This window comes from Pleurodeles waltl, chromosome 4_2, assembly GCF_031143425.1.
Source record: "Pleurodeles waltl isolate 20211129_DDA chromosome 4_2, aPleWal1.hap1.20221129, whole genome shotgun sequence".
Lineage (NCBI taxonomy): Eukaryota > Metazoa > Chordata > Amphibia > Caudata > Salamandridae > Pleurodeles > Pleurodeles waltl.
Window position 1 is genome coordinate 1,039,376,181 of NC_090443.1, and position 144,179 is coordinate 1,039,520,359.

Below are 144,179 nucleotides of genomic sequence, written 5' to 3' on the forward strand. Positions count from 1 at the left end.
GAGTTTGCTAGAGACAACCCCTCTCAAGAGACCCTTACAGAGGATGATGCTAGTAAAGTGGAGGACAATCTCCCCCCTCCACTCCTAGTTAGGGAGACCAGGGTTCCTCCAACCCTGACTCCACAAGTGATAGTCAGAGATGCTGCTTCTCCCACAGGGGAGTCCAGCAACTCTGGAAGCATTGAGGGCAGCCTCAATGAAGATGACCTCCTGTAAGGAAATGCCTCCTTGGCATGGTTGCCCCCTGACTTTTTGCCTTTGCTGATGCTATGTTTACAATTGAAAGTGTGCTGAGGCCTGCTAACCAGGCCCCAGCACCAGTGTTCTTTCCCTAACCTGTACTTTTGTATCCACAATTGGCAGACCCTGGCATCCAGATAAGTCCCTTGTAACTGGTACTTCTAGTACCAAGGGCCCTGATGCCAAGGAAGGTCTCTAAGGGCTGCAGCATGTCTTATGCCACCCTGGAGACCTCTCACTCAGCACAGACACACTGCTTACCAGCTTGTGTGTGCTAGTGAGGACAAAACGAGTAAGTCGACATGGCACTCCCCTCAGGGTGCCATGCCAGCCTCTCACTGCCTATGCAGTATAGGTAAGACACCCCTCTAGCAGGCCTTACAGCCCTAAGGCAGGGTGCACTATACCATAGGTGAGGGTACCAGTGCATGAGCATGGTACCCCTACAGTGTCTAAACAAAACCTTAGACATTGTAAGTGCAGGGTAACCATAAGAGTATATGGTCTGGGAGTCTGTCAAACACGAACTCCACAGCACCATAATGGCTACACTGAAAACTGGGAAGTTTGGTATCAAACTTCTCAGCACAATAAATGCACACTGATGCCAGTGTACATTTTATTGTAAAATACACCACAGAGGGCACCTTAGAGGTGCCCCCTGAAACTTAACCGACTGTCTGTGTAGGCTGACTAGTTCCAGCAGCCTGCCACACCAGAGACATGTTGCTGGCCCCATGGGGAGAGTGCCTTTGTCACTCTGAGGCCAGTAACAAAGCCTGCACTGGGTGGAGATGCTAACACCTCCCCCAGGCAGGAGCTGTAACACCTGGCGGTGAGCCTCAAAGGCTCACCCCTTTGTCACAGCCCAGCAGGGCACTCCAGCTTAGTGGAGTTGCCCGCCCCCTCCGGCCACGGCCCCCACTTTTGGCGGCAAGGCTGGAGGGAACAAAGAAAGCAACAAGGAGGAGTCACTGGCCAGTCAGGACAGCCCCTAAGGTGTCCTGAGCTGAGGTGACTCTGACTTTTAGAAATCCTCCATCTTGCAGATGGAGGATTCCCCCAATAGGGTTAGGATTGTGACCCCCTCCCCTTGGGAGGAGGCACAAAGAGGGTGTACCCACCCTCAGGGCTAGTAGCCATTGGCTACTAACCCCCCAGACCTAAACACGCCCTTAAATTTAGTATTTAAGGGCTACCCTGAACCCTAGAAAATTAGATTCCTGCAACTACAAGAAGAAGGACTGCCTAGCTGAAAACCCCTGCAGCGGAAGACCAGAAGACGACAACTGCCTTGGCTCCAGAAACTCACCGGCCTGTCTCCTGCCTTCCAAAGATCCTGCTCCAGCGACGCCTTCCAGAGGGACCAGCGACCTCGACATCCTCTGAGGACTGCCCCTGCTTCGAAAAGACAAGAAACTCCCGAGGACAGCGGACCTGCTCCAAGAAAGGCTGCAACTTTGTTTCCAGCAGCCTTGAAAGAACCCTGCAAGCTCCCCGCAAGAAGCGTGAGACTTGCAACACTGCACCCGGCGACCCCAACTCGGCTGGTGGAGATCCGATACCTCAGGAGGGACCCCAGGACTACTCTGATACTGTGAGTACCAAAACCTGTCCCCCCTGAGCCCCCACAGCGCCGCCTGCAGAGGGAATCCCGAGGCTTCCCCTGACCGCGATTCTTTGAACCTAAAGTCCCGACGCCTGGGAGAGACCCTGCACCCGCAGCCCCCAGGACCTGAAGGACCGGACTTTCACTGGAGAAGTGACCCCCAGGAGTCCCTCTCCCTTGCCCAAGTGGAGGTTTCCCCGAGGAATCCCCCCCTTGCCTGCCTGCAGCGCTGAAGAGATCCCGAGATCTCTCATAGACTAACATTGCGAACCCGACGCCTGTTTCTACACTGCACCCGGCCGCCCCCGCGCCGCTGGGGGTGAAATTTCTGTGTGTGCTTGTGTCCCCCCCGGTGCCCTACAAAACCCCCCTGGTCTGCCCTCCGAAGACGCGGGTACTTACCTGCAAGCAGACCGGAACCGGGGCACCCCCTTCTCTCCATTCTAGCCTATGTGTTTTGGGCACCACTTTGAACTCTGCACCTGACCGGCCCTGAGCTGCTGGTGTGGTGACTTTGGGGTTGCTCTGAACCCCCAACGGTGGGCTACCTTGGACCAAGAACTGAACCCTGTAAGTGTCTTACTTACCTGGTAAAACTAACAAAAACTTACCTCCCCTAGGAAATGTGAAAATTGCACTGTGTCCACTTTTAAAACAGCTATTTGTGAATAACTTGAAAAGTATACATGCAATTTTGATGATTTGAAGTTCCTAAAGTACTTACCTGCAATACCTTTCGAATGAGATATTACATGTAGAATTTGAACCTGTGGTTCTTAAATAAAATAAACTAAGAAAAGATATTTTTCTATATAAAAACCTATTGGCTGGATTTGTCTCTGAGTGTGTGTACCTCATTTATTGTCTATGGGTATGTACAACAAATGCTCAACACTACTCCTTGGATAAGCCTACTGCTCGACCACACTACCACAAAATAGAGCATTAGTATTATCTCTTTTTGCCACTATCTTACCTCTAAGGGGAACCCTTGGACTCTGTGCATACTATTCCTTACTTTGAAATAGTGCATACAGAGCCAACTTCCTACATTGGTGGCAGCGGTGGGATACAAGACTTTGCATTTGCTGGACTACTCAGCCAATACCTGATCACACGACAAATTCCAAAATTGTCATTAGAAATTGATTTTTGCAATTTGAAATTTTTCTAAATTCTTAAAAGTCCTGCTAGGGCCTTGTGTGTTAAGTCCCTGTTTAGCATTGTCTTTTAGAGTTTAAAAGTTTGTTAAAAGTTTGAAATTAGATTCTAGAAACAGTTTTAGATTCTTTAAAAAGTATTCCAACTCTTAGCAGAATAATGTCTGATACAGAGATGCAGGTGGTGGAACTCGACACCACACCTTACCTCCATCTTAAGATGAGGGAGCTAAGGTCTCTCTGTAATATAAAGAAAATAACCATTGGCTCCAGACCTACCAAAATTCAGCTCCAGGAGCTGTTGGCAGAGTTTGAAAAAGCCAACCCCTCTGATGATGACATCACAGAGGAAGAAATTAGTGACTTGGAGGCCAATGTCCCTCCTCCAGTCCTAAATAGGGAGAACAGGACCCCTCAAGTCCTGTCTCCAACTGTGTTAGTCAGAAATAGTGAGTCCCTCACAGGAGGGTCCCACATTTCTGAAATCACTGAGGATGCTCTCAGTGAAGATGACCTCCTGTTAGCCAGGATGGCCAAAAGATTGGCTTTAGAGAGACAGCTCCTAGCCATAGAAAGGGAAAGACAAGAGATGGGCCTAGGACCCATCAATGGTGGCAGCAATATAAATAGGGTCAGAGATTCTCCTGACATGTTAAAAATCCCCAAAGGGATTGTGACAAAATATGAAGATGGTGATGACATCACCAAATGGTTCACAGCTTTTGAGAGGGCTTGTGTAACCAGAAAAGTGAACAGATCTCACTGGGGTGCTCTCCTTTGGGAAATGTTCACTGGAAAGTGTAGGGATAGACTCCTCACACTCTCTGGAAAAGATGCAGAATCTTATGACCTCATGAAGGGTACCCTGATTGAGGGCCTTGGATTCTCCACTGAGGAGTACAGGATTAGGTTCAGGGGGGCTAAAAAATCCTCGAGCCAGACCTGGGTTGACTTTGTTGACTACTCAGTGAAAACACTAGATGGTTGGATTCAAGGCAGTGGTGTAAGTAATTATGATGGGCTGTACAATTTATTTGTGAAAGAACACCTATTGAGTAATTGTTTCAATGATAAACTGCATCAGCATCTGGTAGACCTAGGACCAATTTCTCCCCAAGAATTGGGAAAGAAGGCGGACCATTGGGTCAAGACAAGGGTGTCCAAGACTTCAACAGGGGGTGACCAAAAGAAAGGGGTCACAAAGACTCCCCAGGGGAAGGGTGATGAGACAACCAAAACTAAAAATAGTAAAGAGTCTTCTACAGGCCCCCAAAAACCTGCACAGGAGGGTGGGCCCAGAGCCTCTTCACAAAACAATGGGTACAAGGGTAAAAACTTTGATCCCAAAAAGGCCTGGTGTCATAGCTGTAAACAGCATGGACACCAAACTGGAGACAAGGCCTGTCCCAAGAAAGGTTCCACTCCAAACTCCCATCCAGGTAACACTGGTATGGCTAGTCTCCAAGTGGGATCAACAGTGTGCCCAGAGCAAATCAGGGTCCACACTGAAGCTACTCTAGTTTCTGAGGGTGGGGTGGATTTAGCCACACTAGCTGTCTGGCCGCCTAACATGCAAAAATACAGACAGCAACTCTTAATTAATGGGACTAGAATAGAGGGCCTGAGGGATACAGGTGCCAGTGTCACCATGGTGACAGAGAAACTGGTTTCCCCTGGCCAATACCTGACTGGAAAAACTTACACAGTCACCAACGCTGACAATCAGAGAAAAGTACATCCCATGGCAATGGTTACTTTAGAATGGGGAGGGGTCAATGGCCTGAAACAGGTGGTGGTCTCCTCAAATATCCCAGTGGACTGTCTGCTTGGAAATGACCTGGAGTCCTCAGCATGGGCTGAGGTAGAACTAAAAACCCATGCAGCAATGCTGGGTATCCCTGAACTGGTGTGTGTGAAAACAAGAGCACAGTGCAAGGCACAGGGTGAAAAAGTAGAGCTGGAGTCTGGAAAAATGGCCCAGCCTACCAAGAGAACAGGAAAGTCAGTTGGGAAACCAACTGCAACACAGCAAAAGAAAGGGAACCTCTCTTCTCAGGAAGAAGTTCTGCCCTCTGAGGGAACTGAGCCTTTGGAGCTTGAACCTTATCAGGTTGAGCTCTTGGGCCCAGGGGGACCCTCAAGGGAGGAGCTGTGTAAGGGACAAGAAACCTGTCCCTCTCTTGAAGGCCTTAGGCAGCAAGCTGCTGAAGAGTCCAAAGGCAAGAAAAATGGAACGCATAGGGTCTATTGGGAAGATGGACTCCTGTACACTGAGGCCAGAGACCCCAAACCTGGTGCCACTAGGAGAGTGGTAGTGCCTCAGCTGTTCAGGAAGTTCATCCTAACATTGGCCCATGACATTCCCCTTGCTGGACATTTGGGACAAACCAAGACGTGGGAGAGGTTAGTCAACCACTTCTACTGGCCCAATATGTCCAACATGGTTAAGGAGTTTTGCCTCTCCTGCCCCACCTGTCAAGCCAGTGGTAAGACAGGTGGGCATCCAAAGGCCCCCCTCATTCCACTTCCAGTGGTGGGGGTTCCCTTTGAAAGAGTGGGTGTGGACATAGTTGGTCCACTAGAACCTCCCACAGCCTCAGGAAATATGTATATCCTGGTAGTAGTGGATCATGCTACCAGATATCCTGAAGCTATTCCCCTTAGGTCGACTACTGCCCCTGCAGTAGCCAAGGCCCTCATTGGTATCTTTACCAGAGTGGGTTTCCCTAAGGAGGTGGTGTCTGACAGAGGTACCAACTTCATGTCAGCATACCTAAAGCACATGTGGAATGAGTGTGGAGTGACTTATAAATTCACTACACCATACCATCCCCAAACTAATGGCTTGGTTGAGAGATTCAACAAGACATTAAAAGGCATGATCATGGGGCTCCCAGAAAAACTCAAAAGGAGATGGGATGTCCTCTTGCCATGTCTGCTTTTCGCTTACAGAGAGGTGCCACAGAAGGGAGTAGGATTCTCACCCTTTGAACTTCTGTTTGGTCATCCTGTAAGGGGACCACTTGCCCTTGTTAAAGAAGGCTGGGAGAGACCTCTCCATGAGCCTAAACAGGACATAGTGGACTATGTACTTGGCCTTCGCTCTAGAATGGCAGAGTACATGGAAAAGGCAACCAAAAACCTTGAGGCCAGCCAACAGCTCCAGAAGTTTTGGTATGACCAAAAGGCTGCACTGGTTGAGTTCCAACCAGGGCAGAAAGTCTGGGTTCTGGAGCCTGTGGCTCCCAGGGCACTCCAGGACAAATGGAGTGGCCCTTACCCAGTGCTAGAAAGGAAGAGTCAGGTCACCTACCTGGTGGACCTAGGCACAAGCAGGAGCCCCAAGAGGGTGATCCATGTGAACCGCCTTAAGCTCTTCCATGACAGGGCTGATGTGAATCTGTTGATGGTAACAGATGAGGATCAGGAGGCAGAGAGTGAACCTCTCCCTGATCTTCTGTCATCAGACCCAAAAGATGGCACAGTAGATGGAGTGATCTACTCAGACACCCTCTCTGGCCAACAGCAAGCTGATTGTAGGAGAGTCCTACAACAGTTTCCTGAACTGTTCTCCTTAACCCCTGGTCAGACACACCTGTGTACCCATGATGTGGACACAGGAGACAGCATGCCTGTCAAAAACAAAATCTTTAGACAGTCTGACCATGTTAAGGAAAGCATCAAGGTGGAAGTCCACAAGATGCTGGAATTGGGAGTAATTGAGCGCTCTGACAGCCCCTGGGCTAGCCCAGTGGTCTTAGTCCCCAAACCTCACACCAAAGATGGAAAGAAAGAGATGAGGTTTTGTGTGGACTACAGAGGGCTCAATTCTGTCACCAAGACAGATGTTCATCCAATTCCAAGAGCTGATGAGCTCATAGATAAATTAGGTGCTGCCAAATTCTTAAGTACCTTTGACTTGACAGCAGGGTACTGGCAAATAAAAATGGCACCTGGAGCAAAAGAGAAAACAGCATTCTCCACACCTGATGGGCATTATCAGTTTACTGTTATGCCCTTTGGTTTAAAGAATGCCCCTGCCACCTTCCAAAGGTTGGTGAATCAAGTCCTTGCTGGCTTGGAGTCCTTTAGCACAGCTTATCTTGATGATATTGCTGTCTTCAGCTCCACCTGGCAGGATCACCTGGTCCACCTGAAGAAGGTTTTGAAGGCTCTGCAATCTGCAGGCCTCTCTATCAAGGCATCCAAATGCCAGATAGGGCAGGGAACTGTGGTTTACTTGGGCCACCTTGTAGGTGGAGGCCAAGTTCAGCCACTCCAACCCAAGATCCAGACTATTCTGGACTGGGTAGCTCCAAAAACCCAGACTCAAGTCAGGGCATTCCTTGGCTTGACTGGGTATTACAGGAGGTTTGTGAAGGGATATGGATCCATTGTGACAGCCCTCACTGAACTCACCTCCAAGAAAATGCCCAAGAAAGTGAACTGGACTGTGGAATGCCAACAGGCCTTTGACACCCTGAAACAAGCAATGTGCTCAGCACCAGTTCTAAAAGCTCCAGATTATTCTAAGCAGTTCATTGTGCAGACTGATGCCTCTGGACATGGGATAGGGGCAGTTTTGTCCCAAACAAATGATGATGGCCTTGACCAGCCTGTTGCTTTCATTAGCAGGAGGTTACTCCCCAGGGAGCAGCGTTGGAGTGCCATTGAGAGGGAGGCCTTTGCTGTGGTTTGGTCCCTGAAGAAGCTGAGACCATACCTCTTTGGGACTCACTTCCTAGTTCAAACTGACCACAGACCTCTCAAATGGCTGATGCAAATGAAAGGTGAAAATCCTAAACTGTTGAGGTGGTCCATCTCCCTACAGGGAATGGACTTTATAGTGGAACACAGACCTGGGACTGCCCATGCCAATGCAGATGGCCTTTCCAGGTTCTTCCACTTAGAAAATGAAGACTCTCTTGGGAAAGGTTAGTCTCATCCTCTTTCGTTTGGGGGGGGGTTGTGTAAGGAAATGCCTCCTTGGCATGGTTGCCCCCTGACTTTTTGCCTTTGCTGATGCTATGTTTACAATTGAAAGTGTGCTGAGGCCTGCTAACCAGGCCCCAGCACCAGTGTTCTTTCCCTAACCTGTACTTTTGTATCCACAATTGGCAGACCCTGGCATCCAGATAAGTCCCTTGTAACTGGTACTTCTAGTACCAAGGGCCCTGATGCCAAGGAAGGTCTCTAAGGGCTGCAGCATGTCTTATGCCACCCTGGAGACCTCTCACTCAGCACAGACACACTGCTTACCAGCTTGTGTGTGCTAGTGAGGACAAAACGAGTAAGTCGACATGGCACTCCCCTCAGGGTGCCATGCCAGCCTCTCACTGCCTATGCAGTATAGGTAAGACACCCCTCTAGCAGGCCTTACAGCCCTAAGGCAGGGTGCACTATACCATAGGTGAGGGTACCAGTGCATGAGCATGGTACCCCTACAGTGTCTAAACAAAACCTTAGACATTGTAAGTGCAGGGTAACCATAAGAGTATATGGTCTGGGAGTCTGTCAAACACGAACTCCACAGCACCATAATGGCTACACTGAAAACTGGGAAGTTTGGTATCAAACTTCTCAGCACAATAAATGCACACTGATGCCAGTGTACATTTTATTGTAAAATACACCACAGAGGGCACCTTAGAGGTGCCCCCTGAAACTTAACCGACTGTCTGTGTAGGCTGACTAGTTCCAGCAGCCTGCCACACCAGAGACATGTTGCTGGCCCCATGGGGAGAGTGCCTTTGTCACTCTGAGGCCAGTAACAAAGCCTGCACTGGGTGGAGATGCTAACACCTCCCCCAGGCAGGAGCTGTAACACCTGGCGGTGAGCCTCAAAGGCTCACCCCTTTGTCACAGCCCAGCAGGGCACTCCAGCTTAGTGGAGTTGCCCGCCCCCTCCGGCCACGGCCCCCACTTTTGGCGGCAAGGCTGGAGGGAACAAAGAAAGCAACAAGGAGGAGTCACTGGCCAGTCAGGACAGCCCCTAAGGTGTCCTGAGCTGAGGTGACTCTGACTTTTAGAAATCCTCCATCTTGCAGATGGAGGATTCCCCCAATAGGGTTAGGATTGTGACCCCCTCCCCTTGGGAGGAGGCACAAAGAGGGTGTACCCACCCTCAGGGCTAGTAGCCATTGGCTACTAACCCCCCAGACCTAAACACGCCCTTAAATTTAGTATTTAAGGGCTACCCTGAACCCTAGAAAATTAGATTCCTGCAACTACAAGAAGAAGGACTGCCTAGCTGAAAACCCCTGCAGCGGAAGACCAGAAGACGACAACTGCCTTGGCTCCAGAAACTCACCGGCCTGTCTCCTGCCTTCCAAAGATCCTGCTCCAGCGACGCCTTCCAGAGGGACCAGCGACCTCGACATCCTCTGAGGACTGCCCCTGCTTCGAAAAGACAAGAAACTCCCGAGGACAGCGGACCTGCTCCAAGAAAGGCTGCAACTTTGTTTCCAGCAGCCTTGAAAGAACCCTGCAAGCTCCCCGCAAGAAGCGTGAGACTTGCAACACTGCACCCGGCGACCCCGACTCGGCTGGTGGAGATCCGACACCTCAGGAGGGACCCCAGGACTACTCTGATACTGTGAGTACCAAAACCTGTCCCCCCTGAGCCCCCACAGCGCCGCCTGCAGAGGGAATCCCGAGGCTTCCCCTGACCGCGATTCTTTGAACCTAAAGTCCCGACGCCTGGGAGAGACCCTGCACCCGCAGCCCCCAGGACCTGAAGGACCGGACTTTCACTGGAGAAGTGACCCCCAGGAGTCCCTCTCCCTTGCCCAAGTGGAGGTTTCCCCGAGGAATCCCCCCCTTGCCTGCCTGCAGCGCTGAAGAGATCCCGAGATCTCTCATAGACTAACATTGCGAACCCGACGCCTGTTTCTACACTGCACCCGGCCGCCCCCGCGCCGCTGGGGGTGAAATTTCTGTGTGGGCTTGTGTCCCCCCCGGTGCCCTACAAAACCCCCCTGGTCTGCCCTCCGAAGACGCGGGTACTTACCTGCAAGCAGACCGGAACCGGGGCACCCCCTTCTCTCCATTCTAGCCTATGTGTTTTGGGCACCACTTTGAACTCTGCACCTGACCGGCCCTGAGCTGCTGGTGTGGTGACTTTGGGGTTGCTCTGAACCCCCAACGGTGGGCTACCTTGGACCAAGAACTGAACCCTGTAAGTGTCTTACTTACCTGGTAAAACTAACAAAAACTTACCTCCCCTAGGAACTGTGAAAATTGCACTAAGTGTCCACTTTTAAAACAGCTATTTGTGAATAACTTGAAAAGTATACATGCAATTTTGATGATTTGAAGTTCCTAAAGTACTTACCTGCAATACCTTTCGAATGAGATATTACATGTAGAATTTGAACCTGTGGTTCTTAAAATAAACTAAGAAAAGATATTTTTCTATATAAAAACCTATTGGCTGGATTTGTCTCTGAGTGTGTGTACCTCATTTATTGTCTATGGGTATGTACAACAAATGCTCAACACTACTCCTTGGATAAGCCTACTGCTCGACCACACTACCACAAAATAGAGCATTAGTATTATCTCTTTTTGCCACTATCTTACCTCTAAGGGGAACCCTTGGGCTCTGTGCATACTATTCCTTACTTTGAAATAGTGCATACAGAGCCAACTTCCTACACCTCCTGTTAGCCAGGATGGCCAAAAGATTGGCTTTGGATAGACAGCTCCTAGCCATAGAAAGGGAAAGACAAGTGGTGGGCTTAGCTCCCATCAATGGTGGCAGCAACTTAAATAGGGTCAGAGAAAGTACTGACATGCTAAAAATCCCCAAAGGGATTGTAACAAAATATGACGATGGTGATGACATCACCAAATGGTTCACAGCTTTTGAGAGGGCTTGTGCAACCAGGAAAGTAAACAAATCTCACTGGGGTGCTCTCCTTTGGGAAATGTTCACTGGAAAGTGTAGGGATAGACTCCTCACACTCTCTGGAAAAGATGCAGAATCCTATGACCTCATGAAAGCTGCCCTGATTGAGGGCTTTGGATTCTCAACTGAGGAGTACAGGATTAGGTTCAGGGGGGCTCAAAAATCCTCGAGCCAGACCTGGGTTGATTTTGTTGACTTCTAAGTCAAAACACTGGATGGTTGGATTAATGGCAGTGGTGTAAATGATTATGATGGGCTGTACAATCTTTTTATGAAAGAACACCTTTTAAGTAATTGTTTCAATGATAAACTGCATCAGCATCTGGTAGACCTAGGTCCAATTTCTCCCCAAGAATTGGGAAACAAGGCAGACCATTGGGTCAAGACTAGGGTGACCAAGACTTCCACAGGGGGTGACCAAAAGGAAGGGGTCACAAAGACTCCCCAGGGGAAGAGTGTTGAGACATCCAAGGGTAAAAGTAAAGAGTCTTCTACATGGCCCCAAAAACCTGATCAGGAGGGAGGGTCCAAAGCCTCTTCACAATCCAATTTTGGGTACAAGGGTAAACAATTTGATTCCAAAAAGGCCTGGTGTCGTAGCTGTAATCAGCAGGGACACCAAACTGGAGGCAAGGCCTGTCCCAAGAAAGGTTCCACTTCTACTACTACTCCAGTTAGCACTGGAATAGCCAGTCGCCAGGTGGGATCAACAGTGTTCCCAGAGCAAATCAGGGTCCACACTGAAGCTACATTAGTTTCTGAGGGTGGGGTGGACTTAGCCACACTAGCTGCCTGGCCCCCTAATATGCAAAAATACAGGCAGCAACTCTTAATTAATGGGACTAGTGTAGAAGCCCTGAGGGATACAGGTGTCAGTATCACAATGGTGACAGACAAACTGGTTTCCCCAGGACAATACCTGACTGGACAAACGTATCCAGTCACCAACGCTGACAATCAGACTAAAGTACATCCCATGGCTATGGTAACTTTAGAATGGGGAGGGGTCACTGGCCTGACACAGGTGGTAGCCTCCTCTGCTATCCCAGTAGACTGCTTGGAAATGATCTGGAGTCCTCAGCATGGGCTGAGGTAGAACTCAAAACCCATGCAGCCATGCTGAGTATCCCTGAACTGGTGTGTGTCAAGACAAGGCCACAGTGCAAGGCTCAGGGTGAAAAGAGGTTTTGGAGCCTGGAAGAATGGCCCAACCCTCCAAGAGAAAAAGAAAGAAGACGGGGGAACCAGCTTCAACACAGCAAAATAAAAAGAACCTCTCTTCCAGGAAGAAGTTCTGGCCTTTGAGGGAACTGAGCCCATGGAGTTGGAACCTTATCAGGTTGAACTCTTAGGCTCAGGGGGACCCACAAGGGAACAGCTGTGTAAGGGGCAAGAAACCTGTCCCTCTCTTGAAGGCCTTAGGCAGCAAGCTGCTGAGGAAACAAAAGGAAAAGTCAGTGGAACACACAGGCTCTATTGGGAAGATGGACTCCTTTACACTGAGGCAAGAGATCCCAAACCTAGTGTCACTAGGAGAGTGGTAGTGCCTCAGGAGTTTAGGGAGTTCATTCTGACCTTAGCCCATGACATTCCACTTGCTGGGCATTTGGGACAAACCAAGACATGGGAGAGGTTAGTCAACCATTTCTATTGGCCCAACAAGTCCCAGAAAGTCAAGGTGTTTTGTGCCTCCTGTGTCACCTGCCAAGCCAGTGGTAAGACAGGTGGCCATCCAAAGGCCCCCCTCATTCCACTTCCAATGTTGGGGGTCCCCTTTGAAAGAATGGGAGTGGACATAGTGGGTCCACTTGAACCTCCCACAGCCTCAGGGAATCAGTATATCCTAGTAGTAGTGGATCATGCTACTAGGTACCCTGAAGCAATTCCCCTTAGGTCCACTACTGCCCCTGCAGTAGCCAAAGCACTCATTGGTATCTTTACCCGAGTGGGATTTCCTAATGAGGTGGTTTCTGACAGAGGTACCAACTTCATGTCAGCATACCTTAAACACCTGTGGAATGAGTGTGGGGTGACTTACAGATTCACCACCCCATACCATCCACAAACCAATGGTCTTGTTGAAAGGTTTAACAAGACATTGAAGGGCATTATCATGGGGCTCCCTGAAAAGCTCAAAAGGAGATGGGATGTCCTCTTGCCATGTCTGCTTCTCGTCTACAGAGAGGTGCCTCAGAAGGGGGTAGGGTTTTCCCCCTTTGAACTTTTGTTTGGCCATCCTGTAAGGGGACCACTAGCTCTTGTGAAAGAAGGCTGGGAGAGACCTCTTCATGAGCCTAAGCAAGATATAGTGGACTATGTACTATGCCTACGTTCCAGGATGGCAGAGTACATGGAAAAGGCAAGTAAAAACCTTGAGGCCAGCCAACAACTCCAGAAGATGTGGTATGACCAAAAGGCTGCTATGGTTGAGTTTCAGCCATGGCAGAAAGTCTGGGTTCTGGAGCCTGTGGCTCCCAGGGCACTTCAGGACAGATGGAGTGGCCCTTACCCAGTGCTAGAGAGAAAGAGTCTGGTCAACTACCTGGTAGACCTAGGCACTAGCAGGACCCCCAAAAGGGTGATCCATGTGAATCGCCTCAAACTCTTTCATGACAGGGCAGATGTAAACATGTTAATGGTTACAGACAAGGACCAGGAAGCTGAGAGTGAACCTCTCCCTGATCTCCTCTCCACTGACCCTAAAGATGGCTCAGGAGATGGAGAGATCTATTCAGACACCCTCTCTGGCCAACAGCAAGCTGACTGTCGGAAAGTCCTACAACATTTTGCTGAGCTCTTTTCCCTAACCCCTGGTCAGACACACCACAGGGGACAGCATGCCTGTCAAAAACAAAATTTTTAGACAGTCTGAACAAGTTAAGGAAAGCATCAAAGTGGAAGTCCACAAGATGCTGGAATTGGGACTCATTGAGCACTCTGACAGTCCCTGGGCTAGCCCAGTGGTTTTAGTCCCCAAACCTCACACAAAAGATGGCAAGAGAGAGATGAGGTTTTGTGTGGACTACAGAGGACTTCATTCTGTCACCAAGACAGATGCCCATCCCATTCCAAGGGCAGATGAGTTAATTGATAAAGTGGGTGCTGCCAAATACTTGAGTACCTTTGACTTGACAGCAGGGTACTGGCAAATAAAAATGGCACCAGGAGCAAAGGAAAAGACAGCATTCTCTACCCCTGATGGGCACTATCAGTTTACCATGATGCCCTTTGGCTTAAAGAATGCCCCTGCCACCTTCCAAAGGTTGGTGAATCAAGTCCTTGCTGGCTTGAAGTCCTTTAGTGCAGCTTATCTTGATGATATTGCTGTCATTAGCTCCAGCTGGCAGGATCACCTCGTCCACCTGAAGAAGGTTTAGCAGCTCCTGCAAGCAGCAGGCCTCTCTATCAAGTCATCGAAAAAATCATAAACAGCCAACTATCCCGGTTCCTGGAAGACAGCAAGGTACTCAACACCTCCCAATCTGGACTCCGCAGAAACCACAGCACCGAGACTGCACTCATTGCTGCCACAGACGACATTAGGACCATGCTCGACAAAGGAGAAACAGCAGCAATCATCCTCATGGACCTCCCTGCAGCTTTCGACACGGTATGTCATCACACTCTCCGCACACGCCTCCACAAAGCTGGAATCCGCGACAAGGCACTCGACTGGATCTCGTCATTTCTCTCAGACAGAACCCAGAGAGTCCGCCTCCCACCGTTCCTGTCAGAAGCCTCCAGAATCATCTGTGGTGTTCCCCAAGGATCTTCGCTCAGCCCCATGCTCTTCAACGTTTACATGGCCCCCCTCGTCAACATCGCACAAACCCACCACATCAACATAGTTTCCTACGCAGACAACACTCAGCTCATCCTCTCCCTTACGAAAGACCCTACAACTGCAAAGAACAACCTCCACAACGGACTTCACGCCATCGCCAACTAGATGGAATCAAGCCACCTCAAGCTAAACACAGACAAGACAGAAATCCTCATCTTTGGCACCAACCCCTCAACTTGGAATGACTCCTGGTGGCCCACCTCCCTAGGAACCGCACCCTCACCCACCACCCACGCACGCAACCTAGGCTTCATCTTGGACTCCACACTCAGCATGACTGAGCAGGTCAATGCCATCTCCTCTTCCTGCTACAACACTCTCTGCATGCTCCACAAAATCTTCAAGTGGATTCCCATCGAAACCAGGAAAACTGTCACCGACGCCCTGGTCAGCAGCCTTTTGTACTACAGAAACACTCTATATGCAGGAATAACAACCAAACTCCTAACAAAGCTGCAAAGAATCAAGAACACATCCGCCCGCCTCATTCTGGACATCCCACACCGCGACCACATTTCCCCCCACCTCAGAGACCTTCACTGGCTACCAGTATCAAAGAGGATCACCTTCAAACTCCTCATCCACGCACACAAGGACCTCCACGACACAGGCCCAACCTACCTCAACGATAGACTCACCTTCCACACCCCCACCCGCAATCTTTGCTCCGTCAGCCTCGCCCTCGCCTCCATCCCCCGCATCCGCCGCACCACCACCGGAGGAAGATCCTTCTCTCACCTAGCCGCCAAGACCTGGAACTCCCTACCGCTCCACCTTCACCAGACCCAAGACCTCTTGACATTCAGGAAACGCCGCAAGACATGGCTCTACGACCAGTAGCTCCCCCCCCCCCAGCGCCTTGAGACCCTAACGGGTGATTAGTGCGCTCTATAAATCCTTGATTGATTGATTTATCCAAATGTCAGATAGGGCAGGGTACTGTGGTTTACTTGGTACACCTTGTAGGTGGAGGCCAAGTTCAGCCACTCCAACCCAAGATCCAGACTATTCTGGACTGGGTAGCTCCAAAAACCCAGACTCAAGTCAGGGCATTCCTTGGCTTGACTGGTTACTATAGGAGGTTTGTGAAGGGATATGGATCCATAGTGATACCCCTCACAGAACTTACCTCTAAGAAAATGCCCAAGAAGGTAAACTGGACTATAGAATGCCAACAGGCCTTTGACACCCTGAAACAAGATATGTGCACAGCACCAGTTCTCAAAGCTCCAGATTACTCCAAGCAGTTCATTGTGCAGACTGATGCCTCTGAACATGGGATAGGGGCAGTTCTGTCCCAAACAAATGATGATGGCCTTGACCAGCCTGTTGCTTTCATTAGCAGGAGGTTACTCCCCAGGGAGCAGCGTTGGAGTGCCATTGAGAGGGAGGCCTTTGCTGTGGTTTGGTCCCTGAAGAAGCTGAGACCATACCTCTTTGGGAACCACTTTGTAGTTTAAATTGACCACAGACCTCTCATATGGCTAATGCAAATGAAAGGTGAAAATCCTAAACTGTTGGGGTGGTCCATATCCCTACAGGGAATGGACTTTATAGTGGAACACAGACCTGGGACTGCCCATGCCAATGCAGATGGCCTTTCCAGGTTCTTCCACTTAGAAAATGAAGACTCTCTTGGGAAAGGTTAGTCTCATCCTCTTTCGTTTGGGGGGGGGGGGGGTGTGTGTAAGGAAATGCCTCCTTGGCATGGTTACCCCCTGACTTTTTGCCTTTGCTGATGCCAAGTTATGATTTCAGAGTGTGCTGGGACCCTGCTAACCAGGCCCCAGCACCAGTGTTATTTCCCTAAACTGTACCTTTGTCTCCAAAATTGGCACAACCCTGGCACCCAGGTAAGTCCCTTGTAACTGGTACCCCTGGTACCAAGGGCCCTGATGCCAGGGAAGGTCTCTAAGGGCTGCAGCATGTCTTATGCCACCCTAGGGACCCCTCACTCAGCACATATACACTTCTTGCCAGCTTGTGTGTGCTGGTGGGGAGAAAATGACTAAGTCGACACGGCACTCCTCTCAGAGTGCCATGCCAACCTCACACAGCCTGTTGCATAGGTAAGGTAATGGCTACACTGAAAACTGGGAAGTTTGGTATCAAACTTCTCAGCACAATAAATGCACACTAATGCCAGTGTGCACTTTATTGTAAAAATACCCCCAGAGGGCATCTTATAGATGCCCCCTGAAAACATACCCTACTTCCAGTGTGGGATGACTAGTTTTTGCCAGCCTGCCACACACCAGACATGTTGCTGGCCACATGGGGAGAGTGCCTTTGTCACTCTGGCCAGGAACAAAGCCTGTACTGGGTGGAGGTGCTTCTCACCTCCCCCTGCAGGAACTGTAACACCTGGCAGTGAGCCTCAAAGGCTCACCCCCTTTGTTACAACGCCACATGGCATCCCAGCTAGTGGAGATGCCCGCCCCTCCGGCCACTGCCCCCCGCTTTTGGCGACAAGGCTGGAGGAGATAATGAGAAAAACAAGGAGAAGTCACCCCCCAGTCAGGACAGCCCCTAAGGTGTCCTGAGCTGAGGTGACTCTTACTTTTAGAAATCCTCCATCTTGTAGGAGGATTCCCCCAATAGGATTAGGGATGTGCCCCCCTCCCCACAGGGAGGAGGCACAAATAGGGTGTAGCCACCCTCAAGGACAGTAGCCATTGGCTACTGCCTTCCCAGACCTAAACACACCCCTAAATTGAGTATTTAGGGGCTCCCAGAACTGAGGAAGATAGATTCCTGCAACCTAAAGAAGAAGAAGGACTGCTGACCTGAAGCCCTGCAGTGAAGACGGAGACGACAAATGATTTTGCCCCAGCCCCACCAGCCTGTCTCCCTACTTTTAAGAAAACTGCAACAGCGACGCATCTAACAGGGTCCAGCAACCTCTGAAGCCTCAGAGGACTACCCTGGATCTAAAGGACCAAGAAGCTCCCGAGAACAGCGGCCCTGTTCAAGAAACTGCAACTTTTTTAAACAAAGAAGCAACTTTTAAAGACTGCACGTTTCCCGCCGGAAGCGTGAGACTTTGCACTCTGCACCTGATGCCCCTGGCTCGACCTGTGGAAAACTAACACTACAGGGAGGACTCCCCGGTGACTGCGAGCCCGTGAGTAGCCAGAGTTGACCCCCCTGAACCCCCATAGCGACGCATGCAGAGGAAATCCAGAGGCTCCCCCTGACCGCGACTGCCTGCTTCAAAGAACCCGACGCCTGGAAACCACACTGCACCCGCAGCCCCCAGGACCTGAAGGAACCGAACTCCAGTGCAGGAGCGACCCCCAGGCGACCCTCTGCCTAGCCCAGGTGGTGGCTACCCCGAGGAGCCCCCCCTGTGCCTGCCTGCATCGTTGAAGAGACCCCCGGCTCTCCCCATTGATTCCTATTAGAAACCCGACGCCTGTTTGCACTCTGCACCCGCCTGCCCCTGTGCCGCTGAGGGTGTACTTTCTGTGCCTGCTTTTGTCCCCCCCGGTGCCCTACAAAACCCCCCTGGTCTGCCTTCCGAAGACGCAGGTACTTACCTGCTGGCAGACTGGAACCGGGGCACCCCTATTTCTATTGAAGCCTATGTGTTTTGGGCACCACTTTGACCTCTGCACCTGACCGGTCCTGAGCTGCTGGTGTGGTAACTTTGGGGTTGCCTTGAACCCCCAACGGTGGGCTACCGTGGACCCAACTTTGAACCCTGTAAGTGTTTTACTTATCTGTGAACTTAACATTTACTTACCTCCCCCAGGAACTGTTGATTTTTGCACTGTGTCCACTTTTAAAATAGCTTATTGCCATTTTTGTCAAAACTGTACATGCTATTGTGATTATTCAAAGTTCCTAGAATACCTGAGTGAAATAACTTTCATTTAAAGTATTGTTTGTAAATCTTGAACCTGTTGTTCTTAAAATAAGCTAAGAAAATATATTTTTCTGTATAAAAACCTATTGGCCTGGAATTTGTCTTTGAGTGTGTGTTCCTCATTTATTGCCTGTGTGTGTACAACAAATGCTTAACACTACCCTATGATAAGCCTACTGCTCGACCACACTACCACAAAATAGAGCATTAGAATTATCTCTTTTTGCCACTATCTTACCTCTAAGGGAAACCCTTGGACTCTGTGCACACTATTTCTTACTTTGAAATAGTACATACGAGCCAACTTCCTACATCTCGTATGGGGAAATACTGCCTGCAGCGCATTTATTTTTTGTGCTAATCAAAACGGAGTTTCCTCCTGTTTGGTGGGTACTTTACCCATGATTGAATGTACAATCGCAGGATTTATACCTGGCGTTGCTGCATGTGGATGTGCTGGAGCACACACCTGCTCTTTGATAGCCTTTGGCGTGGATTTTCCGGTTTTGTCATCTGCCGAAGTGGAGAATCTCCTTGTTTCCATGACCACTGTTTGAATTGAACTTATTTTAAATTGACATTGTCATTTGAATTCGGCATTTTGCCGCATGCTCATTTTTTAAATTGAGGATTAATATGCTTTGGTGTCCTCTTAACTTGTTGAAATTTGATAGGTTTTTAATTAGATTTTGGCTTAGGGCATTTTTAGCTTCGGCTTAAACCACTTTCTACCGACAAGGGGAGGGTGTAGTGTAGCCATTTTTAATGTAGCTTTATGCGCGTTAGCTTAACGTATTAGGCCTCTGTGCACTTTGCCCTAGATGCATTTTATTCAACCTTGCACTGTTATTTTACAATAACGAGTTTCACAGTCTTGTTTTTATTTCATTCTATCACACTGTTTAGCTTACTTCAGCACTGTGTTCTCAAACAATACATTCTTGCTCGCTCTGTGCTTCAGTCAAGGCTACAGTCTGGTACATTGCCAGTAAACGTGGTAGAAGTCTAGTCTCTAGTGTTCGTAGAAAACACGCATTCTTACGTAGGGACGTTTTCTTAGAACATCTGCGTGTTAGTTATAAAAACACTTTCTAGTCCCAGTACACATCAGAGGGAGATTCCGACCAGGAACCTACAACTAGATGCTGACTGCCCCGTTGCAGATGCTGATGCAGAATACAGGCCTTTGCTCAGGTATGAGGGTTGATGTCCTCCCGGGGGAACCTGAAAGGCAGGCTTAGAGCTTCACATGCTGTGCTCAGAATATAACTTAGAGAGAACCTAATCTCGTTGCACTATGATAGCCTTATTCTTGTGCTTCACTCTCATCGTTACTAATTTAATCCTACTGTGTTGTGTAGTTCTGGTTATTGCAGCTCACGCTTTGCTATCTAAAATGCAGTCGTTTTATTAAACCAATCTTTAAAACTTAAACTGCCTTTGTCATTTCTATATGAGACCGTACTGTGTATGAGAGAACCGGTTGTGACCTGAGTGACCACGACTTCCCTGGGAAGTACTAAGATGTCATGGGCTCGGCTGCCCAATTGTCTCTTCCCTTTGGGAGAGGTGAGGCACTGCTAGTTAGCCGGAGCAAAAACCGGATTTGGGGTGACAAGGGTCCTTCACCGTGGGTCAGACTTAGTCCCCCACACGGCGAACGATCTTGCCCCCCAAAAATCCAGTAGTCTCATTAGGATAATGAGAGCCTACGCGATACCATGTTGCGTAGGTTCTCATTATTCTAATGAGACTACTGGATTTTGAGCGGCAGAATCGCACGCAGTGTGGGAGACTAAGGCCCTCATTATGAACACAGCGTTCGAAACCGCCGTGTTCATGCTGGCGGTCTTACTAGTGACCGCCAGCTCCCCCGGAACCCTGCCGGCAGTATTAAGAACATTCCTCTGGTCTGGCGGGCCAGAGGAATGCCTGGCCGGTACATTGATGACGGCTCCAGATGGAGCCGCCTCCAATGCCTCTGTGCGTAAATCGGCCAGTAACCTGCGCGATGGGGCACTGCACAGGGGCCCCTGCACTTCCCATGCCAAGTGCATCGGCAGTGCAGGGACCCCCAGGGGTGCCCCAGTGCACCCCTTCGCCAGCCTTTCCCTGGTACGGAAACCCACCAGGGAAAGGCTGGTGACTGAGGGATCATTATCCGAGGGGCAGCACCGCGATGAGTGAGGGCTGCCTATGGCGGCCCTCAAAGGGTTCATTATGAGGCGGTGTGGGCCGCCATACCGGCTGGCGGGTTTTGCGGCCCACACCGCCAAGATCATAATGACCGCCTAAGTCTAACCCACTGAAGGCGACCTCTGTCGCTCCAATCCGGGTTCTGGTCCGGCTAACTAGCAGTGCCTCATCTCTACCCAAGGATAGTAATGACTGGGCAGCCGAGAGCATGACATACTTGGCTTCTCAGGAAAGTCGTGGTCACTCAGGTCTCTCATTTACAATTCAGTTTCATATATAAATGACAAACAGAAGCAGTATATGTTCCAATAATGAATTTAATCAAACAACTGCATCTTAGATAGCAAAGCGTGAGCTGCAATAACCAGGACGATACAACATGACAGAATTAAAATTGTGACGAGAAGAGTGAAGTATAAAAACAACGCTGTCATATTGTCACTATAATCAATGGACTAATCCCTACCTAGGTTATGATCGAGCACAGCATGTTAAGCTCTCAATCTGCCCTTCAGGTTCCCCTGGGAAGACATCAACCCGTATATCTGAGCAAAGGCCTGTGGTCTGCGTTGGCATCTGTAGTGAAGCATTCAGAAATCAGCGTACAGTGGTGGTTCCCTGGCTGGAATCTCCCTCTAACGTGTAAGGGACATGGAAAGTGTTTTTATAATAACTCAGCTGATGTTCTGAGAATATGTCCCTACGTAAGGATGTGTGTTTTCTACAAATGTTAGAGACTAAAGGCCATATGTACGAAAGCTTTTCCCCATAGACACAGAATGGGTCAAATCCTTTCGTACATCTGGCCCTAAACTTCTACCACGTTCACCGGCAATGTACCGTGCTGTAGCCTTGGAAGAAGCACAGAGTGATCAAGAATGTCTTGTTTGAGAATAGAGTGCTGGCCTAGGCAAAAATAGTTAGATAAACGGAAAATAAAACAAGACCGTAAAAATGGTTATTGTAACGATAATAAGATGAAGCTGAACAATATATATCTAGGTTAAAGTGCACAGCGGCCTAGTGTGTTAGAATAACGTGCATGGAGCTATAACTAAAATGGCTACACAACAAACCCAATCCTGGGAGGACTATTTCCTGGTCTCCCTGACCTTTATCCTGTATTGTTCAATAGTAAGACCAAACCATCCAAAAGAGCTTCAACACAGTGTAATTATCAGCATCTTCCTCTGACAGTAAGGAGTCTATCCCTTCCCTTGCCAGAGAGCTAAAGGATAGCAGCCCACTGTCTCTAGGGGACCCTCTGTACTTTACAGGCCCTCTCCAGAGCAGAGAACCACTTGGGAATATCATCCCCTACCTTGTAGGGGGGCACAACCGTACTTAGGTTTCTAGAACAAAAGAGTCCTCTCTAACCCTAGGTTCCCTGAAACCAAAGGTGCTGCTGAAACCATGAGGTGCTAACTCCAATCCCTGCCTCTCTCTCGCCACTGCCAAGGCCTCCCTGTCTAGGACTAGCTGTTGCTGCTGCTGCCTCGGCCTGGCCTCCTCCAGTCTCTGTTTCCTGAGTTCCCTGTCTAGAGAATCTTCCCCTGGAGTTGTGCAGTGTGTCCTCTCAGATACTGAGGTGACATTAGAGTGGGCAGAGGAGGATCTGTCCCTATTCTTAGTAACCATTTCCACTAACCCACTGGGCACAAAGGGGGCCCTACTATTGTGGCTTCCCTCCCCACTTCCTGAAGTGCTCCCACCTAGGCTACAGGGTTTAATGGGGACTCTGTGGTCCTCTGAGGGACCCTGCTGACTGTAGGAGGCTGGACTGGCTTGTAGTGAGTACCAAGGGGTACTTGCACCTTGCACCAGGCCCAGTTATCCCTTATTAGTGTATAGGGTGTCTAGCAGCTTAGGCTGATAGATAATGGTAGCTTAGCAGAGCAGCTTAGGCTGAACTAGGAGACGTGTGAAGCTACCACAGTACCACTTAGTGTCATATGCACAATATCATAAGAAAACACAATACACAGTAATACTAAAAATAAAGGTACTTTATTTTTATGACAATATGCCAAAGTATCTTAGAGTGTACCCTCAGTGAGAGGATAGGAAATATACACAAGATATATATACACAATAGCAAAAATATGGAGTATAGTCTTAGAAAACAGTGCAAACAATGTATAGTTACAATAGGATGCAATGGGGAAACATAGGGATAGGGGCAACACAAACCATATACTCCAAAAGTGGAATGCGAACCACGAATGGACCCCAAACCTATGTGACCTTGTAGAGGGTCGCTGGGACTATTAGAAAATAGTGAGAGTTAGAAAAATAACCCTCCCCAAGACCCTGAAAAGTGAGTGCAAAGTGCACTAAAGTTCCCCTAAGGACAAAGTAGTCGTGTTAGAGGAATAATGCATGAAAGACACAAACCAGCAATGCAACAACTGTGGATTTCCAATCTAGGGTACCTGTGGAACAAGGGGACCAAGTCCAAAAGTCACAAGCAAGTCGGAGATGGGCAGATGCCCAGGAAATGCCAGCTGCGGGTGCAAAGAAGCTTCTACTGGACAGAAGAAGCTGAGGTTTCGGCAGGAACTAAAAGGGCTAGAGACTTCCCCTTTGGTGGACGGATCCCTCTCGCCTTGGAGAGTCGTGCAGAAGTGTTTTCCCGCCGGAAGGACGCCAACAAGCCTTGCTAGTCGCAAATCGTGCGTTTGGCGTTTTTGGACGCTGCTGGGGCCCAGGAGGGACCAGGAGGTCGCAAATTGGACCTGAAGAGAGAGGGGACGTCGAGCAAGACAAAGAGCCCTCACTGAAGCAGGTAGCACCCGGAGAAGTGCCAGAAACAGGCACTACGAGGATGCGTGAAACGGTGCTCGCCGAAGTTGCACAAAGGAGTCCCACGTCGCCGGAGACCAACTTAGAAAGTCGTGCAATGCAGGTTAGAGTGCCGTGGACCCAGGCTTGGCTGTGCACAAAGGATTTCCGCCGGAAGTGCACAGGGGCCGGAGTAGCTGCAAAGTCGCGGTTCCCAGCAATGCAGCCCAGCGAGGTGAGGCAAGGACTTACCTCCACCAAACTTGGGCTGAAGAGTCACTGGACTGTGGGGGTCACTTGGACAGAGTCGCTGGATTCGAGGGACCTCGCTCGTCGTGCTGAGAGGAGACCCAAGGGACCGGTAATGCAGCTTTTTGGTGCCTGCGGTTGCAGGGGGAAGATTCCGTCGACCCACGGGAGATTTCTTCGGAGCTTCTGGTGCAGAGAGGAGGCAGGCTACCCCCACAGCATGCACAAGCAGGAAAACAGTCGAGAAGGCGGCAGGATCAGCGTTACAGAGTTGCAGTAGTCGTCTTTGCTACTATGTTGCAGGTTTGCAGGCTTCCAGCGCGGTCAGTGGTCGTTTCCTTATCAGAAGGTGAAGAGAGAGATGCAGAGGAACTCGGATGAGCTCTTGCATTCGTTATCTAAAATTTCCCCAGAGACAGAGACCCTAAATAGCCAGAAAAGAGGGTTTGGCTACCTAGGAGAGAGGATAGGCTACTAACACCTGAAGGAGCCTATCAGCAGGAGTCTCTGACGTCACCTGGTGGCACTGGCCACTCAGAGCAGTCCAATGTGCCAGCAGCACCTCTGTTTCCAAGATGGCAGAGGTCTGGAGCACACTGGAGGAGCTCTGGACACCTCCCAGGGGAGGTGCAGGTCAGGGGAGTGGTCACTCCCCTTTCCTTTGTCCAGTTTCGCGCCAGAGCAGGGGCTAAGGGGTCCCTGAACCGGTGTAGACTGGCTTATGCAGAATTGGGCACATCTGTGCCCAACAAAGCATTTCCAGAGGCTGGGGGAGGCTACTCCTCCCCTGCCTTCACACCATTTTCCAAAGGGAGAGGGTGTCACACCCTCTCTCAGAGGAAGTTCTTTGTTCTGCCATCCTGGGCCAGGCCTGGCTGGACCCCAGGAGGGCAGCTGCCTGTCTGAGGGGTTGGCAGCAGCAGCAGCTGCAGTGAAACCCCAGGAAGGGCAGTTTGGCAGTACCAGGGTCTGTGCTACAGACCACTGGGATCATGGGATTGTGCCAACTATGCCAGGATGGCATAGACGGGGCAATTCCATGATCATAGACATGTTACATGGCCATATTCGGAGTTACCATGGTGAAGCTACATATAGGTAGTGACCTATATGTAGTGCACGCGTGTAATGGTGTCCCCGCACTCACAAAGTTCAGGGAATTGGCTCTGAACAATGTGGGGGCACCTTGGCTAGTGCCAGGGTGCCCTCACACTAAGTAACTTTGCACCTAACCTTTACCAGGTAAAGGTTAGACATATAGGTGACTTATAAGTTACTTAAGTGCAGTGTAAAATGGCTGTGAAATAACGTGGACGTTATTTCACTCAGGCTGCAGTGGCAGGCCTGTGTAAGAATTGTCAGAGCTCCCTATGGGTGGCAAAAGAAATGCTGCAGCCCATAGGGATCTCCTGGAACCCCAATACCCTGGGTACCTCAGTACCATATACTAGGGAATTATAAGAGTGTTCCAGTAAGCCAATGTAAATTGGTAAAAATGGTCACTAGCCTGTTAGTGACAATTTGGAAAGAAATGAGAGAGCATAACCACTGAGGTTCTGATTAGCAGAGCCTCAGTGAGACAGTTAGTCACTACACAGGTAACACATTCAGGCACACTTATGAGCACTGGGGCCCTGGGTTACCAGGGTCCCAGTGACACATACAACTAAAACAACATATATACAGTGAAAAATGGGGGTAACATGCCAGGCAAGATGGTACTTTCCTACACTGACCCTCCTCAGTGTCTAGATCCTGTCTCTCTAACACTGGGGGTCTAGGGTCTAGGGTCTGCATCCTCCTCCTGGCTACCAGCATGGTCCTGGTCATCCTGGAGAAGCAGGCCCTGGAGCAGACTCTTATTAGGGTTCCTCCCTGCTTTCAGGTTCCTTTCTGAGCACATCTCCCTCAACTCTTGGAAGGTGAGGCCCACATAAGGTGAGTCCATAGCCTGAGATGTGTCCTGTTGTGAAGACATGTTAGCTAGAGTGGTGTAGGATCCCTAACTACTCTAAGTCACCAAAAGAAGTTTGGAGTAAGGGCTATGCCTTAACCCTTCTCTTACCCAAACCCAAGAGACTGTTTCCTGAAACTAGGTATAAGTGTAGACCCTTAGCTAGTAAGTGGTCGTTCCTATGGAAAGTACCAAGTGACAGAGTGGTAAGGCAATTGCAAGTGCTTATCCCACCGCTGCACCACCAATGTAGGAAGCTGGCCTGGTGTGACATCAAAGCCCGCTCCTGATAGGTGTCAATATTGTTTCCAAGGTTGGCAGGGAACTCTGGGAACATCTGAGTGGCAGGTGACATCAGAGTTCCCTCCTGATAGGTGCTTACCTGACTAGGTGACCAATCCCCCTTTCAGGATTATTTAGGGTCTCTCTCTTCGGTGGGTCCTCAGATTCGGCTTGCAAGATCCCAGCAGGATCCCTCTGCAACCTCCACTTCAGGTCTGGTCTCCAGTACTGAGACTGGAACCTCCAGGACCCAACAATCTGCCTCCAAGAAGAACTCTTCTGCAACATTGTTTCCAGGGCTCCTGCCACCAGCTGCAACATTTCCACCGGCTGTGCATCCACTGAGAATGGCGTGTCTTCAATCTGCACTAGAAGAAAGAAGGAATCTCCCTTGGAGTGAAGGAGTCACTCCCCTGCATCCGCAGGTAACTGCTGCCACGACGACCGGCTGTGTGGGTCTCCGCTCATCTTGGGCTGCATGGATCCATCCTGCATTACGGGTGGTGGTCCAGAGTAGTCCTCTTGGTCCTCTCTAACAGCTATCCAACTCTGGTGGAGGCAAAAATATGCAGTATATTAATAGAAAACAGTGCAAACAATGTATAGTTACAATAGGATGCAATGGGGACACATAGGGATAGGGGCAACACAACCCATATACTCCAAAAGTGGAATGCGAACCACGAAGGGACCCCAAACCTATGTGACCTTGTAGAGGGTCGCTGGGACTGTAAGAAAACAGTGAGGGTTAGAAAAATAGCCCACCACAAGACCCTGAAAAGTGAGTGCAAAGTGCACTAAAGTTCCCCAAAGAGCACAGAAGTCGTGATAGTGGAATTCTGCAGGAAAGACCCAAACCAGCAATGCAACAACAATGGATTTCCAGACGAGGGTACCTGTGGAACAAGGGGACCAAGTCCTAAAGTCACGATCAAGTCGAGAGTGGGCAGATGCCCAGGAAATGCCAGCTGTGGGTGCAAGGAAGCTGCTACTGGACAGTGGAAGCTGAGGATTCTGCACGAATGGCAAGGGCTAGAAACTTCCCCTTTGGAGGATGGATGTCCCACGTCGTGAAGAGTTGTGCAGAAGTGTTTTCCCGCAGAAAGACCGCAAACAAGCCTTGCTAGCTGCAAAGCTCGCGGTTAGGGTTTTTGGATGCTGCTGTGGCCCAGGAGGGACCAGGATGTCGCCAATTGCGTCAGGGGACAGAGGGGGCGCCCAGCAAGACAAGGAACCCTCTTAGAAGCAGGCAGCACCCGCAGAAGTGCCGGAACAGGCACTACGAAGTGGAGTGAAACGGTGCTCACCCGAAGTTGCACAAGAGAGTCCCACGCCGCCGGAGGACAACTCAGGAGGTCGTGCAATGCAGGTTAGAATGCCGTGGACCCAGGCTTGGCTGTGCACAAAGGAAATCTTCGTGGAGTGCACAGGAGCCGGAGTAGCTGCAAAACACACGGTTCCCAGCAATGCAGTCTGGCGTGGGGAGGCAAGGACTTACCTCCACCAAACTTGGACTGAAGAGTCACTGGACTGTGGGAGTCACTTGGACAGAGTTGCTGAGTTCAAGGGACCTCGCTCGTCGTACTGAGAGGAGACCCAGAGGACCGGTGATGCAGTTCTTTGGTGCCTGCGGTTGCAGGGGGAAGATTCCGTCGACCCACGGGAGATTTCTTCTGAGCTTCTAGTGCAGAGAAGAGGCAGACTACCCCCACAGCATGCACCACCAGGAAAATAGTCGAGAAGGCGGCTGGATCAGCGTTACAGTGTCGCAGTAGTCGTCGTTGCTACTTTGTTGCAGTTTTGCAGGCTTCCAGCGCGGTCAGCAGTCAATTCCTTGGCAGAAGGTGAAGAGAGAGATGCAGAGGATCTCTGGTGAGCTCTTGCATTCGTTATCTAAGGAATTCCCCAAAGCAGAGACCCTAAATAGCCAGAAAAGAGGGTTTGGCTACTTAGTAGAGAGGATAGGCTAGCAACACCTGAAGGAGCCTATCAGGAGTCTCTGATGTCACCTGCTGGCCCTGGACACTCAGAGCAGTCCAGTGTGCCAGCAGCACCTCTGTTTCCAAGATGGCAGAGGTCTGGAGCACACTGGAGGAGCTCTGGGCACCTCCCAGGGGAGGTGTAGGTCAGGGGAGTGGTCACTCCCCTTTCCTTTGTCCAGTTTCGCGCCAGAGCAGGGCTGAGGGGTCCCTGAACCGGTGTAGACTGGCTTATGCAGAAATGGGCACCATCTGTGCCCATGAAAGCATTTCCAGAGGCTGGGGGAGGCTACTCCTCCCCTGCCTTAACACCTTATTCCAAAGGGAGAGGGTGTAACACCCTCTCTCTGAGGAAGTCCTTTGTTCTGCCTTCCTGGGCCAAGCCTGGCTGGACCCCAGGAGGGCAGAAACCTGTCTGAGGGGTTGGCAGCAGCAGCAGCGAAACCCCTGAAAAGGCAGTTTGGCAGGACCCGGGTCTGTGCTAGAGACCCGTGGGATCATGGCATTGTGCCAATAATGCCAGGATGGCATAGAGGGGGCAATTCCATGATCATAGACATGTTACATGGCCATATTCGGAGTTACCATTGTGAAGCTACACATAGGTAGTGCACACGTGTAATGGTGTCCCCGGACTCACAAAGTCCGGGGAATTGGCCCTGAACAATGTGGGGGCACCTTGGCTAGTGCCAGGGTGCCCTCACACTAAGTAACTTAGCACCCAACCTTTAGCAGGTAAAGGTTAGACATATAGGTGACTTATAAGTTACTTAAGTGCAGTGTAAAATGGCTGTGAAATAACGTGGTCGTTATTTCACTCAGGCTGCAGTGGCAGGCCTGTGTAAGAATTGTCAGAGCTCCCTATGGGTGGCAAAAGAAATGCTGCAGCCCATAGGGATCTCCTGGAACCCCAACACCCTGGGTACCTCAGTACCATATACTAGGGAATTATAAGGGTGTTCCAGTATGCCAATGTAAATTGGTAAAATTGGTCACTAGCCTGTTAGTGACAATTTGGAAAGAAATGAGAGAGCATAACCACTGAGGTTCTGATTAGCAGAGCCTCAGTGAGACAGTTAGTCATAACACAGGTAACACATACAGGGCACACTTATGAGCACTGGGGCCCTGGCTGGCAGGGTCCCAGTGACACATACAACTAAAACAACATATAGACAGTGAAATATGGGGGTAACATGCCAGGCAAGATGGTATTTTCCTACAGTTTCTCTCATTGTTTGGCCTTTCCAGACCCTATTGGTCATCTTTTAAGTTTGTGGTTGTTCACGTTCCGTTGAATCAAGCAGTGGGTCCAGCTCTAAGGCCTATGCACCTATGTGTGAAGACTTAAGTTCAAGTCACGCCGTTAGGCAAAGAAAGAGGAAGAAAGTGACGCTGGGGGAAGTATATATATATATGGCGAGGACCGTCATTGCTGCAGGGGACATGATGTTATGATATTGGGAAATGTAGTTTTATTAAAAGTTTGTTTTGGTTGACTGACAAGTATTTTTCACACGAAACAGCAAAGAAGGAGAAGCATAATCCTCGCCTCCATGTCCTTAAGAAAATGAAAACATTCCTAACTATTGTGAAGGAAATTTTCAATTCTATTAAGGACACGTAGGCGAGGATTATGCAGTCCTTTCTTCACTTTATTAATTACAGCAAATTCAAAGTTCAAACTCAAAAAACATTACTAATACTCCAACTCTCATGATGTCCATAGTGTAGTCATAGAAGCCAGTAAACAAATCATCCACGTCTGAATGTCCATATAAATGTCAAATGGGAGCAGTCCTTCCTCTTCTTCACTGTAGGAAGTTACGTTCAAGAGGCCTCAATCCGTTTTCGAATCACCTCCTAGAAGATAAGGAAGATGTCAGAGTTCCAGACTTGAACCATGAGAGGTCTAATCATAAATATTGTTTATCCTTAAACCACATTAATAGAGAGAAATGTCATCATAATCACATACTGATATCAACAGTTCAATAACCATGAAGACCAAAAGCAACCAAAACATTTGTCAAAATAAATATCTGAGAGACTCTAAATAAGTCGAGAATAGCATAAGAAACAATCACTATTGCATAAGGAGAATGTATATAATACCTATAAATGTGGACTCCTCGAGTCACTGTGTATCCAATGAACACATCCTCTGTATCGGAACACAGGGAGGGAATACTGTCCCAGTATTAGGGAGGGATAATCCTCGCCTCCCTGTCCTTAACAGAATTTTAACTTTCCTTCACAACAGTTAGGAAATTTTTCATTTTATGTCAGGACCGGAGGCGAGGATTATGCAAGTTCAAAGCTTACTTACCACCAACGATGCGGCTTCATGTATAGGTTTGAAATAGAATTTCTTAAAAATGGATTCCAATGACCAATTAGCCGCATTCATAATATCTACCACCTACCTGTATGGTTTTAGAAGCCATCGCTCCCCTTGTAGAATGAGCTCCAAAATTATGGATATCTATGCCTCCTTCCATCATGATCTACCTCACCCACCTGGCAATAGTAGGAGCAGCAACTGCCCTGTATGGTTTTTTAATGGTGATCAGTAACTGTCTCTCTCCCGGAGGTCTAATCTCCTCCCTCATACATTTTAAGACATCTCACTACACACAGCGTAGGATGGTAATCAAAATTGGGGTATGATACCGACCTGGTATTCGTCTTAGTCCTCCTGGAACTAGTAAATGTAACCCATTCAGGAGTGAAAACCCTTGCCGAAATGTCCAGGGCTGGGACATCTGAAACCCTTTTGCAGGATATAAGATACAGCAAGATTGCCAGTTTCGCCAAAATGTCTTTCCTGGATAAGAATTTATTATTCTGCCACGATGAAATGAAGTTGAGTACCTTACTGATGTCCCATAACGCAGTGTATCTGGGTTCGGGAGGTCTAGACAGTCAAACCCCTTTGAGAAGTTTACTTACCCATGGGTGTTCAAGAACTGGTAAATTTTTTACTTGACTGGGTCCTGCTGAAATAGCTGATCAAAAAGAACTAATTATGTAGTATGCTAAGCCTGACATGTGAAGCTCTGCCAGGACGTTAACTATGAGAGTGACGGGTGCCCCCACCGGATCCACCTTCCTCTCCAATCACCAACGGGCCCATCAATTCCAGGCTGATTTAGATCTCGTAATTGTGCCCGGTGCTCAAGATTGTCTGATAAAGGTGTTAGCATCTTGTGAAAGTTGGATGTCTAGCCAATGTCTCCTGAATTCCTCTAGCCATGAGACTGAGGTGTCCCTGTGTCACCAGAGGGTGCGTGCCTCCTGCTGGGTCTAAAGTATCCCTATGAAGGCTGGTATCTTTACAAGAAACCTCCAGAAGAGTAGGGAACCACGCTTGAGCTCTCCAAACCGGCGTGATTAAGACCAGAGATGCTCTCTGTCTTCCGACCTGTGCCAATACCCTGGGAATCAAAAGGAAAGGAGGAAAACCATATCCCTGATCCGTCGACCAGTCCTGCAGGAATGCATCCACCGTTTCCGCTCCAAGATCCAGTCTCCAACTGAAATACCTGGGAAGCTGTGCGTTCAATCTGGATGCAAAGAGGTCCACCTTGCAGGGTCCCCATTGTTCCATCAGGGATTGGAAAATCAAAGGATCCAGTTGCCAAACGCTGAAGTCCCTGAGATAGCAGGAATTCCAATCCGCCACCTTGTTATGTGTTCCCGGGAGATACTCTGCTGTCACTGAGATCTGTTTCTGAAAGCAATAGTGCCAGTAGTCCTTAGCCAGTTCTGCCAAAGCTCTGGAATGGGTGCCCCCTATTCTGTTGATGTATTAGACCGCCGACGTGTTGTCCATTCTTAACTGGATGCAACAGGATACCTTGTCCTGCGTTAGAGATCGGATCGCAAATGAGACAGCTAGGGCCCGGGAAGACAGCCTAGATTGACAAAGATAGGAGCCCCACTATCCTGGCTATCTGCCGAAGGGAGATCCTGTCCCTCCTTATTACCCTTGAAAGTTCCTTCTTGATTTTGGAGACCTTGCCCTCCAGGAGTTTCAATGTAGCTGATACTGTCTCTACTAGGAATCCCAGGAAGATTGTGGATTGTGACGGAAGAAGCATTTACTTCTCTCTGTTGATGACGAAACTGAGATCCTGCAGCAAAGCGTCATGTTCACGTAATTCAGCAACTGTGTATGTGACTGGTCCATCAGGAGAATAGCGTTAAGATAAATTATCAACCTGATGGACTGTGTCGTTAGGGTTTCCACAACCAGTCTCAGCAACTTTATGAAGCACCACGGTGCTGACAGGCCAAATGGTAGGCACTGGAACTTGTGCACTTGGTCCTGCCACTGAAACTGCAAAAAAAAAAAAAAAAGGCAATGTGACAGGAAAATATGGACTGTTGAGTATGCGTCCTTGAGGTCCAGTCGGACCAGACAATCTCCCTATATTAGCATATCCCCGAGGAGATGTATAACCTCCATCTTGAAGTGATGGTAGACTATCCACTTGTTGAACTCTTTGAGATTTATCACAGGTCGGAATCCCTTGTCCTTCTTTTCAACAAGGAAGATATTGCTCAAGAAACCCCTCGGGTGAAGGGTTGTTTGAATAATGGCATCTTTGCAAAGAAGTTGCTGTATTTCTGCCTTTATCAGTTGTGAACCCTGCAAACTGAATCTAATGGGACGAGGTCTCACCTGCTGAGTCAGTGAACCATAAAAGTCTATGTGGAAACCTCTGATTGTGTCCAACACCCAAGGGTCGGATGTAATCCGTTTCCAATTGTTTACAAATACTTTCATGCTCCCTCCCAGAATTTGAGGGGAAAAGGGGGTAGTGCTTACTACCACCTCCTCCTGAAGCGCTGGCGCCGCCTCCTGTGGATCAGAAGGATCTGCCCCTAGTGGCACCTCGATTAGGGAAGAAGGCACATTGACTTCCGTCGTTCCAGCCATTATTGCAGTGGACCTGAGAACTGGAAGGCCTGGCTCAAAGGGGCGCCGGATGAGTGGCCCCTGCCTCTTCCAGCCCCATGGAAAACCTTCCCAGGGAAGATCTTTCTCATAGACGATTGCGCTTTGTCCAGTGCTGAGAAGGTCGCCACAAACTTCCCGAGCTCCTTCACAAAAGTGTCCCCGAAAAGATTGCCTTGTGCAATGGCACCCGCCTCTGAGTTCGAAAATTCCCCGAGTTTGGGATCTGTTTTAATTAGTAGGGACTGGCGCCTCTCTGCAGAGATGGCGCAATTAGTCTTTCCAAGCAGGCAGACTGCCCGTTGTGACCACCCGCAACATTTTCTGTTTGCATGGGTGCCCCGTATTCTCTGGACGCCTCTGTCAATTCAATACTTTTTGTGGGTGGGCCAATGACATCCAGGAGTTTATCCTGGCAAGCTCGCCATTCCTGGGGTCGTGCGTATATTTGGCAAAGAATGTGCATAACTTGGGGGGTCAATGGAGGGGGTAACTGCCACCTTATCCTCCAGTGCGGCTCTGGGGCACACCATGCATAGGCAGGCTCTCACCTCCTTGTCTAATGGGAATCAAATTGCTGTGGCAACACAAGTCGCCACCTTGGGATCGGGATCCATTCCGAAGACCTGGGAAGGTAGACGTGCTCGGGGTCAAACATATCGGAATGCTCTGGCCTTTCTTCCTCATAGCTTGAGGTGGTCATTGATGGGAAAATCACCCCCTCATCCGATGAGCCCTCTTCATCGGAGTCACCCCACCCAGATTGGGGAGATCCCAGGAAGGGATGTATATCCAGGGTGGCTGCGCCACCACGCTCTCCAGGCATGAAATCCTCCTGGCAGTTCTCAGCGTTTACACACTCTTACGGAAGGCCTCTCTCAGTTTTTCGAAGCCTTTCAGGTGCCCCGCCTCACACTTAACTGGCATACAGTAGGAAGAGCTGGTAAAGGCTCTGGATCTGGCTCCTACATCCCCCAAAATGCCCGGGGTCTTAGAAACCTGGTCCATCAACTTGTGCATCATATCCTGCAGGGGTGCGTGAGCCTGAGCAACCGCCTGCGAAAGGAGTTTGTCAACCCCTGGGGGTAAGTAGCGATGGGGATACCTCCCCTGCCTCTGCCAGACCAGGGGCATAGGCGTGGTCCTCAAAGGATTCCATGAAGATATTACCACCAACGTGGAAGAAACTGAAATGGAAAACGTATATACTTATTTCCCTACAGGAATTTAAAATGGGGTTGGAGCACCAGATACTCGCCCTGAATTTGATTAAGGGCAGACGTCTCGCTGTGCTCCATGTTACTTATTAATGGCCACAGACAATTCTGGCCCCAGGCAGGCAACTTAAGTTTGAGCACCCGCCACCACTGGGAGATATATTTTGCAGGCCCACCCTGCTCCTACCGCGATTGTGGGGTCAGCGAGGGTTGGCAGAGGCTGGGAATTGATCGATGTCCGCGAGGGCACGGTCTGATCCCTCTACACATGGCGGCAATTAGTCAGAGGGAGCGTTAGCGTGGCGCACAAATGCACCCCTAGCGGCCCTGCGTGCAATCAGAGTGCGCTCGGCCGTAGCCTCCCGCACGTCTTCAGCAGCCTAACAGAGGAAAAAGTGTTAGTCAAGACAATGGCAGTGCAAAGGGATAAGTCAAAGGGCAATCCTCCATCTGCAGGGGAGGCGGGATAAAGGCTTCAGCTTCCGGGTGAGAAGGTCAACGAGGGTTGAGAGCGCCCGCAAAACGCGACGGCTGAGGTGCACACAGTCGGAACTACTGGTGAAAGTGGGGGGCTGTATACCATGGAAAAGGGCCGCACACTTCTCACTGCTGCCACGTGTTACTGCAATAGCGGTCTGTTTGCACGATACAATAAAATAAACAGGAAGGGTCTCCGCGGCATTGCTCGGGCCGTCTGCGCTGTCAACTTCCGCCTTACGTTCGGGTGGAAATCAGTCTCTCTTGCGCAGGGCATGCGCAGATGTAATTGACTGATCTATTGGTGCTTAGCGCATGCACAGATGTATCGCTTTCAAGTTATTCATGCTTAGCGCATGCGCAGTTGAATAGGCTGCCCACGGTTTGAGCCTGCGCAGATGAGTCTATAGGTAAGTGATCCCCGCGCCGAGCGTGCGCAAATGATTCCATGAGACTTCCGCCATATGGAAGACACGGTGTACGAGATGTTCCGCACATGCGCAGTCCACTGCACACGTGTCTGCTGAAGGACTGCATGACCTCAGCTCGCACCGTGACCCCACGCTGGAGCAGATACCTACAGTGTGTAAAGAGAGCAGGTGAGCAGTGCCCTGTGAATTGGGGTGGAGGGAACTCCTGGGCAGGTTTGGGGATCTCACAGTGCTTTAAATGGGCAGGTACTCTCCTGTACTGAGTACCTGCCCTTCTTTCTTTGGGAAGGGACAGCACCTGCACTTTAACTTGGAAGGGAGAGTACCTGCACTTTAACTTGGAAGGGAGAGTACCTGCACTTCTTTAACTTGGAAGGGAGAGTACCTGCACTTCTTTAACTTGGAAGGGAGAGTACCTGCACTTCTTTAACTTGGAAAGGAGAGTACCTGCACTTCTCAGCACCTAACAGGTACTCTAGTTAGTGAGTACCTGCCCTTCTTTCATTGGGAAGGGAGAGTACCTGCACTTCTGAGCACTGCTGCAATACATTTAATGGGAGAGTACCAGCACTTCTCAGCACCAAACAGGTACTCTAGTCAGTGAGTACCTGCACTTCTGTGTTTCCATTTAAACCACTGGCTCTCAGGGCTGCACCTGTGCCAGATAGATGGTGTTTTTGGTGTTGAAAAGCGTGACACTGCTGCTCACCTGGCAAGGTGTTTGATAAGTTCCCCTGTACTTATTTCCACTATTCTAATTCATATCTATAGGATTGTCTAAAACATAACTGGTGACATTTTGAGGTGACGTGCCTGTCAAACAGTGTGCATATTTGAGGGCAATGCATATATATTTTGATTTTGTTAACCATTTCTATTTCCAGTGTTAGCCACCAGTGTCAGTTAAGCTATTTTAACACACATTTTAGAAGTTATTTCAATATTTTTCATATTCATTTACTGTATCTGCGGAACTTAAAAATGTACTATCTGTAAATTATTTTCTTAGAAATGTAAATATGTAGAAGTGGACAGAAGTTTTTGTCATCAGAGCCTCCCTGCTACAGTTAGTTCTAGCCCCTGACGAGCATTATGAATCATTTGTGACAGAATGGGAAAGCAGTGTGCTGCTTGACTTGTAGAGAAAGGAGGAAAAATCTTCTATATGTTTTGTAAGACTAACAGTACCCACATATCTTTTCCCGTTTCAGCACCTGCAAAGTAGAACCTAAAATATTCCCTCTGCAAAAAAAGAACGAAATCCTTGCAGTGGGATTAGAATTTTGTAGACTCACAAGCTGCATCATGTACCCACTCCTTTGTAACATCAATCGGGGGAGGGGGTCAAAAAGTGTCCCCCAATGCTGTTTGTTAGGTCAAGCTCTGTAGGAAAGTACCATCTTGCCTGGCATGTTACCCCCATATTCCACTGTATATATGTTGTTTTAGTCTATGTGACACTGGGACCCTGCCAAGCAGGGCCCCAGTGCCCATAAATGTGCCCTGTATGTGTTCCCTGTGTGATGACTAACTGTCTCACTGAGGCTCTGCTAACCAGAACCTCAGTGGTTATGCTCTCTCTGCTTTCCAAATTTTCACTAACAGGCTAGTGACCAATTTCACCAATTCACATTGGCATACTGGAACACCCTTATAATTCCCTAGTATATGGTACTAAGGTACCCAGGGTATAGGGGTTCCAGGAGATCCCTATGGGCTGCAGCATTTCTTTTGCCACCCATAGGTAGATCTGACAATTCTTACACAGGCCTGCCAGTGCAGCCCGAGTGAAATAACGTCCACGTTATTTCACAGCCATTTACCACTGCACTTAAGTAAATTATAACTCACCTATATGTCTAACCTTCAACTGGTGAAGGTTGGGTGCAAAGTTACTTAGTGTATGGGCACCCGGGCACTAGCCAAGGTGCCCCCTCATTGTTCAGGGCAAATTCCCCAGACTTTGTGAGTGCGGGGACACCATTTCACGCGTGCACTATACATAGGTCATTACCTATGTATAGCGTCACAATGGTAACTCCGAACATGGCCATGTAACACGTCTAAGATCATGGAATTGTCACCCCAATGCCATTCTGGCATTGGGGAGACAATTCCATGACCCCCGGGTCTCTAGTACAGAACCCGGGTACTGCCAAACTGCCTTTCCCGGGGTTTCACTGCAGCTGCTGCTGCTGCCAACCCCTCAGACAGGTTTCTGCCCTCCTGGGGTCCAGCAAGCGCCTGGCCCAGGAAGGCAGAACAAAGGACTTCCTCAGAGAGAGGGGTGGAAATAGGTGTCAGGGCTGGGGAGTAGCCTCCCCCAGCCTCTGGAAATGCTTTGATGGGCACAGATGGTGCCCATCTCTGCATAAGCCAGTCTGCACCGGTTCAGGGATCCCCCAGCCCTGCTCTGGCGCGAAACTGGACAAAGGAAAGGGGAGTGACCACTCCCCTGACCTGCACCTCTCAGGGGAGGTGCCCAGAGCTCCTCCAGCGTGCCCCAGACCTCTGCCATCTTGGATTCAGAGGTGTGCTGGCACACTGGACTGCTCTGAGTGGCAAGGGCCAGCAGGTGAAGTCAGAGACTCCTTTTGATAGGCTCTTACCTTTCTTACTAGCCTATCCTCCTTCCTAGGTAGCCAAACCTCCTTTTCTGGATATTTAGGGTCTCTGCTTTGGGGAATTCTTCAGATACCGAATGCAAGAGTTCACCAGAGTTCCTCTGCATCTCCCTCTTCACCTTCTGCCAAAGGATCGACCGCTGACTGCTCAGGACGCCTGCAAAACCGCAACAAAGTAGCAAAGACGACTACTGCAACCTTGTATCGCTTCATCCTGCCGGCTTTCTCGCCTGTTTCCTGGTGGTGCATGCTCTGGGGGTAGCCTGCCTCCTTCTTGCACCAGGAGCTCTGAAGAAATCTCCAGTTTGTCGACGGAATCTTCCCCTGCAACCACAGGCAACAAAAGACTGCATCACCGGTCCTCTGGGTCCCCTCTCAGCACGACGAGCGTGGTCCCTGGAACTCAGCAACTCTGTCCAAGTGACTCCCACAGTCCAGTGACTCTTCAGTCCAAGTTTGGTGGAGGTAAGTCCTTGCCTCCCCACGCTAGACTGCATTGCTGGGTACTCCTGTGCACTCTTACAGGATTTCCTTCGTGCACAGCCAAGCCTGGGTCCCCGACACTCTAACCTGCAGTGCACAATCTTCTGAGTTGTCCTCCGGCGTCGTGGGACTCCCTTTTCTGACTTCGGGTGGACTCCGGTTCACTCCTCTTCTAAGTGCCTGTTTCGGTACTTCTGCGGGTGCTGCCTGCTTCTGTGAGGGCTCCCTGACTTGCTGGGCGCCCCCTCTGTCTCCTGATCCAAGTGGCAACATCCTGGTCCCTCCTGGGCCACAGCAGCATCCAAAAACCCTAACCGCGACCCTTGCAGCTAGCAAGGCTTGTTTGCGGTCTTTCTGCGTGGGAACACCTCTGCAAGCTTCTTCATGACGTGGGACATCCATCCGCTAAAGGGGAAGTTCCTAGTCCTCTTCGTTCTTGCAAAACACCAAGCTTCTTCCATCCGGTGGCAGCTCCTTTGCACCCTCAGCTGGCATTTCCTGGGCATCTGCCCACTCTCGACACTGGTGCGACTCTTGGACCGGGTCCCCTTGTCTTACAGGTACTCAGGTCCGGAAATTCACTGTTGTTGCTTTGCTGGTGTTGGTTTTCCTTGCAGAATCCCCCTATCACGACTTCTGTGCTCTCTGGGGGTTGTAGGTGCACTTCACACCTACCTTACAGGGTCTTGGGGTGGGCTATTTTTCTAACCCTCACTGTTTTCTTACAGTCCCAGCGACCCTCTTCAAGCTCACATAGGTTTTGGGTCCATTCGTAGTTCGCATTCCACTTTTGGAGTATATGGTTTGTGTTGCCCCTATACCTATGTGCTCCTATTGCAATCTATTGTAACTTTACACTGCTTGCATTACTTCCTTTTGCTATTACTGCATATTTTTGGTATTGTGAACATATATCTTGTGTATATTTGGCATCCTCATACTGAGGGTGCTCACTGAGATACTTTTGGCATATTGTCATAAAAATAAAGTACCTTTATTTTTAGTATATCCGTGTATTGTGTTTTCTTATGATATTGTGCATATGACACCAGTGGTATAGTAGGAGCTTTGCATGTCTCCTAGTTCAGCTAAGCTGCACTGCTATAGCTACCTTCTATCAGCCTAAGCTGCTAGAAATACCTCTTCTACACTAATAAGGGATAACTGGACCTGGTACAGAGTGTAAGTACCCCTTGGTACCCACTACAAGCCAGGCCAGTCTCCTACAAGCTCGCAAGTGCTTTCTAACCTCTTTTTATCTATCTGTGGGCGTTTAACTACACCCATCTCACACCCATCATTTTCACTCGTTTGTGGGCTTACCTTTCAGAAATCCCCTGATGTCATCGGTAAATGCTTTATGTTTGCCCCACCTTGGAGCGGTTTTGTTACCCTCTTGCAGACTGACCCTGTTACATGGATAATTGCATGATTGCCGTTATAAGTCTGCATGGGTGAACTACTTTTTCCTTTTGTCTCTTCCCTTAGTGCTCCACAGGAGTCATGGCGCTCACATCGCGAACCGCGTGAACTCCATCTGTGGTATGGGAGAGCTGATTACATTGTTCACACTGTTACCTAGTAAGAGTAATTTCTTTTGGCTCTCCCCTTTGCACTACTAGTATTTGATAAATGCTTTACTAAAAAACACAGAAATTTACAACACAGCTCTCCCAGCACAGCAGGAGAGCCGATACTACAGTATTCACTGCACTTGGACAAACTTGCCCCATAATGCTTTGTAAGCATTCTGTTTAAAAGCATTTTTGTGTCTGGCACTGTGACATCACATTGTGGGTCGATGTGAAACACTGTTGCTGAGCAAAGGGTGATTGCATGTCTTGTGCAAGCGCACTGAAGAAATGCAGTAATTTGTAATTTAAATTACATTTGTAAAATATCTTGAGAACAAAATGTTTCCCACACTGGAGATGCCAGGGATTAAACCCAGGGCCTCATACATGCAAAGCATGCTCCCTACCACTGAGCTACATTCCCTGGTGGAAAGAACAGTTGTTTTTAGTTTGCCATCTCCTCTTCCAAGAGATGGTTGTTTTTTCTGACTGTTTAATAATTGTTAACAGTCTTTTGTGCGCGCCCCCCAACGTTTTATTGAATGTGAAGTGTTTGGGGGAGGTGCATTGACAAGCACATTACATAGCATGCTGCGCTGTGCAGTAAGGTCATTAACGATGGTTGATGCTGTTGTGGCAGCTGTTAGGTGGTACAGAGTAGGACTACGGTGTGAGGGGTGGCATGTTGCGTGAACAAGAGGTTGTTGAAATGAGGATTTTACATTTTAAGCAGTCAAGTCTGATCATGTCTAAACTTGGAATGTCACTTCGGATAGGGATTGAGGCCACATTTATTGGTGCCTCAAACAATATGGGCAGTTGAATGGAGTGCATCATTTAGAGAGGTGCCAGCGAACATATGGCTGAACTGATAAGTCATTGCTACCCTCTATTTTAATGACAACAGTCAAATGCTCCTCAAACAGTCTACTGGTGAACGTTTGAGAAGGAGTATAGAGTGACCATGTTATCAGTGTTGGCGATGTTCTTGTAAATGATGGTGTCTGAGCATATTCACGAATCAAATTCCCTGATTCCTCCAGGAATCTCAGTGGCTCCATGTAAAATTAGTGTTGGGTCTAGGGTGGAATACTGAGCAAAAAGTTGGTGTTAAGTAGCTCGGAACATGTATATCAGTATGATTTTTGTTTTACATACTGAGAAACAAATGTTTTTGTTAAAGACGTGCTGTTTTTGTTGGACCTCTCTGACTGAGATGGTGATTTTTTTTATGAACATGATTTGGGTGTTCTGGTGCAGTGTCGTATTGTTTGGTGATTGGTAGATGACGAGGTTTGTTTACATTGATTTAATACAATGTTATTTATATTTTTTATATTAATCTTAGCAAACAAGAGCATCGTTGGCCCGCCAGTCTCAGCATAGTATGGATGTGGGGAATCTTCCACAGACTAGGTCCATGAGTGCTAAATAAATTGTAGTGCCAAGGTGGGCATCACTGCAGTATTCACATGCTCAGACTGGTACTTATACTGGTAGTTTTACTGACCATGGTGCCACAGCCAGCTTGAGTGCTCAGTGCTTAAACAGCATAAACTCTCATTGGTAAACTGCTCCTACATCAGCTAGTCTGGTTTGTAAAAGCACCAGGACAGCACTCGCGTGATAGCACCTGGATAGTTTGCTCTTGCTCAGTAGTTGGATAGCTATGAGTAGAGCTTGGCAGACAGGCACTTTGACATTTGAGTGGATCGTCTAAAAGAATTCATCACATTGGTGTAGTCGGTGTCAATACAGCCTTTGCTGTGAGAACATGTTTTGCACAGACTCTATTGCTCTTGTGTGCACCAATATCTTTGAGGCTATTGTTCAGGTTTGTCCTGACGGCAAAATCAGACTAGACAAACACTTTGCTTTCCCTGGAAAAACAATTAATTATTTATTTATTTTTTCACCGCTTTCTTTGAAAAGTTTTAAGTTTTTGTACTTAAAAAAGTTCTAAGAAGTTAAGAGCGATGTACTTTGACAACTTTGCCTATCCAGTGACACTAACATTATGACCAGTACACTTGTATCAATTGTTACAAAATAAATACACTTTTCTTTTGCTGAGGGACGTTGTTTTGTCAGCACTACTGAAGTTGAAATAACTACTTTGCAGCTGGTGTGGGGGATGATGGTATATGTTTCTCCTAGGTCAGGGGTCTCCAACCTGTTCTGTAGTGAGAGCTTCTTCTGATCATTGAAAATCATTGTGAGCTACTAAAGGTTAAGCAAATTACTTATTGTTACCCGTGCCCAGATTCATTGACTTTAATCCTAATGTCCATAGAGCAGATACTGTGGTTTGAACAAAATTATTTAACTAGGGACACTACAACAGGGCTGCTATGTGTGTTAGTTAGTGTGTTCTTTGAGAATCTATGCACATGTGTGTGTATGAATAGGTTATGTGTATTTGGTTGCACTGCATTACTTTCTGCCATTCTGTTTTCATGTGGTTATGCTCTCTAGGGGCTAACCATATAGTTACATGAACATGTTTCTTAAAAGCACTATTTTTATTATGGTGTCCTCTAGGGGTTGTTCTGAGCATTACAGTCAAGATACTACTATATTCTCAGGCATGAAAACTCTCCCCATAATGCTTTGCGGGGCATTCAATTTACAACACTTTTTTTGCTCATAACGCAGCCCCAGCTGTCCCAGGACAATGGTACCACCTTCAAAACTTTCACCACAATGTGCTCTTTCTGTCTACATCTTGGTCCCCACACTAGGTTAGTGGGGACACCATAATAATTGCCCCTCCCACCATTAAGTGTATTTGTAAGCCCTCTCATGGCTACAATTTTTGTTTTACAGTTGGGAGTAGTTTGTGTTTTAAAAGCCTTGTTTATAATTTCATTGTAGGGGCCAAATATATGGTTACACAGAACTATTTCCTACCATTTTCTTTTCATCTGGTTATGCCCTCTAAGGGCTAACAACATGGTTACATGACCATGTTTCTTATATATGCTATTTTCATTGTGGTGTCCTCAGGGGCTGTTCTGAGGATTACAGTCTAATACCAAAAGTTTATTTCTGATAAATGTTTTATTGGGTTTATATGATAGTTGTATGCGTTTTACTAATCTATCTATATTTCAATTATAACCTTGATTCAGGCCACCTTTACACCCTTATTACACTATGACCCTTTAAACACTCTTGATATGTTTGGGTGACACTTCTAGTTCAATTCCTCTCATTACTCCTCCGTGGCTGTCTTGTGTCTTTTTAGGGTCGTCTGGGGGTGGAAATTATGTTGCCAGTCTGCAACTCTGATGGTTGGGTGGTGAAAGTGGTATTCTATTGGAATTAGCATGGCAGATTTAAATTAGGATGCTAAATGGCAACATTTTAATTTTTGGCTGCAGATAGAGGAAGAAGGTAAATGGAAGCACTTTATTTATATGCAGGGCCATTGAAATTATGTGACAGGTAAAGGCCAGATTAAGAGGCTGTGTTGACTAATTTAAGTGGCAAGAAAGTCCATTTATGAATTTACAACACCATTAACTCTAGCTCAACCAAATGCGAGACACATTGCATTGCAAATGCTTGTTCTGCTAACTATAGAGGTGCACAGGACTGACTCACCTCACCCCCTATCACCAAGGTAGGCCCTCTCGCCCATGGACCTTATTACTCTTGTCCCAGTGTGCATGGGTCTACAAAGGGGTTTACATGAACTCAGAAAACCCTAGATCTGTATCTTCATCTGTCTGACCTCCTCCCTACTCTGCCCTCTCACCCCATCATCATGCTCACGTGATGCTGCTGTTCCCTCCCTGGAGCCTACACTGCCCTTTGATCCTGGAGAACAGTGGATCACACAGTGGTAATTTCTATGTGTGTTGGCAACAGCGACAAGGCTGAACGGGTGGCAGATGGCCTGTGGCCATTGCTGTTTCGTCCATGTCTGGCATGTCCTGTGTCCAGCCTGCGAAGAGCCTTACACATTTTTACACTCCCACGCCCCAATTACCTTCCATGCCTCCAGCTTGCATGAACACAGTGGTTTCTATTGCCTACTGTGGTTTCCCTACAAAAGCCAGTTAGTATCAGCCCCTCTCAGTCCATCTCAGCTTCCACCACGAAGTATCCCACAAGTGAGTGTGAACACCTCTGACACCTGTTGCATGCAAAATATTGTTATTTAACGTTTAAGGGCTGGCTTGTTATTCAATACATAATACTGATTTGCTGCTCTACAATTACTTCAGTAGGTTGTAGATATTTTGGTTACATGTTTGGGCTGTGAGTTTGTAGTTTCTGAAAACAAACGTGAGAAACACAAGTAGGTATGCTTTTCTAGTTATACACAAGTAGTAATGCTTTTCTAGTTATCTACAAAATAGTTTTTGTGTCATCACTATCTGGTATGTTTTTCACACTTTGCAAGATTTAATATGTGCCATTTGTAAAACAAATTTAATAACTTGTGCACGGTTAAACACATCATTAACGCTGGCAATCAGCATTATTTTTGACCAACTTCTCTTTCAGTTGTAGTAAGATTCTGTCATTGTCCATAAATAATAGTATATTTTGTAAGTTTTTCAAGTTATAACCTTATTTACAATTTTACTGTGACCTTTTTAGGTCAAGCATAAGCGTTCAACCTCGTGTATACTTTTAGTATACTTCTTACGGCTTAAAGCGATTTCATTTGTTGGTTGCAGTGTCCTTTAAAAATTCTTGCTCGCTAATGAACAGTTCTGCCTTTTTCTTCCTCCTTTTTCTGTTTCAGAGCAGTGACCAACTACTGTATTATTCCACTTTGATTTCTTTGTCTGTTGCTGTGACAGACTACTTTTGTCATTTCTTTGTTGCTTCCTTTGCACTGTGGGTGTTTCAGGCTGATAGCTGCCTGCGTTTTATTGCAGCATTCCGTTCCTCCCACCTCCTCCCTTGTCGCTTACATTTGTTTTGGCTTTATCCCAGTGCTGTCCTTGCTTACCTCTGGTTCATGGAACATTTGCTCCACCATTAATTATTTAATAAAAGGTAGCTCCTAGGCTTTGTTTTTTAAATGTGATTTATGTTCTTTTAGTACAGACCAGCACACGCTTTAACTAACCTTCATTTTGCATGTGTTTATGTAACATAAAAAAAAAACGTATTTTACAACCGAAACACCCTGTGCCTAAACGTTTAACTCACTGCTCAGGAAAGCCACAATATGCCCTTTCTCATAGAATGTAGCTAAACATTGAAGCAATGATGTGAAACTTGCAGAGCCTGGCATCTGGAGTCTCTCTCTAGGGCCCTCACCTGCCAACCCTCATGCAAACAGGGCATTGCTGTTTCCATTTATTTAATTGTTGTTAGCCTATCCGGCCATAACAATAATCACACAATAAATATCAATCCATCACACTCGGTAAAAATCACATTAATACAACATCTCAGTAGAAAAGGAAACTGTGCTTAAGTTATTGATTTAACATGTGCCGAAATGTATCCGATTTACCCTACATTATCATAAAACATAATATATAACCATAATTTACATAAAAACTTAACTTATTCTAAAAAACGTTATAAATCTAATATTTAAATATCTTGTTCTGGCACAAATCATTTGGGACCTTGCAGTGTCTGCCAAACGTTTAATGGAAGCCCGAGGCCTAACCCAGTTTTACACCACCCTGCACCGATTTCCCAAGCTGGATAGCTATGGGATGACATAAGCGATTATGCCTGTGCCAACTGTGGGTGCATTGATGAACGTAACTTCCATGCTTCCAAGATATAAGTTGAAACCTTTGTCACGATGTGTTTCTCGTCTGATCGCATACATAACACTTCCGCCTCCTTGCACTTCCTAACTCCGTAAGATCTGAAAAGTGGGCGTAAATACAATTTGCGGAGTTTGAGCGTAAAGTGACATAATAAAAGGAAGTGGGAAAGTGTTTCTGGGCCACCATGAAGACATGGACAACATTCTAATCTACCCAGAGGAACGGGTTGCCATCTGTTTACCACCGCCGTCACAGGTAGTGTGCCCATACGGAATTTAAAATAGAGAACCCTTTTTTCCTCCGGAAAAATATTGTCTATGAATATTGCTGGTTTAAGTTCTTGGTTAAACAAAATGTAGCGCTTAAATAAAGGGCTAGGTGACTCACACATAATCTCAGTCTTTTGCTCCCAATATGCCTTTTTTATGACAGCTAAACTAGGCCTTCTGATTTTTTCTGGATGGAGCCAGAGGTCTCCCTGGCCGATAGCAGCCAGGGTAGTTGAGATATGTTTGAACCAGGGCAATTTCCGATGGCTTTGTAGCTTCATGATGTCCTTAAGTACGTCTCTATATGGTTTAAGTTCCTCTTTTGACCAAACACGGATCCAGTATCTTACTGGAGCCAGAGCAATGTAGTCCTCAACCTTTCTCATTTGAAGATCAAGTCTTATTGCATTCATTGGTGTAGCATTGCCTAAGCAAAGTAATCGGCGTAAAAATTTATTCTCGGTTACTTGTATTGATGGCGTCTTTCTGAATCCCCAGATCTCTGCGCTGTAAAGTGCTGCAGCTCTTGCTTTTGTTTTATATGCAAGCAGTGCAGAACTCACAGAATGGTTGCCTGTAGCTTTTGCAAATCTGAGTACTGCTCCAGCTTGTTGGGCCAAGGAAATACTACTTTTATAGATTTGTGGTTTCCATGTCTGTTTTTCGTCTAATCTGCAACCCAGGTAATCATAAGTAGCCACTCGGGCCAAAGGCTTGTTGTTTGCCCTAAAAGTCGATTGCATCGTCTGTTTTTGGTTAAGAATCATAAACTTTGTTTTCCCTTCGTTGATTACCATGCTCCTTGAGGTACAAAATGATTCGAAACCCCTGAGTAGTCGATGCATTGCTATCTCCGTTCTTGCTAGTAGTACAGCGTCATCAGCAAAGAGCAGGATAGGTATGCTTTCATTGGCTAGTTTTGGCACATCCAGATTTAATTCCCTCAGGACTTGACTTACTTCATTTATATAACAATTAAATAAGGTTGGGGCCAAAACACAGCCTTGTTTTACACCTCGCTCGATTGGAATTTCTGCCGTATAATCATTTCTCGTGGTGTATCTGACCCTGGCAGTATTTCCTGTATGCAATAGAATTAACAGCCTTAAAATTTTTCCTTGTATGCCCATTTCCGACAATAATTGCCATAGAGTTTGGCGATTTACGCTGTCAAAGGCTGTTTGAAGATCCACAAAGACCAGATATAATGGACAATCTTTAAGGGTGGCATATTTAGCGCAGATCATGTTTAGCTTAAAAAGTTGATCTGTTGTACTTTGGCCTCTCCTAAAACCAGCTTGGTGTGTTGATATTAGATCTCCATCCTCTAACCATTGGTCTAGGCGCGACTGAATCATTTTGGCAAAAATCTTTCCAACACTATCAAGCAGTGAAATAGGCCTGTAATTGCTCACCATATCCCGAGGCCCTTTTTTGTGAATTGGAACAATTATTGATTTCTTCCAAGAGGTAGGGATTACCTCGTGGTGCCAAACACTGTTAAATAGACGGGCTAGAGCAGGTAACCATAACGCTAGCTGGTTACGGTAAGCGTCTAAAGGAATGCCGTCTGGGCCTGCGGCCTTATGCTGCTTTTTGAGGAGGATAACTTGTTTAATCTCTTTCTCACTGAATTCCGGTATTAGCGCCATTACACATGGAATGGCATAGGCTACCTGCATGGAATTTGTGCTGGGGAATTCGTTAGGGACTAATTCATTCTGGGTTTCATTTGCTAATCTAGCAAGCCAATTTGAAGATACTGCATAAGTCTTTTGAGGTGGAAATACCTTAGTTGATCTTTGATTTCTGCCTACCAGCCCTTGAGTGAGAGTGTTTGAGTTATTGGTGCTCCCGGATGCCGTCTTGGCCACTTCCTGGTACAAGGCGGTAAAATGCTTTACCCAAAGTTGTGGGTTGATTTTCAGTTCTAGATTTTTCGAAGGACCTTCGCATCCCCACCTGACTATCTCCCAAAACTTTTGCAGTTCCCTGCCGATATTGCCTGCAGTAGAATTTTCCAGAGTTTATGTGGGAATATCTTCCTTTTGTATCTCAGTAATTTTTTGTACTGTTGCCTGCATTCATGAAAATATTGCTCATTGAAGTCGTTCAAATGCCGGTTCTTTAGTGCTTGTGATAAGGTCTTTTTTAGCTTCAAACACTCTTCATCGAACCAGCCCTCCATCATTTTAGGATTAATTTGAAGATGCTTGGTCTTTTCCTTTTTTGTTTGTACTAGCAAATTATTAAAATTATGCAGGAGGGGTGAGGCTTCGTTAACTGGTAGGTTTAAAAACGTGCTAAGTGATAGCAACCAGGTTTGACTAGGTGCACTCATATAAGGTTCGTCCTCATTTGACCTTAATATGTTTTTCCTGTTTGGTCTCATGGTTATTGTTAAGCTATTTCCATTGAATGGAGACTCAGCCTTCCCTGGGCTCATGTCCGGATGGACTATCTCCATTAGCAGTGGGTCGTGATCACTCTCAATCCTGTCCCTTATTTCCATATCGATGACATAATGCCAGGCTTCGATGTTTATTGCCATGTAGTCGATTATACTTTGCCTTTTTCCAGTTCGAAAGGTAGATTTAAAAGTTCTATCTGAATTTGTTCTTCCATTTAATGTGCGGATTCCTCCTTCTATTAATGCTTCAAAGATTAGTTCTCCTTTCTTGGAGTCTTTACAACGTTGGGTGAGAGGCGTTGGAATATTCCAAGCATGGTCCTCCTCTACTACTTGTTCATCCCAGAGGATAGAATGAGGTTTAGTGTTGAAATCACCGCATATCAGTAGAACTGTTTTACAAGGCTGAGGAGAGCGGTTGTTCGTGTGACCTAGTGCTGGGTTCCTCCAACCCTTAGTTCTTTTATTTAGGATATGTTCCTTAAGGAGCCGCACACCTGGCATGACTTGAACCCGGCTGATAGGAGGGAAATACACGTTTACTATTTCGAGTGACCACTCCTCATATTTTACTGCAAGCGTCTGGATTTCCTTGCTTAATACAGCATGAGTTACTACGGAGTTTCCCAGTAGTGAAGTTCTGATCCAAATGATCAGACCTCCCGATGGTCTTCCTTTTTTTTGCTTGATAGCGGGTGAGTGGAAAGTGGAGAACCCATCTAGGTCAATAGCATGAATAGACCAAGTTTCTTGGAAACAGCTGATGTCTTGTTTTTTAATGAATTCAACCCAGTCCTTATCTTCCATTTTGTTTTTTAGGCCTGCAATGTTCCAGCTTAGAATTTTTAATCTGGGACTAGTTTTATCTTTTGTGTTCAAGCCGTCCATTTTTTGCTACAAGCTTCTAGATGGTTGCTCTTCGCGATTCTGTGACTGTGGAGGATTGCCCCTGCTGTTTCTAGGGGAATTAGCCAACAGGCAGAACCTCATATTACTCAGATTTATTCGTTCAGGGAGTTGTTGTTTGGAGCTAATTGCTTCCTGGAGTATCGAACCAGGATTGCCTTTTACCTTTTGCCTACACAACATGTTTTGGTTTGAAGCTTTTTCGAGAAATATTGTTGGATATGGTTCCTTTTGTGGAATAGCAATGGATATTCCCCAGGTCTTCATCATGTTAGAACATTTTACGATCTGTTCTGCTATCCAAGGTGAGGCCCAAACTGTTTCGGTTGATTCCCCGTTCGCTAATTCTTTTTTTGGTATGAATCTTACTGAGAGGAGGTCTTTAGATGTTACATTCTGTACGGCTGGCAGGGAGTTGACCAAATGTAGGATGTTAGACCTGTTCAGGATGTCGTGACTTCCTCTTGAAGAGTACTCAGGGATAAACGTGATCATGGCTTCAAGCTCTTTAGTTATTTCAGTGCAGATCTCAGTATGCCCACCACCTCCCTGCGACCGTCTTCCTTGGAGTTCATTATCTTCATTTTGTCTGTCATGAGTGGTAACAGCCCGACTAGTCAATGATCGTTCTACCTGGCATTTTTCCCTCCCAAGTTGCAACTCTTTGTACCTATGTTCTTCATTAGGTTGCCTTTTTGGAAGCCAGTTATCCCTTTTTCCTTTGGTTTCCAGGTCCAGTGCTGGGCGCGGTAGAGCAAGCGAATCAGTGATCCACCCAGGCTGGTTACTGAGATTGTAATTTCCAGGGCTAACCTGAGGGCAATATTTTACCTTTGTCCGGGGTGCAGGAACCGGGGCTATTGTGTTGTCCACGCACATGGTTGTTCTTATACTTTGTTTGCTTCCTATGTGCTTTGGGGTCTCTGCCCTTCTGCTTTCACCTATGCTGTTATCTTGTTCTACCCCCTCAGTAATGGAGTTTGGAGGCTGCTGGCATTTTCCATGGAGATCTCCTACTATGTTTGAGTAATGTACCTGGGCTGAGTGTTCTATTTTTATAGCTGAGAGGTACTTATCGATGCCAGTACTTGATTTTGTTGTTTCTGGGCTCCCCTTGGGTTGTCCATTGGCTAGGGGGTCGTTTGTCTCATTTGCCTCGTTTGTCCCCTGATTTGTTCCAGGATCTTTTTCAGACCACCTTCCTTTATCTAAGTCATGCCCAGATGCTTGGTGTCCCCTGGGGCCAGTGGGTATGCGATTTATATGGGAATGGTGAGTGCAACTTTTGTCGCATAGTAAACCAGGATTTTTATTTATAAAATTAATGACTTTGTCAGTAGGTTTCTCAAGACTCTCAGACTTAATACTTTCATCTCTTTGCTGCTGTTGGGCAGTCTCATCACATGTGTTCCTGATTTCTCCTATTGGGCTTATCTGTTGTAGCATGTTTAAAACCTTTTTTGCTGGTGCTTTTTTATTTCCTCTAGCTTTCTTCCCTGTATTTTTCCATCTGCCTATTGGTTGAGGCCTTTTACTCGGGGTCCTTTTTTCTACTATATTTGGGGCTTTGGTTCCAAGTTCAGGACTTCCGTTGGTTCTCTCCATCTTGTCTGTCTAATTTTTTGCATCTGGGCAATTCTCTCGTCCTGGGCCAGGGTGCCTTTCTCTTTCTTCTCTGTCTGTTGGCCTTTCAGTTAATCTAGATTCTGTTTTTCCTGACTCGCAATTGCACACCTGTGTGCTTTTGAGGCTATGTTTGCAATCTTCGATTATGTCTTTGATTACTTTCGGGACTTCCAGTAATTTTTCCAGCAGTGGTCCACAGGCTTGTCTGTCCGTCTTGTCCATCTTGTCAGCCGCTGCCTGGTGCAACAGGTTTTCCCTTATTACGCCCTCTACTAGGGCCATCCTGTAATCTATAGATTGTATTGAGGTTGTAAATTGTTTAATCAGCTCAAGTTGGTCGTCAAATTTTTGAGACTGGGCCATAATCGTTGTTGCAATTGAGCCCAGTGTTGTACATATAACTTTCATGATGCTAAGAATTGGTTGATCTAATGAAGGGTCATCTCTGTTTCCCCAATTTTGCCCACTTTGCTCGTTGGTTATCTGGCCTCCTAGGTTATTATCTTCCTCTCCTCTGTGGCCTTTTATTATGCTACCTTCCAGAAAGTTTAGATCTTCTGATGTTATACTGTTTAGTTGGGGATCTATATTGCCAATAACGGAGTTGTCAGGCGAGGACAGCTCCAGACTGAAGGTACTACTATTGAGACTGCCCAGCATTAAATTAGTTAAATTAGTTTTTACAATTTGCCTTTCGCAGTGAGGCTGTGGCGCTGATAGTTTATGGGTCTGTTTGGATGGTAATTGATCTATTTCCGGACCAATTGTATTCTGGAGTGCTATAAACTCTGCTTGGGCACATCGTGGAGGAAATGTTAATGAGAGATTCCCGGAGTTTGATAGTCCCATTTGGGGTTCAGGATAAAGTGATTCGTTGCTTTTCCTTTGCTCTCCCGAAAAATTGCCCCACTTTGGGAAGTTATTTGACTCCACTTCGCCATCCCCAAGGGGGTTATTCATTGGACAGGATAGTCGCGATAAGCCAGCCAGTTGCTGCTGGAATAGGCGAGTGTCCTGGAGCCCGGTCTCTGATAGCTCCAGTTCACCCCCCCCCACATTGCTGCCACCCTTTTCCCCCGATGGCTGTAATGGGAGATCACTGGCTTTGGAACTTTGCATTTGCAGCTGTTCGGGGTTTAAGTTCACTTGGTTATAGTCGTTGGTAATAGTGTTTATTTTTAATCTAGTTTTCCTTACTCCCGTGATTCCACCCGGGCCCGGGTACATCGGTGTATACTGTTGTCTCCTACACAGAGGACTTGCAAGGCCCCCCACAGTTTCCCCTGCGCACAGTAATGCACACCCCACGTCATTGGAGACAATATGGGCTGGCAGCCGAGGCGCTGACACCGCTTCTGGTGTCCCACCCAACACTTCTCCAGGCTCGCGTTTGCTTTCGTCGCCAGGAATCCCGATTTGGACACCCTCTGCTGTGTCCTCTCCTAGATTTATGAACCCCCCCTGGGGTAACTGGACGATTCTGGGGTCCTGGTCAAACCCCAGACCTTGTGAACTATTGAGTTCCTGCTCTGATTTTTGGAATTTCACTGGGTGAACGAGCACCTCGTTGGCCTCCCTGGCCTTCTTTGTTTTTCCTCTTGTCCCAACCATCTTCGAGGGCTTCTCCGTTCACCGTTCGCTCCCCACCCACTTGGCTCCTTAGTTCCTTACTAGCTTCCTTCCTTACTTAGTCTTTAGGATAGACCACCAGCCGGACCACCAACAACATCCACCAACAACAACGCCAGGTCCAAGGCCAAGGCTAAAGCTGGGGCTAGAGCCGAGGCTGGATGGGGCTGGGTGGGGCTAGGTGAGACGACGCGACTGAGCACCAGGGGCCGGAGCCGAGAGTAGAGACGGAGGGAGGATCAAGTGGCCAAGAAGTGTCCCATACGACAGGATCTGAACAGGGATCCCCCCCCCCCCCCAAAAACAGCCAGACCAGCTGCTCTCCTGGTCTGCTCACCTGGTCCGGGCTGCGTCTGCAGGGGGTCCGCAGGGGAGGCAGAAGACTCCCTCAGGCTCCCTGTGGCTCCTTGTGGCTCCTTGTGGCTCCTTTCTGGCTCCTCGCACCCCAATCCGCGCCAAGACCACGACGCTGGAAAGGAGCCCTCATCCTCGGCCGAAATACTGCCGAAATACTGCCGAAATGCTGCCGGGAGCACACACTGTCCGAGGTCGCCAGCAGCAGCGGCAGCGGTGGTAAGTTCACGGCTCACCCTCCGCGGCGAATCCAAGACGCGAGCCACCCGGCACCTGCGTCGTCGTCGTCCTCCGTCGTTCTGTACAGCTGCGAGGTTTAACCACAACTCCACGTCTATCGTCTATTCGCTCGAATGAGTTGGAGCGCTCGCAAATCCCTACCTTACCTCCCCTCCCGATCCGATTTCCTCTGTTTTAGTTTCGATTTTAAGCGACTTCAAACGTACCCAGCCAGTAACCCATTTCAATAAGTGAATATCAGGGCATTGCTTATATCCTTTATTGGGGCCATGAAATGTCTCAGGCTGCTCTGCTATTGTTAACTTTGTTGAAATGCAAGGCAATATTGCTTGCAATACTTTTCATTCTGTTAGCATAAAAAGAAAATACTTTTCCAGCCTTATTTTACAATTTCTGTTCCGACATTTACACAACTCGAGCTAGTGCAGTCATCTCTTCTTGTCTCTCCTCAAGGGCTTGTGATTTCTAATATCAGTAGCTGTCAGTGACCACCAAAACATGTCAGGAAAAGACCAAATTATGAGGCAGGGTTGACCAATATATGTGGCAAGAAATATCCAGTTCTGAATTTACAATGCCAACAGCTCTAACCCAGGAAAATGCGAGACCTATTGCTTTGCAAGTGCTTCTTTTGGTTGTTGTTGATTCAAGGCAATTAATAAAGTATTTCAGAAAAGAATACATTTGTGTTGGGGTGCATTTGATAGGCAACAACCTCCTGGAGAACCAGATTTCTGTGGGTGCAATAGCATGACGGTTGCATTCTTGGGTGATTGGTACATAAGAGGGGGGTAACTGGGTCATTCTTCTGATGTTACTTAAGCAGGTTGATCCTTAATTATGTTTGGGATGTTCAGCTCTGGAGATTGCAGTAATAAGATGTGCATTGACTATCCGTAATGATAGTATTTGGGTAGGTGGGGTGCATTTGAAATAACTGCATGCATGCTTACTCTGAAGCTTTGGGCTTGGTGTGAATGTTGGACCTTTCAGGAGAAGGTCTGTCAAATGAGTTGTAGTGGGGCGTGGGTGTGAGCAGGCTGAGGGGAGGGAGTTAGGAGAGCAGTCCCTGGTAGGAAAAAACTTTTGGCAATTCAGTTTTGATGTCAAGCTGTTTTTTTTTTTTTTTGAGGGGGGTGTTTATAGAAGATTTGGGACCTGGTCCGTAGTAAGTGGAAATGAAGTACAGGCAAGGCATCATGCCTGTCCTGTAATCATGTCTGTAGGTGGTGGAGTTCTTCTGTGGACACTCACTTTATGTGCAGTGCAGTGTAGCTGAACCATACAAGGAGTTTGAATGATACAGGGAGAAGGCTGTGTTACGTGGGGGTCATGGTGGTCCCTGTGAATGCATATTGCTGTTTAGTGTAGGATTGAATCATGCTGACGCAAGCCTGCACTAAGCAGGTTTTTTTTTTTTTTTTTTACACTGTCCATCTCTGCCGGGGTTTGCCTAGCAGTGATGGACAGTTAAAAAAAATGGCTACATGTTTAACCACAGAAACTAGGCGGGCAGACATGTAGCCGTCGGAGAGGTTTAGCTATGGCAGTGATGGTCCGCCCTCATCTAAATCAGATTGGGAGACATTCATGTTGGCGGTGTGTGTACTACGTCGCTGTTGCAATGGAGTATACGTACAGCCAACATATAAATTGGCCCTTAGCCATTGCTAAAAGCTTAACGAACATGCTGGACACCATGGAAAAATGATGGAAATTCTTAAGATGTAGACTTTTTTTAAATCCCCACATTAGACCTCAGAGCCGATTTGAGAGAAGCAACATTACCAAACTGTAGATGCTGTCCGCTCTTTGGAGATCATTTGGAATCACTACTTCACCTTAAATGCACGTGCCTTGGTTTCAAGGATGAGCCTTGTTATCTAGGTTCACACTATACAGAACTGAAATACCACATATATACAATCAATCAGTAGATTTGTAGAGCACTTCTTGTCACACATGTGGGTATGCAGGCACTGACATGGTCCAGCCAGATAGCCAGGTCTTTAAGGACTTTTGGAACTCTGGAAGAGATGGGGAGGTCTGGAGATGAAAGTATACCTCATTCCATGTCTTATCTGCTAGATGGGAGAAGGAGTGATCACTACATCTGCTACGTCAAATGCGGAGCTGAGGGTTAAAATAAGGTAAGCAGAGCAGAGGTGTCGGGTGGGCCAATGGAAGTTCATGCGATGGTTCAAGTAGGTGGGTTTGCACTTGTGTAGGGCCTTGTATGCGTGGGTCAGGAGTCTGAACTGGCATCTTTACTGTACTGGGAGCCAATAGAGTTCCCTGGGGCAGGGGCTTATGTGGGTTTGTCTAGGGAGATCCAAGATGTGTCTGGCTACGGCATTCTGTATGGTCTGTAGTCATTGGAGGAGCTGAGCTGTGATCCCTGCATTGCTGTAGTCCAGTTGGCTGGAGATGAGGGCCTGGGTGAGGGTGCGTCCTGAGCTTTGGGGTTGCCATTTGAATATCTTACAAAGTGTGTGGAGGATGAAGAAGCAGAAGGAGGAGATGAAGTTGACCTGAGTCATCATGGTTAGCTTGTTGTCCAGAATGATGCCTAGGTTCCTAACGTGGTCAGTGGGGGTAGGAGTAGGTCTGAGCTCAGAGGGCGATCAGCATGTGTCCTATGTGTCTTTGGAGAGGGAGAGGATGTGTTGTGCATCTACGTTGGATATGATGTTGATTCAGTGGGATTTGACATTGCTGGCCAGAGGTTTCATATTTGCTGAAGAGGGTGGGGCTGAGCAAGGATCCTTGGGGTACTCCATAGATGATTTCCTTGGGTTCAGCGGTGAAGAGGGAAACTTTTTGCATTGTTTCAGTGCGGCGAGGGTCTCTTTGGATGACTATGTTGTGCAGCCTTGTAATGAGTGTGTGGTGGGAGAGCGTATCGAAGGCTGCCGAGAGGTCTAGGAGGTGCAGAGCCGCAGTCTCTTCTTTCGATTAGGGCTAGAATGTCGTTGGTAGTTGCAATGAGGGCTATTTTGTTGCTGTGGTTGCTGCGGAATCCGGACTGGGAGGAGTCAAGTAGGAGGTTCCGTTCCAGAGGTTAGGAGAGTTTTTGGTTGATAGATTTTTCTAATATTTAGGCTGGGAGTTTGGTCGGTAGTTGTTGAGTTTGCTGTGGTCTGGCGATGGTTTCTTTGGTAGGGCATTGACTTCTGCATTTTCCCAGTCCTCAAGGAAGGTGACAGTGGCAGTTGAGGTGGTGAAGATGTGGTGAGGGCATGGGTCTGTTGGGGCCTCTGAGTGAACCGAGTTCATGATGAAGGAAGGGTCCTGTAGGGCGACCTGGCTCCATTCTTTTAGTTGGATGTCTGTGTTGATAGCGGGGTCGGTGTGTTGCTTGAATACGTTGGTAGCCTTGGGCTGGGGTTTGAATTTTCTGTAGATGTTGGCGATTTTGTCGTGGAAGAAGTTTGCAAGGTTGGCGCAGAGTTCCTGTGAGGGGGTAATGTCATTTGTTGCTGCTGAGAGGTCGGAGAGTTCTTTGCTGATGTTGAAAAGTTATTTGCTGTTATTGGAGCTATTGATACAGGAGAGTTTCAAGCTGCTGAAACTACTCTTTAAAAAAAAAAGGGTAATAGACATGCAGTATGTATATGTTTGATTGTTGTCAATTAGCAGATGAAATGAAAGATCACCAGATTTATGTATGTGACTCATACTAAATTAAATAATAAGGTGATTTTGAGTCATCATGCAAATTGTCATGGTAGGCCAGAGGCAAAATCTTAAAGGCCTTGATAGTAACATGAGACCATCTTGTGTTTATAACAGGATATTCAATGCAAGTTCGTCCCGAGCTAGATCTGATAACTCAAAAGCTACACATGACTGTGCGTCAGGAAACAGAGTTGATCTGCACAGGAATTGTAATGTACACTACATTAGGAAGGTTTGCATTTTATGCAGACCTGCAGAAAACCCTCTATAAGGTACAAATGGCATTGTAGGAGCCATAGCGTGTACTGCTTGAGTAGCCACTTATTCTTTGTGTGCTTGAGATGACAAGATGGTACGGGTTGTATTTTTCCAAGAAATAGGTGTTGAGCAGATTTCAAGTACATCCATTTTACTGGCTGGGCTTGTGGTTTGTGTATCCTGCTAAATCCTGTCTTGGCACTCTCTTCTGCTTGTGCAGCAGTCCCCTCTGTTTGGATGTCCTCTAATGTCTGTGGTAGGACCTTTAAATCCCCTCACCATACCGCACGTATGGGTGGGGGATACTGTCCGTACGAGCAGTACTCGGCTAAACTGCTCTCCTCCAGGTCCATCCTGAACGACTCTCAAGGTGAAGGGTGACCATGAGGGGAAAAGGGAATAGCAAGAGAGAGAGAAGGCACTCTTCGCAGCTAGGTGTGGTTGACATAGAAAGTAATAATTAAAGTTAAGCAAGATTAATTAGGTTACCTCTGTATGACCGAGACTCCTAACTTCACTTCCAGCCTCCATCCTTGAACAGTACATGTGCTGAAAGGAGGAATATCCACTTTTCTGGAAAGCTTTTGAACTAAAACTCTATTGATCTCTTGATTTCAGGGACACATTCTTTAAAGTGCCCTCTTTTCCCACAAACAGTGCTACGCCCCTACATCACGCAGATGTTGGTAACGGTTCTCTTTACTTCACGGTTGGACTCTCTAAAATACTACCTTTGACTCCCAGAAAACTTTTTTTTTCTCAATATAAGTCTACTTCCACCGGTTTTCTCTTCTCTTCTGAGATATTGTTTCTATAACATTTTATTAAAGTCTCGAAAGGTCAGTGTGCGCTGTCAAAATTACTATCATTCAGGCTTTCATAATTTTTCACTTAATTCCTCTGAGAAATAAGGGTATTCCTGTGTGCCCTTTGTTGATTTGATTTCTTATTATATTGCAGGTTTAATGCACTTTCAGTCCCAGTACTCTAAATCCTTTCCTTGTTAGCTTCATTTAAACTTTATCTTTGCACTTTAGTGGTTGACAGGACCAGCCAAGACTGGAACTACAGCTGCACCAAGGGCTGGAACTAAGGATTAAGAACCAGTTAGAAAGTAGAAGAAACTAAAACGCTCCAAAAGAACTAGTAAGTGGGTCAGTGTTAGAACAAGAGTTCCTCTTAACGTCTGGATTGTGATAGGTGTGTGAAAAGATGCTATTGTGCTGCACCTTTCATAACCTTACTTTGTACTGCCTCCTGTGTCATTCTGAGATCTTGGCTATTTCTGTGACACACTACACATCCCAGAAGATCTCCTGTTCTGTGAGGTCGTGCAGTCAAAAACATTTTTTACTCTGTGTGCCCACCATTGCCAAGTGTGGAGCCATACTCGTTGAACTCTACGATGAGAGCCAGTCCATAGTCTCTTGTGCTGCACTATGGACAGCTGCTTTTTGTGTGGTATTCATACATTTGAAACTGAGGCTTCTAAGATGTTGCTTTTACTGAGTCTGTGACTATACTTCTAACCAGTCCTGGTGAATAATTACACATTTTAAAAAGCCTAAGCAGACGGAATCTAATGCATCATAAAGTTAAACAGTATTAGCAAGGCTAACTTAAAACCTGTAGCCCATGGATGTTTGTAGTGCAAAGAAATTTCTCGATGGAATTTCTTCTTATTCCAAGAGCTACAGGGAAATACTGAATTATCATTTGAGTACGGAAGAGGAAATGGAACTATATGCAACTAGATGGTGGGCGGAAAATTCCTCTCCGCCGGTGGACTTTGGAGAGTTTTACCCACTCCGTGTGGAGTTCCAGCAAAACTCCACCAACTGATGGATGGCACGGCTTTTTCTTGCACATGGCTCGCCAACATTAAGTTGGCAAGGACAAGCAAGAAGTTGCGCCCCCTAGGGTTTTTTTTTTTGGGGGGGGGGGGGGGGCTGCTAGAATGCCTCCCGGGGAGATTTCTCAAAATGGGTGGTCTCTGCAAGTCACGACCATTCGTGTTGAGAAAGCTGCTGCTTGAGTAGAAAATCTACTCAATCGGCAGAAATGAACAGCACCCGCTGGCGCTCTACGTGGTGCAGTTCGTGCTGAATTTACAACGCAGAACAAGCTCCCGCGCTAAAAATCAGCGCGAGCAACATGATGTGCCGCATTCTGCCCACTTGCAGGACTACACAGAATTTCGCTGAGTTTTGAAACGTTGGGAGTTCCACCCAGGCCCACTGAAAAAATATAAGGTCCTGGCGGTGTTTTTTTTTTTGGGGGGGGGGAAGGCGGGGTAATATCAAGGTTGAAGCTGAAACCCTCAAGATTATTATCATTCTTGTAGATGGAGACCAGCAGAAATCGCTAAGTAGACATTAAATAGAAATAATAATTGTAATAAACGGCTGTTGCTGGCATAATGTTCGCTTTTTTAATATAAACCTAAAACACCAAATAGAAATAAGAACCTCAGAGGTATATTAGATGTATCTGATTCACACCAAAACGATTGCTGACACAAACATATTGAGAATTACCATCTGTAAAGATGAATATAGAATAGTTCATACACATTCTTTTTTAGGTACCAACCCCTTACCCTTCCAGAAACTGAAAACAGAGACACAAGGGAGCATTGTTTTCTTTTTCCGAGAACGTTTGCAACCTTTCACCAAGCAATGTTTTAATTTTATTGTGCGCTTTAGTCACAGTTGGTGAAATTAACCGATAAACAGTCACATTTCCTTACCAGCAACCAGGGTAACCTTTGTCAGAGGAGGTAAGAAATTAGATGCATTGGAAACCTTTCGTTCATTCTGGCAGCTGAATTCATTTTCCCTTCAGATGAGTGGTTATTTTTTGTGGTGTCAAATGGTGTAAATTCAGACATGCACTCAGCATCCTTAGAGGTGCTGCAAGATCCAGTGGGTCTACTGGAATAGAGCTGTGCACTTGCAAGAGCAAACACTGGAAGATTTTAAGATGACAAACATTAATTCTGCTTTATCCACCATATATAATCTCCTAGTTACTGACCATTAATGGTTTTTTTAGCTTGGTGGTCTTTCAAGGAGGGTGTGTTTTAGGTGTAATCCATTTTTATTTCAAAAACATTTTATTTGAGAAAAAATATTTGGACAATAACTGTTTAGTTGGAAAAATAACTGTTCCGAATCCCACATATTTCTGTACAAAAGGCTTGATACAGAACTGACCCCTGCACACAAAATCCAAACCTACTTGGTACTTACTACAATGTACTACTTATCGGTGCTGTCCTGCACAGGAAATGTAACACTTACCACGTAGCCACACTAGTACATACCTAAACACAGGAGGAGGGGGCATACCTCACATTTCTCCCACAGCTCACACTTGGCACATTACATGATATTTGGCATATTAGGTATATTTAATATCTGGACCCTTCCTGGACACCTTAGTTTGCCTTCATGCGTTGTCTGCCAGTGTTCCTCCCATGTGAAATTAGCACAACACAAACTTTAAGTATCAGCTTGCCTCAGACAACCAGAGTTATCCTGACCCCTTTGCTGAAGTACAGCAGAATATACTCCACTCATGTAACTGTTTCATTTGTGGTCTAGAGAGCAATCCCTGTAAAAGGAACTTCTGGTCTTAGGGAGGTGATGGAGGAAAAAAGTGTTGGATTTATGGTCACTGTGTTCCAAAGGAATTCTTGGTAAGGATTGTTCTTTAAAGCTGTGCTAACGCGTCCCTCTATGATAATTTATTACACATCAGGACTCGTTTTAGGCCAATGAATCTTTTGACCCAGTTGAGAGACACCTTAGGACGAGATAGCTAACCAATATGTAAATCAGTACGTCAATAATGTCATCAATATTTAGTTTAACAATGCATTTCACCTTAGTCAAAGTCATTTAATCTATTCAAGACACCACCATGACCTTGCAGTCATGAATAACCACACCAGTTTAGTAGAATTTTTATGAGGTTTATTCCCTATTGATTACAATTCTAAGAGCAGGTGTGTTAATCTAAAAACCAAGAAACAAAATAGCATGGTCACAATATGGCAACTCTGATAAGATTTCATTAAGGCAAGAATCACAAACATCAAAACATAACACGGCGTGAACATAGATCAACTTTAGCAGAGTGTCATTAACGCATTAGTTCAACAAAGCATGGATTCAGTCATTTGTCTATTTGCGTCAGTTTAGTGAACTCCTGTCCTAACCACTGATTAGCATAGGCATGTAGGGCTTCATGCAAAACAATTTAGAACACCAATTTGGAAAACATCTAGCTATGGTCTCTGTAAAAGGTAAGCAGTTGGTACCTAGAAAGGAAAAGCAAACAGACAAATCACAAGTTCATTGTCATAGTTACCCTCCAAGGTTTGGGTCAGCACTCAGGTTCAGTCTTCGTCTTCAGGACATCAGTTGACTCGCCCTCAGTATCTCAGCTCCAGGTAAAGGGGCACTTCCCTCATAAGGAGGTAAAGTGTAAAAGGGGTAGACTAAGGACAAGGATGGTTCTAAGTAAAATCAGCAAAGTCACTAGGCAAAGTGACAAAGTCTCTGGATCATCTCAAGTCGCATCAGCATCTCCCTAACTAACTCATTTCCGTGTGTCAAGAGGTTTTATCCCTTTTTCTTTGTACATTCCCCTAAAATCTGATTGGATAATTATTGCACCCCACTATCTTTAGCCAATTAAAAAACAGATTATGTCATTAATCTTTCACCCCACACTAGTTCTCAGACATTTTATTGGTCCATAATGATTGGCGTCTTCAGAGGTAGCACGTCCGGTATGATTTCCTCCTTCTGTAATTTCTTTGCACATCTTCGGTCAGTAGCTCCATTGTCTGTACCGGTTTGAACGACCTTGTACATTATACTAATCTACACTGTTGCTTTTTAGTTATTACATTTCTACAAGCAATATGAATTTCATGAGAACGAATCTACTATAGTTACATTCAATTTCTAATTTGAAGGGAAAAACAAGAGTTCATGTCCTTTTGCGAGTCAGCACACTGCACGTTTAGAAAACACATTTAATATGAGAGCCAGGCAGCTAGGCCTCGACTCATGCTAACTAACGCCTACAAAATTTATTTAGCAAAACTTTAATAACATAATCATTGATAATTAGTACAAAACCATTCTTTAACAGATCATTAGTCATTTTTATAAGTCTCCGTATACAATGGCGGCCACTCTCCATGGTCCCATTTCAAGTGCACGTTTTAGCAAAATATATTAATACAATTTCTATGCAGCATTATCACGCATTAGTTCATAAACATTTCATGTTAATATATTGATTATATAAGCTAAGCTCTCTCAGTCCCTCCTCTGATGACCCTATTCATCACACAAACCTTTCCCTTTCAATTTTTCACTTTGCGCATATTGCGCATTTCAACATCTTGCCCTTTATGTGAGCTTTCCCAAATTTCATTAAACATTTTCTCCCTTTCGTTTTCTTCATTTCTTTTATTTCTTTTGGTCCAATTTCTTCTAATTCTCTCATTAATTTTGCATGCTCCCCATAAGCCTAATAAACAGATCAAGACAATTAATAGACCCCCTAATATTTTTGCAAGCACCCCATTCCAAATATTGCTAAACCAGCTCCCTACTCTGGCAATTCCTTTTCCAACTTTCTCCCAAACTCCAGGTTCCTTCAAATCTTTCAAATCTGCACTATCTTTTGTTAGTTTAGTAAGCATACCTCTAATCTTTTTACTATTATCCGGAATATACGAGCAGCAATGACGCTCGTTAAGCATCTTACAGACTCCGCCGCTCTTTGCTAAACGAATGTCTAAAGCAAGCCGATTTTGAAGAGTCATAGCTCTTTCCGCAGCTAGTTCAGTATCCATCAGGAGTATAGCCCCTGTAAAATTTGTCAGCATGCTATTCACAGTAGTAGACAACATTCAAATCTTTATGGAGTTTAAAATAACTCCTACTGAAGGAATTATGGCTCCAAATATGTCACCAACGACAGCAGCCGCTGTCTCTCGTTTTTGTCTAGTATGTTGTAATTCAGACATTTTAGGTATTTGCTTTAAATCATCAATCTGGTAAATCTTTGGGAAAACTATCCCCAAATAACATGTCACATACCATCCCTTAGGGAGACGGTAATAAGCATTGAGTCCACAGATGTAATAGATCCCAGGGATCGCTGGATCCTGTCCATTTAACATGAATGTCCATTTACTCTGAAACAAAAACACAGGCCTGCATTCACTCGTTCCCACAAATAGTGTCATGATCAGATTTCGGCCTATATATACAAAGCCTACCTACATACAATGCATCTATGGCTAATTTGCCCTGCGTCTTTATTGCAGTGTAAGCATAATCATTTGCGTGTGTGCGTTTCTCTAGGCCCTTTTCTAATCTTTCTTTCAATGCTTTGCGTCTATCATCAGTGTGATCTAAGAAGTTTTTCTCCACAGGTGTTAGTAGACAGGTCAAATTATTGCGATGTGCATAAGCTGTGCCAAAGGTTAGTGTCGGCTCAAAGAAACCTCTAACTCATTTTATACTATGCTCTTTAGCTAACTTGTTCAGAAAATCAATCACAGGCACAAAAGAAAACACTACATCTAGATTTGAATAAAAATATTGCACATGTTCCTGGTCATAGAATCTTGTTAGCAGCAAACTACAACTTATCCCGTACGTTAGTGGCAGGCTATGATAAGTGACCCCTTCTTGTACTGACGAAGGAATCTTTGTGCACACATAACAGTTCCTCGCATCCATAGTATCAACATACTCATTCAGCAAGCGATAGAAGACATTAGTAGAAAGTTCCCCCTTTGAATTAGTTCCCTCATGCAAATTTTTAGTATCCTGCTCGAACTTCTCCCATGGTGTTAGTGTAGCAGTCTCAGGTTTTGAAGCATTGTTAGTCACTTTCTTATCCAACCATGGCATTCCCACAATCACACCCACAATTATTATTGCACACACAATACCTAATATAATACTTAACCAACCACACACTTTAAACCTTTTTTGCTACTACTTCTAGTGTAAGCCATGATCTGTAAAGAATCAGATAGAAGAACAATTCAAACAATCGATTTGAGGACAATTTAAGAGCTCACTCTCTTTTTTTCTTTTCTTAATGCAAAGTCTCTCTTTCTTTCTGCGTGTATTTACAGCGTTTCACTCACCCCAGGACCCTTTTTTTTCTTAATGCAAAGTCTCTCTTTCTGCGTGTATTTGCAGCGTTTCACTCACCCCAGGACCCTTTTGTCAAATCAGGTTAGCAGCTTGTCATAATCGTTTTTTTTGGAGCCAATTCAGGTTATCAATGTCACATCCAGTAATTTTCAGTCTCTTTTCTCAGCTTTCAGCTTTTAATTTCAATGTCAGTTTTTAGCACAGTCTCTTTCTCTATTTGAATTCAGGTACTGTAGTATTGGCCTGGTACTTCTCGATCAAAGCAAAATGCTAAGAATTCTTGTTGCCATTCAGATGTTGTTGCATACGCCCATTCAGGACCTGCGTACCTTCTGTTTGCGACTCTTTTCCTTTTTATTCTGCGTTCACTAGGCAACTCTCCTTCACCAAGATCCTCCCTTCTGGTCCTATCAACTTCCTCCTCTATTGTCTCACAAGGGATGACTTTTTCTCTTGCAGCTTGTTTCTTTGGCCAGTTATCACTTTTATGCGTTTTCTTCCTGCTTGGCCTTTCAGGACGCTGAACAGCACCCTCCTCTTGTGCTTTGGTGTTTTCTCTTGACAGACCTGCAATTGTCTCAGGAGGTATCTCTGTGTTTTGATCTCTGTCTGCTCTCTCCCCCTCGTCTTCTGGGTCTGTTAGGGGTTCAAGCTCTAACCCGTATCCGTCTACTTCTGGGAAAACCTCTCCTTGTTGCGGTTCTCCTGCTGCCTCTACTGAGATAGGCTCACCGTCACCTCTCTCGAACTCGTTTACTGTTTGAGGGACTAGGCCGTCCTCAGTGGGATCTCCTGCAGTCTCAGTTCCCCTATGGATACTCTCCGGCCCTGAGACTTCCTTTTCTGGGGTTGTTGTTTCGGGCACTTCAAGTTCCTCATCAGTTGGACATGTCACTTTCTTTGTGTGACTGGCGTGTATCCAGTTTGGTACGCCTGCACATTTCACAGCAGTGGTTGTTGTCAGTATTACTTGATATGGCCCCTTCCAGCGTGGCTCCAAACACAACTTCCTCACGTGCTTCTGAACAACCACCCAGTCACCGGATTGTAGAGTGTGACCTGGATCACTGATTGGTGGCAATGTATTGGCCTCCACCTGGTGGGAAAAAAGAGCGGACCACGTCAGCCAAACCCTTGCAGTAGTCCAACACCATATCATCTGTGATATTTACAAGAGCATTTGCAGGTACTGCGGGCAACCTCATAGCTCTCCCCATCAAGATCTCATGGGGTGATAGTCCTGTCTTCTTATCAGGTGTGTTTCTCATTGACATCAGCAATAAAGGCAATGCATCTAGCCATTTCATATTGGTAGCTGCGCACATTTTTGCCATTCTCGACTTCAAGGTGCCATTCATCTGTTCCACTAATCCTGATGCTTCAGAGCGGTAGCTACAATGCAGCTTCTGCTCAATGTCTAATGCAGCACACAAGAGCTTTATCACCTCATTGTCGAAGTGCATGCCCCTATCTGACTCAAAAGAGACCGGGAATCCGAACCTTGGTATTAGCTCTCTAAACAATAGCTTTGCTACTGTGAGGCTGTCATTCCTACGTGTAGGGTAAGCTTCAATCCAGTGACTGAAAACACACACAGTCACCAACACGTACCTCAAGCCTCCACACACGGGCATTTCAATTAAATCCATCTGCATCTTGCTAAACGGACCTCCAGCTCTCCCTATGTGGCTCTAAGTCACCACAGTCCCTTTTCCTGCATTCATCTGTTGACAGATGATGCACCTGTGACAGGTAACCTCTGCAGCTTGTCTGAATTTCGGATTAAACCAATCAATTTTGAACAATCTAATCATTGCGTCTCTCCCAAGATGTGCCTGCCCATGATAAAGCCTTGCAAATTGTGACAAAAGACTGTTTGGCAAAACCAACTTCCCCTCCTCTGACACCCACAAATCGTCAGCTCTTTGTACACCTTGCATTCTCTGCCAGGAACGTTTCTCCTCTCTGCTAGCACGGCCCTGCAGTGATTTTAGCTCATCTAATGTGTCAACAACTCTTAATGCAAAATGTAAACACGTTTCATTTTCAGTTTGCGGTAACAATTCCCACTGATCCTTGAACTATATACAGTTCAATGCGCAAAACCTTGCGACTTGATCTGCATAGCCGTTTCCCATTGACACAAAGTCTTGTGACTTAACATGAGCATTGCATTTCACCACGACAATTTCAAGAGGCAACTGAATCGCATGCAACAAATCCTTAATCTGTTCGCCATTTTTCACTGGTGAGCCAGAAGAGGTCATAAAACCCCTCTGTGACCACAATTGGCCAAAAGCATGTACAATTCCGAATCCGTACCTGCTGTCCATGTAGATAGTGACTTTCAGATTTTCAGCTGCGTGGCATGCCTTAGTAAGGGCAATTAATTCTGCCACTTGTGCGGAATACACTCTTTCGAGCCAGGAGGCTTCTATAATACCAGTGATTGTACATACAGCATAACCGGCTCTCAGTATTCCGAATGAGTCTCTCAAACAGGATCCATCAACAAACATAATGCAGTCATTTTCTTCTAACTGCATATCTTTAATGTCAGGTCTGGGTTTGGTACATAGTTCTATTACCTCAAGACAGTCGTGCTCCACTTCCTCTGTATTACTAACCTCAGTGTTTTCAACAGGAAGTAGAGTTGCCGGGTTCAACACAGTACATCGTTTCAAAGAAACATTTGGTGATCCCAGAATAATTGTCTCATATAGAGTAAGTCGGGCATTTGTCATATGCTGAGTTTTAGTTTGGATTAGCAAAATTTCAACTGAATGTGGAACCATTACTGTTAAGGGATGTCCCATTACTATGCCTTCACACTGTGTGAGGCTCTGACCAACTGCTGCAACTGCGCGCAAACAACCCGGTAAGGCTGCTGCGACTGGGTCCAAAGTAGCTGAAAAATATGCTACAGGGCGGTTTGCACCTCCATGGACCTGTGTTAAGACAGACAAAGAACAAGCATCACGTTCATGACAAAACAGTAGAAAAGGCTTTGTATAATCAGGCATACCTAAGGCTGGTGCCCTACACCTGCACTCCCTCAATTCCATGAATGACTCAAGCTCTTCTTCGGATAGAATTATGGTATACAGGTCATCCTTAGTTTCCTTGCCTGTCAGTTTTATCAATGGTTTAGAGATAATCGAAAAGTTGGGTATCCACTGGCGACAGTAGCCCACCATTCCCAAAAACATTCTGACATCTCTCTTTGTTGTCGGGGGATTCATCTGTAGTATGACCGTCACCCTCTCTTTTGATATTCTCCTTGTCCCTTTCTCAATCAAGTGCCCTAAGTATTTTACCTCTTTCTGACAGTACTGCAGCTTCTTTGGGGACACTTTATGTCTGTTCTTTCCCAAATGGTTCAGTAGGCAATTGTGTCATACCTACAGTCGTCTTTTGTTCTGGACGCAATCAGCAAGTCGTCAATGTACTGCACTAGAGTCGAACTGAAAGGCAGTTCTAGCGACTCCAAGTCCTTCTTCAATATCTGATTGCAGATGGAAGGTGACTCAGAAAACCCTTGAGGAATTCTGCACCAACTGTACACCTTGTCCAAGAATTTGAAACTGAATAAAAATTGGCTGTCCTCATGAAGAGGCACCGAAAAGAACGCTTGTGACAGGTCCACCACTGTGAACCACTCTGCATCACACGGAACCTGGAACATGATTACTACTGGATTTGGTACTATGGGGCAACACCTTACCACAATTTTGTTTATTTTCCTCAAATCCTGCACAATTCGAACCTTCCCACAAGGCTTTTTAAAACCCATTATTGGTGAATTACACGGGCTGCTCAATACTTCCTTCAAAACGCCCTGTTTTACAAAGTCCGCAATTATCTGTGATACCTGGATGAGAACATCTTGTGCCATGTGGTACTGTGGCACCTGGGGAAACACTGCATTTGGCTTTACTTATACTTTAACCGGTTCTACTCCTTTTATCAGTCCCACTTCCTTTCCTGTCAGGTCCCACACCTTCTCCGTCACTGTTCCCTGCAACTCGGCTGGCAAGTCTGTCACTGTAAGCATCGGGAATAGGATTATTAAAGGGTAATCTTCATTTGCGGTCTCCGTCTCCGAAAACTGCCCATCATCCCCCTCATCATCACTGTTTGTTTGCACCTTAATCCCTTCATTAGAACAGTTAATCAAACATTTTGTTTTGCACAGTTAGGGCCAGATGTACCAAAAATCCAAATTGTGACTTGCAATTTGCGAGTCCCTGCGACTCGCAAATTACAAGTCGCAATTTGGTATGCAGAAAGGTGTCTCAGACACCTTCTGCAACTCGCAATGGGGTCGCAAAGACCCACCTCATTAATATTAATGAGGTGGGTCGCAGTTTGCGACCCCATTGCGAGTAGGGGCACTCACAGCGATGGTGGCCTGCTGGAGTCAGCAGACCACCATGTCCGTGACTGCTTTTTAATAAAGCAGTTTTTTTTTCTAAGTGTAGCCCGTTTTCCTTAAAGGAAAACGAGCTGCACTTTGAAAAAAAAAACGAAACCTTTAGTTTCGGATTTTTTCAGGGCAGGTAGTGGTCCATTGGACCACTGCCTGCTCTGAAAAAATATTTATTTGTCCAGTCACAAAGGGGAAAGGACCCCTTCCTGTTTGCGACTGGGTTACCATCCACTTCAAGTGGATGGTAACTGCGCTTTCATTTGCGACCGCAACCGCGGTCGCAAATGAAAATGCATAGCATTGCGAGTCGCAAATAGGAAGGGAACACCCCTTCTTATTTGCGAGTCGGAAATGCATTTTGTGAGTCGGATCCGACTCGCAAAATGCATTTCTACATAGCAATGAGGCTTTAGCGACTCGCAAACGGCGATTTTCGCCGTTTGTGACTCGCTAAACCCTTGCTACATCTGGCCCTAAGTCTCTTCCCAGTAAGGACACAGGACTAGAATCGCAGACTACAAACTTATGCAGTCCTTGGAAGTTTCCAATCTCAACTTGAACTGGGTCTGTGATCGGGTTTGTCAAATACTGATTTGCTACTCCTACCGCTCTTATAGTACGTCCTGAAAGTGGCAGTTTCGGAACCACTGCACTTCTGACTGTAGAGCGTGTAGCTCATGTGTCAACTAGGAAGGAAACCTTGTGACCCATCACTTTTCCCTCTACGTAGGGTCCCCTCTGATCCACTTCTAGGGACGCTGCAAGCCTGCACTCCTCACTGTCAGAACTGTCATCCGACCATTCATCATTCAATCCATTCTCACCACGCAATGGGAATTGCTGCACTGTGTTATTTTGACTCATCATTTGGCCCGTGACCTGCTGAGGAAGCATCACCTGTTGCTGTCCCATTGGAGCTAATGGTAATTGCATTTGCTGTCTAGGTACCATGGGACCCTGCTGTTGTACCTGCTGCATTTGTGCTGATTGAACACGTGGCATTTGTATTTGCTGCATAGGCTGTAGCCCCTGCATCTGAACCATGTTATTTTGGAGGTTCTGGTTTTGACCTCTCAGTTTTGGACCCCTCATATTTTGAAATGTACCGACATCAGTGCTTTGTTGAACGACACCATCATGCACCACATTCGGGCATTCCCGCTTCCAGTGCCCCACGCCCCCGCACGCGTGACATCTTTTTCATCCCCTGCGCATCATTTTGAACCACAACAGTATTCAAGTCTGGACCGCGATTCACAAAACCTCGACTTCTCGTCGGTGCCTGAAACATGCCATTCCCTTGTGGTTGCTGCTGTACCATCTGTTGGATTCCGTTTCCCTGTATACATGCCTGTGCTGCCTTAATCTGCATCACCATCACTTTCTCCTTCAACTTCCTCTGCTTCAGTTCAATCTCGTCACTACAGTATTTCGCATACTGCAACACCTCATCAATCGGCTTCGCTTGCCAGCAGATCAAATGATTCTTAATCATCTGGCTAACCTCTGGTCTTAATTCTTCAACACATCTAAACACAAGGTGGTTCATGTCTTTCGGCTCAATAGTCTCAGTGCCACTGTAATGCTTGAACGCTTTCAACAACCTCTCATAATAACCATGGATTGACTCCTTGACCTCCTGTGAGGTCCGGTCGATTTTCTGCCAATCAGTCACTTTCGGCGACACTTTCTGCTTCAAAAACTCAATCATTTTATGATAGTACTTCATCACCTCCTCCGATGGTGGTCCAGTCACCTTATCCCTTGCTGGTTCCTGCGTTGGCCAGTCCACACTTCTCTTGCACTCAAGCCATAAATCAGGTGGAACAATGATCTCAAACAAGGTATTCAAGTCCTCCCAGAGACACTTCGCAAGCTTCACAAACCTGTCTGTCTGCTGATACCACTCTATCGGTTTCTCCCTCAACCTGGGATAATCATTTGTAAATGACAAAATGTCTCCCCTAGTCCATGGTACGTGGATTAAGACCCCTCCAGCTGTTTCTCTCATTGGTAACATTTTTACTGATCCCATGTCTGGTGAAGCTTTAGCTTGACTTGATCCCGGACTGTTGCTTTTCTCCTTATCTCTCTTCTTTGCCAATCTGCCTTCCCATTTTTCTAAAGCTCCACAGACCTGCGGACTGTGCAGTATTTCTTTAAGATGTGCTTTCATTCCGGCAGACCTCATATGCTCAAAATCCTTGGAGTCAAAGTCTAATCTGTAGCTTCTTTTCAAATGTTTAGTATTCTCAATATCTATATTGTATTTGTCTGCCAGGTTCGCCAACCTCTGATGTACCTTACCTACTTCTTTAGTGATTTTGGGGCACAGATATCTCAATTCTGCTTCAGTGTATGACTCTAACCTGTTCACCCCCATTGTCCCTTCCACTAGTTCTGCAGCTTCCACTCCCAGTCTCACAAAATGTAGGTATTCTTCCCTTTCTGGCTTTTCCGCAGTTACCGCAGTATTTTGTGAAGCATAGGTCTTTTCTAACCACTCATTCAACTGTTGTACAGTAAAACCTTGCAATGAAATATTCCCTGCATGCATCATTGGCGACTGTGAGGCATTTGTACTTACTGTCTGCGGGGTCAGCATACCTAACCCTGCTTGCCTCATTGCTTCTAAAGGTGATTCAGTCGGACTAAGGTCTAACGAGGACCTGGTTCCTTCAGCTGGTTGCTCTCTTGGTGCCATTAATTGGGGAGTTCCTATGGACCCTCCTCTTATTGCCTCTTAGGTCATTATTCCCTGATCACACATACCAGGCTTACCCTGTGCATACAATAGTACCGGGGGACCAACTGTGATAGGTAGCGATATGACAGCTGGTGTCTGACCTGATCCCAACCCCCACGGAGCAGTAACTCCCAACGCTTGGCTCACTGTGGCTGGTGCTGGTACTAACTGAGATCCTGCTGCTGGATTATAACCCTGGATCAGCTGTTGCTGTTGCTGTGGCTGGGGCAGCAATTGCGGAGTTGGCTCAATCTGCACTAACCTCGATTTTGTTTATTTCGGATCAGGCGGCACCATTAGGTTCGTAGTAGTCTCTAGTACTGGGACGTCTGGATAGATTCTCTGTATCTGCGGTGGAGGTTGCAACTGTATTGGTATGTCTGGCGCAGTGGGTACACTGACACCATTTTGTGTCAAAACTGTATCACTAGTCTGTACTCTATCTGTAATTCCCTTATCCTGCGTCTGGTTCCCAGGACCCGCACTAGTGCTCTGGGCATTGTCGTCTAATGCGTAAGGTGGCGGGCGATCATGCAACAACTGATTAAGAAACTCCTCATCATCCGAGTCGTCTTCCTCTATCCAAGACCTCTTAGTCTCTTTTGGTTTGCTAGAGCTCTTTTCTGTCTTACAGGTGGCTTTCTTTCCCTGTGTCTCGTCTTCTTGTGTTATTGCTGGAAACAATTTGAGTCCGTCAACTATTCCCCTTCTCTACATTTTGCTCTCGTTGTCCCATCTAGCCTCAGCTAAAGTCTTTTTTGTCCTCCTCATTCTTCTCTCGAATTTCTGCTGTCTTTGTTTAATAGCCATTAAATCCCAGACTGCTAGTGCCTCATACTGAGCTGGCTTCGGAGGTGGCTTTTGTACACTTAACATCCACCTCAAATTTTCCAAACTTCTCGTATTGAACGTTCCGTGTTCCGGAAACGCTAAACATCCCTCCTTCTCTGTTAATTTGCACCACTGTTTCATCCATAAGCAAGGCGCGAGTCCCTTTTCCTTAATTACTATGTAAGCTGGAGTACCCTCAGGCGGTGTAGGCTCTCCTTCATTCGCCATAATGTATGCATCTCCTTTCAGAGCGCTCCCAAAAGCCTTAATAAAATTCATCTTTGCGTCTTTTCTTTTGTTTTGTATTTGATCAGGAATGACTTTAATTCTCAGGACACTCTTCACCCACCTTTCTCAACCTATTGCCTCTCACAGACTGCTGCCAATCCGTGCGTGACCCCTCTCTGTAACTGACCTATCCCAGCGCGGCACCACTGACGTCACACTCACACACTCTTCAGCTGACAAAGTCTTGCGGCTTGTCCTCCTTACACTGGATACACACCAAACTAATGCAAAATTATTGCGAGCACCTTTACCAACAACTCAAATTTGACAGTTTACTACAGGAAGGGTACACAGTCGCTTTAGAACTTTACAGAAATTTCACTTGAAGCCTCGGCCGCTACTCTCTCTTTCTCAGCTCCCGCATTCGCAAGCAGAATTCGACCCGCAAATCCTACTCTCGACTTGTCAATGGTTTGTCCTAGTGCACTTTAGAACTTACCAAATCTCCATCGAAGTTTTCACACACACAATTTGACTCAAACCCGACTTGTCAACCACGCCCGATTGACCTATTAAACCGCACAAATTACAACATAAACCCAAGTGTCTCCTATTCTTGTCAATATACTCCGGAGTCTTAGACCACGCCGGGTCCGTACATCACCAACCAACCACATGGATATTTTTTTTAGCACAAAGCGCCACACTCACATGAAGTACGCCGACTTCCCTATTCTCATACTGCGGAGTACGCCCACTCCTACTAAAACAACATTACCTGGCCCAAACACACATAATCCTCACAAAACACCTGCAATATGCATAAGCTGAGCAAGCGCAAATTCTACACCACACATGCTAAGACGCCGAGAACATTCCCAACTCACTTAGGCAGGCTCCGAGATCCCGGGAAAGTCATGGGGAATTTAGAAACGCATCATATCTCCAATTTGCATTATCTCCTAAAAACAATTTAAACAATAATTCTCCATCCTAGGGCCCCAAAGGGCCTAAACCGTCGCTCTGCTACCAGAACTGCTAACGCGTCCCTCTATGATAATTTATAACACATCAGGACTCGTTTTAGGTCAATGAATCTTTTGACCCAGTTGAGAGACACCTTAGGACGAGATAGCTAATCAATATGTCAATCAGTACGTCAATAATGTCATCAATATTTAGTACAACAATGCATTTCACCTTAGTCAAAGTCATTTAATCAATTCAAGACACCACCATGACGTCCTGAATAACCACACCAGTTTAGTAGAATTTTTATGAGGTTTATTCCCTATCGATTACAATTCTAAGAGCAGGGGTGTTAATCTCAAAACCAAGAAACAAAATAGCATAGTCACAATATGGCAACTCTGATAAGATTTCATTAAGGCAAGAATCACAAACATCAAAACATAACACAGCGTGCACATAGATCAACTTTAGCAGAGTGTCATTAACGCATTAGTTCAACAAAGCATGGATTCAGTCGTTTGTCTATTTGCGTCAGTTTAGTGAACCCCTGTCATAACCACTGATTAGCATAGGCATGTTGGGCTTCATGCAAAACAATTTAGAACACCAATTTGGAAAACATCTAGCTATGGTCTCTGTCAAAGGTAAGCAGTTGGTACCTAGAAAGGAAAAGCAAACCAACAAATCACAAGTTCATTGTCATAGTTACCCTCCAAGGTTTGGGTCAGCACTCAGGTTCAGTCTTCGTCTTCAGGACATCAGTTGAATCGCCCTCAGTATCTCCGCTCCGGGTAAAGGGGCACTTCCCTCATAAGGACGTAAAGTGTAAAAGGGGTAGACTAAGGACAAGGATGGTTCTAAGTAAAATCAGCAAAGCCACTAGGCAAAGTGACAAAGTCTCTGGATCATCTCAAGTTGCATCAGCATCTTCCTAACTACCTAACTCATTTCCGTGTGTCAAGAGGTTTTATCCCTTTTTCTTTGTACATTCCCCTAAAATCTGATTGGATAATTATTGCACCCCACTATCTTTAGCCAATTAAAAACAGATTAAGTCATTAATCTTTCACCCCACACTAGTTCTCAGACATTTTATTGGTCCATAATGATTGACGTCTTCAGAGGTAGCACGTCCGGTATGATTTCGTGCTTCTTTAATTTCTTTTCACAGCTTCGGTCAGTAGCTCCATTGTCTGTACCGGTTTGAACGACCTTGTACATTATACTAATCTACACTGTTGCATTTTAGTTATTACATTTGTACAAGCAATACGAATTTCATGAGAACGAATCTACTATAGTTACATTCAATTTCTAATTTGAATGAAAAAACAAGAGTTCATGTCCTTTTGCGAGTCAGCACACTGCACGTTTAGAAAACACATTTAATATGAGAGCCAGGCAGCTAGGCCTCGACTCATGCTAACTAAGGCCTACAAAATTTATTTAGCAAAACTTTAATAACATAATCATTGATAATTAGTACAAAACCATTCTTTAACAGATCATTAGTCATTTTTATAAGTCTCCGTATTCAATGGCGGCCACTCTCCATGGTCACATTTCAAGTGCACGTTTTAGCAAAATATATTAATACAATTTCTATGCAGCATTATCACGCATTAGTTCATAAACATATGTTAATATATTGATTATATAAGCTACGCTCTCTCAGCTGTAAAGACAAATACTTGAGTGGCCTGTTTTAGCTTCTCAAAAGGGGAAGACGTGCCACTTAATGGTTTTTTCTGTACATATTCTGGGTCATAGCTTTACAGAGTAGGTATAACTTCTTAATGTACTACTGCAGTACAGACAGTTTTGGAAATGAGCAACTTTCTCTATCCCAACTTACTCTTCCAACGTTTGTCTGCATCACCCCTCAAATTCTGATTTTTCAGCATTAAATGAGAAGAATGTTGTTTCCATGTAGTATCTTAGATCTGGAATGATAATACTGTATATTAATTTTTCAGGTGGCTGAAGAATGTACAAAAAACAAGACACTAATTCCATGGACTACCAGAAATCCACACCATGAAGAGGCTTATATGGAAGAAAGTGAAACAACACTAGAATTCTCACAACTCGGAATCCCATAACAAATGTACAAGTGATCTAAGAACTGGTGGTTGGATGCAGATACCAAGAGGAACATTTACTGCTGAAAGAGACACCTCACTTGAAAAGAAAGTTTGGAAAATCACTGGCAATAAATTCAGTGTGGTTGTATGTTAAGTACTACCTACTCAGAGCGGGTGTTGTTGTGGAGGAAGATACTGCAGAAAACGCTGCAAAAGAAGCCTGCACAGATCACTTGGCAGAGTAAGATCACTACGGTTGGAAGCCCTCTCAGACAACAGAGAGAGACTTCCATGGCAGCTTCAGACAGAATCACCCTGGGGCCACTGGTCGGCGCAATCGACCAGGGCACTAGCTCCACTCGATTCCTGGTCTTCAATGCAAAAACAGCAGAACTACTGAGCCATCACCAAGTGGAAATAAAGCAGAAATTTCCAAAAGAAGGATGGGTAGAACAGGATCCAAAAGAAATTTTGCAATCAGTCTATGAATGTTTAGAAAAGACATGTGAGAAACTGAGTCAGCTGAGTATCAATGTCCGAAACATTAAAGCAATTGGTGTGAGCAATCAAAGGGAAACGACCGTCGTGTGGGATAAAACAACAGGAGAACCGCTTTACAATGCAATTGTGTGGCTGGATCTGAGAACTCAGTCTACAGTTGAGAGGCTCCTGAAAAGGATACCAGGAAGAAATAAAAACTTTTTCAAGTGCAGGACTGGCCTTCCTCTCAGCACCTACTTCAGCGCAGTGAAGCTGCGGTGGCTCCTGGACAATGTGGAAGACATCCGAAAAGCTGTGGCTGAAGGTCGAGCAATGTTTGGCACCATCGACACATGGCTTATCTGGAGTATAACGGGTGGAAAGAATGGTGGAGTACACTGCACTGATGTGACCAATGCCAGTCGGACAATGCTGTTTAACATCCACACATTGGAGTGGGATAGCGAACTCTGCAAGTTTTTTGATATTCCTAAGGATTTGCTTCCAAAAGTAAGGAGTTCGTCAGAAATCTATGGCCTCATGAAATCAGGAGAACTAAGCGGAGTGCCAATATCTGGTTGCTTGGGTGATCAGTCAGCAGCGTTAGTGGGACAAATGTGTTTCCGTGACGGGCAAGCCAAAAACACATACGGAACTGGCTGTTTCTTGCTGTGTAACACAGGTCAAAAGTCTGTTGTATCTGAGCATGGTCTGCTTACAACGGTGGCCTACAAACTGGGTAGGGATAAGCCTGCCTACTATGCCCTTGAGGGATCTGTTGCCATAGCTGGTGCTGTTGTGCGTTGGTTGAGAGATAACCTTGGCATTGTGAAGTCAACAGAAGAAGTCGAGAGACTTGCCTCTGAAGTTGGTACTTCTTACGGCTGCTACTTTGTCCCGGCATTCTCTGGGTTGTATGCCCCATATTGGGAGCCCAGTGCAAGAGGTATAATTTGTGGCCTCACTCAGTTCACGAATAGAAATCACATCGCGTTTGCAGCGTTGGAGGCCGTCTGCTTCCAGACCCGAGAAATCTTGGATGCAATGAACAAGGACTGTGGAATTCCTTTGAGCCAGTTGCAAGTTGATGGTGGAATGACCAGCAACAAGATACTGATGCAGCTTCAGGCTGATATTCTCTGCATTCCGGTGATTAAGCCATCAATGCCAGAAACAACAGCCTTAGGAGCTGCTATGGCTGCTGGGGCCGCAGAAGGAGTTGGAGTCTGGAGCCTCGATCCAGAGAATTTAACCGCGGTGACCTGTGAACGATTCGAACCACAAATCAACCCAGAAGAAAGTGAATTTCGCTATGCAAGGTGGAAGAAAGCAGTGTTGAAGTCAATGGACTGGGAAACATCTGAGCCACCTTCTAATGGAAATGGTGGCAACAGGATATTCTGCAGTTTGCCTTTGGGCTTGTATATTGTTGGTAGCATGATAATGTTAATCGGAGCAAAGTTTATCTTGGGTAGTAGCAAATAGATTAGACTTGATTAAAGACACACAGTTAGGACACGGTACATTGGAACGGAAGGTCTTTTAACGACCACTGAAAGGAACCAGTCAAGGGGACAATCCCTTACTAAAAATAAATCCCATGAAGCATAATAAATGGGGTCACTTTCTGAAGTGATGTCAGTGATGTCCAACTATCACTAGATTAGTGTTTGTTTCTTATTGTTATATTCAAATTGGACTTCCAGAACCTGCTTTCAGTACAGTACTTAGAATAGAGATTAAAGACTACATTTATTCAGCAGTGCTCTATAGCAAATTAAACAAGAACTCGAAGAGTAAGACACCCAGTCACACAGAGACTCAAGAACAAGGTTCATTCTTATCATGATGTGTCCAAAGCAAGAGCAGATACTCACCTCACATAGAAACCCCATCTTTGCTCTAAAATTAAACAAACGATAATCAGAAAGCCAATCAGAATCACGATAAGAGAAGACGTATTGCTCCGCTTATTGTCAGAAAGGCTGTTGTCAGAAAACAGGTTCAGTTTTATAAGATTGACCCCAAATCTGAGAAAAAAGCACATTAGTGCACTAAAGGTCGTAAAACCCTGATGCACTCCACATGAGACATAACACATGGGAGGAACACTGTACCGGTCCGAAAAGCAAAACACTAGCAGTGCGATGAATGGAAAAAAGCTTAGTGGTAAGCCATTCTGATCGTTGTCAACATAACATGCAAAACAGAAATAAGAGAAGAAATGAGAGGCATGAGTCATGCTGTAAAAGAAAGTTACTAACTCTCAACAAGTTCACATCTATCAATGTAGAATGGTTCAACTATGAGTTTGATGCCGTTAATACTGAAATATGCACACCAGACTCTTTGCAAACAGAGTAATGCTTTAGGAAAAGCTAGACTGAACATCAAATGTCAGCATACATTCCATGGTCAAGAGATAAAGGTAACTTTACGTAGAGAACAACGAACAAGAACAAATGAATCCATCTATGAAAGAAATAGAGAGGAAAATGCAAGATCCTGCATGGATGGAAAACCAATCAATAAATACACCAATTATGATACCTCTGTTGAGCCACATGTATGCTAAAATGAAATCTAAGATAAGCAGTCTAATCAAGACACGTAGATAAATTTGTGGAAATATTTCATAGAAATACGAAGGCACCAGCTGAAAAGTATCATGTCTTCGAAATGGAATGTATGAAACTGTAAAAACATTCAGTGCTAACAAAGAAAATGCAAAAGTATTATTTGACCACCTAAAAGTAGAGGAATTAAAAAGAAACAAAATATACTTTCTCAACACATGCTTTCAAAGGTAACAAGACAGAAAAGTATTGATACATAGGACCACAGAAGTACATGCCACGGCGGACCAGAAGGAGAAGACTTTGGAACTACAAAGAAGAAGAAATAACAGACTACAGATCACCCTAAGTTTACAAGCAAGCAGGAAATATTTATTGGGACAAACCAGTGATACCCAAATGGTACCTAGAATAAAATAATTTATAAGAGTGAGATTAAGATGTAAAACATGACTGTCCTGAAAAAGGAAAACTGCAACATCTGGGTATTAGAACACTGAACATTTGAAGCAAGACAAAAGAGAGGATGAATGTCCAGACTGCATTAAAATGAAAAAGTACTTGGAGATCCACTGCCAACCAGTGCTCCAATACAGAAGATACTTCCAGCATTTAAACTCTCCAAATGGAATCACAGAAAACAGCTGTCTCCACTACTGTGTTACTTAAATGTTTATAAATAAGGCAAAAGGAAGACCTGCTCTGCAAACAGCACTTCAGCTACAAGTGACCTCTTGATTGCGTACTCCTGAAGAAGTCAATACTGTTTCTTCTCCAGCCCCAAACACGTTCATGCCTGGGCATCCCCCCCTTTCCCTGGTGTCTCCCCCTCAACTCCAGCCTGATCCTGGCACTGCACCCATCACCACTTGTATAGTGGTCTGCTGCTCTGCACCTAGGTTTGCAATCTAAAAAGATCATAGAAAGAACTAATTATTGCACTCTACTTGAAGAAGAGAATGTAAAACTAATTTATAATTATACTAGTTGATATAGCCATACTTGAATCACATCTGAATGAAAAAGGACAACCAGGTAGTGAGAAACACTGAGGCGGGAAAACGAGGAAAAAGCAGCGCAGCTGAGGGCAACTAGAGGTAACCAACAAAAAATCTGAAAAGGAAAAAACAAGTTAAAAAAAACATTGACTTCTTCAGAGAAGACGCCAAAGTTTCTAGAGAGACATTGAGATCCTAATGAAACCACCACTTGCCACTGATTGTACTTCTCTGTTGAACGCGAGGAAACCACCGTCTTACTCCACATATGGAACAGACTTACCTGCAGCGCCCATCAGACTGAGCGTTGGTGACGTGGAGAAACAATGGGAGTGACACAGAGCACATAGGATTCTCAATCAAAGGGGCTTAAACAAAAAACCTCAGGAAACTATTCAAGGATGTGAAATTCCTTCCTAGCCAGACCAAATCTGCTGCTTTCCTGCAAACTTCAAGCAGAACCTTGAGGAACAAGCATTAAATTGTCATAGACTTTTATCTTGATCTCACTGCAGTCTGACCTTTAGAATTCCCTTTTCTGTATCTTCCATTCCAGCAGGAACAATGCTGCTGCCTCCACATCCCTTCTACTTTCAGATCCTGTCAAATAAACTTATTTCCCTTCTGCTCTATCAGTAAACTTCCCTCTCATTTTAGGAAGCTTGTTTGCCCATCTTTTCCCCTGTTATTCAGACCTCAATTGTTCTTAAGTATTTGACTATCCTCCATATAATGATTGCTAATACTACACCTAGCCGACTGTGCCCTTTTGTCTTATTTACTGTGATCCTACCTATTAAAACACCTGTTTTTGGTACAACTTCTCATTGCTGCCCTGCTGACGTCTACTTTTGTGTCTGTATTGAAGTTTGAAAGGTCACTATGCTCTGTAATTGTGTACTGTAAATTAACCTCAGTATGTTTTATGGATTGCGTCATCGTTCTGTGCAATATCTATGTTTTGTGCTCTGTGTCATCTACACCTCAGTCTCGTCTGTGCTTTATTCAAATCTCAAGAAATAAAAATAAATCATTGAGGCATCCTTAAATTTTTCTCCAGTTCCCTTCATAGGTGATTTGAAACACTGGTTGTAAAACTCAAATTATATCAGAGTTTTCTTTCCCCCTCTCTCAAGCTTTAGGAGCAAAGCAACCTGGAACACGATGAAAGGCAAGAGACAGAAGCAAGAATATCTGCTCCACTAATCACAAGAGAAGACATGAACATATTCCTTAAAGAGATAACCAAAGTGAGTCAGTCAGAAAGGAACTGAAGAGGGGATTCACTGAACTATGCAAAGAAATTGATGTATTCTGGAATAATCAAGGTTCTGATAAACACGGAAGATGACCAATCAAATGAACTGAACTCTATTTAAAATCATTTGAACACATTAGAATTGCACAACAATTTCAGGGAAAGCAGGATAATTTGGGGGAATCGGTCAGCAAACAAATACCACCAGGATTCGAGAGTTCTGCTCTGGTGCAGAAACTCACAACATTCTCAAAATGTCCAGTAAAGGCTACAAGCAATCTAAAAACCAACCAAGCTCCCCACTGAATACGCCTGACTGTTCCTGCAGGGTTTCAGGCGTTTAGCACAGTCATCTAGACTGCAGTTCACTTCTTTGCAGTCAAGGAAGAAATAACAGAGACAGGAAAGGGTAGGGGTAGAGGTATACCTTCCTGCACATAAACAATCACTCCCCTCAACACAGACACCCTTGCACTATGGTGCATGGATGCCTGCGTTAGCTCAGACAGCTTAATTTAGTTCCGGCGCAGGGGGAAGTTCAGGGCAGCGCCGTATTCTTGTGAATACGGCGCAGCATTGCATTTCAAAACTGGTGCAGCGCTGCTGATTTTGGCACAGAAGCGCACTGCGTCAGTTTTTTTTTAAGTCTGGCCCATAGACTTTTGGTCTAAGTTTAGACTTTTGCTCTGTGAATTAGGCCCATTGTGTGAGGTGTATAATCCCACCACCTGTTACACAGCCAAGTGGAAGCTGTTTGTCTACAACTGTATGGATGAGCACATACACCACCTTGTAGTCTCAGCAAGACGTTATCTACTACCTCTTACGTTTTGCAGAAAGTAGGATTGGTGTAGACTTCCATCTACACATCTAACTTCATTTCCAGCATTCACACAAAACAAAGAGCATTTGTTCCTGCTTGAAATCTGTCATTAACGCCTTCATAGAGGCCCCAAAGTGTCACATGCCTCCAGTCCTTGTTTGGAACTTGAACCTGGTTCTCACACAGCTTATGGGTTCATTTTTTGAAGCATTCCATCCCTGTGACATACAGTTCTTGTCTTAGAAGGTGAGCTTTTTTAGTGGCCATCACCTCTTTCAGGGGTGTGGAATTTTTAAAATAATCTACTTGGGACAAAATGCTAATGAGATCTACATGTCCTGAAAAATCAACTTGTCCCACCTACTTCCTACATCAGTTATAAGGGCTGACACAGAAACATGTAATATGTTTTTATTTTGTTTTATTAAACCAACAACTGTTCAGTGCTTCATAATCACGCTAAAGAAAAACTTGAAAAGCAGCTACATTATCCCTATTATCCAAAAGTATAGAAATTGTATAGGAATACAGCAGTAAATTATCTTGCATGGCAAGCTGCTCTAAGACTCATTATTGACAATACTTCAGTAGTTATGATAGATGTGGCCTCTTTTGTCCGCACACATGCTGTGTGCCTCATGTTGTAAGCCAGAGATCAATAGCTCTGCTGGGGTCATATTCCTCAAAGTTGGGCCCTTCTATTTTAAGAAGCATTAGATCTTGGAGAACATCTTGTTTTAACCGTGTTCTTAGTGGGTTCTAATGACGTTCATTGCAAAAACATATGTTCAGCTTCTGCTGTAGACACACTAAATATGAACATCATCTCCACAAGCTTTAATATATTAGTTAACGTAGGTTTTGTTGCTGGCAGGGTGGAGTATGCAGGCAATACAGGAATGCCTTTGCTCTGAAAGCATTTCATATGGCTTTTAAGTCCACAAAACTCCTCTACAATTGCCAACCGCTCGACTGTGGTGAAAAGTACTTCAAAATGTTGAACTATTGCCTCAATATCTGAGAGCCCATATTTATACAGTTCCTCTCTACTCTCTGGCCATAGTGTATAATCAAATGCCTGAAATCCTTGAACTGGCATGGAATTAAAATTTGCAAACCTCTCATCAATGTACTTAACTACACTGTCAGTGAGCTCTGTCACTTTGGATTGTTGCTGCCGGTGGACAGCAGCCTGATAACTTTATTTCCCAGCCATCAGTAGAAATGTTTCCAAACTTTTTTTCTTCAGGGTCGTACAGTTTTTTAAACTGCTGCATGTATTCACCCAACTCACTCTTAAAGCCTACTAGGGTCAATGCACACTACTCTACAGCAGGTGGAACATGCAATAAAAGCAGTTCATTAGACTGAAGGAATTCTAAAAGCAGAGACACTGGCTTCCGAACATCTCTCAGGCTGTAAAAGTTTTTTATAAATGTAAAGCTAGTTACAATTGAGAAGTACTTTTTTGCCTTAGAAGCAGAATCATCACTCACAGCTGCAACCTGTCCCAGGTGTAGAACCACTGTCTGCAGGTTTTGTTGCATGGCTGCCAAAGCTCTGGTCTTGCTGGATACTCATCTAACCTGTTTAATATCAGTGAAATGTGCAAAGTTTTCATCAATTATTCTTGACATTTCTTTAGCATCTCTTCACCTCTTAGGACTATACCAGTAAAATTTGAAAATCCATTTCAAAGTGTCTTCAAACTGACAAATAGAGGGTTTGGATTTTACAGCATCTAGATTCCTAAGCTGAAGTTCGTGAGCTACACACTGGAACGGTAGAAGAAAAGGAATGTCTTTTTTTTAGAAGTGCTGCAACTCCTCCCTTAGTTCCCATCATAACTGCAGCACCATCAAAATTGACAGCTATTAGCGATGGGCCTGGATATTCTGTGGACCTCATACCTACCAAATCCAAAGATAACCTGTGGATTCCATTAGCTATCCCATCCAGAACACCGTGAGCATGTGCATGTTCAAATGGAACAAGATCTGCAAATAGTGTAGGGTTTCCCATCATTGACTACTCTCAGCAGCACAGTTTCCTGTTCAATGATGGCACTATCTGTGCTTCCGTCCGCAATAATGCAAATGAAACGAGAATTTGAAACTATTTTTTTGATGTCTGTTTGAAGTATATCTGCCTCACATCTTATGCACTCTGGGGCTTTTTCACGGTTTGTATAATTTTCTCCTATATCCACACCAGCTTTCTTCAGGTAAGCATTGTTAAACAAGATGGTCAGTTTCTTTCTTTGTCTCTCCTTCAACTTTTGCAGTGCTTGCATGATGAGGGGCTGCTCTGTAGAGGGACTGGAATTTGAGGTACTCGCTCTAAGAGTCTGAGACTGCAACGCTGTTTCTTTCATTTCCTGGCAATGCCATGAAACACGGCATATGTGTCTTACTAGTTTCATGAGCTCCAATTGATTCAATGCGCAACTGGTCACATACACTTAAGAATGCATTTCTACCTGGACCTGGATAGCTGACTGCTACATTAGGATATTTTTGGAAAATAGTGCAGTACATTTTTGGTTCTTCTCCTTACTGGCTTTCCGTCAGGGCTTGCCACAGCCAGGATTCCACCCAGTGAGACTGAAAAACTTGTTTTCTTTTTTCAGCATCATACTGTTTGTTCTTGTTTAGGTTAGGATTATGTGGGGTGGTAGAACACCGAACCACAGTTGGTTCTTTTTGGCTTCCTTCTCCTGGCTTTTCTTTATCAGTGCCTTTACTTCTTTTGAATCCAAAGTTGAAAAGACTTTGCTGAGACATATTTGCTGTCAGCAGGACAAAGTGATCAAGTCGGAGACTGCTTGATTCAGTTTTATACTCACAGTCCAGATATGTAGAGCCAGTTGCAACAAGCCTTTCACATAGGAGACTCCAATAAATCTAGAGACAGTTTTCCAAACTCTCTGAGAACAAGGGGCTGAGGCAGCCTGCTGCAATGAAGCTTTACGCTGCTATGGTTCATAGTGATTCTGTTTCGTAACAAGTTGTGAACGCACTGAGTCTGGTGCTACACTGGCTGCACAGTAGACCTAGAAGCCAAGAAAAGATTTACACTAAGAACAAGGATGTGGGCTTTGGAAAAGGACAAGCTTACCTAAATGGGATTCAAACCTACCATCCATGTTACCATAAAAAAAAATTCAAAACCATTAGAAATTATGTATCATTGACTGCTTAAGAAAGATACCCCTTGTGATTAATGTTCCTGCTAGGGAGAAAGATGGGAGTTTTCTCTAGCGGCAGCCATAAAGTTAGCGTACAGGGTTAATAAATATGTCTGCTGCAAAGAACAGATTTATATTTTATGTCATAGTTAAGTGGATAAGTAAAGTCAGAGCCTTTACAAGTGCTTTCAAACAAATTAATGCATGTGAAAGAGGGCATTGGAAAGATGAGGCACCGGGTGGTAGTGAGGGAATCTGAGGTGGTCATGGGGTGAAGGGGGGCACCAAAAAGTCTGTCGCACAGGGCGTCGCCAGTGCTAAAGCCGGCCCTGTCACCGGATGAAAGATGACAGTGCAGACAAGGTCAAATGGAGGAAATTGAGCAAATTCCAGCAGCACTTTTTGCTCAGATTTTCACATTTCCTGACCTTCGTCATTTTGAATGTGTGTGCAAGCCCACTGTGATGTTAAAGAAACCACATTTTTACATAGCAGAAAAATAGCATTAATTATTCATTATATAAGCAAAGGCAATACAAAACGGAAGCTGAGCAATCTTCTCTGTGCACCTACTTGTTGGAACAGTTTACTATATATTTTATGTCGAAGAATGAAAGGCTGAGTCGGGCTTGCAGGAATTTGAAACTTTGACTTCCAATCGGAGACAAACAGGCATCTCACTGAGCCATCTCTGTAAGTTAACTCTGTCTGTGAGCCATAGTTCTCTTGTCTGGAAAAAAAAGGAGCGCTTAGAAGCTGGGTAAATGATTCTGTGTTAAAAAATGGGACTGTAATGTATAACCCAGAATGGAATACCAATTATAACCGTAATGGACAGAAGCACCAGTGGGAAGTGTCCAGCGCCTCGACTGCTCTTTCTCATCTACTTCCATGTGATTGGGCCTGATGCTCCTTCAGCTTTGTCTACCTCCGCCTAACATACTATATTCAGGAGCCTCTTTTATATCTTTTTCTGCTTAAAAGAAATGAGCAAAATCATAGTATCTCCTAAATGGAATATCGTTTTTATGAGGGTTGTACACAAATTACAAATGTACTGGTGGCGCTAATGACTGGGTTTATCAAACATTAAACCACACCAGTAGATTAAATCAAAGTGTGTTTAAAGTAGAAAATAGTTTGCAGCTTTCAGTTTTAATGAGACGGGCAGTAGCTGCCTTCGTAGAGTGTTCTAGCCTCCCTGCCCCATGAACATGAGACTGTATGATGCACAAAGGAACATTATCCAAGTGGACGCATACGTTTAAACAAGGGCCTTGCTGCCCATGTGATCGCTAGGCGGAGCAGGCCATCGTAATTACACATATGTACTACTTGTAATGACGATGGCCTGCCCTGCCTGATGCTCACACAGGCAGACAAGTAAAACACAAACAGCCTTCTTTTTTTTCACTCTCCCTGCAGCCGTTACCTCAGTCTCCTCTGGTGCGTTGCTCGGTCGTGGCAGCCACTTGCTCTGTTCCTGTTTACCCGCGGGGGTGGGGCCACAGATTATTCGAGCGCATCCCCGTGGGGGGAGGGCAGCGCAGATTGACAAAGCCCGGGCGCTCACAGCTAATTACTGATTTAATGTCTACTTGTCCGTCGAACAAAATAGACATTAGATCTTATTGCCCGTTGTAAAAATCAACGTGCTCGGGCGTCGGGCGATATGATTTCCCCATCCCTGCCTCTTTACTGCAGATATGTGCATTACATACGCTGACAATAACTGATCCTTAATCCGTGCCCATAAGAAAAGATTATCCTTAGGACTAACCCTGACGTCCTACCAAAGGTGGCGTCTCAGCTTGATGGCAACCAAACTGCTGAGCTGCTCATCTTCCCACACCCAGGCCATGGAGCGGATAGATTATTACTTAGATCAGATGTTAAGAGGGTGCCAGTGTAGTATTTTTATGGAACCAAGTCCATCCACTCCTGCTAAGCCTCACATGGACACTCCATCTCTGAAGCTGGTACTGCTGGGGTATGTTGAGTACATCAAAACCTGCTATGCGAAAGCTAAGCGCACACTGCCTGTGCCCCCCACCACCCAAAAGCACATTCCAAATATTAAAAAAGCACCACTATTGGCTTCTTGACAAACATCACTTTAGCAGACATTAGCAAAGCTACCACTTGTTCAGCACCACACACACCGTTTGGCAGACTATTACGAACTTTGCTCCACACATCTGCACTATCTGTTCGTTAACCACCGCATTTGGTGGATGGGAACTGTTTTACAGTCTGTGCAGAGCATGTGTATCTACAGCCACACATGCTAGGAACAGGAAGTGTTACCCTGTAAAAACGTGCAGCATGTTGTGCTACAGATTCACGTGCGGACAACCACCACCGTGTAAGTCAGCGATAATTAGAAGTGTTTTTCTTCCAGCGTCACTAGGTTGTACACTGCACATTTTATGCAATCTTTGCCTTTGACACTCCACGGACTATCCACCTGCTGAGTGGAAAACAATCTCAGGTGGAGTCTTTGACCTGGTGCATTCTGGATCGGCAGTCGAGCCGCACAGGTCGTGTGACTCTGAAACTACTTTTAAGAAAAACAATTTGCAAACATTCAGGCCCAATGACAGAGATGTGCAGTGCAACTAAATTTACTACACTAGACTGTAACAGAGCAACATTTTTATTTTCATGCAAAAGGCACTTCTTTTTTGGATTCCTGTCTTATATCTTGTCCCTCATTGGAACAGCTGATTTGTCAAATTTCAAAATGTTTTTCAAAGAATGTTTCTGATTTTGGAAGTGAAGGTTCACTGTTGAAGGATACAAAAACAGGTTTTTGATCGGAATGTTGTGTCATTCTTTCCAAAGGTAATTAATTACTGTATATTAACTTATGTGATTTTTTTCGTGCAGTTGTTTGCAGTTCCCAGCCCACTGAAAATCAAAGAGCACACGCCCTTGTGCTTTTCTCAGTACTATGGGAAGAGCGCAGCAAGTGATATGAGAATCAGAGCCCTCTCCTATCACTGTTTGCTGTATCACATGGCCTGCCTGGCCGTCACAGAGAGAGAGAGAGGGGCCAAGGTTTGAATGAGCGCCAGCACTGAAATTATTGTATGCCTTTGAAGCAGCACATCTTGAATTAAACCAACTGGTAATTAATTTTCAGGGATCAGTTCTGTGACCCAAAAACAGAAACACTTTAGCCTGAAATGAATAAAAATACAGTTCTTTATTTTAAAGCAGAATACATTGAAACTTGATTGTCTTATTTTCATGAAGTCATCTCAAATATGGAAGGTCACTTTTTCATTTATCAAACTGTGGAAGGCTGATGTGTGTCATTAACGTAAATATAAGGCGTAGGTAATGGAAAGACAGTAGGAGGAAGTTGCACACATCCCCTTAAATGCTGCACTGCCTTAAATGTGCACTCGTGCCCTGATTTACTGAGGGCTTGCGTTGCCCTTATGTCACGCAAGGCGATGGAAGGGCAGGGCAGGGCAAGCCCTTAAGTGAGATTTACTATACCATGCAGAGCCACCTTGTGTGGCATGGTAAATCTGGAGTAACACAAGTTGCTGCCCTGCGCTACTCTGCCCTGAGAAGGCATTCTATGGGTGGAGTGTGGGTGTTTCCACTCATCCACCCATGGTTTTTGGCGCATTCCCTGATTTACTAACAATAGTAGTCTTGGGAATGGAGATGTTCCTTCCTGCACAAAAACAATCTTGCCCGCAACACAGGCACCCTTTCAAGGGTGCCTGTATTGGCGATTGCCAACCACGAGTGCAGCAGCACAGAGAGAGAACAGGAATGTGCCATGTGTTAGCAGATATGGCGCATTCCTACCCTCTCCATTTGACGCAGCACAGGAAGTTGTCTTGCCGCATTGCATCAAATGTTAGTAAATCTTCCCCAGGGGCATAGGACACCATTTTCATGTCACACAAGCGCACTTCACTTCCTGCCTTGAAAGATCGTAAGGCACGCAGGAATGTGCACTTTTATTATGGGAGCTAGTGCTGCCTCATGGCCATTATTCTTTTAAAATGCCCCCTCATAAACCCATAAATCCGATTAATAGAAGCCCGAGGAAGGGATGCTGTGAAAGCCTTGCTCAACAAGGCTTTCTGGGCCTGATTACAACTTTGGAGGAGGTGTTTATCTGTCCCAAAAGTGACGGATATACCACCAGCCGTATTACGAGTTCCATAGGATATAATGGACTCGAAATACGGCTGGTGGTATATCCGTCACTTTACTTTCCCTTTTGGGATGGATTAACACCTCCTCCAAAGTTGTAATCAGGCCCTCTGTTTCTTCCAGGATAATATTTTAAAATGGCTGACATGTGACCATTCCTCCCTGTAAACTATTTTAAAATGGCTGACCTAGGGCCATTTTATATTTTAAAATTGGCTAACCTGTCTACTGTTTATTGCCATGATTATCCCTGAGAAGAGGGCTGTTCAATTTCTTTGCATCAACTGGAGAAAAAGCACCTTGTAAAGTTATACCAACAGAGATCGGTGATGTCAGCAGAGATAGCTATCGCATGCACAGTGCACAGAAGTGTTATTTTCAGCGGTTTTGAAAGCTTTTCATGGAAGTTGCCCTCATGAAATCTTGAGGTGCGAGAAGGGCTTCATCTCACTAGAGTTTTGCATAGATAACTGCAGTTTGTTGAATACTCAATGAGAGAGCCTTTAATTTAGGGAAGATCTCACTTCTTGTTACTCATCCTGGTTGCTTTGTAAGTGGATGGCTGGAAGACGCTGAAACAGTACCTGATGGTAGCTGTCCATGTGCTTGTCATCTAGCTTTCTGTTTACTGTTGCTTTGTTTCTTGCTTCCATTCCACTCCGTCCTTGATGCACTTTGGCACTTTCCCTCAATTTATCTCTTCCTCTGTTCATGTTCTTCTCCCTCTTGCCAATGAAGTCACAGCAGAATACTTTTGTTGTCTGGTCTCCCTACCCTGGCTTTGGTCACCTCATCCATGCTTCTCAGATATTCCACTTAGTAAAGTTCCTGCTCCTTTCTTTCCTGTTTTCAAACTATATCCCTCGATCTAGGTGGCCACCTATTCTCTCCTTCAATTCCCACATCTCTCCTCTCCTTTACTTTTCCTTCTGCTTCAAGCTCTTTCCTGTCTCCATTATTTTCCATGCACCTTTCATTTTGTGTGTGCATTCTCTTTCTTGTGTCTCCAAGTCCTTCTTTCTCTGAGGGATATAGACACCCCTCTTTTACCCTCCTCTTCTTCCTTTATTGTGACTCCCCTGCCACCTGTACCCCATCTTCCCAGACTGCACTGCTGTCTGTCCGCTTTCCCACCTAGTGGTTTATTATATGGTCGGTCGGGGAGTATTCAAGGTCCCTATCAGTTCCCCAAATAGCGGCAAACCTGTTAAGGACACCTGCCCACACAAGAAGCATCCTGCATGACAGTAAGCTTTGAACTCAGTCTTTCTCTTGCTTGGCCACCCCCTTTTCTCATTCTGCCCTTAGGTGGAAGCTTTTGGTAACTGTATTGTAGATCTCCTGTATTCCTTCTCACAGACCCCCTTTATGTGCCTATTAGCAGCTGTTTGTTACTGTGGTTGTGGTGCAGTTCTCTTAGTTTTGTCTGTACCCCAATAGTCCATATGTATTGCAACCCTGAGCGGTGTGTTCCGAAGGGCAGCAGGCCTCTCCCCTCTGCAGTGTCTCCCAGATTAGTCCAACTTTAGTTGAATATCAGGGATAGAAAACACTTTCTTCTCCATTTTGGCAAAGGCGATTTTCTTCTCGTAGTATGCGGCCTCATTGATGAAGGCAGGGTAGATGGTTGAGTCGCCTTCGTAGACCACCTCGTTCCCATCCAAGGTCTGGAAAATGGGGTCTCCGGGGTTCAGAGGGAGGAAATCCTTATCCTGGAAACCAAACATAATGAGGAGGTTATTTCTTCACAAATCTTAAGATCAGCTCAAAGAGAGTTAGAATTGGTTTTGCAAGGAATACAGCCACTGCATCAGTGCGTAACAGGAACTGACATCATACACCAGTTTCAGTGTGTAATGTAATGTAACATAGATTTGTAGAGCGAAAAGCTTATCCCCTGTGAGGGTATCCAGGCACCGAGTAGGTGACTTATTTCCTGTTTCAAAGAAGCTATAAACATTACCCTGCCTTACCTCACTAATTTATTTAGGGCAGCTAGAGGCTACAGGGAGACGTTTTGCATTGCATTTTTGTAAATGTCTGAAAGCAGAACGTACCCTACGACCTGTCAGTCGTGTCATGGGTCTGCACATGGAAATGATAGTTGCCTGTGGTAAAGACAAGTTCCCCTTTGGGTGGAGCCCTTTCTCCAAAAGAGAGAGCACTTATGGGGAGTGATATATCCCAGAAACTTTGCAGAGCACCCAGAAACTTTCAAGAGCACCTGACGGGACTTTTGAATCGAGTTCCATGAGGAAGAAAAATAAGTGGGTGTTCACAAGTGGTTAAATCAGGAGCTGCACTGCAGAGGGTTGCTGCATTCAAGACTTTCACCCCTACACTTCAGCTAAGAAATATGAGCTACAGCCCTAAATACAGTCTGGGTGGGATGTGTGTCCCAATAAAGTAATCTATAATGTTTGGATCACTATAGAATATTATTCATGTTATGGGCTGCACTGATACTTTGCAGCTGGACTGCATCGCAAGAGAAGTCCTCTGGGATCTAGTTGGCTCCTTTAAATGTTGTAGTGGTGCGCGAGATTCAGATGTCTAGGTGGCCTGGCACAAACTATCTCAATTTAGATACAGGTTGTCACTGTGAGACAGAATGTCAGTTCACTTTTCCAGTTTGACCTAGCTCTGTCTGCTAAGATAAATTGATTGTACTAGGGACAGAACTTTATTTCTACAGGTCAGCCGTGTACTCTAGGGCTGAGGAAGAAAGTTTGCTGGCACACGGATCTGAGGCCAAGTTTGCAGCCTAATTTGTGAATCTCAAGAAACGTCAAGGCTTAGCTACTCCGGGATGAACCACTACCATTTGGATAATTAACTGAAAACCTGTACCTACTGGGCAGACTTAGGGGGTCATTCCGACACTGGCGGTCCATGACCGCCATGGCCGGGGACCACGGAAGCACCGCCAACAGGCTGGCGGTGCTTCCAGGGCCATTCTGACCGCGGCGGTAAAGCCGCGGTCAGAAAAGGGGAACCGGCGGTTTCCCGCCGGTTTTCCCGCCATGGGGATTCCGACCCCCTTCCCGGCAGCCTGTTTCTGGCGGTTTTCACCGCCAGAAACCGGATGGCGGGAACGGGTGTCGTGGGGCCCCCTAACAGGGCCCCATAAAGATTTTCACTGTCTGCTTTGCAGACAGTGAAAATCGCGACGGGTGCCACTGCACCCGTCGCACCCCTGCAACTCCGCCGGCTCCATTCGGAGCCGGCTTCCTCGTTGCAGGGTCTTTCCCGCTGGGCCGGCGGGCGCTCCTTTGGGGGGCGCCCGCCGGCCCAGCGGGAAAGCCAGAATGGCCTCATCTGGCGGTTCCAGCCAGGCGGGTGGCGACCGCCGCCCGCCTCGGTTGGAATGAGGCCCTTAGTGTGCTTTTCTTAAAATGCTGCCTACCAAACTAGCTTGAACGCGATGATTCCCATACATCTGGTGACTGTACCATCGCTTATGTTGTGGAGCAGACCAGTGTGTAAGCAGTTCATCACAATCTGCATTAGTGTTCCTTGAGTGTGGAAACCAATGCCTTTAAGAGCTACACCTGTTCGATAAACCTCATGGGTATGCCTGATGCTCTGACCATATGCGCCCAAGCCTGGCTTTCGTAACCAGAGAACTCTCACCAGACGTGTGCAGGTTTACCACTGTCGCCATGACATCAGAGACTGCATATTCCAACACTGATGCCTTCTTGGAGCACAGTCCTGTCTCCATCAGCGAACCAGTTGGACTAACAGACCTAAAACTATGATTTACGGGTAACATCACCCAGTTGTCCAAGCTCCATATTAGTTCCCACTGAGCAACAATATAGGTAGAGATACTTCAGACTGACCTGCAGCTTGGGGTGGATGATTCCTGACATCTCTCCATCTACGTTTCGAGGGTAGTCCTCACGGCTGATCAGCGTGTATGCGTCAATGTCAAAGGCTGGGAAGGCTGAGCCTGGAAAAGGGATCAGAGCAAAAGAGACTTATTAAGTGATAGTTGGAAAGGTGGGGGGATGAAGACTATGCAAGGGAGAGGGAGTGGTAAAGACTGGGAGATAGCAAAGAACTAGGAGAGTGAGATGCTATAGAAAGAGAACAGGAAATGGAGATGGGAGAAGAGCGGGGAGGGACTAAAGGGGAGCGCAAGATGGTTGGAGAAAAACAAGACAAGAGTTTAGGAAATCCTTTTTAGACGTTATAACCCCAGGTTATTCACTTTTTTCTGGACCCGATATTTCTGCATTCTTTGCTGGCTTTGGAGCTCTGCATTTTACCCCTGCTAAATAGGAGTAAGGTGCCTGTACTCTCCCTCTAAGCATGGTTTAAGGGGAATATTCATAATCTGCATATTTAACTTGCCAATATGTCGACTGGAGTAGGGTACAAAGTGTAGCTAGGGCTTGGACGTTAAAGGCCACCAGTGGACTGCAGCACCTATTGTCCCATTGACGACGGTGGCAATGCAAACACAGCTCAAGCCAGCCCTATGTAGCCAACCTGTAGCAGTGTAAAAACTGCAATTCTAACTGTCAAAATAAACCCTTGTGACATGTTGCAACTTCCTTTGTAAATAATAATGTCACCCCTGTGTGGGCCTTGTAACCCACAAAGCACGATGTATGGTATTTAAACATAGGAAGTGTAGAAATTGAACTTGAAAGTGTCCTTAAAGTGACTAGCATCCAAAACCTTTTTTCACTGTCGCAGGCCTAGCTGTCCTATGTAGAAAAGCAGAATACAGATTAAAATTCTAAATCTGTATCTCAGGAATGGGACTAGATACAAAATAACTATTTTTAAGAGTTGTTGAAAATCCAATTCAATTCTTGAAGTCAGATTTTTTATAAATATTAAGGAAAAATAACTTTTAGGAAATTACCTTTTTCTATGCCTGAAGTTTCTCGGGGTTAATTTGCATTTTTCAACTTCTCCCAGTCAGTGATGAGCATTTGAATAAGTGTGTTTGAGGTTAAATTCCTCGTGGGTGCTACACAATACGTCACTATGATTTACAGGTTCACCTGGATAGGCGTAGGTGACTCAGCTGAACCTCACAGAATATGCAGGGTTGGAGCTCTGGGCAACCTTTTTGGCATTAAAGTGTCAATTGCTGCTGTGGTATCAAATCCTGCATGACAGGTCTCCTGGGTTTTATAGATAACACTTGGGGGGCACTTGAAAGGAAGGAAACAGAGTGCCAAGACAACATTTTGTATATTCACTGTCTGGTTGCTGGAAAACCCTGATTTTGTCCTACTAGACTTCTGTCCTTGTTTATTGTGAGGGTGGTGGAGGGGGGACAGTGGTTGCCACAAACTAGAGTTAAGTGGTAGATTTGGGGGGACTCTATGAATACTAGAGTGCACTCCACACACACATCCTCAGCTCTCAGAATCCAAGTTGAGTGTGGCCAAAAACTTTATCCACCTTGAAAATGTGCTAAGTAGATAGGGGTAGAGGGGGGATCCTTTACCCCATGGGTTAGGGTGTGCCCAGGAGTCTTTCACATTCTGTAGCCCATGCAAGTCATAAATGTTGCATTTCCAGGCACTTCAGAACACTCCTGGACTTGAGAAAGAACCGAAGAGGAGTGGCCTGCTCTCTGAAGGACTGGACCTGCTATCTCTAGTTCCAAGGACAAAGAGATGGATTTAAAGGGTCATAAGCCTGACCTTCTGTTCAGGCTACAGGGATACTCCAAGCCACAAGAGACCGTTCCTGCAACTGACAAGTGGCAATTGGACCTGGGCTATACCCTGCTGTTGTCCTCTGCCTGACACCCTGTGAGTGTCTATGTGCCTCCCCTGTGGGGCTTTACTCCTGTGATGGATTGGGACTTAAAAGACTAAAGTCAGTGGGTAAAATCTATGACCAGGGTGTACCTGGTTGGTGTATCTGACCTGCTCTCCTTCACGGTCAGCCTCAAATTGCAGGTAGGATGCAGTCTACTGCGACCAGTGAGTATCATTGACCCTTTGTCCTTTTTGATGCTATTTCTACTTAAAACTTCATGTGTCCGGTTCCTCATATCAGATTGTTGTCATTTTTATGTTGTTTTGTTTGTTGCTTTTAACGCTATTTTTCTAATTCGGTTTGGATTTTTGTTGGTTAGGGTGTTGGCTTTGTTACTGTTTTGGTACTTCATCAATACTTTACACTTTACCCGACGTTGGACCATTCTACTCTGTGCTACAGATACCCGGGTGTTCAGCCCAGGCTCGTTTAGTGACTTCCAGGGCTTACTGTGATAAGAGTTGTGATATTTCCTGAAGGTGGGGAGTCACCCACCCTAATTAATAATCTAATTTCTTACAAGAAGCCATCAAACTGTAGGAAAAAGAGGTGGGTAAGTGAAAAAGAGAGTTTGAGATACATTTAGATGGAGATTTTGCCAGAGATTTTGTCGCAAGGGAGGAATAGAGAGGTAAGGGAGAATAGAGTGGAGTCAGAAACAGACAGCGGAGAAAAGAATGGAACGGTGCATAGAGTGATGAGTTGTAAGAAGAGCGAGTGGAATAGAGAAGTACAAGAGCAGTGCCAGCATTATCTGCATTCTGACAGTTCTCCTCCTCTGGGACCTTTCTTAACCGGGCCAATGGTTGGTGATCCAGTGTTTACTCCTTCGGTGTCTTTCTGTGGTGTTTTGCTGGCTACTTCCCACCATCATGAAGCACCACATTGCCTATTCGGTATACAGCACCGCCTCCCTTCTGTACCGGCACACTGCATCTGTGACGTGCACTTGTGAAGGTAGGGCTGGGGCGTGAGTGGAAGACGGGCACTGTCCTAAGTGGCACCAGGTTCTGAGTGGACCATGCCAGGGAGGGGCATTGTTCTAGTTGTTTCCTCCTGGTGCAAATCACACCATGGTAAGGACTCTCGCCCAGTGCACGCGGGGCTGAGCGTCCGCTGGGGCACTGCCAAGCATCCAGAACCTCTCCTGTGGAGAAATACTCTCTCCTCAGATCAACATTCAAGTACTTAGGCCTAGGAGAGTCCTGCTCTGCTCAGGACAAGGTGCAGAGAGAAGGCAGCCTGCAGTGTTGATGTTCTGATGTGAATGGATTTAGAAGCAGAGGAAAGCAACACTGACAATAAGAGGGCGACAGCCTATGCATGGGTATAGACTGAGGAATGACGTGTAAATCCCTCTTGATGGCAGGTTCTAGTGTCTGTAAGAAACATGATTACCAAAATTACTCCGATTACTCCAGCGCAGCTAAATTATGCCCGGGCCTAGTCTGGACTTGCAAGTCTATATTAGGACAGCCCGGACCAGTCCGACAGCTGGATAGTAGCTTGGCCATACAGATCATCCGAACAGCATAACATGAGATCCAATTCATATTGAAAGAAAGTCTCTTGGGGTGGAAGGAGCTTTGTTCACTCCACCTCTCAACTTAGGAATGGACTGCCTAAGTACCGAGGATGTCAATCCAATATGACGAGCCTTTGTAAAGATCTGAAATCCTGGCTGTTTTCTCTTCCTTTGTAGCCCTCAGTCCCCCCACGGCTCCAGGTCAGGGAATTGGTAAGTGTTAGCGCCAACATGTCCAAGGGCATTTGAGCGCTCTATAAATTATAAATCGAATTCATCTAATTAGAAGGTTGTTTCGCCTTCTGACATCTCCACCGTGAGTGCCTACCTGGGTGCCATAGAACTCTAAGCTGCATCCTAGCTAGTAAAGCAACGTTAATAAGAGCATTCTCACTCATGACCTCAGATGACTCTTTTTATGTCCATGGAAGTTTAGAAAGAGTTGTAGTTCAGAATGAGTAGTAACATACAGAGAGATCCTTCCCTCTAAGGAGCAATGAGGACAAAGTAAACATGCTGCTATGGATCTCTCCTCTGCTGACCTTGGCTGATCTTAGTTTTTGTTGTTTCACCTCCAGCTGCAAGGACGCTGTGTGATCTGCCTTTCAGCTTAGCTGCTGGCTCCGGCTGGGATTATGATGTCACAACTCTACTGTACCATCTCATTACAGGTGACTACAGACGTCATACCTCAGCAGGAATAAAAAAGTTTTCCATACATTATAAATGGGCTTTTTCACTTTACATTGGATTCCCACCCTTGTAGGCACCCACCTCGAGTACCAGCTTCTTAACCTAGTTACAATAAAAACCGCTCCTTCCTAAAAATAACTTCAGGGCTATTGTGCATTGCCCACTGACTGGCTCGTTCCATTTATGACATGCGCATTATCAGTTTGGGTCTCTTGGCAAACATCTTGCAGAACTATCTCTGCAGCTGGAGGCAGGTTTCTAAAAATGAACTGCAAGGAAAAGACTCCTCCTAAATAAAGTAGTTTGGTCTGTGGCTTATCCATCTGACAGAGATGAGAACTTCCGAGGCCACTGGTGGGCGAACATGAATGTGGCTGGCACCATATCATGGGCGCACCTATGTACTTATACCCAGATTTACGGGGATTTGGCATAGGGCAGCATAGCAAGTCACCTTGATACGCTGCCCTACGCCAAAGTGAACAGGGAGGAATGCACTGTATGTGTGCAATACGGTGCCATCCTGCCCTTTCCCCTGCACTGGTGCCAGTTTGGCAGCCTAGCGCCAATGCAGGCACCCTGGCACCGTGGTTCAAGGGTGGCTGTGTTGTTGGCAGGATTGTTTTTGTCCGGGAAGGGGCCAATCCTGAGAGGTGTCTTCCTGTTTCTATGTGTGCTGCAGAAGACAGCACATGTAGAAAGAGGAAACAAAAGGAGAAATAAGAATATTTCTCCTAATTACGCCTCACCTCGGGAGGCGTAAGGTTTTGGTGCATCCCAAGGTTTATAGGGTCTTCTAAATCTGAGGATGTGTCAAAATCTATGGGAGTTGCATCAGAAAACCCATTGCAATGCCTATGAACGCCTCCCTGGCACAGAGTAAGGCAACGCAGCAACTTCCAAAGTAACAGTGAGGGCTCGTAGATATGGTAAAGAGGTTTGTTCCACCAGAGCATCACAAAAAGTGACGCAACAACGGTGCAAACCCCTTAAAAATATGCCCCTAAGTATCCAGGTTTAAATGTGTTTTGGAACCCTACCTTTTTTATTTGCACCCCCTTAACTAATCATCACAAATCTTTGCATCATCAGTCAATGTGGAAAAGGGATAGGTCTGCAAAGTTTCGTGGAGGTTCGTCAGATGGTGGCAAAATTACTAGCAAGCAAAAATCAGAGGAATTTCTATCTGTGGGAATCCTAACCATAACTACAGGGTGGCTACTGTGACTCTGTAATATGTATTAAAAAACAAAATTACAAACATCTGCAAAGTTGTGAACTAATGGTATTCCTGATGTAGTGATTCTCGTATAGTGGCCATGATATAATGACTCCTGATTTAAAAACTGTGAAGTAGTTATCTTAGTGGGAGAGAGTGGTGCGTATGCACATATATTTAATATATTGGTTTATGCTATATTTAGTTTTTAGTTTCAGGAATAAGAAGTGATATATCAAAGTACAGGGAGTTGGTTACACAGAGATATCACAAAAGTATATCCATTCACTGGTAAAGTTAAATGAAGGGCTGTTGTCTACAGTTTCTCAAGAGATCTCTGAAACCCACTATGTCTTGTAGACCTCAGTACCAAGCAGAATCAACGAGTCACAGTGGTGCAGTTCAGTGACCCTGTTTTTTTCTCTTATCTTATTCCCTGCTTTTACCACTGGTGCACATATCCTTGAGTATGTGGCCATTAGTGGAGGCTGTGAGAGGCAGGAGAGTGCATTGCTCTTCTTGGATCTCCAGAACATGGTTGGTGCTCTCTCAAGCAAGATGCAAAGGAACAATTTTAAGTCCCAGAGTCACACAGAGCTGGCCTGTACCCAGATGAAAAGCAAGAGTTTATCTGTATTTACAGTTTCAGACCTTGGTTGAATTTTGCGATGAAATCCAGCCCATGTCTGACGAGAGCTCTCATTTGTGCAAGACAATCTGCTCTGACAACACCTTGTGGCTGCGGCCCAACCTCCATCGCTGGGGAGAGAAGATTGGAAAGTATGAGGTGAAAGACTGACACCCTGAGAGACCTCACTCACAGCACAAAATACCTTAAAATCCACTTGAGGTAACTTCTCATGCACCACCAGGCATTCCTCAGAGAGCGTGTAAGCTTGTACTGAGTGTGAGACAGCATGTCTCGCAGTAAAAGAGACATCACATACCATATGAATTTGTAACCATATCAGATAACGTCTCTCGCAGTGTAGGAGACATCACACACAAGTTATCAACTTCCAACCAGTATGAGTTAATGTCTCTTGAAGCATGGGAACATCCACACAAAACCTTTTCTCTGTGAAGTGACCTTCCTAAAATCACCAAACATCTGTCACAGACACAGTTAATCCATTTTCTCTTTGAGATGACCATCCCTGTTGTATTGGGCACATAACATTCCCACATATACTACCTCATAGCCTGTGTGAGAAGACATTCTATTCCAGCACCCACCACTCAGAGTCACAGATAACTTGCATTCTCTGTGAGGCGGTCCTCCTTACTCAATAAAAACAGAATAGGGAGCACTCTCCAAACAATCACTGGGGTATCAGAATAGAATCCATACTAAGGACAGAAAGATAATTTAATCATATTAAAGTCCATCCAGATGGGTAACTAGATTCTTCCATTTAGTTCATAAGCACATGACTAGACATAGACGTGAGTATTCACAACACTTTATTCTTCACATACTGAACATCCAGGTCAGCCAACGCTTTTCGTCCTTGAACAAGGGCTTCATCAGGGAATTTACCTCACAACGTCATACACCCGCACACCAGCCATTGAGTCATACACGCAGTTTAGGGCCCAGTCACACGATTGTAGGACTGCTTCGAGCCAGACTCACCCACGCCGTTCTTGCAGATGGAGTCGATCGTGTATGATTCTTCATCCCCCTTCTTGTACACATAGATGGGACACTTTTGCATATAATTGGTCTAATGGAAAAGATCATTAAAGAGATCAGTGACAGAGCAGGAACCTTAAGACATCTAAAAAGGGTGATACCACAGCCTTCAACATTGTTCAAGATCCTGGCTTTCTAGGAGACTGGGCCATTCATGACAATCCCAGGGATCACAATCCTGCTCCGACAACTTTTAATTGTACGGAATATTTTTAATCCCTTCCATAATAAGACACAGGTGGACAAGGATTGATTCTATATTTTGTTTCAACTAATATGTATAATATAGGTCACCTGTAGCACTCAAAGTTGGAAAAGGATCCTTACATTCTGTGCAAGTATCATTAGCATCTTTTTAACTACTGACCTATATCAACCTAGCATTTTTAAAATAAATCACTGGGACTATTGTGGTGGAGGAAATTCAAAAAAAGTTGGAGAAAGTTTTTGAAGATTTATAGTAACGTTTTTGTCCATGAAGAGAAGCAGAATATGTCTTTTGTCAGAAAAACATGCATTAACTCAGAGACATTTTAAGTTAATGTATCCGCTCAAGACGCCAAAAAAGTGCACAGATACCAGTTGTGCCTAGTCTGTGCAGAAAAAGGGACCCTGACGCAGCCCTACATGTTCTCTTTCACTGCAATATCTTTTGGTAATTAAACAGCTGTGGTCATTGAAGCTACTTCCCTCTTGCAAAGTGCACATTTCATGTAATGACAAATAGAGTCGTCTTTTCCAAGCTTCTATAGTGCAGTTCAGAACTGGGCAGTCAGGGTTAGGATTGTGAATTTGAGCATTTGACAGAAGATCACAAGATGTTAGGCTGGTTCTTGTTGAAAGAATTTGGAAAATTGTACATTGCCTGGATAATAAATGAACTATTTTCATGTAAAGCAATGCACCAGGAAGCTAGACCCTGCGTTGGACCCTTAGATGGAAATAGTACGGGACACACTGACCAGCGTAACTAGCGTGAGCTTGTGGAATGCTTTAGTTTCAAGCTTGTTCTACGTCACTCTAACTTAACTTTAAAAGTATATTGCAAAAATATTTCTGCTGTACTACTGGCTCTTACCTATATATATTACCTGTTCTGTGCACACACACATACACACACACATATATATATATATATATATATAATGTTCAGCTACGTTACTGTACTAAATACTAAATCCTGTAGTACAAATTCCTTTATTTCACAGGGTCTCTGAGAAATGTCATCACAATGACAAACTCCAAACCACTCTGCAGAGCTTTGTTTGTGAAATTCACCAGTTATGGGGTGCAATTCACAATGTTTTGCCCTTATTAGACAGCCTTTTGTTTTTTCATGTGTTCTCAGCATTGGGGTGCTGTAATCAACGTATATTTATTTTTTTACTTATCCCCTTATTGAATTTTATGTTTGATTACTTAGGTAAATGGTTCAAACATAATTGCATATTCATTAATGTTCTTATTCAGTGCAACATGATACTTCAGTTTGCTTGAATATATTCATGTGTTTTCTGTGTGTTAGTTCCAGCGATTATTTTAAATAATGAGTACGTTTTTGTAGAAATTGATATCTTAGCTTCTAACTTATTGGCTTTAAACAATAATCAAGGCTTCCCAGAATGTAAGTAAGTGAAAAGTTAAAAGGTCTTTACTACTACTTGTTTATTTTGAAAGTGTTCACAGCGTTCAGACAGAATATATGTAAACTAGATCAGAGCGTTATTAGAGAGGGAGGAATTTCATCCTGGGGACTCGAGACTGAGGTGCAAACAGAAGGGGTAAGTCATCTTGCCTTGCTGAAACTCGAAGGAGGCCTCTTCTGGTGCTAAGTTTAGCTCAGGTAGCCGAGAGCAGGGAGAGGCTGGGAATATTGATGTAGGTAAGCTGTATGATACCAGCATAATGTTACAATATTGTCTTTTCTCTGCTTCCTAACAAGTATCATTGCCACTGTCTTGTTTATTTTTACAGTAGTTACTATTCATATTGTGTAGACTTGTCTAGCATTTTGATATTAATTATTCTTGATAATATATTCCTGGTTTTCTAGTGTATGTGAATGTGTCCCTGTATGAGGAAAGTGGGTTTTGGGCTTTCACTAGTGGCAGCTTTGAAATCTCACGGGACTGATTGTTACATAGAACACATCGCACTCAAGTAATTCTCAACCCACCGGGTTATTTGTCTCAAATATTGGTTATGTCCTTAGTGCTAGATGGTCTAAAAACCCATTTCTGGTCCCTGTTCCGGAAAGAAATTCAGAAATCGTGTCAGGGGTGTACTGAACATGGTGGGGTGTTGTATTTAGAGGGCTCTTCCATCGAGGAACTAAGGAAGGGGAATGGTGTTAATTCCCCCTCCTGATGGTTGAGTCCGTGACGGCGGTAATTAGTGTCTTAATTGTTTAATGGTTTGATTGTTTAGCTAATAAATAGGCAGGGGAGGTTTTCCCCAGTGTGTGGAGCAACTAACTGTTTCTGAGTGTGTCTTGTTTATTGCTGCCGTTCCATGTGGATACACAACAGTGGGGTGCATGACTTATGGTGGGTTTTGCAATTTGCGGGGTTGGCCACAGGCCACCTACCTGTGACACGACAACTGTCTGAACTCAACCACAGTCTTGATGTTTCACCCTTTGTTAGAAATATCATGAAACTCTCAAATTCCAAAGTTCATAACTTCTATGAAATTCGCAGACTCTGGAAATGACGCGTCAAAAACCCTACCATCACCAGAACCCTGGCATCATCACATTCTTCACACAGTCACTCCAGTTTTCTAAACCACCATCCACCCAACATCTTATCTCAGCACAACCACACTTACATAGCCATCAGCTCAACATCGTCAATAACCGCAGAGGCACCAATATATGTGTATAGAAGCACCAGTCTACTACCACACACTCCTACTATACAACCACACACCTACATTCATTCTCCCACACTAAGCAAAATACAACACAAAATGGCCACACTGCCACCAATTATATGTCAACACACCCAAACACACACAAAAGTGCACAACAACCATAACACAGCAACACACACCGCCATGTGTCAACACATGACTGGCATAGATCCAGGCAGCCACCATTTACCCATGCTCCACCACATGAAGGTAATAACTTAGAGCCTGATTTTGGAGTTTGGTGGACGGGTTACTCAGTCACACACATGACGGATATCCCGTCTGCTGTATTAGAATTCCTGAAGGGTATAACGGGATTGTAATACGGTGGACGGGATATCCGTCACATTTGTGACAGAGTAACCCCAAACTCTAAATCAGTCCCTAGTTACAGAATCAAATATTGTTTTTATACAATCACAAACTGATTTGTTTCAACACATCACTTTGCATGCTTCTTCAGGTAATACCAGAGGTAACTATCGCCTTTGTGCTAGCATAATTATGACAATTTCGGGAATTGCTAAGTTCATTTGTCATGCGATTTTTTTCATGCTTCTGTGATCATATCTAGTGCTTTGAACCAGCCATCATGCCTCTCCTTCTCTCTGTGAACTGTTTTTACGTAGCAGAGAATTTACAAATGTTGACGATTTATTGACTTTTTGTATTGTGTAGTGTGTTACTTGTTGTTTGAAGAGTTGTGTGATTTACCAAATACTATATATACACCAACCTTACTTCACTATCAACTTTGTTTTCTTTTCAGGTATTTTTTGTTTTTTCAAATCTTCCCCTCGCGTCTGAAGCCCTTCAGGTTAATTTAACTCCCATCATTGATATAACTTGAAAAAGCTTACATTGAGATGTGTTTGTGAGAATCGTTGATTCTCTCTACATGTTTATAGAAGGGTGCGTGATGGTCCTTGGAGTGACATGTTACAGTATCGATAAATGGTTGTATGGTGCATGAGGTTTGGTGCATTGGCTTCTGATTGTGGATGTATGATATCGGATGTGAGCATGTATGATGGTTGTAGTTGGGGTGTGTTGGGTCTGCTGTTGGTTTTTGTACATACATGTTTTGATTCACTAATGACCAAGCTGAAACACTCATGCACTGACAAAAATCTCTGGTATGCGCTTCATAGTCCAAAGAAAACATTTATTATTTCACTACACAAGGTTCCTAAAAGGAGATTAGCATGTTGAAAGCACACGTTTAAAAATGGTCACAGCAATGAAAGGAAAGAATGTACAAATCAAATCAAATCATTAGCATTTATAAAGCGCGCTACTCACCCGTGCGGGTCTCAAGGCGCTAGGGACAAAGGGGGTGGTTATCGCTGCTCGAACAGCCAGGTCTTTAGGAGTCTCCGGAAAGCGGAGTGGTCCTGGGTGGTCCTGAGGCTGGTGGGGAGGGAGTTCCAGGTCTTGGCCGCCAGGAAGGAGAAAGATCTCCCACCCGCCGTGGAGCGTCGGATGCGAGGGACGGCGGCGAGTGCGAGGCCAGAGGAGCGGAGGGGGCGGGTGGGGACGTAGAAGTTGAGCCGTCTGTTGAGGTATTCCGGTCCCTTGTCGTGGAGGGCTTTGTGTGCGTGGGTGAGAAGTGGGAAGGTGATCCTTTTGCTGACTTGGAGCCAATGCAGGTGTCTCAGGTGGGCGGAGATGTGGCTGTTGCGGGGTACGTCGAGGATGAGGCGGGCTGAGGCGTTTTGAATGCGTTGCAGGCGATTTTGGAGTTTGGCGGTGGTCCCAGCGTAGAGGGTGTTGCCGTAGTCCAGGCGGCTCGTGACGAGGGCGTGGGTCACGGTTTTTCTGGTGTCGGCGGGGATCCAGCGGAAGATCTTGCGGAGCATGCGGAGGGTGAGGAAGCAGGCGGAGGACACGGCGTTGACTTGCTTGGTCATGGTGAGAAGGGGGTCCAAGATGAAGCCGAGGTTGCGGGCGTGGTCTGCGGGGGTCGGTGCGGTGCCGAGGGCCGTGGGCCACCAGGAGTCGTCCCAGGCGGACGGGGTGTTGCCGAGGATGAGGACTTCAGTTTTTTCAGAGTTCAGCTTTAGGCGGCTGACCCTCATCCAATCTGCGACGTCCTTCATACCCTCTTGTAGGTTGGTCTTGGCGCTGGCGGGGTCCTTGGTGAGGGAGAGTATAAGTTGGGTGTCGTCGGCGTAGGAGGTGATGATGATGTCGTGCTTGCGTACGATGTTAGCGAGGGGGCTCATGTAGACATTGAAGAGTGTCGGGCTGAGTGATGAGCCTTGAGGTACGCCGCAGATGATCTCAGTGGGTTCTGAGCGAAACGGAGGGAGGTAGACTCTTTGGGAGCGGTTTACGAGGAAGGAGGCGATCCAGTCCAGGGCCTGGTCTTGGATCCCGGTGGAGCGGAGGCGGGTGATTAGGGTGCGGTGACAGACGGTGTCAAAGGCAGCCGAGAGGTCGAGAAGAATGAGGGCGACTGTTTCACCGTTGTCCATCAGGGTTCTGATGTCGTCTGTGACTGAGATGAGGGCAGTTTCAGTGCTGTGGTTGGTTCGGAATCCGGTCTGTGAGTGGTCGAGCAGGTGGTTGTCTTCCAGGAAGGTGGTCAGCTGTTTGTTGACGGTCTTCTCTATTACTTTGGCTGGGAAAGGCAGAAGGGAGATGGGGCGGAAGTTTTTCAGGTCGCTCGGGTCAGCCGTAGGTTTCTTTAGTAGGGCGTTGACTTCGGCGTGTTTCCAGCATTCGGGGAAGGTAGCAGAAGAAAAAGAAGAGTTGATGACGGTCTGGAGGTGCGGGGCGATGATGAAATGAGATGAGATGATGAAATGATTCTCCACTGCAATATACACATCAAATATATGTATCTATATTATAATGTAAAGCAAATAATGAACTAAAAAAATATGCATCACCAGGAGAAAAGGGCATCACTGCTTCATCTCCCTCCTATTCAGCATCAGATCGCCAGATCCCAGAATCGATCGAGGAGAGAGAGATCAATTATCCTCACGGGAAAGATGGCACACCCCAGTGTCCTGGATGTGCCTGAGATCTGCAAACACTCTCTCTCCCCGGTCCATCTGGTCTAGGCCTCTTTTACTTGGAACAAACAAGAGAGGAAAATTCTAGAAATTCCCTCTCCTGCAGAAGTTTATTATTCAAAAAATGCTGATTGCTATAGTCCTACTTTGAAAATAACACATCGGGACGTGGCCACAATCCAAAACAAGTCCGTTCCCTGCCGTCTGAGTACATTCTTATCAGGCTAAGCCCTTGGAGGGGAAAAACACAAAGAATAAAAATATGTGCACATTGTACAATGTGGAAAACTACTTGCAGCTTTTAACGTGGCAGTGGCTAATGCTAAAATAAAGCCAATAGGCAAAATTAAGCTGGTGGTCACTAATGTGACGGTATGCTGCTAAGCTAAGCGCAACGTGGAGTCAGTGGTCAAAACACACATATCATTACAATACAGTGGTGTGGGCGTGGTGGTTGTGGCAGGTAAGACCTTTTGATGGGTGTATGGAAGAATGTTGGTGGAAGTGGGTGTATAAATATAGGTGTGTGAATGTCTGATGGGTGTGTTTTGTTGTGTATTGGCGGTTGTGCAGAAATGTAATGGTAGGAATATTCTTCTGTATATGATGTTGGGTCATGGTTGTATGGTGGAGGTTGGATAGCCATATGATGGTGGGTGAAAATACGTTTGAAGGTGGATGTACTGGCATTTTATGATAGGTTTAATAGCAGGTTTGTTGAAGTGTGATATTTGTCTGGATGTATAATAGTTGATGTGTTTGCGTATAATGGTGGGTGTGTGGATTTATGACGGTGGCTGTGCTGTGTGCTGATGTATGATGTTGCCTATGTAGATGTCTGATGGTGGGTAAATTGGCATATGATGGTGGCTGTGCTGTGTGCTGATGTATTATGTTGCCTATGTAGATGTCTGATGGTGGGTAAATTGGCATATGATGGTGGCTGTGCTGTGTTCTGGTGTATGATGTTGCCTATGTAGATGTGTGATGGTGGGTGCATTGGCATATGATGGTGGCCGTGTTGGCATACGTACACCTCCAGCATCTTCACGCATCATTGCTCATGCTGCCCCACGTCTTCCCTTGGTCTTCTCCCTGCGGCCCAGTCTCCTGCAGCCACTGTGTATGGCCCTGACCCACTGCTCCCCATGTGCTGCCCTGCCCCACCACTTTTGCTTTATTCCTCCCTCTGTCTGTCCGGTGCCTCCCCTGAATATTTCTGTTGTGCTGCACAGGCCCCTGCAAACCCTGTGTTTTCCACTGTCCTCCCTGCTGGCCTTTTTTTGCCCCCATCCCAAAAAGGATTGTCGCACTGGGCGCCACCAGTGCTAAAGTTGCGCATGGATACTAACTCTAGGAAACCATAAGGAGATGGGATGTTTTGTCCTTGATAATGTCCTGCAAAGAAAATGTGCACAATGGAAAAAGAAGACCCACCATGCTGGATTTTACATCCCTTGGAAATACCTCCATTGGAGGGTGACCAGCTGCTTATCCTTACCTGAATGTAGTTTGCCATGTGCATGGCGAAGGAGTTCTGGGGGCTGTCCACAATGATGCAGGCCCCCATGTTGGAGGTGGTGTTGTGCATGTCAAACATGAAGTCATAGGCCTCCGGAGAGCCCTTTGGACCGTAGATTTTGTTGAGTTCCTTCGCTCGTTTGACCTCGTAGGGCTCTTCTTCGGAGTCCAGAGCACTGCAAAGGAGGTAAGGGAAGATCAGGAGCTAGAATCCTCAGAGGTACACCTGGTTTGGGAGACCACTTATGAGGTGCAGATGCTGCAGGAACTGAGACACCAGGGTTGAAATGCACAGAGGACTGTGTTACCATTGGAAAGGTAAACCCCTAATCGACTGGTGACTCGTGGTGGAAGTGTGTGTGCAACTTTGTGGGTATTTGTGAGATGGTTGCATTGATGGAGATTGTGTGGTTGTGTGAGCGTCTGTGTTTGAGTGAAGTGGTTTCTCTAGGTTTGGGCCCTATTAGTAGAGCTTTGTGTCTGTGTGTGTGCCTAAGATGATGGTCCCAACAAGAGTGAACCATTGTGCTGGAGGTTTTACACTGTGTGCTTGATGGTAGTAACTTCCCCTATTGGGCCTCTTTTTTATAATTGTTTATGAGATTTATAATCAGGAAGTAGTGCAATAATACAAACCATGACATAAGAACAAAAATATTTTTTTTAAATCCTCAGAATGGTTAATGGCAATACACATGTTGCACTGAGAGGGTGCACAATGACTTCAACAAGATACGAAACATAATGATGGCAACTTAAGAGTAAAAGGAAAAAAAAGAAGAGGACGAAGGAAAGGTGTGAGGATGGGGTGGGAGGGAACAGCCTCAAGGGAGGCGGGATCAAGGAAAGTGGTCCGGTAATCTTCAATCACGAATCATTGCGCAAGAAGGGCGATCATGCCTATTGGCCCTGCTGACGTGTGTTGTGTTTGTGAGTCTGATTTGCAGAATCGGGCCCTTTGCAACCAGAAAAAAGCATTTTTGAATGTACAAGACCATATTTTGCGATTTGGTGATCTATTACGTAATCGCAAAGCGGGTGGCAAATCATATTAGGAAGGGGCGTGCCAAGTGCGTCCTTTCCTAATATCGAGTCGCACTGGTATGTAGGAATGTTTTGGAACCGGGGAATGAAGTCGCAAAACATTCACAGTTACCACCAACTTCAAGATGGTGGTAAGCCATTCCTCTTTGCGAATGGGGATGCCAACATTTTTTCAGAGCAGGCAGTGGTCCCGCAGACCACTGCCTACTCCTAACAAATGAAAAGAAAACTTTTCAGATGTCTTTTTGTAATGCATCCCATTTTCCTATCAGGAGAACGGGCTGCATTACAAAAACAATTGCTTCACTGAAAAAGCAACCACAGACACCATCCCTGTGATTGTAGCCATTCACAATGGGTCGTAAATTGCAACCTTCCTCATGAATATTAATGATGAAGGTCAACTTGCGACCCACTGCGAATTGCTAACAGTGTCAAACACACTGTTGTACACCGCAGTTTGTGATTTCCGAATAGTGAATCGCTAACATTTGCTATTAGGAAATTGCAAACATGTGATTTGGTACATCTGGCTGTTGGTTTCTCCTGCACTGGGTTGCATCAATGGTGTTGTGTGTGAGGTTGATCCTTGTGATTCTGGATGCCTGTGGTGGTCCAGTGTGTGGGTTTGCTCAAGGGAGGCCACTCCAGGGGTGATGCTCCAGAGAAAGAAAGCGATAGCAATAAGAGGGATTGAGAGATACTCACACCAAGTAGTCCATCTTGAAGCTGCGGTTCAGGTCCTGCTGAGTGTACCGTACGCACTTCTCCATGGCACGCGGGTTGGCGATGACGGCTGTGGCACTGAAGGTGGAACGGGTCAGCTCGGAAGGGTCTTTAATCCAATGCCTAGCAAGGAAGACCCCCGACATTTCATTGCCATGGGTGGAGCCGCTCACGACAAGACGAGTCAGCGGCTTCGAGGGTACTTGGGTTGTCATCCTAACAGCAGGATACGCCCCTGAAAAGAAAAAGTTGCCACCAAGACCCCTGGTTAGTCAGCATGATTTGACTCTTTTGCTCATGGACCAGCAGGGAGACAAAGGTGCCTCACCTCTGATATTCTTAGGTGCTCCCCATAACTACCGAGATGTGGTAAAATGTCTGACAAGGGTGACCAAGGGGGCTTTACCAGCTTAAACGGGGGTGCCACTGGAGAAAAATAAATACATGTATGGCCCTTTCTAACTTTGATCTGTCGATTGCAGGGAAATAATAATTACCTTGACAAAGTTGTGAGATTTGGGTCAAAGAGTACCAAAGAAGCCAAAAGGTGATAGACAGAAAGAGAAATCATTTAAATACCAAAGATAAAATAAGTGAGAGGCAAATGGAGTGAGTGAGCTCGAAAATAGAAGGAGGGTAGAATGTCAATGAGGAGAGAAAGATGAAAAGCAAAAAGGAAGCTGGATGGAGAACGGCACAAATGAAACATTGAAATAAGGAAGTAATCAAAAGCAACAAAGATAGAAGGAAATAAATAAAATGAAGCATGGAACGAAGGACAGCAAAAAGAAAAGGTGCAAGAACAAATAATTAAAATGAAAACTGGAACGAGGGAAAGAAATATGGAGAGCAGGAAAATAAAGTGAAATAATGGAAAGAAGAGATGGGTAATGGAAAAAGATAAACAACAAATGGAAGGAATAGAAAACGAACAGAGGATGAAATGAAGGGGAGAAGAAAGGACAAGAAGATCCTGAGAAAGGAAGGAACACGAAAATAATTAAATAATTTAAAAAAGAAGGATGGAAAGAAAATGAAACTAGGATATTAAAAGAACAGAAAGGTATAAAAAATGAAAGATGGTATGAAAGAAAAATTGAAAGATTAATAAAAAGAGAATGGAAAAAAGAAAAGAACAATAGAATGCAGGAAGGAAAAAAGGACACTGAAAAAAGACCAAAAGGAAAAAAAAAAGTACAGAGAAAGAATGAAAGAGGTGAATACGGGTAAATGCAGTTTCTGACCAGATTCCTTTAAAACCATGCCATCAAATGCATTAATATGCACAATTATTTGCAAATTTTCCTTTGGTGAACAATTCTCACCGGCATTCATAGGAAAAATTGAGATCGCTCATTTTGGTCTTTTATTTAATGTCATAGGGCTCAAAGTCGGGGGCATTTTATTTTCCTGGCTGCTCCCTCGCGGATGTAAGAAGTACATCTCGGTGGTCACTTTGGTCCTCTCAGAGGACCGAATCCTCAATCAAGATCATAGAAAAGACATCAGATATGGACAACACCAAACCTGCTCAATAAAACTGCTTAGAGGTTCTTTAAACCCTACATGAGATAAAGCTTTGGTAGGGCAAACATCTCACAGAAATGTTGCATCACAGAAGTAATGAGACCATGAGGTCGGAGTAAACAAATTTACACACTAGAGTACATGCCTTGGACCCACAGACCAAACACCTAACCGACAACCTTTCCTTCATGCAGAAACCTCACCGGTGGGAGATGGGATCTCTCAGATGAGCTGAAATTTGCCACAGGTTAGGCACAGACTTGTCACCCTGTGTGCTGGTATTTAAAGAGCGAGATCCCAGGTGGGGAGGGGTTCTACCAAAATACTGAGGTTTCGTATCGCTCTGCACTGGTGTCTTCGGCACAATATCGACTACCACTATATCGTCAAGGTAAGTAGATGTGGAGTTAGAAGAGTAAATCAACATTCCTCGGGGGATGCTTGCCTTGGTGACGATATCATGAAGTCGCTATCAGTGAAGCCGATATTTTGACGTACGACATTGGGAAAAGAACAGAGCGACAGAGCGCTATTCGACACTGCGCGGAGGCGATATCAGAAGCTTGATAGCAAAGCACCATTGAATCTCATGTGATTGGGTCCTGGATAGGGAAGGTTGCCCGAGTTGAGAAATCCAGTCATTTTAATAGTTCACCACTGAGGCCTAAAGCCTTATAATTACACTGACGTCATTCATAAGTTTTATAGAGTTCTGTATGACACCTAGGTGGTGTGAGGGCACTTCACCAAGAACGAGTGCTAAGATGCCCATTCAATTCTGCAGATTCACGAAGCCGTTTTACGAGTAAGTTTGATCTACATGCCCAACTATAGTTGTTGAAAGGAAAACAGCTATAGGAATTGTCAAAGTTGGTTTTGCATTGTGCTCCCAGGGGTTTGGTGGAGGTGTCCCAGAGCTGTAAGGCCTTGTGAGTTTGTGTACACACACTCAAACTTAGAAGCTGATTTACAAGCCCCCTGTGCCATCGGTGGGTCACTTTTTGTAAGGCACCCGTGGCGCACTGTGCAGGCTCATATCTATAAGGCACGCAAAGCCACTTTGCATGGCTACTCGTGGCGTTGAACATATGGTGTAGGGCAGCGCAGAGCAAATCGCTATGTTGCTTCACTGCATCAGGGAGGAATTTCATTGGCATTGCTGTAGGTGTTCACACACAACACCCATGGGTTTTGACGCATTCCCAGATTTCCAAGAATCTGTAAAACTGGGAATGCGTCAAAATCTTACGCCTCCCCCAGGGAGGCGCAGCGAGGTGAAATATCTTTTATTTCTCCTAGTTTTTCCCTCTTTGTGTGCTGCATTCATCTAAAAAGGAAAAAGCCTCCATGGATGGTGCCCGGGTGCCTGCGTCTGGGCACTCCATGTGCGCCACCGCAGAGGGAGAGCACATAAATGTGCTGTATCTTGTAGAAACGGTGCATTTCTGCCCGTTCCCTGTGGCGCGGGTAGTTCAGTAACGTCACTTGCTGCCCTGCGCCACGGGCCTTGTAAACACGCCCCTTAGTTCTTTGTGGGTATTCACAAACTTTACTCCGATCTCTTTTTAATGTGGAAAAAATTGGAAGTGATCTACTGACAAGCACAGGAGTAAATCCCTTTCTGGGGTGGGAAGTGCATTTGTACATCCCCTAAACTGGTGGGAGTACAAAGGAAGGAGTTTCTCAGAGAGAGAGATGTCTGTCCTGTGAAGAGGAAAAGAGGGAATGTGATGGCACTTTCCATGCCTGCTGTGCACTGTGTAGGGATGTGAGTCTCCCTGGGTCGTTGCTGGGTCAGGAAGGGGGTCAGGGGTGGGCTTGGAACCTCTGGCTGCCACGGGTTTCAGTCCTGACCTGTGGATTCTGAGACTGATTAAAGCCCTAATCCTCAGAGTGTAGATTTACTCATCTCCTTGAGAACAGGGCTCGTTGTGATCCGCACTAGTTGCACATACGTATAACCTATGAATTGTTCATTGTGTGCATTAAAAGTGGTAATTGCGTAGAACAGACATTATTCGTCAAGCATTGTGTGTACCTCAGGGTTCCTCCTAAGCCCTGAGAGTTACTCAGACTAACACTGTGGCCGGGTCACTTGAAGCCCCCACACAGCATCAGGATCACACAGTCATGGCTACAACCCGCAGGCCTGGCCCTGAGACAAGGCAACGCTGCAGCCCAACAGGCCCTCCTGTGTCAACAGAGATGTGTATACATGCAGCCATACGGGCACTGATGCCTGCACGCCAATATCCCTACAGGGACATATACACAGGCCAACATGCCAACAGATAACCTTACACACAGGCCAACATAAAAACATATAACTTTACACGCAGGCCAACATATCAGCAGATAACCTTACACACAAGCCAACATACCGACAGATAACCTTACACGCAGGCCAACATACCAGGAGATAACGTTACACAGGCCAACATACCAATAGATAAGCTTACACACAGGTCAACATACAAACAGATAACCTTACATGCAGGCCAACATACCAGCAGATAACCTTACACAGGCCAACATACCAACAAAAAAGCTTACACGCAGGCCAACATACCAACAGATAACCTTACATGCAGGCCAACATACCAACAGATAACCTTACATGCAAGCCAACGTACCAACAGATAACCTTACACAGGCCAACATACCAACAGATAAACTTACATGCAGGCCAACATACCAACAGATAACCTTACACGCAGGCCAACATACCAGCAGATAACCTTACACAGGCCAACATACCAACAAAAAAGCTTACACGCAGGCCAACATACCAACAGATAAGCTTACACGCAGGCCAACATACTAACAGATAACCTTACACGCAGGCCAACATACCAACAGATAACCTTACATGCAGGCCAAGAGAGCAGCTGGACACATTCACAAAGACCAACAGGAATACAGAAACGTGCACAGAGGCACACACACATATATGTCCTCGTGCACACAGACCAAAACACACAGTCAGAAACGCATGCATACACATATGGACCCCAGACACAGAAACTGACATACCAATACAGCCAAAGGCGTCAACATCACACATGCACACAAACAACACACCTAATCATAGTCACTAGCAACATATGTACAGTCACTAGCAACACATATGGGCACACATGAACGAACGGAATGAAAGGACTGACAGACGGTCAGACAGTTGGCAGAAATACCACAGCTACACACATCCGTGCACACACAGAGCATCCTACAAGGACCCGTGCACGCAGTTCAACGGACATACATACGCACAGACCACCATGCATTCAGGAATCCAAACCCACAGTCCAGAAGACATGTGTACCTTCATTCATTCATCCATTCATTACTTTACCCATGCACAGGCAGGCTTCCATGCACACACAGAGGGCACACATGCGGACACACACAGTGACAGGCAGTGCAGCCATACAAGGATGAGTTAAAGAGCAAACGGGCACAGGAGCTAGGTGACTGTGGGATGGATGGATGAATGGATGAATGAATGAAAGGATGGATGCATGGACGGATGATGAATGGAGGGATGGATCGACGGATGGATTTACCGATGCCTGCACAGATGGACACATGGATGTACGGACGGACGGATGGATGAATGGAGAGAGGGATGGATGGATTGACAGATGGATCAATGGATGGATGGACGGAAGGACAGATGGAAGGAGGGATGGATGGGTGGATTAACAGATGACTCAATGAACGGATGGACGGACGGAAGAACAGATGGATGGGTGGAGGGATAATAAATGGGCGGGCGTGCAGGTGGGTGGATGGACAGATGGATAAAAGCCTGAAATGGATAAACAGATGGATGGATGGACGGACGGACGGACGGACGGACAGATGGGCGGGTGCAGGGGTGGATTGATTGATGGATGGGTGGATGGACGGATGGTTGAAAGCCTGAAACGGACGGAGAGGTGGAAGGACAGACGGATGAAAGCTTCACAGGAGGATACATAATTGGTACTGGTATGACACAGGCTTTATCCACACGTCATGTGTAGACCATGCATGTAGACCCTATCATGTGAGCTGAAGAATGGTTTGTCCTGCCGGGTTAGGGAAGTCTAACCCCCATGCCCATGCAATGCCAGCCCCCATGCCCATGCAATGCCAGCCCCCTGTGGACTGACCACGTGAAGGTTCCACACTCCGCATGCCCATTCTGTCATTGGCCTCTTTGGTGTAACCGGGCATCAGTGGCATGGCAACTGAGTATCTGCATCAACAATTAATCACATCCTGGGTGCCGAACACCAGCTGTCCAGCTTGGGCTTTTCACACAGACTGTGACGCTCACACCGCGCTGGTGCACTCACTGGCAGTGCAGAGCTAAGCGCAAAGACGCATTACCCCTCGTTACACACACTGCAGGGCGGATGCCCTCGCCTCGAGGTCTTTAATTAGTCATACAAAGCAAGCATTTAGCGTCTACAATGTTGACAAAACGCACACACACAATATGCATTGCAATAAACCACACCAATAGGACATTCGGGACTAGAAGAGCTACCGACGCCGGCTCTAGGATGGTGCGACCGGTGCAGTCGCACCTGACGCTGTCTCCTGGGGCAGCGAGGGTGTTTAGAAATAACTCGGGTTTAAAAGCGGCTGCTGTAGAGTTCCTTGTGTGTCCAGCAGTTTGCAGGCAACATTAAAAGTGTCAGGATGACTCTGGTGATGAATGTTGGTGCTAGAGTGAGAGGGATCAGGTTTTGACTCGGGTCAGTTTCCGCTCATGCTGAAGTAGCGCAGAGGGTCGATGTGCCTGCTGCACAGAACGTGTATCACGCAAATCACCCACTGTAATTGTATGTGGATAGCTCAGTGGGTTGCTGATTTTGTCACAGAGATCCTTTTGGTACCTGCAGTTCCTAAGCTACAACCCTAATATTGCTCAATGAGGTATGAACTGCGTAAAAACTGCCTGGTACAGGTCACTACCCTGCCAAAAACCTCCATACCTATGTTTCCCCAGTCTTTCCTTTTCTTAAAGCTCCTAAAAGGGTCCATTTGGGTAGAAGTACATTCTTGTTAGTAAAACCATCACCTGCCCATTTAAATGCGGAGTTTGCTCTTCTCCATTCCAAACATTCTTAAAATATACTGCCTACTAGTATTGGTGACGTGTGAATCATACACCTTGTAACCCTCATTTTCATTGGCTCTGTATATTGTGTGTGATGTAAGGTGCTCTGACACCCTACACTGGTATGGTAGCGCTATAACACAAACGTAATGCTTGTGAGAAAGAGACTATGGGGAGATGAGGGGCACTGGTGGAGCGGGGTAGATGTTTTTTGGGGGTGGGTGGGGGCGCCCACAAAGGTTGTCGCAATGGGCGCCCCCAGCACAGAAGCCGGCCCTGCGTCCAAACACTGTTTGAGCCAGGACATGCACTCGTGTAGAGACAAGCTCTTGCTGTGTAAGAGTTTTGGGCAGTCCACGCAAAATAGCATTTTGGCATTGCAACACAGCCCATCCTGAAATAAAAAAAGCATTCCATTAGGCCTTTTCTTGTAATGTGGTGCCCCCTAGGGGTGGTGTCCTAAGGCTTCTCCTTAACTCATCTTATGGTACCACTAACCCCGAGCCAGCAGTATGTGGCAGTCTAACTTTACCAAAAAATACAAATAATTTCTGTAGAGGGCTCTTCCTGCTATTTGCATGGCTTCGCAGCGCTTTCAACACTCTGCTAGGGAGTTTCCAAATGGTACCGTAGCGCCTACCGCGGTCAGATTGAGTTGGTGCTGATGTTTCACGAATACCCTGCTCTTCCGGTTGAGTGCTACCCACCCATCCTGTTTGAGAGAGACTGGTCTCACGATAACCTTACAACCTCCCGTGCCCCGGTGCAGACCACTAGCCTGGGCACCTCTGGGGCAGGGACCAGGGAAGGGATGCCACAACCCCTGCCTCGGTGAAGGCATCCCACACTGAATGAATGAATGAATGAATGAATGAATGAGCTTTATTGTATGATTACTTAAAACCTTTACAAAAGTGGCGAAAATAGCTGCGAAAACTTCATAAATGAACAAGCGATAAACGTCACTTCATGCGTGACGCTATTTCACTTCCTTTAACTGAGCTAAAAACAAATTGATAAAAGTGGTAAAATCTAAGGGCCACATTTATAACCCGGTTTGTGGCGCTGGTGCACCACGCAATGTGGTGCAGGAGAAATGCAAACCTTAAGTCATGTTTATGAAGCCACGCACGACCACACTTCGTGGCCCTACGAGGCTTCATAAATCTCGAGCAACACAACACAGCGCAAGTCCCTGCGTTACATTAATGCGCGCCAGGTAGGCATTTCCATGGGTTTTGTGGTGGCTGTTCCCATGCAACATCCATGGATTTCGATGCATTCCCAGATTTACAAGAGCTTGTAAAACAGGGACTCTCCTCAAAAGAGACGCCTCCGAGGAGAGGCGTAAGCAGGAGAAATAGCTTAATTTCTCCTCGTTTTTCCTCTTTACATGTGTGCTGCATTCTGCAGGAGACATAGAAAGAGGAAAACACCTCTCAGGATTGTCTTTGTGCAGGAAGGTGCCCCTTGGGGGTGGGGGACAAAGACCGGTAATATGTCCTTTAGCAATGTCCATGCCAGGTGTATGGATCTGCCGAATTTGGCCAAGTCTGTCACTGTTTCCACAGTGGGTGCTGATGGCACCCCGCCTGCACCCTGCTCTGCCCAGCCTCCTGTTATACTGACAAGTGGTCCTGACGAAGGTGCTCCTCCATCCACCAACATTGGCATGGGCAGTCCCCAAAATATGTCCCATGCACCTTCCTTGGTGTGGGCAGTTCCCAAAATGTGCCCCATCCACCTTCCTTGGGATAGTCCCTCACCAAATTATGTCCCATCCACCTTCCTTGGAGTCGGCCGTCCCCAAATTATGCCCCATCTACCTTCTTTGGCGTGGGCAGTCCCCAAAATATGTCCCAGACATAACTACCTCCCTACAAATGTACTGAACCGGATCACATTTCTAACACCAACCAAACTCCTTTCCACATATTTTAGGACTGGGGCAATATGTCGCATATGTGTTGGCAAATGCCAAACACGCGCTTAGAAGCACCCAAAACCCGAATTCCCCAAATCTGGAGACCATTTCACGCAGCTATCAGGATGCTACGTCCAATGACATCCACAAAAAATGAGCTGAAAGTTGTGCTCTTCCAATAACACTTCTCCCTTTGAGGGACAATCGCTGTCCCTGGAAAAGACCCGGAAACAAGTCTTCATGGAGAGAGGTCACCAGCAGCATCATGTATGTAAACATGTTATTTCACCCTCTTGTGTATGCTGTCAAGTTATGGCTCTTACTGCACTCACAGCGTACTCTCCCCACCTTTGCAACACTTACCTGAACATCTGCAAAGCGCCTTGCCACCATTTGGCGCTCGTCAGCGCTATATACTACAGTAAATCGTTAAATGTTAATATTTTTGTAAGGCGATAGTTGTGAATTGTGGGCGGCAGTGGATGTTTTTAAGTCTGTCATATCTCTCCTATTATCCAATATCTACATCCCCTCTGTTATTCAACATCTTTCTAACCCCCCTAACAGACCTGATTAAATCCTTCAATCTCACCATTATGACATGCAACTCACCCTGTGTTTTCACATGCTACCATACCTAGGTACCAGTGGGGCCTCCTGCAGCCAGAGTTTGTAACACTCAATGCTGTCACTGCTCTTTGAAAGTATAGCGCCGTGACAGACAGCGCCTGCGACCCTGTGATCGATGAAGATTTCGGATATTGACCACCCTTCTATAATCCCTCGCGCTCATCAAACGAAGCAAGTTACCTTTGGGAAGTACTTGATTTAAAACTTCAAAATGGCAATTCTTAATTTTCTCATTTTAAAAAAAAATAAACTACGTTTAATCCAGTCTACCAGCTGTGTTTAGAACTGATAAATACCGACCCCCAGAGCCTCAGTTTCATCTCCAGAGTCATTCACTGAAATACACCAGTTACGCTTTCTGAAGCCCCCTACCTGGGAGACATGCCTGGCCCACCTACATGGAGACGTCCTGCCCACCCACGTGAACCCATGCCCTGCCCACCCACAAGCAGATGTGCTGCTCACCCACATGAACCCACGATCTGCCCACCCACGTGATCCCATGCCTTGCCCACCCACAAGGAGATGTGCTGCCCACCCACATGGAGATGTGCTGCCACTCACATGGAGACGTCCTGCCCACCCACATGAACCCATGCCCTGCCCACCCACAATGAGATGTGCTGCTCACCCACATGAACCCACGATCTGCCCACCCACATGAACCCATGCCCTGCCCACCCACAAGGAGATGTGCTGCCCCCCCACATGGAGACGTCCTGCCCACCCACATGAACCCATGCCCTGACCGCCCACAAGGAGATGTGCTGCCCCCGACATGGAGACGTCCTGCCCACCCCCATGGACCCATGCCCTGCCCACCCACGTGGAGACATCACTGCTCACTTACCTTAGAAATAGATGCTCCCCCCAAAAAGAAGGCATTGCCAGGCCACCCATTTGAAGACGTGCGGCCACACCCACGGAGACATCAACTGTCCACCCACACGGAAGCGTGCCCGGCTCACACACATGAAGGCATGCCCAGCCCCACAGACACGTGCCCGGCCAGCTACCAACATGGACTCGGGCTGGAGAGGCCCCAGACAAACAATGAACTGTCACTATAGCTTGTGCAAGACTCCAATCCAGGCCCCGAACTAGGTTCCAAGACCCTAACCCACCCCCAAAACACGACTTAAGCTATCACTATCACTTGTGCAAACCCACAACCCAGGCCCCAAACACGACTTAAGCTATCACTATCACTTGTGCAAGACCCTAACCCACCCCCAAACACGAGTTAAACTATCACTATAACTTGTGCAAACCCCCAACTCAGGCCCCAAACATGACTTATGATATCTCTATAACTTTTGCAGACCCCCAACCCAGGCCCCAAACACAATTTAAGCTATCTCTATAACTTGTGCAAGACTCCAACCCAGGCCCCTAACGTGACTTAAGCTATCACTGTAACTTGTGCAAGGTCCCAATCCAGCTCCCAACCAAGACTCACAAGACCCTAATCCAGGCCCCAAACATGACATAAACTATCACTATCACTTGTGCAAGACTCCAACCCAGACCCTAAACAAAACTTAAGCAATCACTATAACTTGTGCAAACCCCCCCAACCAAGGCCGAAAAAGGCAGCTGTTATCACTAAAAAATGTTTAAGACCCCAACCCAGGACGAAGCAAGATTTAAGCTATCACTACAGATTGTGCAGGATCCCAACCTTGATTTCACACAAGATATAAGATACCATACCTTGTGCAAGACTGAAACCAAGGATCCAAACACAATTTAAGATATCACTATCACTTGTGCAAGACTGAAACCAAGGATCCAAACACGAGTTAATCCATCACTATAACTTGTGCAAGACCCCAACCCATGCTCCAAACAAGACTTAACCTATCACTTTAACTTGTGCAAAACCCCAACCCAGGCCCCAAACATGACTTAAGCTATCACTATAACTTGTGCAAGGTCTCAATCCAGTTCCCAACCAGGACTCACAAGACCCTAATCCAGCCCCCAAACACGAGTTAAGCTATCACTATCACTTATGTAGTGAGCGCTGTGTTATACATTCACCACCTCTGCAGCACTGAGACACCAGCAATTCTTTTTATCACTTTATAACACAAGTAACTGCACAACAGAAGTAAACAGAGGGTGAGGCAGAGGTTTAAAAAGCACGGAGTGAAGTAACTAAAAAAACACTGCGGCAGGATGAGTGATAGATGGAAGGAGGGGTCGGAGGGGAGCAGCGAACGGGGGATGGGAGACACCTGTAAACGAAGCTTAGAGGGGTAGATGGGAAAGTTAAAAGGTACTGATAGACAGACAGATAGACAGACAGATAGATAGACAGACAGATAGATAGATAGATAGATAGATAGATAGATAGATAGATAGATAGATAGATAGATAGATAGATAGATAGATAGATAGCCTGGCAATTGAGGAAGACAGACAAAAGAGACAGAGACTAGTATGAAATACCAGATACAAAGACAGGAACTCAGATGTGAAATTTTGGCAGAGTAACAGAGAAGATAGAGGCAAAGAGTCACGGACAGACAGGATGACAGAGGAATGGTAGAATGAAAGAAAGGCAGGCAGCACAGATGGTTTAGAGACAGATAAAAAAGAGAGATACATCCGAAAGGAGATAAGAAGTCGCAGAGCGGTAGAGACACGAATACAGTGGATGCGAGGACGGAGGCAGAGACTCAGTGATCAGTAGATCTGGACAGACAAGGAGACGCAGAGACAGAGGTGGAGATGAGGACAGATCAGCGCACAGGTGGACGATAAGATAGAGAGTGTGAGAAGATCACGGGAGAGACTTATTAAAAAAAGACAATACTCACTGATCAGAAGCCGGTGAGTGGAAAGACAGAAGACGTCCAACTCTCAAGCAGAGACACCAGAAACATGGCTCGAGCCTACTTATACTAACGCCACATGGAAGTGAAAGCCGAAGGAGGAAGACGCATTGAGGATGTTTCAGCAAATAAGAGGTTACTTCCACAAAGAGAAGCGTGGACCACGAGACCGCGGGTCCGAAATAGAAAGGCAGGAAGGAGCCCATCATAGAAGCGAGTGATGGACAGACTCCTCGACAGCCATGAGGCCAGGTGCCCTGTTACATCACAGGCTTTTAGGGACTGTCCATCGCCTGAGCAGACCGAGAAATCAACAAAACATGCATCCATCCATAGACTTAGCACTGCCTCGCGGGACGATGGAATCAACAAACAACTCTCTGGTCCATAGACTCCATTGTCTCACGAGAACATGAACTCAACAAATCATGCATCCATCCATAGACTTAGCACTGCCTCGCGGGACGATGGAATCAACAAACACCTCTCTGGTCCATAGACTCCATTGTCTCACGAGAACATGAACTCAACAAATCATGCATCAGTCAATGGACTTAGCACTGCCTCGCGGGACGATGAAATCAACAAAGAACACTTTGGTCCATAGAATAAGTTGCCTCACGAGAACATGAACTCAACAAAACATGCATCCATCCATAGACTTAGCACTGCCTCGCGGGACGATGGAATCAACAAACAACTCTCTGGTCCATAGACTCCGTTGTCTCACGAGAACATGAACTCAACAAATCATGCATCCATCCATAGACTTAGCACTGCCTCGCGAGACGATGAAATCAACATACACCACTCTGCTCCATAGACTCCATTGTCTCACGAGAACATGAACTCAACAAATCATGCATCCATCCATAGACTTAGCACTGCCTCGCGGGACGATGAAATCAACAAAGAACACTTCTTGCATAGACTCCAATGTCTCACGAGAACATGAACTCAACAAATCATGCATCAGTCAATAAACTTACCACTGCCTCGCGGGACGATGAAATCAACAAAGAACACTTCTTGCATAGACTCCAATGTCTAACGAGAACATGAACTCAACAAATCATGCATCCATCCATAGACTTAGCACTGCCTCGCGAGACGATGAAATCAACAAACACCACTCTGGTCCATAGACTCCATTGTCTCACGAGAACATGAACTCAACAAATCATGCATCCATCCATAGACTTAGCACTGCCTCGCGGAACGATGGAATCAACAAACAACTCTCTGGTCCATAGACTCCATTGTCTCACGAGAACATGAACTCAACAAATCATGCATCCATCCATAGACTTAGCACTGCCTCGCGGGACGATGAAATCAACAAAGAACACTTTGGTCCATAGAATAAGTTGCCTCACGAGAACATGAACTCAACAAAGAACGCATGGGCCCATCCACTCTCCATTGCTTGTCAAGACATTGAAATCTACAGCGCACATGTTGATCAATATTTATTTATTTCATGCTTTTCTATAGCATGGGCCAGACCTCTGGGGTGTCACGGTGCTTTACAAAAAAATTTAGGACGTAACCAACATAATGCAAATGAAGACAAGTAAATCAATATAGCATGTAGAAAACCGAAGTGCAAAGAACCTCTGGAGAACACTTGATAATGGGGGAGAAATATTCTAAGATAAATTAGATGGAAGGAATGAGCATTGAAATCCCGGGTGTTAGGCAAAACAGAGAATTCAGGGTTGGCAGATTTTTATTTTCGGGGTGCCCAACAGGTCCTCAGATTAGCGGTACCCGAAAGGAGGTGTTGTTCAAAAAGTAGATTTTTTTAAAAGTCATTATTCAAATACATCAGAGGAGGCAATTACCTTGATCGCTGGAAGGATAGTTACTGGGTCTGGGGGCATTGCCCAAAATACTGTAAAGTCCATTTGGATGTTTTCAGCATTTGGATTCCCAGGACAAGTGACAATAAACTGTTCATTGTCCCGCAAGACCATGGAATCAACAAGGAACCCGTGGGCCCATACTCAGTTGCCTCATGATGAGACCATGAAATCAGCATGGACCCCTAGACCCACATTTCTGATGAGACCACTGGATTGCCAAGGAACAAATGGATGCATCGACTCTCCATTGTCTGATGAGACTATGAAATCGACAAGTCATACTTATCAATAGACTCTGCTTTGCCTCATTAGACCACCGAATCAACAAGTAACACATGGACCCATGTCTGATGAGGCTAGAAAATCAACAAACACCTGAAGGCGTTAACTCTAGATTGTCTGAGGAGACCACAAAATCAACAAAGAACACACGGACCAATAGACTCAGACGCTTCACGAGGCGATGAAATCAACAGACCAAGTGGATCCGTAGACTCCACAGTCTCAAGAGACTGATAACCATCAATTGAGTGATGCTGTGTCCTCCTAAGGAATCCTAAAGCCAATGTAAAAGGGGGAATGCGTAGATTCTCAGCCCTGTCTAAGGATCATTAACAGAATGGAGGGATCTACAGACTACGGGACCTCTATACAATCTACACAATCGTGTTCAGATGACGGGTTTTGTATATAACCACAGCATCAGCACACATCTGCAATCCAGAGTGCCAAAGTGCAGAAACATCACAATCGCAAGCCTTCGGTGACAAAATGTCATGGAACTGACCTGCAAAACTAAGAAGATAGAAAATTCCCTTTTAGGGACATAGAGGACACCACCACTGCACATGATCCAACCACCATAAAAAGAGAGACAAGCAACCTTCAACTCTAAATACTTTCTATAGCCTCTCAGAAAAAAGAATTCCCAACACTACAGTTGCAAGAAAACCATGAAGATCACATTTAGATTCAACACCTTCAAACAATTGTAAAGACGCCCTTCCCACAACCCGTGCAGGGGAGGTAGCTAGAACCTTACTACACAAGACGGTTCATTCTACTCAAGCTGAAAACCTCCTGTCTATGTGACTCAGGAGACTACAGAGTAATGTCAAATGGTCCATTACAAGAAAAAAAATGGAAAGATCAGTGTTTACTCATCTTTCCAAATTGACAAAAAACAATTACCACATCTCAGACCAGTAATCAAGCCTCAGACCAGGCAGAGACTCAGAATCAACCATCATTTCAACTTGGAGTGACCTAAACCTCAGAGTGTACAAGAATCGAGAGGGCATTCTATTGCTTCTGGAACAACCAGCAGCGTTTGACGCTGTCCACCACCACATGCTACTACGGAGACTCCATCCTTTCAGAGCAGGTGAAAATGCTCTAAAATGGATTGCTTCTTACCTCGAAGAAAGACAAAGTGTGATACCTACCACCTTAACATCAGCTCCTAACACCGAACACTGCAGCATTCCTAAGGGGGGGGGTCATATCTCCTCTATTATTCAACAAATGGATGGCCTGAAGACCTCTACAACTAAAAACTCAATGATTGCCATTGTACCATAAATACATGGATGATGAGTAACTAACTAAAGCTCAACACCGCAAAGACAGACAACCACAAAAATACCAGCCTACTACAAATGGCCCAAGGATCTTGAGGTGCCCCTACCCCCAACATCATCAAGACAAGTTTGAAACTTAGGGGTAACCATAGATTCAGAGCAATCCGTGATACTACACGTCAACAAGGTAACGAGGAGTACCTGCTACACAGTAAAAACACTAAAACACTGCAACGCATCTTCCCATGTCTTGGACACCAACAAAAGCTACGACCTTTCTCACCCTGAACAATTCCGAGCTTAACTATGCAAACAGCCTAAATCTTGGTGCATCCAGTTCCATCATACACAAAATGCAATTAATCCAAAATGCTGCCGCAAGACGTCTTGTCCACCTTGACCTGAGAGAACGCCTGACTCCAGTCTGCAATCACTCCAGTGGCTACCGGTAGCTAGAGAGGCAATGTTCAAGGCCCTCTGCATCGTCCGCAGAGGAAAAGGATCAACATGTCTACAAGTTAAATTCAAGCAACACAAACCAACAGGACACTGTGCTCTGGGCTTCCACTACAGATCGTCACACCACCTTCCTACAAAGAATCTATGAGTCACTCACTGCTTTCTCAGCACAAGCTGCCAACCTCTGAAACTCGCTACCAGCCAAGATTTGAAGCACCTAGGAGCATGTACACTTCAGAAGAGAGTTGAAAACATGGCTATTTCCAAGATAACTACATCATCCTACAGCCCTGGAATCGAACCAGGAAAGATAATTGCACCTTGAGGTACAATATACAGTTCCCAGCCCACCGATATGCAGACGCCCACCCAGCATTCTACAATCTATATCCAGGTACGTTAAGAAGTGCGGACCTATGGCTGGCTCAAATGTAACACCGCAAAATAAAATTATGGATGGAGTGTTGAAACTTTTAAAAAACTCACCCCCAGTCACAGATCTGGGTTTAATCCATCGTTAGTTTGCTTCCCATGTCACCTCAGTGTGGACCCGGCCACAGGCAAATCAGTCCTGACCCTGCTCCCCATGGGAACAGTCCAGCCCGCACTGCCAAGCCAGGTCCTCCCTGGACTGGAAACAAGCATCCTGGGACCACTTTCGGGGTATCACCCTTCATCAACCAGGCTAGCTTGAATCCAGTGGCGCAGCGAGCAAGGGACCCACGTCTGGGCATACCCCAGCCACTTACGGCGCACAAAGCAACACCACAAAATAAAATGATGGACGGTGTGTTAAAACTTTTCAAACATTCACCCCAAGTCACAGATTAGGGTTTAATCCTTCGTTATTTTGCTTGCCACATCACCCCAGTTTGCAAATCAGTCTTGACCCTGCTGCCCATGGGAATAGGCCAGCCTGAATTGATAAGCCAGGTCCTCCCTGGACTAGAAACAGGCATCCTGGGACCGGCTTCTGGGTACCACCCCTCATCAGCCAGGCGTAGCATAACATAGCATAGCATAGCATAACATGGCATAACATGGCATAACATGGCATAACATAGCATGGCATAACATAGCATAACATGGCATAACCTAGCATGGCATAACATAGCATAGCATAGCATGGCATAACATAGCATAGCATAACATAGCATAGAATAGTATAGCATCATTGCATAGTATATTATAGCATAACATAGCATAACATAGCATAGAATAGTATAGCATAGTATAGTATAGCATAACATAGCATAGCATAAAATAGTATAGTATAGCATCATAGCATAGAATAGCATAGCATAACATAGCATAGCGTAACATAGCATAGCATAACATAAAATAGCATAGCATAACATAGCATAACATGGCATAGCATGGCATAACATAGCATAGCATAACATAGCATAGAACAGTATAGCATCATAGCATAGTAAAGCATAACATAACACAGCATAACATAACATAGCATAGCATAACATAGCATAACATAGCATAGCGTAACATAGCATAGCATAGTATAGCATAACATAACATAACATAGCATAGCATAACAGCATAGAATAGTATAGCATCATAGCATAGTATAGTATAGCATAACATAACATAGCATAACACAGCATAGCATAACATAGCATAGCAAAGCATAACATAACATAGCATAGCATACATAGCATAGAACAGTATAGCATCATAGCATAGTACAGCATAACATAACATAGCATAACATAACATAGCATAGCGTAACATAGCATAGCATAGTATAGCATAACATAACATAGCATAGCATGGCATAATATAGCATAGAATAGTATAGCATCATAACATAGTATAATATAGCATAACATAACAGCATAGCATAGCATAACATAACATAACATAGCATAGCATAGCATAACATAGCATAGCATGGTATAGCATAACATAACATAGCATGGCATAACATAGCATAGCATAACATAGCATAGAATAGTATAGCATCATAGCATAGTACAGCATAACATAACATAGCATAACATAACATAGCATAACATAGCATAGTATAGCATAACATAGCATAACATAGCATAGCGTAACATAGCATAGCATAGTATAGCATAACATAACATAGCATAGCATAACATAGCATAGCATAACATAACATAACAACATAACATAGCATAAAATAACATAACATAGCATAGCGTAACATAACATAGCATAAAATAACATAGCATAGCATAGCATAACATAGCATGGCGTAACATAACATAACAACATAACATAGCATAAAATTACATAACATAGCATAGCATAACATAGCATAGCGTAACAAAACAACAACATAAAATAGCATAAAATAACATAACATAGCATAGCATAAGATAGCATAGCGTAACAAAACATAACAACATAACATAACATAGCATAGCATAACATAGCATAACATGACATAACATAAGTTCATTGAAGTGAATGAAGTGGCGGTGAGCCCTAGACACTGATGGAGGCAGCTCCCTTTCACATTACAGAGCTCAGCAGCATTGGCTCGGTCCTCCCTCTGGGCCTGCAGTTTTGTAGTGGAGTGAGAGAGGCACAGGCTGTGCTCAGAGGAAGAGGAGCCCCCTCCTTTCTGCCACTGTTATGCAGTGTGACAAAGGATGGTTATAGGATCCCATCCCAGCCTCTCTACAGGAGCAGATCCACTTACTAGAGCTGAGGGAGAGGCAGGGACTGTCTGACCTTCATCCTCCCAATCTCCCAGAATGAGAGCAGCCCCCGGGGCTTGCACTCTGACTTCCAGCGCAGAGAAGGCGGGAACTGTCATTCATTGGTAGCTTGGTCTGAGCAGGCAGTGACTGCCAGGAGCTGCCTGTCTTTGAAAGCTCCTGGGTCTCTTCTGGAGCCTATTTTCAGTGTACTCATCTCATCCTCATTCTGCAGAGTGCTTCTCTGGCCTTGGAGGGCTAGGCCAGTCATGGAAGTCCAGCTCCATGTTTAGTGGCCCTTCAGGGCAGATAACGCGGGTGCATACCTGTACCGTCAGTACTGCCCTTCGTGGTGGGTACAAGTCCACATAAAAACCCTGTCCCAATCCATTCTGTCCACAAGAACTACAGTTCCCAGCAGGCAGCGCGCATAACATCCTGTGCCTCTGGGTACTCTCTCTGCCCTGGTTCACCAGTGAGCAGCTCTCTCTCTCTGTACTGCCCATGCCCCAGGGCATTGCCATCAAGCAGATCATAAAATACAGAGATCTGCTGAACCTCAAACCAAAGGATCTACTGAGGATGTCTTCTCATCACATCTTAAATCTAACATGAGATACCTGCAGTCTCGATGGGGCATATTTACAAGAAAGCGGCGTATCAGTCCCAATGCGCCACTTTTCTTGCGTCGCCCCTGCCCCACCTAACGGCACCACGGTTGCCCGTATTTACAATATGTCGCACCATGTTAGTCGTAAGGACAACAGTGTCAAAAGTTTTGACGCTAATGTGGTGCTTTGCTGTGCTATTGTCAAACGCTACACAGCAAAGCACGGGGGGCCACTGATTAGAATGGGTGCGTCGTTTCAACACCTGCTGTGAGCAGGCGTTAACCATGATGGAAAAAATGGCGCAGTGAAATGTTGTAAATTTCACTGTGCCGTTTTTGTGGCCTCCCTGCATACATTATGCCTGGCACAGGCATAATGTGGCGCAAGGGTTTACAAAGTGGCGCAATGCGTACATTGTGCCACTTTGTAAATACGAAGGGGAGAAAGGCCTCCGTAACACCACCTTTGCTTAAAGAAAAGTTACACTAGGGCGGCACTTCCTAATTGCGAGTCGCAAGCTTTATTTTGCGAGTCAGTAATTGCATGCCGGCTCGCAAATTAGGGATGGTATATTAGAAAAGACCATTCCGCAGTTGCAAAAAGTAAAATTCGCCTTATGCGATCACATCGTACATAAGGCCTGTTGTGTCCTTCAACAATACCATAAGGCAATGTAGAGCAGCATGATCTAAAGATTTTATATCCCCCCAATGAGACCATCAGGTAAACATAGAACAGAGAGATCTATAGATTTTATACCATCTAATAAGAACACAAGGTCAACCTGGAACTGGTAGATCAATGGATCCTCATAACCTCTAACTGGTCTATGAAGCCAACTGACAGCAGAGTGATCTAAAGATTTTGGGGGTGATTCTAACCCTGGCGGTCGGTGTTAAAGCGGCGGCCAACCTGCCAACAGGCTGGCGGTCCAAAAAATGGAATTCTGACCCTGGCGGGAACCGCCAACACAGCCCGCCAACTTAACACTCCGACCGCCGCGGCGGTACAGACAAACAGCGCGGCGGTCACCGCCAACAGGCAGGCGGCAGACAATGTACCGCCCACACTATCATAACTCACCAATCCGCCACCTTTTCCGGGGCGGGAGCACCGCCGATAAAAACACGGCGGAAACAGACTACGAACGGGAAAACGCTCACCTCTACGCACTCCACGAGGACGGAGGACAGCATGGAACCCGAATTGAACATCATACCTGCTCTCATCTACCTTCTCATCTACCACGAGTACGAAGTCCGGCGCAGACGACAACGGTGAGTACTGCACCTACGACACACGGGAGGGGGAGGACGAAAGGTTACGGGCACACACATATGCGACCCCCCCCCCCCCAATCATGTACTCACCAATGCAGAGCACCAAGTCACAGTGACACCACCCAAACACCCCTGAAAAATGCTAGGACATAATCATATTTGGAATAAATATTTATGTACCAAAAAGCTCCAGAAAATTAGCGTACAACCATGAAAGATATCCACAACAAAACAAATGACATACACATCAGTGTATGACTGAAGTACCAAGTCCTGCACATCCTACCAATTCAGCATGTCCGTGGGCCAAAGTCTTGAGAAACAAGGGCAAAGCCCACACAGGAGACCTGAGTCCTTTGGAGAGAACACTGCAGGGGCATCAGATGTAAAAACTACAGGCACCTCAGAGGGAAGGGAAGGGGGGGGGCACCACAGCCACATGAGTCCACGACGCCAGATCCACGAGGAGCCACCATGCCCACCGTTCAATCCTGGGGAGTGCAAAGCCACAGTCTCTCAATGTCTCTACAGTGGGTGGGCTGCCCACTGTTCAATCCTGGGGAGTGCAAAGCCACAGTCTCTCAATGTCTCTACAGTGGGTGGGCTGCCCACTGGACCAACCTGGGGAGTGCAAAGCCACAGTTTCTCAATGTCTCTACAGTGGGTGGGCTGCCCACTGGACCAACCTGGGGAGTGCAAAGCCACAGTCTCTCAATGTCTCTACAGTGGGTGGGCTGCCCACTGTTCAATCCTGGGGAGTGCAAAGCCACAGTCTCTCAATGTCTCTACAGTGGGTGGGCTGCCCACTGTTCAATCCTGGGGAGTGCAAAGCCACAGTCCATCATGTGGATGACAGTCTCCACTGGTCAAGGAGGAGGCATGGTGGGCACAATGAACCATCAACGGTGCTTGAGACGGTGGGGCCCAGCGGAGCGGTGCTTGAGACGGCGGGGCCCAGCGGAGCGGTGCTTGAGAGGAAGGGCCCAGCGGAGCGGTGCTTGAGACGGCGGGGCCCAGCGGAGCGGTGCTTGAGACGGCGGGGCCCAGCGGAGCGGTGCTTGAGACGGCGGGGCCCAGCGGAGCGGTGCTTGAGAGGAAGGGCCCAGCGGAGCGGTGCTTGAGACGGCGGGGCCCAGCGGAGCGGTGCTTGAGACGGCGGGGCCCAGCGGAGCGGTGCTTGAGAGGAAGGGCCCAGCGGAGCGGTGCTTGAGATGAAGGGCCCAGCGGAGCGGTGCTTGAGAGGAAGGGCCCAGCGGAGCGGTGCTTGAGAGGAAGGGCCCAGCGGAGCGGTGCTTGAGACGGCGGGGCCCTGTTCAGCGGTGCTTGAGACGGCGGGGCCCAGCGGAGCGGTGCTTGACAGGAAGGGCCCAGCGGAGCGGTGCTTGAGAGGAAGGGCCCAGCGGAGCGGTGCTTGAGATGAAGGGCCCAGCGGAGCGGTGCTTGAGACGGCGGGGCCCAGCGGAGCGGTGCTTGAGACGGCGGGGCCCAGCGGAGCGGTGCTTGAGAGGAAGGGCCCAGCGGAGCGGTGCTTGAGACGGCGGGGCCCAGCGGAGCGGTGCTTGAGAGGAAGGGCCCAGCGGAGCGGTGCTTGAGAGGAAGGGCCCAGCGGAGCGGTGCTTGAGATGAAGGGCCCAGCGGAGCGGTGCTTGAGACGGCGGGGCCCAGCGGAGCGGTGCTTGAGACGGCGGGGCCCAGCGGAGCGGTGCTTGAGAGGAAGGGCCCAGCGGAGCGGTGCTTGAGACGGCGGGGCCCAGCGGAGCGGTGCTTGAGAGGAAGGGCCCAGCGGAGCGGTGCTTGAGACGGCGGGGCCCTGTTTGGCGGTGCTTGAGACGGCGGGGCCCTGTTCAGCGGTGCTTTTCTGCACCGCGGGCCCTGTTCAGCGGTGCCTATCTCCACGGCGGGGCCCTGTTCAGCGGTGCTCTTCTGCACCGCGGGCCCTGTTCAGCGGTGCCTATCTCCACGGCGGGGCCCTGTTCAGCGGTGCTCTTCTGCACCGCGGGCCCTGTTCAGCGGGGCCTATCTCCACGGCGGGGCCCTGTTCAGCGGTGCCCATACAGCAGGTCAAGGGAGCCAGACCTGGCCTGGACTCCCTGTTCAGTCGCCCTCGGACCGTGACGTATCTGGACCCTTCGGAGACGGACTCCTGGCCTCCTTAGTGTCCTCCTTCCCAGCTGGGATGTGGCATGTGGGGTCCACCTTCTCCGCGCTCCTGCTGCCCTTCCGCTCCTTTGATGGGGCTCTCGGGCCCTTGCCTCCCCCAGATGGTGTGGGTGGTGAAGTGGCCGCACATTGCTCCTTGGGGGCAGCCCTGTCAGTCCTCGCACGGCGGTCCTTGGTTTTGCGAGTCCTCTTGCCGGGGGGGGGGCTGGACGTGTCCTTGCTGCAGCTCGATGTGTCACTGCTGGCAAAGGGTGGGCTCCAGAACCCAGGCACAACAGTGACACCCGAAGCTGGGCTGGTGGTGGCTGCGGTGCTCTTGGGACTCTTTGAAGATGGATGGGGGGGGTCATCGGGGGGAAAGAGGTTAAGGTTAGCCAGGAAAAGTTTTTTAGGGCCAAGGTAAAGGGTAGGAGTAGTGGAGATGGAAGTGGAGGTAGAGGAGGTGGTTGTAGGAGAGTCAGGTGTGCTGTCATTGGGTGAAGGTGCTGGTGCTGTAGGCTGTCGTGAGGTGGATGGCTGTTGGGTGGGTGGCTGCCTGCGTTTGTGTGTCTTGGAAGAGGGGGTGACAGACACAGTGGGAGAGGACACAGGGGACGTGTACATGGCAGTGGGGGTGGTGACTGCACGAGTGTGGACTGTACTGGAAGGTGAGGTGGTGATGGAAGCACTGGCTGATGTTGGGGTGCATGCAGGTGTGAGTGTAGACGTCACAGGGAGGGAGGAGGGAAACGAGGAGGAGGGGGACACAGGGGTGGCAGTGGCTGTTGGCATGTCTGCATCTGGGTGTTGCTCGGGTGAGTGTTTGCGGGATCTGTGGTGCTTGTGTTTGGATGAGCTGCTCTTGGGTGTTGAGGTGTGTGCAGGCTGGTCTGATGGTGTGGATGGGATAGGCTGAGGAACAGGAGACAGAGACAGGCTGGAGGCAGTCAGAAGAGGGAGGCTGGAAACAGGGACAATGGCTGCCGTCAGTGCTGAGGCCAGAGCAGTGAACGCTCGTTGATGGGCAGCCTGACCCGAATGAATGCCCTCCAGGTACGCATTGCTCTGTTGCACCTCCCTTTGCACACCCTGGATGGCATTCAGAAGGGTCGTCTGCCCAACAATGAGCGTCCTTACCAGGTCAATGAGCTCCGCACTGAGGGCAGCAGGGGCAACAGGGGCAGGGGCTGAGGTGCCTGGGGCGAAGGAGACGCGCGCCTTCCTGGGCGAACCGGCACGGAGCGAAGACTGAGGGGCTGCTGGGAGGGCGGGGCTGGTGCGCTGGGTGGCGGCTGTACCTGTAGAGGCGGGGGGCACGGATGTTGCCGCCACCCCTAGGGAGCTCCCATCCGAGGACGTGTCGCTTTCGCTGCTCTCACCAGCGGTTCCCGTCGTGGTGCTCCCCTCGCCCTCCGGATCACTGGTGCCCTCGGTGTCTGTTCCTGGGCCCACCGGGGCCTTGTGTCCTGCAGCTCCCTCGTGCTCCGATGCCATATCTCCTCCGCCTGATGATGCTAATGCACACATGCACAAGAAGATGAAGAGAAAGGGTGGGGGGAGAAAAAAGAAGACCAGGTTGAGTGCATGCAATGTCAACACCGTTGGCGGAGAGGACAGACACAGGTGCCTAATGCACTAAGCCGCGCATTCGGGGTACACTACTCAGTACTACTGACTAGGACAACAGGCCAAGAGACGTCAAACGCGCACATGGGAGATGCTGGACCTTCAATGGCTGTACTTGTCACCCTACAGAGGTGGGGGCCGGGGGCACAGGGCCATGCCTAAGGGAGAGGACTACACTACAGAAAGCGCCCTGGCCTAATGTCACCCACAACCCTCCTCCCCCACCCAGACGCCTCCACTGCGCAGAAAGATAGGAGAATGTGCTGATACTCACCCCCTTGTGTCTGCTGTGATGTCTTAAAGCGCCCATCCAATTCAGGGTAGGCCACCGCCAGGATCCGGGACATCAGGGGGGTCATGGTGCGACTGGCACCCCTCCTAGGTTAGGAGGCCATCCCCAGCAGTCTTTCTGCGGTCTTCCTTGTCCCGCGGCGGATGTCCTCCCACCTCTTGCGGCAGTGGGTGCCCCGTCTGTTGTGGACCCCCAAGGTCCGGACTTCCTTGGCGATGGCACGCCAAATATCGATCTTCTGATGGGCGCTGACCTATTAGACATGTACAGGGTGGAAAGGAGGAAATCATCAATGGCCTGCATGTTAGATGTAATTGGCCCCCCCCCACCCACTTTGCCATATGGCACATGCTCTCATCTGTCGGGCGTTCCACTCCTCATTCGCCCCCCACCCCACCCCACCAATTTACATCCACCCCAATCCACACAGGCATAGCCCATTCCATTAGCACCCGGGGTACTCACTTGTTGGTCTGGAGGACCGTAGAGTAGCGCATACTGGGGGAGGACCCCATCCACGAGCTTGTCCAATTCTTCAGACGTGAAGGCAGGGGCCCTTTCCCCAGTCACAGCAGCCATTGTATCTTCCAGACCGAGGTCACAGCAGCACTTGCAGTATAGGTCCTCTCCTGTGGATGATCAGGTCTCGAGTGATTAAGCAGATAGAAAATGGCGGTCACGTCCGCGGCGGTGCGTACCGCGGCGGTGCGTACCGCGACCGCCGGCGCACTTCGTTATTGGCTCCTGAAACCCATAGGCTTCAATGTTAACCAATGCGGCTTTGCGCCGCGGTCTTCGACCGCCTACCGCCACGGTGTGCCCCGCCAGCGCAGTGACCTCACATCCCATTGTCCCACTTCACAGGTCAGGCAGCCGCCATTTCAAGGGCCCACATGGCTTAATTTTGACTGCGACACACAGGCCTAGGCCTTGCATTGCCACACATACACGCCTTTCAACCCATTGCCATTCTTTAACTGTGCAAGATGTCTGTACGTACCTGTGGTTTGGCTGACTCTGTGCTCCATGTTGTCCTTCCTAGGCAACGTCCGCTGGGACTTGGGATGAGAAGGAGGAATCCTCGCGTGTACCGACCGCTGGTGGACCTGTCGACAATGGAAGAACGCCATATAATCCTTCAATACCGACTTGACCGTGTCACTATCTATGAACTGTGTGCCCAGCTGGAGCCAGCCCTGATGTCCCCCATCCGCCAACCCACAGGGATTCCCCCTCTGGTGCAGGTTTTGTCAGTCCTCCATTTTTTGGCCAGTGGGTCATTCCAGACCACAGTGGCCATGTCATCTGGAATGTCTCAGCCTATGTTTTCAAAGATTTTGAGCAGAGTGTTGTCTGCCCTGATGAAACTCATGCGGAGCTACATCATTTTCCCCGAGGAGGGTGACTTGCCCACAGTGAAGGGTGATTTCTATGCCCTTGGACATATCCCCAACATCATTGGTGCCATTGATGGGACCCATGTGGCTTTGGTACCCCCAAAAGACGATGAGCAGGTGTACCGAAACAGAAAGAATTATCATTCGATGAATGTCCAGGTGGTCTGTTTGGCTGACCAGTACATCTCCCATGTAAATGCCAAGTTCCCAGGGTCAGTGCATGACGCGTATGTGATGCGAAATAGCAGCATCCCCTATGTGATGGAGCAGCTACAGAGACAACGTGTGTGGCTAATAGGTGACTCTGGTTACCCCAACCTGCCGTGGCTACTGACCCCAGTAAGGAATCCCCGGACAAGGGCAGAGGAACGCTACAATGAGGCCCATGGGCGTACAAGGAGGGTGATTGAGCGAACCTTTGGCCTCCTGAAGGCCAGGTTTAGGTGCCTGCATATGACTGGTGGATCCCTAATGTACTCACCAAAGAAGGTGTGCCATATCATCGTGGCGTGCTGTATGCTTCACAAGCTTCTAGCCTCCTGCATCTATACTTTCTGTAGTTCCCCACAGATGTTTTTTATTAATTTATGCCTTTCCCTTCCCTTCTCAGTGCTGTCTGACTCAGTACCTGACTTCTGCTTGGTTCGCCCATGAAATACAGCGTATTGACATTGGTATGTTGTCATGACTAATTGACAGAACAGAAATTGAACAGTAATATGTTATCCCTTTGTTAATAATACAGCATGACAAAACAGGTTTGTGTGCAAAATGTGATTTATTTACAGTGCTAGATACCGGTACATGTGATTCTAAGGGTGATGGGTGGGGGTGGAGGAATATCCATGGCAGAGTCCAGTTCTCAGTCTCACAGGTGCATTGTTCTTTTGCCTGTGGAAGGATGGAGCAGAGGCAGTTCATGGTTGGACAGGGTGGCAATGTGGGACAGTGGGAAGACTTGAGGGGGTATGTCCTGCTGGCGGGGGTCTTGACATCCTACTCTGTCTTTTTCTTTGGTCTCAGGCTCCTCTTACGGGGTGGTTGTTCTTCAGCAGGAGGTGGGGTTCTGGGGGGCTGTCGAGGTGTTGGGACCTCCTGTCCACTAGCGCCGGCGGAGGTGGTAGGCTGTTCCTGGTCCGGCCTAGTGACAGGGGCCCTGTGTGGTGCACCATGGTCCCGCAACGCGTCCTCTATCCTGTGGAGGGCCAGGACGATGGTCCCCATTGCGGTCCCGATGATTCTCAGCTCCTCCCTGAAGCCCATGTAGCGTTCCTCCTGCTGTGCCTGGATCTCAGTGAACCTGGCCAGTACCGTCGCCATCGTTTCTTGGGAGTGGTGGTAGGCCCCCATGAGGGTGGTGAGGGCCTCTTGGAGAGTGGGTTCCCTGGGCCTCTCCTCCCCCCCCTGTCGCACAGCAGCCCTCCGAGCTGCCCAGTTTCCCCCGGCCTCTGTCCCCTGGCCGGTGTGCCCGCTCCCACTGCCCCCAGGTCCCTGTTGTTGTTGGGGTGTCGGGTTAGCCTGGGTGCCCTGTAGTGGCAGACACACCGCTGATTGAGCTGTCCTAGAGACAGAGGCATGGGCCCGCTGGGTGGGAGCTGTGCTGGTGTCGGCAGAGGGGGTCGGGTCTGGTGTGGCCTGTGTCTGGGTGAGGGGAACCGACTGCCCAGAGGTCCCGATGGTCCGGGCTGGTCATCAGGTTCACTGTCGACAGAGCTGCTATCCTCAGTGTGGGCCTGTTCCGGTGGTGGGATGGACACTTCTGGACCCTCCTGGCTGGTGTGTTGTCGTTCGGGTCCTGCATGGGGTAAGAGAGTTTGGTTATTGTTTCTGTGTGTGCAATAGCGTGCGTGTTGTGGGTGCCCTTGTCCCCCAGTGCAGGCATTCCCTGGAGGGAGGTGTTGTGAGGGTATTTAGTGGGGGGGAGGGGTTAGTGCAGTGGTCATGCTTAGGGGATGGGTGCCCATGGTTTGTGTTGGCATGCAGGAGTTGGTGTTGGGATGGGTGGGTTGTGCTGGTGAGACATTGTCAGGAAGGATGTGTGCTGGGGGGTTGGGGGTGAGGGTGGGGGTGTGGGTTGGCATGCTGGTGGGGTGTGGGGGATATAGTAGTTGAGATGGGACTTACCAGAGTCCATTCCTCCGGCTACTCCTGCGAGGCCCTGAGGATGCAGGATGGTCAAGACGTCTTGTTCCCACGATGTAAATTCGGGAGGGGTGGGTGGGGGTCCGCCGCCAGTCTTCTGGACCGCGATGTTGTGCCTCGAGACCATCGACCGGACCTTCCCCCGTAGGTCGTCCCATCTTTTGCGGATGTCGTCCCTATTCCTGGGATGCTGTCCCACCGCGTTGACCCTGTCCACGATCCGCTGCCATAGCTCCGCCTTCCTGGCTATACTGGTGTGCTGCACCTGCGAGCCGAAGAGCTGGGGTTCCACTCTTAGGATTTCCTCCACCATGACCCGGAGTTCTTGGTCCGAAAAGCGTGGATGCCTTTGGGGTCCCATGGGGTGGTGTGGGTGAGGTGTGGGGTGGTGTATGTGATGAGGAGTGTGTTGGTGAGTGGTGCTTTGTGCTACTATGTGGTGTGTGTGATGGTGTAGTGTGCCTCAGTGTGTCTTGCTTTGGATTGTCTGCTGTGTCTCTCTCTCCTTCTCTCAGTATTTGGGGTTGCAGGGGTTTGTGGGTGATGTGGGTGTGTGTTTTATAGTTGGTTGATTGTGTGGGAGTGGTGTGTGTATGTGTATCAGGTGTGTGTTTTTCAAATTGTCCAATGTGGCTGTGTTTTGGTGATGTGTGTGTATTCTGACCGCGGCGGTGTGTAGCGCCAATGGAATACCGCGTTTGAATGACCGCCGTGTGGATTCGTGGGTCGTAATGGCATGGGCGTATTTCTGTTGGCGTGACGGTGGAGGTTTGGTCATCTCCAGTTTATCGTTGCCCGCCGATGTGGCGGGCTGCAGTGGAGGACGGATTTTTGGAGGTTTGGCCGTTATGGGTCAGAATGACCGTGGCGGTTGACCGCGGCCGCGGCGGTGTTATGGCGGTCTTCTGACCGGCGGTAAGGGCATTTTACCGCCGAGGTCAGAATCACCCCCTTTGTGTTCTCTAACAAGACCTTAAAGCCACCATAGAACAGAGGTCTTTAGAGCAAAAATCCTCTGAGACCCCAAGTTCATCAAAGAACTAAGCAAGCTGTAAAACCTACGTCCTCCAGTAAGACCATGAAGCCAAAATAGAAGCGAGATCTGTAGATTACACATCCCCTCTCATATCCATGAGGCTCGTACAAGAAAGAGTGATTCACAGACAATGTACCCTCCTCTCAAACAATTATTCCAGCATGAAAAGGGAATGAGTAATGACTTCCCTTACTCCAAAATGACCATAAACTGAACACAGCATATCTGTTGCAGAGTTTCGGAAACTTGTAGAATGGACTCCAGTCTGGGTGATTTGTGTGAGAAGGTTACAAGTGAGTCGATTTAATACTTTATTAGTTTCTGAAAGTCAGCATGAATATGAGAGATCTTTGTTAAACAAGTGTGCTACTGACTCAGCAATGCATGACAATGTTACTCAACTGGAAGATCAAATTGTAATAGAATTGTGAGACTTAGTTATGTAGACATTCCTGCTTATGAGCTAAGGTTTGCCTTTCTGAAAGGCCTTAATCAGTGGTTTAGTGCTCAAGGACAATGTTAGGATGGAAATGCTCCCTACATGGCTTAGGGATCATGAACCCATGTCCTAAGTTACTCAACTGTTAGTTCCCACCGTAATCCTGAATTTTTGTGATAAGCATGTGCAACAATATGAGAGAATCCTGAGGCCTGGTACCAGTAAAGGTAATAAGATCCAGAGCGGGTCTGGAGAAGCTAACCAAGGGTGTCTTCCTTAATGCATGGGACTAGTGTCCATGAACTGGTCTCTAGCCTCTTAGCAATGGTGGCAGCAAAGCATTTCTGAATCAGTAGTGCCAGGCAGGACCTCTGTCCTCCTTGCTCCTGGTGGCAAGTAAATAAGCTACAGGTCTTGGTTAGTAAACATTCCGTTAAAGCGCTATGACTGGGTTTTTGTGCTGACATTCCGTGTGCGTGGCATGTGAGTACAGAGAGTACAAGGTGACTGGTGAGACTGGGCTGCATGGCAGGTAAGTGACAGTGGGATCCATTTCAGATTGCGGAAGGAGACACAAGATGAAGGCCGGACCACTGCCCCCTCCCAAGTAGCAAAGTGTATTGCTGCCCTTCCTGAGGCTTTGAGATGCACTAGACCAGTGGTTCCCAATCTTTTGACTTCTGTGGACCCCCAGTATATCAATACTGGAACCCAGGGACCCCCACTTAATCATTATTGGAATGTGGGGACCCCCACTGAGTTATTACTCAAAGCTGGGGACCTAATCGGTTAAAATTATTAAATTTTCTAAGCAGTCGCGGACCCCCTGGGGAAGCTTCGCGGACCCCCAGGGCTCCCCGGACCACAGGTTGGGAAACACTGCACTAGACATTGCGGTTTAGCTGGATGGAGGCACTGCTGCCTCTAGAAATTCAACAGTGACCTTTCAGCAAATGCTTACCTGAATACGCTCCCATTAGATTAAAAAGGAGGTTGTGGCGAGGTGGGGACAGTGGTTTCTTTGTGATGGAGAGGGAACCCATCTGGCAGAGCTTCTCTTTTGAATCTCCTGGATGTGCTAATCCATGTGCAAGGTCTTCACTCCTCATTGTGCCCTTGCTTGGGGGCTACACTTGCAAACACCCCTCACCATTCCCTGCTGTGGAACCATCACCAGCGAATAAAGATGGCGTCTGCTCTGGAGAGGAGGGATGCACTATGTAGATGAACTTCCTCAAGCCAGTTCCAGAACACTGACAGTGGGATCAGCATTTCCTGTCTAGAGAACTAGTAGAAAGGGACTCAAACCGCCAAAAGAGGATTCAGAAATCTTGAGTGATCTGAGGTGGCATTCCACAGAGTGTAGGGAATTCTTGTGATCCAAGGCAGGTGATGCTGAAAGTAATTCTCCCATAGATGAGGGGACATCTCCTGGAAGCCTGCATCTGCTGCATGAGGAGAGTTGGGAGCCCCCCTTGGTGTGCTGAGAGAGCAGGGTGTGTTTGTGCCTCCATAGCTCGCCGCTGTATCTAAAGACCATTCGCAACACCGAGAGCATTCCTGGCCCCATTAGGAGAAATGTAGGGGACCTCAGGCAGCACGCCATGGCGAGGATCTTGCACCGGGTTCGACTGCCATGAAAGCAGGTAAACCGGAAGTGATTTGGGTCTAAGCTTACATGTGAGCCTAGGACTGAGGGATAACTGCAAAGTGAACTGAGATCAGGTGCCCCTGGACACTGACCTACACATCATAGATATCACATTTTCGTGTACTTTCACCATAAACCTGCACATGTGTACACCTTTTTGTGTAGTATTGCATAGTGGATAACAATGGATCTTTCTGATCTATATAAACACTTGATTGGACAGCTGTTAATTTGCTCTATTGGGAGATTGTTGAATTTGGACACTAACTGCATGAGAAGCCTGCTTGTTCCTCCACTGTGAGGGTCAGTAGCTGAAGAGGATTCTTGGAACCCAGTTTTAAGCGCTATAGTAGGTCTGGTCATGGACTAGCAGTTGTAGAATGCCCCACCCACCATGACTGCCCCCAGGACCCACACAAAAGGGTTCTGACAAACCATAGCTCTTTCCAACTGCACTTGCCAAAATGGATCACAAGGTCACATCCTTCTACCAACTTGTACAACTCCCAATAACTTTTGGTTCTTTCTTTGCAGCCTTGGGCCAGTGCCACACGTCGCTGTGCCATCTCCCAGAGTGCGTTTTCCGGTACCCGAGACCTAATCTTCATCGACTATCTTGATCTTGTATGTAGACCTCAGCCCGTCAACGGCGACTTCTGATACTGTTTCTGGTTACTAACGTTTTATCACTTCAGTGTTTAGCTCTCGCTTGTGGGTAGCTTTGTAGGATGTTACTACCTCAAACAGTAGGAGGGCACTACAATGGGACCAGATGTGATGTAGGTTGTGCTCCTCCTGTACTACTCAAATCAACAATGCCTACACTGAAATCTTTTATGCAAGGTACACTGCTCACCTCTGGTAATATTAATTTTCACCAGTAGCCAACCACAATTCTTCACATTGGAATGATAGAAAGTGTTGATTATATATTAATCTCGGCTCTTACCTAGTATCAAGGGGGGTGATTATGCAACTGATGTAGAAACATCGATAGCTAAGAATAACCATGAAGACCTGGTCCACTCTAGGATGTCAGGATGGGAATATGAAAGCTAGAATAAGTTCACTAGAATGGTGAATTTCACAGTGAACAATCCTTCTGGCATCTAGAGGCTTTGTATACCCAGAACTGCGGCCAAGAGAAATTATTGATGAATGGATGAGCAATGATGGATGATGGATGGTCCGATGGATGACAGATGACGAATGATGATGGACTAGGGAAGATGGATGAAGAATGATGGATGATAAATAATGAATTATTGATGATGGATGGTGGACACTAGATGATGCCTGAGGAATGATGGATGGTGGACAAGAAACAATGGCTAGGTCACGAAGGGCGATGGATTAGCAATGATGAATGATAGATGGTGGATGACAGGAGAGGAATGATGGATGTGAAATGATGATGGATTAAGGATGATGGATGAAGACTGATGGATACAGGATCAGGGATGATGGTGAATGGATAAAGACTGATGGGTGATAAATATTGAATGATTGATGATGGATGGTGGATGATTGGTGATGGACCATGGATGATAGATAATAAATTAGGAATGATGAATGGTGGACAAGGAACGATAGACATATCAAGAAGGGTGATGGGTGAGGAATGATGATGGACTAGGGACGATGGATGAAGAATGATGGGTGATAAATAATGAATGATTGATGATGAATGTTGATGGATGATGGACGATCGATGATGAATGATGGATGGTGGACAAGAAATGACGGATATGCACAAAGGGTGATGGATTAGCAATGATGAATGATAGATGGTGCATGACAGGTGAGGAATGATGGATGTGAAATGATGATGGATTAATAATGATGAATGAAGACTGATGGATGATGGACCAGGGATGGCTCAGAATGGATAAAGACTGATGAATGATAAATAATGAATGACTGATGATGGATGATTGATGATGGATCATGGATGATAGATGATGAATTAGTAATGATGGATTACTGAAGAAGTAATGATAGTGGACAAGGAATGATTGATATAGCATGAAGAATGATATATGAGGAATGATCGATGTCATAAAATGGATTCTGAACTGGAGAACTGGCAAGTACCCTGCTCTATGCTAACGATGCAGCCCTATTGTCTAAACCCCAATATCACAACACCCTGTGTGGCCTTTTAGAGATATGCACTATCTTCAGCAGAGAGAGAGGTCTAATTATTTAATGTTAAGACTACATATATTGCTGACAGGCCCTACAAGCCCTCCATGTCCAATATTCACCCCACATAGAGGATTTCTGTTTTTGATTTCTTAGGGATGTGATTAGGGTTGACACTACGGGGGTCATTTCGACCTCGGCGGTCTTTTCACAAGACCGACGAGGGACCGCCGTGCTGAAGACCGCCAGTGGTGGCGATTTTCCGCTCGACGTATTATGACTGCTGGCAGCCCTCCGTCCTTTTCCGGATGGAGAGCCACCAGCAGCCATACTGGTGGGCGGCAGGGAAGTGGAGGTTGCTCCACCGCCACGTCAACAGAACACCGCCCACTGAATCACATTCTGTGATTCGGCGTGGCGGTGTTCTGTTGACAGTGTGGTGTCGGCGGAGCATCCCCCATGGATCCCGTCCCCTCCCGGAGGATCAACGGACCAGGTAAGTTGATCGTCCGTTAGGGGAGGGGGTGGGAGGTGTTGTGTGATGTGTGGGTGCATGGGGGTGTGCGTGTGAATATGTAGAGGGGGTGTGTGAGTGCGTGTATGCATGCAGGGGTGTAGTGTGAATGGAAATGTGTGCATGTCTGTCTGTCTGTATGTATGTCTGTATGGATGTGTGCGTGTATGTCTGAATGAGGGTGTGTGTGTATGACTGTGTGTGTGTCTGTTGGCATGTTTGTTCGTGTGTGTGCGGGAATGTGTGTTGGTGGTGCCTGCATGCGTGTCGGGTGTGTGTCTGTGTTGTGATGTCAGGGGTAGGGGTGGGGAGGGGGTCCTGCCACCTTTGGGAGGTGGCAGGGGGTGGGGGGTGTCGGGGACGGACTCAGGGGAGGGGGTGGGGGTGGCGGAGACCCCTATCAGTGCCAGGGAAGGAATTCCCTGGCACTGATAGTGCTTACCGCCATGGATTTCATGGCGGTTCCAAACCCCATGAAATCCATGGCGGTAAGCCGGGTCATGATACCGCCGGCGGTCTTGTGACGGCCGCCGGGCTGGAGACCCAAGTCTCCAGCCCAGCGGTCGTCTCCGCTATGGCGGTCTGATCGGGGAAGTGGCGCATAACCATGGTGGTAACTGCCATGGTCATAATTCCAAATTTTTTACCGCCAGCCTGTTGGCGGTAAAACCACCACTTCCCCGTCAACCGCCAGGGTCATAATGACCACCTAAATGTTTCAAACTATTCATTAGGAGTTATTGTAGAATAACACATAAAGTAGGGAAACTGGAATGGTTTGCCTTAATCTAGGGAGAGGCGTATCATCACCATGAACATACAGTGTGCCGAGCTCTTGCTGCACCGTTCTATGGAGCTATGATCTGTGCCGTGTTAGCTGTGCGAAGCTAAGAGTGGGAGAAACTTTTAGAAGTGTCTATTTAGACTACCCACACATAGATCCCCACAATTACCCATCTTTTAAAGAGGCCACCAGTCATTTGCCTCGTTGGCGATGGCTGCTGTCTAGGAGGAATGCCAAACTCTTTCATTCATAATAAAAGTTTCCTTTGGAATCTTGATCCATTGAAATTCACTCAATGTATTTACCAGGGTTTCTGGTGGTTCACAGGGTACTTCCTGTTTTGGTACACCCATTTCTTTGTTCTTATTGCTTGTTTCTTATTTGACAGCTTT

The 144,179-nt window shown here is 46.5% G+C and overlaps 2 protein-coding genes across 2 annotated transcripts; one reads left to right on the forward strand and one right to left on the reverse strand.

Annotated features, from left to right (window-relative positions):
• The first annotated feature begins 35,194 nt into the window (after nucleotides 1–35,194).
• LOC138293675 (glycerol kinase-like) lies at nucleotides 35,195–80,555 on the forward strand. Its single transcript, XM_069232980.1, has 2 exons — nucleotides 35,195–35,327; nucleotides 75,345–80,555. The coding sequence occupies exon 2, from the start codon at nucleotides 75,600–75,602 to the stop codon at nucleotides 77,415–77,417; it is 1,818 nt and encodes a 605-aa protein (XP_069089081.1). The 5' UTR covers nucleotides 35,195–35,327; nucleotides 75,345–75,599; the 3' UTR covers nucleotides 77,418–80,555.
• Nucleotides 80,556–87,963: 7,408 nt separating this feature from the next.
• On the reverse strand, nucleotides 87,964–121,220 carry LOC138293676 (N-acyl-aromatic-L-amino acid amidohydrolase (carboxylate-forming)-like). The gene is made up of 7 exons (XM_069232981.1): nucleotides 121,126–121,220; nucleotides 109,092–109,344; nucleotides 107,320–107,515; nucleotides 99,823–99,913; nucleotides 98,838–98,945; nucleotides 92,802–92,911; nucleotides 87,964–90,668 (listed from the first exon to the last, which is right to left on the reverse strand). The coding sequence occupies exons 2-7, from the start codon at nucleotides 109,322–109,324 to the stop codon at nucleotides 90,471–90,473; spliced, it is 936 nt and encodes a 311-aa protein (XP_069089082.1). The 5' UTR covers nucleotides 109,325–109,344; nucleotides 121,126–121,220; the 3' UTR covers nucleotides 87,964–90,470.
• Nucleotides 121,221–144,179: the final 22,959 nt, after the last annotated feature.

Coding starts and splice junctions, on each gene's coding strand:
- LOC138293676 (XM_069232981.1), bottom strand. CDS start 109,324: ATGACAACCCAAGTACCCTCGAAGCCGCTGACTCGTCTTGTCGTGAGC. Junction 107,516..109,091: donor TTCAAGATGGACTACTTGGT/GTGAGTATCTCT, acceptor CCTCCTTTGCAG/TGCTCTGGACTCCGAAGAAG. Junction 99,914..107,319: donor ACATGGCAAACTACATTCAG/GTAAGGATAAGC, acceptor CTTTTCCATTAG/ACCAATTATATGCAAAAGTG.
- LOC138293675 (XM_069232980.1), top strand. CDS start 75,600: ATGTTAAGTACTACCTACTCAGAGCGGGTGTTGTTGTGGAGGAAGATA.